The sequence below is a fragment of the Lucilia sericata genome, unplaced genomic scaffold (assembly GCF_015586225.1).
Source record: "Lucilia sericata isolate MDLA Ls3-8-SP2 unplaced genomic scaffold, ASM1558622v1 Contig000542F_arrow, whole genome shotgun sequence".
Taxonomy (NCBI): domain Eukaryota; kingdom Metazoa; phylum Arthropoda; class Insecta; order Diptera; family Calliphoridae; genus Lucilia; species Lucilia sericata.
In genome coordinates this window covers 75,530-219,708 of record NW_023994552.1, presented here as the reverse complement: position 1 = coordinate 219,708, position 144,179 = coordinate 75,530, and the positions used below count along the sequence as shown (strand labels likewise).

At 29.4% G+C, this 144,179-nt stretch overlaps 1 long non-coding RNA gene across 1 annotated transcript; it reads left to right on the top strand.

The window, feature by feature from the left end:
* Positions 1–42,624: 42,624 nt before the first annotated feature.
* Positions 42,625–122,665, top strand: LOC119605969. Its single transcript, XR_005231619.1, has 4 exons — positions 42,625–42,673; positions 85,915–85,982; positions 119,559–119,656; positions 122,447–122,665. It is a non-coding gene; the product is annotated as an uncharacterized LOC119605969 (long non-coding RNA).
* Positions 122,666–144,179: the final 21,514 nt, after the last annotated feature.

Genomic DNA, 144,179 nt, shown 5'->3' with positions numbered 1-144,179 from the left:
AGGGGAAATCCCGGCACCAAACAAACAACAATAATGAAACTTGTAGCAACACTTGCGTATAATGAAGTGTAAACTGCATGATGGTAAAAAAATTAAACATTAAGAAAATATGAAAGTGGATTCAATGGGGAGAAAATCAAATATAAACCTTGAAATGAAAAGCGTAGAGTACTGACTTGATTATTGTTTGAAATGCTAGGAAAGGGAAGGGCTGTTGGGGGCAGAAAAAGGATATAAAAATAGTTGTTCATTAATGTTTGATTCCTTTCTTTTTAATGACAATTTTGTCAAAAAGAGTATTAAATTTAAAACCTATTAATGGTTAACAAATTAATAGAAGGGGGAGTTATGGTATTAAAAGGTGGAAGATTTTGAATACTTTGCTGGAGTTATAAAGGGATGAAAACTAGAAGTTTCTCAAATAACAAATGAACTAGAAGCTCATGTTCTAAATAAATTTGATTGTTGTACAGAAATGTATCTCTTACTGTTATTTCGCACAAAAACTTATTTGAACTCAATTTTTCTTTTGATTTTTTTATTGAAAATACAAAAGTCTGTTTTGCTGGGAAACTAAAAGTTATATGTATATAATTAAATTTATTTTTCTAATAATTTTATTTTCGTCATTGCTCTGATGATCTCAATAATATTGACATAGAAACTTTAATTTAAATTTATGTTCATTTCATCAAGCGTATCTTTATTCAAAATAAGTAAAATATTTGTTATAAACATGACCTGAATATTTTCTTTATAATTTTTGTTTCTTATTGCTCTTGGTGGTTGTCAACAGAAAAAGTTTTATTTAAAACGAAAGTTTCAAATAAACATAGAAATATAAGAATTTATTATATGAAAGTTATTATGTATATTTTACAAATATTTCACATTCGCACATACATATGTATGTACAATTGTAAAATTCAATACTTATAAAAGTAAGCCACATCAATGGGGAGACCAAATCACATATTGTTAGGCAAAGAATTTATCAGTTAAATTAATATACTAAAAGAAATCTGGGCAGCTTTATGGAAAAAAACGTACATTTATTTCTTGTTTAAATTTATTACAACTAGCAAAGGAAAACTATGAATCTTATTATAATATTATTTTGTACAAATACTCCCACATACAATAATAGTATTAGTAACATTACACTATCAACAAACATTACAACAAACTGAAATTTACATACACAAAATGCAGACAACCAATCCAACCCTCTATGTACCGACCTATTATTGTTGACGTTGTCGTAAAACTAACAAAATGTTTATGATTAAATTTAGATACAACAACTATAATATAACGACATGAAACTTGTAATATTATTAACAATTTAACATTTATTAACCTGAATACAAGAAGCAAATTTTGTAAATTTGTTCTTGTTTGTTCGTGTTTGTGACGTAAAGATTTACAAATTTAGACATAATTCAAGATATGTCTTCATAACAAGTGAATATACATATAAATAAGTTAAATAGAAACATATGTCTTGGCCACACTTCAGTTTCAAAGGGAAAAAGGATGAAAATCTGTGATCACATTATTTTTGCACCAAAAATCATATAGAAGTCCGTTTTCTAGTTCAGTTCTAGTTCGGTTCTAGTTCAGTTCTAGTTCAGTTCTAGTTCAGTTCTAGTTCTAGTTCAGTTCTAGTTCAGTTCTAATTCAGTTCTAGTTCAGTTCTAGTTCAGTTCTAGTTCAGTTCAAGTTCAGTTTAGTTCAGTTCTAGTTCAGTTCTAGTTCAGTTCTAGTTCAGTTCTAGTTCAGTTCTAGTTCAGTTCAGTTCAGTTCTAGTTCAGTTCTAGTTCAGTTCTAGTTCAGTTCTAGTTCAGTTCTAGTCAGTTCTAGTTCAGTTCTAGTTCAGTTCTAGTTCAGTTCTAGTTCAGTTCTAGTTCAGTTCTAGTTCAGTGTCTAGTTCAGTTCTAGTTCAGTTCTAGTTCAGTTCTAGTTCAGTTCTAGTTCAGTTCTAGTTCAGTTCTAGTTCAGTTCTAGTTCAGTTCTAGTTCAGTTCTAGTTCAGTTCTAGTTCAGTTCTAGTTCAGTTCTAGTTCAGTTCTAGTTCAGTTCTAGTTCAGTTCTAGTTCAGTTCTAGTTCAGTTCTAGTTCAGTTCTAGTTCAGTTCTAGTTCAGTTCTAGTTCAGTTCTAGTTCAGTTCTAGTTCAGTTCTAGTTCAGTTCTAGTTCAGTTCTAGTTCAGTTCTAGTTCAGTCAGTTCAGTAGTTCAGTCTAGTTTTCAGTTCTAGTTCAGTCTAGTTCAGTTCTAGTTCAGTTTCTAGTTCAGTTTTCTAGTTCAGTACTCGTCAGTTCAGTCAGTCTAGTTCAGTTCTAGTTCAGTTTTCCTAGTTTCAGTTCTCTAGATTCAGTTTCTAGTTCAGTTCTAGTTCAGTTTCCTAGTCGTCTAGTTCTAGTTCAGTTCTAGTTTTCAGTTCTAGTTTCAGTGTCTAGTTTCAGTCTAGTTCAGTTCTCTTCAGTTCTAGTTTCATTCTAGTTCAGTTCTAGTTCAGTTCCTAGTTCAGTTCTAGTTCAGTTTCTAGTTCATTCTAGTTCAGTTCTAGTTCAGTGCTATTTCAGTTCTAGTTCAGTTCTAGGTCAGTTCTAGTTCAGTTTTCCGTAGTTCAGTTCTAGTTCAGTTATAGTCAGTTTCTAGTTTCAGTTCTAGTTCAGTTCCTAGTTCAGTTCTAGTTCAGTTCTTGTTCAGTTTCTAGTTCAGTTTCTAGTTTCAGTTCTAGTTCAGTTCTAGTCAGTTCTAGTTCAGTTCTAGTTCAGTTCTAGTTCAGTTCTAGTTCAGTTCTAGTTCAGTTCTAGTTCAGTTTCTAGTTCAGTTCAGTTCTAGTTCAGTTCTAGTTCAGTTCTAGTTCAGTTCTAGTTCAGTTCTAGTTCAGTTCTAGTTCAGTTCTAGTTCAGTTCTAGTTCAGTTCTAGTTCAGTTCTAGTTCAGTTCTAGTTCAGTTCTAGTTCAGTTCTAGTTCAGTTCTAGTTCAGTTCTAGTTCAGTTCTAGTTCAGTTCTAGTTCAGTTCTAGTTCAGTTCTAGTTCAGTTCTAGTTCAGTTCTAGTTCAGTTCTAGTTCAGTTCTAGTTCAGTTCAAGTTCAGTTCTAGTTCAGTTCTAGTTCAGTTCTAGTTCAGTTCTAGTTCAGTTCTAGTTCAGTTCTAGTTCAGTTCTAGTTCAGTTCTAGTTCAGTTCTAGTTCAGTTCTAGTTCAGTTCTAGTTCAGTTTCTAGTTCAGTTCTAGTTCAGTTCTAGTTCAGTTCTAGTTCAGTTCTAGTTCAGTTCTAGTTCAGTTCTAGTTCAGTTCTAGTTCAGTTCTAGTTCAGTTCCAGTTCAGTTCTAGTTCAGTTCTAGTTCAGTTCTAGTTCAGTTCTCAGTTCTAGTTCTAGTTCTAGTTCTAGTTCAGTTCTAGTTCAGTTCTAGTTCAGTTCTAGTTCAGTTCTAGTTCAGTTCTAGTTCAGTTCTAGTTCAGTTCTAGTTCAGTTCTAGTTCAGTTCTAGTTCAGTTCTAGTTCAGTTCTAGTTCAGTTCTAGTTCAGTTCTAGTTCAGTTCTAGTCCAGTTCTAGTTCAATTCTAGTTCAGTTCTAGTTCAGTTCCAGTTCAGTTCTAGTTCAGTTCTAGTTCAGTTCTAGTTCAGTTCTAGTTCAGTTCTAGTTCTAGTTCTAGTTCAGTTCTAGTTCAGTTCTAGTTCAGTTCTAGTTCAGTTCTAGTTCAGTTCTAGTTCAGTTCTAGTTCAGTTCTAGTTCAGTTCTAGTTCAGTTCTAGTTCAGTTCTAGTTCAGTTCTAGTCCAGTTCTAGTTCAATTCTAGTTCAGTTCTAGTTCAGTTCTATTATATTACTGTAGTTTCCCTTAAATTTATAAATTAAGTATTTGTATCACACTTCCTTAACTACCACATGGACAAGTTTACAAAAAGCTTCATTATAAAATTTTTAATACATATTTGCCACAAATTTTACAAAATGTTACAACATAAATACTTCCGCCAACAAGAGAAAAATATTATATAAAAATAAAATCTGATGTGCTCAATATAATTTGGTAAACTTAATGCAACATCATTCAAAATAATAAGAACGACATACTGCATATATAAGGGGACAGACAGACTGAAAAATATACAAAATTATGCAAGTTATAGTACATAAATATGTAATGTATAAATGCTTTAATATATCGATTATGAAATGTTTTTACGACATAACTTATATGTTTTTTGAACTTAAAATGAGGAGTCCACTAGTTAACTTTATGAGTTAAAAGATAATTTACAAACTTAATTCGATTTCGAGTAAACATGTTAGTTACAGGGTTTTAGACTTTCATTATCGCTGTATATACTACATATATTGAAGCTATAAAAGTATATTTTATAAATAAGCATGCCAACCATAAAATGTAACCATGGTAAAACATGAATTGTTGCATTAAAATGCAATTTTACTACACACATGTATTTGATTCCTACAAACAGCCAGCAATGACGTACATACATGCATACACACATGTATATATAAGGACGATTCATGCATGCATGAATAATATAAAATGAATTAACATTAAGTCGTAACAGACAAGCAAAGCAATTGTACATATGACTACAATAATAAACAATAAAAAAGGACATTGGGAATTTAAAATAAACTAACACAAACAGCAATATATATGTATACACAGATGTATATAATGTTCTCCACCCATAAATCCCCTTTAGATTTTCCAGGGTTTGGTTGTAGGTGCCTGAAATTGCTAAAGTGCATACAGAAATAATTTATAATGAAACACTTGAAGGATTTATAAGGCTATTTCGAACTTATACAGACTTTTGCTTTTAAAAAAATATACATTTAGTCCTTTCACAAGTATGTATGTTATGGAGACAGAATTGACTGAATGTTGGATATTGAAATCAATATTGGGAGACTTTGTTAAGGCAGACAATTGCTTATTTTCTGTTGTTTATAAACATAATTAATCTTAACCTTGCAGCTCGGAGTTATTTGTCTCGAAGTAGTGATTTAACTTCCCAATTAGTTTACAAAACGACAGTTAACTTTACTATAGGTTACTTAACTTTAAAATGCCTTCAGTGTTGATAACTTAGAGGCACTTAAGAGATGGATGGCTCGCTCCAAGATTACCTGTGGCATTTAAAGTAATCAATATAGCAACTCAGCATTTCCGAAACTAATTCAGCACTGTATACAGTTTTAAAGTGACTGCACTCTAGACTGCTTAGGCGTAGTAAAGTGACCTGGAGCATTTGAGAAGAAGAATTTAGACATTTGAGAAAACTTAAGGGGATTTTTTTAACACCTTTTAAACTACTGGGTTATTTGGGTAAAACTTGAGCAGACTTTGTTTTTCCTCTTTGTACAATTTATTTTTGTACTTAAAATCATATCAAATTGAGAAAATAATGACGATTGCAGGTATTTTAATTACATTGCTTTATTTTTTTAAAGACTTTTTTTCGAAAATATTAAAAGTCAAGTGCATTTGTTTCTAAAGTATGAACTTTATTTAAACCCATACTAAGAAAGGATTGGCCAGTTATAGTGTTATTCTGCCATATTAATCCTTCATTTCAAATTTGATTTATTTCTCAACAATTCGTCAAAAATGCAGAAATGTAAATATTGAGGATTTCTTCATAGCTGACCCAAAATTACTGATGTAACCTACCAGAAAGTCGGACACAATTAACAATAGTATTTTAATTCTACTATAAGTATGTTTTTGTATCTCTTGTAGATTATTGTGTAGTTTTTATTCATATTCTGGTCAATTAAACTTTAAGAGCTTAATTTTTATAAAATTTGCTATATTTAAACATAAGCATTAACAAATTTTAAATTGTCTAAACTTGTAAAAGCCTTAAATACTATGCCAAGTTTGTGGTTTTAAATACATATTTGTTACTAGAGATTTTCTCAACTTTGAGTTAAAAATCCCTTTTCTTTACTATACATAAGCTGCAGAGATTTTTTTAGACATTTTTTCAAAGGTCTTTGTGTATTAAATGAAGTGTAAAACTGTTTAGGACATGTCTAAAAAATTTATATAATATTAAGCTTATTTAAACATTTTTAAGATAAAGTATAAAAAATTTAAAATTTTCTCAATTGTTTGACATTATGTTTAATTTTTATAGTTTGTTGTAACTGGCAACATGTTTATAAAGAAAATCTTGCATCAACTTGTTGTAAAGTTTTTGCTGCAGATTAACATTAGTCTTTAGTTTATTATATAGTCTAGTCTATAGTCTAGTCTATAGTCTAGTCTATAGTCTAGTCTATAGTCTAGTCTATAGTCTAGTCTATAGTCTAGTCTAGTCTAGTCTAGTCTAGTCTATAGTCTAGTCTATAGTCTAGTCTATAGTCTAGTCTATAGTCTAGTCTATAGTCTAGTCTATAGTCTAGTCTATAGTCTAGTCTAAGTCTAGTCATAGTCTAGTCTATAGTCTAGTCTATAGTCTAGTCTATAGTCTAGTCTATAGTCTAGTCTATAGTCTAGTCTATAGTCTAGTCTATAGTCTAGTCTATAGTCTAGTCTATAGTCTAGTCTATAGTCTAGTCTATAGTCTAGTCTATAGTCTAGTCTATAGTCTAGTCTATAGTCTAGTCTATAGTCTAGTCTATAGTCTAGTCTATAGTCTAGTCTATAGTCTAGTCTATAGTCTAGTCTATAGTCTAGTCTATAGTCTAGTCTATAGTCTAGTCTATAGTCTAGTCTATAGTCTAGTCTATAGTCTAGTCTATAGTCTAGACTATAGACTATAGTCTAGTCTATAGTCTAGTCTATAGTCTAGTCTAGTCTAGTCTTAGTCGTCCTAGTCTATCATAGTCTAGTCTATAGTCTAGTCTATAGTCTAGTCTATAGTCTGTCTATAGTCTAGTCTATAGTCTAGTCTATAGTCTAGTCTATAGTCTAGTCTATAGTCTAGTCTATAGTCTAGTCTATAGTCTAGTCTATAGTCTAGTCTATAGTCTAGTCTATAGTCTAGTCTATAGTCTAGTCTATAGTCTAGTCTATAGTCTAGTCTATAGTCTAGTCTATAGTCTAGTCTATAGTCTAGTCTATAGCCTAGTCTATAGTCTAGTCTATAGTCTAGTCTATAGTCTAATCTATAGTCTAATCTATAGTCTAGTCTATAGTCTAGTCTATAGTCTAGTCTATAGTCTAGTCTATAGTCTAGTCTATAGTCTAGTCTATAGTCTAGTCTATAGTCTAGTCTATAGTCTAGTCTATAGTCTAGTCAATAGTCTAGTCTATAGTCTAGTCTATAGTCTAGTCTATAGTCTAGTCTATAGTCTAGTCTATAGTCTAATCTATTGTCTAGTCTATAGTCTAGTCTAAAGTCTAGTCTAAAGTCTAGTCTATAGTCTAGTTTATAGTCTAGTCTATAGTCTAGTCTATAGTCTAGTCTATAGTCTAGTCTATAGTCTAGTCTACAGTCTAGTCTATAGTGTAGTCTATAGTCTAGTCTATAGTCTAGTCTATAGTCTAGTCTATAGTCTAGTCTATAGTCTAGTCTATAGTCTAGTCTATAGTCTAGTCTATAGTCTAGTCTATAGTCTAGTCTACAGTCTAGTCTATAGTCTAGTCTATAGTCTAGTCTATAGTCTAGTCTATAGTCTAGTCAATAGTCTAGTCTATAGTCTAGTCAATAGTCTAGTCTATAGTCTAGTCTATAGTCTAGTCTTTAGTCTAGTCTATAGTCTAGTCTATAGTCTAGTCTATAGTCTAGTCTATAGTCTAGTCTATAGTCTAGTCTATAGTCTAGTCTATAGTCTAGTCTATAGTCTAGTCTATAGTCTAGTCTATAGTCTAGTCTATAGTCTAGTCTATAGTCTAGTCTATAGTCTAGTCTATAGTCTAGTCTATAGTCTAGTCTATAGTCTAGTCTATAGTCTAGTCTATAGTCTAGTCTATAGTCTAGTCTATAGTCTAGTCTATAGTCTAGTCTATAGTCTAGTCTATAGTCTAGTCTATAGTTTAGTCTATAGTTTAGTCTATAGTTTAGTCTATAGTCTAGTCTATAGTCTAGTCTATAGTCTAGTCTATAGTCTAGTCTATAGCCTAGTCTATAGCCTAGTCTATAGTCTAGTCTATAGTTTAGTCTGTAGTCTAGTCTACGGTCTAGAATGTCGCTTCAATATGTCTATAGCAACATTTCACAGCAACACAATCTTTATGTTTAGAAGTTTCCATCCTATGTATCATCAGATTCCTTTTTCATCCTTTTTTTCCCTTTCACTTTCTCTTTTAAACGTATTGCGTATGTTTTTCACTCCTTTTCTCTATCTCTTATATTTATGATTTAATGTATTTTTCATAAATCCAATTTATATTCATGAAATTTTAAATTGGCCTCATCATAAATGTTAGAGAAGAGGAAGAAAGAAACATCATTAACAAAATGAAAAATAAAACAGTAAAGAATAAAAAACTTTCTTTCTTGTTTATATTTTTGAGTCATTATAAATTCATTTCAAACTTACAACATCAGTTGCAGGGGTTATTAACTTTGGTAGTTGTTGGTTGAGCAGTATGTCTGCAATACAACACAACACCTTTACGACATGTGGGGCTAACTATCACCAATATTAACCGAAATTTTTTGGAGATTTTATGGAACAGCATTTTTTTGAAGAACCAGTTAACCCTACTTGGTTATTTGGATTACTTAGTATTACCAAAGTGGCATAGTATACACACTAGTTTACCTGGGACATTTAAAGTAACTTGTTTACTATATTCAGCATTACAAAAATGCTCTATAAAAGGACATACTTACAAGGACTACTTTGGAAATTGTTGGGAACCATTCTTCTCTTGTCTTTGCATAGGTATACGTTTGAAAGTGTTAGAGGAGAGTGAGCTTTTGAAAATTTAACAGTAACTCAGTTATGAGTTGGTTTAAAAAAATGCGTGTTATTTATTTGTTGGTGTTGAGTTGAAGGCAACATATTGGATTTAACATTGTAATAATTTTCTCCTGAATATGCCTAACAGAGCTAACAGTAAGTTGGGTTTGATTTATGTGCAAGATTAGAGAAATGAGAGGGAGAGTTATGTATATAGACAACATGCAAGACCATATTACACAGCTGTCAGTTTAAATTGTCATTTGATCTTTGTTAAGAATATTAAAAATGCGTAAATTTTCTAGTTAACAAACGCAGGAGTAGGTGAGAGTAATCGATTTAACAAAAGTGTCATGTTTGGAAATACAAAATTTTGTGTATGTTTGTTGTTGCAATAAAATTAAGTTTAAAATAGGTTTGAGCAGAAGCTATAAATAATATTCATATTGAAATATATATTGTGTGGGGATTTTAATTAAAAATGATCTGTTACTTTGAGGTCATAGGTCTCTAGAGAGGTTTTATTTTAGAAGGTAATTAATATTAATTTTAATGAAAATATATAGTGAGATGAAATAATTTATTTTCGGATATACGTTATTCTTAACACTACAATAGCAACACGTACTTTTTGGATTTGTTTTGTAAAAACGGTATAAAAAATTACGTCCCTCCATCCATAAACAATTACTTTGATTCGAAAAAGCGATTAAGACTATAGACTAGACTATAGACTAGACTATAGACGACTAGACTAGACTATAGACTAGACTATAGACTAGACTGTAGACTAGACTATAGACTAGACTATAGACTAGACTATAGACTAGACTATAGACTAGACTATAGACTAGACTATAGACTAGACTATAGACTAGACTATAGACTAGACTATAGACTAGACTATAGACTAGACTATAGACTAGACTATAGACGACTATAGACTAGACTATAGACTAGACTATAGACTAGACTATAGACTAGACTATAGACTAGACTATAGACTAGACTATAGACTAGACTATAGACTAGACTATAGACTAGACTATAGACTAGACTATAGACTAGACTATAGACTAGACTATAGACTAGACTATAGACTAGACTATAGACTAGACTATAGACTAGACTATAGACTAGACTATAGACTAGACTAGACTAGACTATAGACTAGACTATAGACTAGACTATAGACTAGACTATAGACTAGACTATAGACTAGACTATAGACTAGACTATAGACTAGACTATAGACTAGACTATAGACTAGACTATAGACTAGACTATAGACTAGACTATAGACTAGACTACAGACTAGACTACATACTGGACTATAGACTAGACTATAGACTAGACTATAGACTAGACTATAGACTAGACTATAGACTAGACTATAGACTAGACTATAGACTATAGACTATAGACTAGACTATAGACTAGACTATAGACTAGACTATAGACTAGACTATAGACTAGACTATAGACTAGACTATAGACTAGACTATAGACTAGACTATAGACTAGACTATAGACTAGACTATAGACTAGACTATAGACTAGACTATAGACTAGACTATAGACTAGACTATAGACTAGACTATAGACTAGACTATAGACTAGACTATAGACTAGACTATAGACTAGACTATAGACTAGACTATAGACTAGACTATAGACTAGACTATAGACTAGACTATAGACTAGACTATAGACTAGACTATAGACTAGACTATAGACTAGACTATAGACTAGACTATAGACTAGACTATAGACTAGACTATAGACTAGACTATAGACTAGACTATAGACTAGACTATAGACTAGACTATAGACTAGACTATAGACTAGACTATAGACTAGACTATAGACTAGACTATAGACTAGACTATAGACTAGACTATAGACTAGACTATAGACTAGACTATAGACTAGACTATAGACTAGACTATAGACTAGACTATAGACTAGACTATAGACTAGACTATAGACTAGACTATAGACTAGACTAAGACTAGACTATAGACTAGACTATAGACTAGACTATAGACTAGACTATAGACTAGACTATAGACTAGACTATAGACTAGACTATAGCTAGACTAGACTATAGACTAGACTATAGACTAGACTATAGACTAGACTATAGACTAGACTATAGACTAGACTATAGACTAGACTATAGACTAGACTATAGACTAGACTATAGACTAGACTATAGACTAGACTATAGACTAGACTATAGACTAGACTATAGACCTAGTTTATAGACTAGTCTATACAATAACTGCAATCAAACTTATGCTTTATACTGTATTGTCAAAATTACGTTGAAAAGCTTTTAATGTTTTCATCACTTTCGATTATTTGTCAGCAAAAAACAAAGTCAAAGCAAACAAAAATGTTAAAATAGTAATAAAATGTGTCTGTATATTTAGACACTCGACAAAACACATATGTACATACATACCTTTAGAGTGATTTACCCTAACACGTATCAACACATCCTGTCTGGATCAGATTATATGGAAAATGGTCAGAAAATTAAATATTTTTTGTTTTACAAAAATCAGTGTTTATTATTCTTCTAATCTAAAAAAATCTTTAATTTAGAAATTAAAAAAGCCCATAGAATATAAAGGATATATGTGTACATACATGTCCTTTTCATAAAATGTTGATTTCGTTAGACTGTACTTTTAAATAATTTTTTATCTGTTCCTTGTTACTTTTTGTGATTTTTTTTACATTAACATTTAAGTGAATTTAAAAAAAATAAATGCATACCAACTTTTTAAAGTTTTTTAGTGATTTTTTTATATGAATTATATATTGTGCTGTGATATCGGGTTGATGTTTTTGTTTTTATATTCTCTCAAGTAGGCCCCAATTTCCTTTTCCGCTTAATAGCAGTTTGTCGTCACGTGTATTGTATACGTGACCTGTCGTCTATCTCGTAATAGTTTATTTCAGAAAAAATAGTGGTTTGTTTGGCTGATATTCACTTTTTTGTATATAAAAAAGTAGTCATTTATGTATACATTTTTCTCAGTTTCAATACCAAAATTCTCGAAGATTTTTATCCGGTACTTTGATTTCTACCGTAATATGAACTTCCCAAAATCATATTGGCTGCTTGTAACGCAAAACCGTAGTATTTTGTTAAACCACATGCCCTTTCATATATAAAGGAAAAGGAAATTTTGTTTCTGCCCAAAATTAATCAGGTCTAGTTGTTATTTGATCAGTTATCACAGCTACCTTTAATTTATTCCACGAGCAACAAAATCATTTGACATAAATATATATTTATAATAATTTCTTAGAAAACGCTCCAATTCCCAAATAAACATTGTACGACCTTTTTATTTCCTTTGAAACTATTTCAGTTTTTTATCCCTAAGAAAATAATATTGTCACATGTGCAGACTGTGGCTTGTGTTGCTGATTATATTTCTACTTACAATTGCTACAGTTGTTGATTGTTGGGATATTAATAATAAAATAAACGTGATGTTGTGTAAATGTTGCAGATTCTTGTTAAACAAAATTTCTTACACGTGTACATTTTCAAAGATTAATATAAGAGTGTTGAAACACATTCTAAAAGAACATACTAAGTTGATTTCCAAACGTATGATTCTTCATGAATTTTGTGAGAATTTACAATAGAATGGATTATAGAATATATTATAAACGGTTCTATTTCCGAGACTAGATTATAGGATGGACTACAGACCAGACTATAGACTGGAATACATGCTAGACTATAGAATGGACTACAGGCTAGACTATAGACTAGATTATACCTTAGACTATAGACTAGACTATAGACTAGACTATAGACTAGACTATAGACTAGACTATAGACTAGATAGACTATGACTAGACTATAGACTAGACTATAGACTAGACTATAGACTAGACTATAGACTAGACTATAGACTAGACTATAGACTAGACTATAGACTAGACTATAGACTAGACTATAGACTAGACTATAGACTAGACTATAGACTAGACTATAGACTAGACTATAGACTAGACTATAGACTAGACTATAGACTAGACTATAGACTAGACTATAGACTAGACTATAGACTAGACTATAGACTAGACTATAGACTAGACTATAGACTAGACTATAGACTAGACTATAGACTAGACTATAGACTAGACTATAGACTAGACTATAGACTAGACTATATACTAGACTATAGACTAGACTATAGACTAGACTATAGACTAGACTATAGACTAGACTATAGACTAGACTATAGACTAGACTATAGACTAGCGATAGACTAGAGACTATAGGACTATACGATAGACTAGACTATAGACTACTAGACTAGACTATAGACTAGACTATAGACTAGACTATAGACTAGACTATAGACTAGACTATAGACTAGACTATAGACTAGACTATAGACTAGACTATAGACTAGACTATAGACTAGACTATAGACTAGACTATAGACTAGACTATAGACTTAGCTAGACTATAGGACTAGACTATAGACTAGACTATAGACTAGACTATAGACTAGACTATAGACTATAGACTAGACTATAGACTAGACTATACTAGACTATAGACTAGACTATAGACTAGACTATAGACTAGACTATAGACTAGACTATAGACTAGACTATAGACTAGACTATAGACTAGACTATAGACTAGACTATAGACTAGACTATAGACTAGACTATAGACTAGACTATAGACTAGACTATAGACTAGACTATAGACTAGACTATAGACTAGACTATAGACTAGACTATAGACTAGACTATAGACTAGACTATAGACTAGACTATAGACTAGACTATAGACTAGACTATAGACTAGACTATAGACTAGACTATAGACTAGACTATAGACTAGACTATAGACTAGACTATAGACTAGACTATAGACTAGACTATAGACTAGACTATAGACTAGACTATAGACTAGACTATAGACTAGACTATAGACTAGACTATAGACTAGACTATAGACTAGACTATAGACTAGACTATAGACTAGACTATAGACTAGACTATAGACTAGACTATAGAATAGACTACAGGCTGGACTATAGACTATACTAGACTAGACTATACACTAGACTATATAATAGACTATAGACTATTCTAATTCATTTCTTTATGAAAATATCGGTACTTTGCTCTTACTTAGTTCCAGTGGAAAACTTTCACATACAGCATAAATAATATTTTACATCCTGCTGTTCAATATTGCTGACTGCAGTTACTGTTTCTGATGCCTGTACGGCGCAGTAACTGTTTTAACTAATACTATATTACAACAATTATTCCTATTTAATAATAGTTTTATGCCTTAAACCATGCACGGTCTGGTAAGTTTTCGAAATAAGTTTACTTAAACAAATGTGGTGGTAAGCAGTAAATTGAATGTAAACTCAAAGCTTTCCGCATAATTGTAAAGATAATTTTAAGCGGTTGAGTAGATTTACAAAAGAAACTTACAACAATTGCTTGAACAAAAAAAGAATACAAATGAAACGCATTCAACTAAACAATAAAATCTTGCACATATTTTATATTCAGAGGATACTTTATTTTATGTAATGTTACATACACATTGTTTGAATATTCCCTAGCACATACTTCTCAATTTAACCCTTTAGGGAATGGGTATTAGAAATCTTAAGCAAAATAATAAAAAACCGACTAGTATTAGATCTTTTTAAATTTCTATATATTATTTGATATTAAAATAAATAATAGCATTTAATGGGTTAATTAAGAACCATAAAAAGAAGCGCCTTTTTTGCTAAAATTTTATACATTTAAAAATCAATTGCAGGTGAAGCTTATTACAAGAAATTAGCTTGATAGTATGTACTTTAGGTACCGTAGTAGTTTTAAAATTTTCATATAATTTTATACTTGACGTTCATGTTCTTCATGAAAGAAATTTTTGTCTTGAATTAAAACTGGTTTCATGTTGTTTAATAAGAGTTTTGTATACAATTTCTTATGAAATATTTAAACTTTTATTTTTTGAATATTTTTTGCTTTCTATTTAAGACCTCTTAAAGTTTCATTCACTTATGAAAAAGTTTTCATTTCAAAAAAGGGAAAAAATAGCTCAAAAGTGGCGGACAGAAAAAACTAAAATCCACTTAACTCTCAACAACGCCAAAAACAAACTCCACTTTCAAGTTTTTCAGCAGAATGATGTTGAATTTGTCTAGAGCAAAGAACTCAATAGAAACGAATATCAAATTTAGGGGTTATCCGAAACATAGTCATGTTGTAGACAGCAGATATAAAGCCTCAAGCAAATTAAGAATTAATTACAAATTGAAGAAAAGGAGAAAATCTAAAAAAGTAAATCTCAATAAGGAAATATCAAAATACACATCTGCACAACTTTTGACCTGAATTAAGCGGAAGCAAAAATATGCAGCTAAGTAGCTACCAATTGTATTGTTCTTGTGTACTATTTTTGTTCGTTTTCACCAGTAGCAGTTGTTAGTGATAATAGAAAGACAAATATTGTAACAACAAAATATAGACAAATTTAGAAACAGTCTCAGCATCAAAATAACAACATTTTTATTGTGTTGTTAAAAACATAATTTACTGTATCTTTATTTTGTTTTCTCTGTTTTAAGTAAAACTTTTCCTTTACAACTATAACATTATTTTTGTTATTTTCACAAAATGTATCTCACCTTTAATAGTATTAGTATTTACCAAAGTCTAGACACATTTACTACTTGCATCTTAAAAATAAAACTACAACGTTGTTTATTAACTGCAATATAAAGTGTGACAAACCCCAACTAATAATAAAGAAAATACAAGTCGAAGTTCAGCTGATAGCAGCTGAAATTGTAGACGCCCAACTTTAAATAGTGCAATGACGTCAACGTTTTTTTTACTATTGAAAGAGAAGGTGGTAAAATTAAAGAAATTGGAAGAGGAAAAGGAATTTTAAATTAAGATTTTTTCTTATAAATTTAAAATAACTTAGTACATTTTATGAAGAATAGGTTATACTAAAACAAAACTATAGAGAAGACCTCAGTCAAGATTGTGGACTACACTCTGAGATAGACTATAGGCAAGACTATGGACTAGACTATAAACTGTTAGTTGGTTAAGTAAGTAAGTTAGTTAGTTAGTAGTAGTTAGTTAGTTTAGTTAGTTAGTTAGTTAGTTAATTAGTTAGTTAGTTAGTAGTTAGTTAGTAGTTAGTTAGTTTTAGTTAGTTAGTAGTTAGTTAGTAGTTAGTTAGTTAGTTAGTTAGTTAGTTAGTAGTTAGTTGTTTTAGTAGTTAGTTAGTTAGTTAGTTAGTTGTTAGTTAGTTAGTAGTTAGTTAGTAGTAGTTAGTTAGTTAGTTAGTTAGTTAGTAGTTAGTTAGTTAGTTAGTTAGTAGTTATAGTTAGTTAGTAGTTAGTTAGTTAGTTAGTTGTTAGTTTAGTTAGTTAGTTAGTTAGTTAGTTAGTTAGTTAGTAGTTAGTTAGTTAGTTAGTTAGTTAGTTAGTTAGTTAGTTAGTTAGTTAGTTAGTTAGTTAGTTAGTTAGTAGTTAGTTAGTTAGTTAGTTAGTTAGTAGTTAGTTAGTTAGTTAGTTAGTTAGTAGTTAGTTAGTTAGTTAAGTTAGTTAGTTAGTTAGTTAGTTAGTTAGTTAGTTAGTTAGTTAGTTAGTTAGTAGAGTTAGTTAGTAGTTAGTTAGTTAGTTAGTTAGTTAGTAGTTAGTTAGTTAGTTAGTTAGTTAGTTAGTTAGTTTAGTTAGTTAGTTAGTTAGTTAGTTAGTTAGTTAGTTAGTTAGTTAGTTAGTTAGTTAGTTAGTTAGTGAGTTAGTTAGTTAGTTAGTTAGTTAGTTAGTTAGTTAGTTAGTTAGTTAGTTAGTTAGTTAGTTAGTTAGTTAGTTAGTTAGTTAGTAGTTAGTTAGTTAGTTAGTTAGTTAGTTAGTTAGTAGTTAGTTAGTTAGTTAGTTAGTAGTTAGTTAGTAAGTTAATTAGTTAGTTAGTAGTTAGTTAGTTAGTTAGTAGTTGGTGCGACTTAGTTAGTGCGACTTAGTTACAATTTTTTTTACTCTCGGTTTTATTGCAGTAAAATCTACATTTTCACTTTCATGTTTGAAAATATAAAAAAGTGACATTGCCAAGTAATTCAATTCTTTTTCAAAAATAAAAATATTGAAAAGTAATGTTTTCAATGTTGGTCATTAATTACTAAAGTAATTCGCTTCTTGATCTCTCTACTTATTTCCTTTCTCCTTCTACTCCTCCCGCTTAAATCATTTACAATCATCACGTTTTCCAAAATGTTAAGCACGTAAAACATTTACCCATTTTCAAATAAAGTATTTTTAACATTATTCCAAAATGACGACGAACAGGAAAAACAAATGAATGAACGCAACAAATATAATAAATAAACATTATTACGAAAATAAGAGAAACATCAGCAAAATAAATTGAATTAAAATTAGCAACAATTAAACTAGTGGCAAGAGAGAGGACCCAGAAAACATTCGAAATTCATCTCTTTGTTTTTGATAAAAATTTTGTATTTTTTTTCTACAAAAATATACATTTTAATGAATTTTAACTAGAGAATTTGGCATTTAAAAATTTTACAAAAAGATTTTTTACAAAAATTTTATTTTTCTCTAAAAAATAAAATTTTAACTAATACTCGAATTTTCACTAAAATTTTAATTTTTTTCCTAAATATTTCGGTTTATTTTGTTAAATATTGGATTTGCAATTTTAAGCAATGTTTGTTGGGTTATATCAATGTGGCATTATTTAGGCTTAAATAGGAATAGCTGAAACTTGCTGGGTGTGTGTTCCCGTGTATGTGTGATAGTATGTAAAACTTGTGTTTGTATTACAGAGCTTTATTTGTTGTTGTTTTTGTATTGTTTCAACCTTGGTTATTGTTACTGTCAACCAACCACATATATGCACATACTCTTAGTTGTCGTTATTGCTGTTGTTGTTTATTGTGATTGACGAATTTTATTCCCTTTTGTTGTCTCCACTTATGTGGATGATTTCGTTTTTCTTTAATTGTCAAAAAGGCGCCAGCCCGCATCGATAACATTAAAAATTTGTTGAAATTTATCATTGCATATTTGTCATTAAATTGTTTGTTTAATTCATTTACATTGGGGGAGGGCGGTAAAAACAAAAATTGTTTACCTTTTCAACTAAAAACACAAACAAAATAATATAATTTTGGATCCATTTACAAATTGCACACTAGACAACTTATGTAGAAATTGTATTTTCCTTGTTTTATTTACCCAAATTCAAAGAATTTTTTTATTGTTATAAACCAAAGTCTACCTGCATGTATAGAAAAACTAATATTTATTTAAACTAAAATTGATGCCGTCATTGCTGTTGATATTGTAGAAGTAAATTAATGTTTAATGGCTAAACTTTCATAACTCTTAATGAATTTACTTTTTCCATTTCCATATATTTTCTTATTATTTATTTACTTTTTTCTATTAATAAACATTTTAATTTGTTAGACAAACAAAATGTTCTATTTCTTTCCTTGTTCTGTTCCATTTAGTAAAACGTTTTCCTTTTTGTAAATGCCTTAACGTTAACTTAATTTGTATAAGGCTTTTAACCTTTCTCTGCTTCCGTTAAAATCATCGTCATCATATAAATTGCGTTGTAATGTTTTTGTCCCTTATAAAGTACTTTTACCTTTGGCCGGAGTAGCAGCGGCAGCTACTTAATGAAAATGTAAATATTTAATCAATATAATAACAAAAACGGATTATTATCCTTGTGAACCCTTGAACGTAGTTGCTTATGTGTTCTGTACAGCAAGCATTTGTCCTTTAGATTGTTTTTAGAGCAGGGAACGAACAATTTACGTTACTTCCTAATATAAGTACTGCTGGTGACAAAGATGTTTTACTAAAACTGTTGGACTTAAGGTAATACGAGTAGCCTGTTGATGATGACATTAATGATTATGACTTTAGTAGTTTCTATATCAATTTCATCAAGTACTTTTTAGTATTCTGTTTCTCTTGTGAAGCTCCACATTTAAAATTTTTTATTGGTTTGCTTTTTTATCATTCTGCTGACTGAATTTTATAATTAAAAACTAAATTTAAATATGTAGTTAAAATATTAATTTCGCAATTTTGAGAATTTTTTTTCATAATTTTATTAATGTGTTTAATCTTAACCGTATACGTAATATTTAATTTTAATTCGTATTAAATATCATTTATACGTCGTGTGTGTGTTCTCATGAAAGTGTGAATATTTTAAGCTATTTTTTTTTCTTTGCTTAGTTGTGCAAAACAAATATAAATATAATCAACAACAAAGAAAACATGCCAATCTACTTTCGGTTGTACTCTAGTAATGTAGTATAGTTTTAGGCTTACATTAATTTCAATTTATTTATATGCTAAAATTTGGTAAATGTTTTGTAAAATATGGCCAACATTTTAATACATAAAACATGTTTCCGTTAAAAGTACAAACAACAAAAAGCTTTTTCTGCTAATTTGTACTATTTTAACAAAATTCTAGCAAAATTTCTAGAATTTATTTAAAATTGCTGTTGATTATAATTGCTATCAAGCATACCATTAATGTTTAAATAAAAACCGAATTGGGAATTGAATGAAATCCTTTTAAAACTTTTTGAACTTCATTGAAAATTAAATACTCCCCGTCTGGACGAGAACAACTGAGGAAATCATTTTAGGCATTCACAGCAATTTGTCTAGACTTATGCAGCTTAAGTGTCAGTTTAATACAAAAGCAAATAGAGCATGAACATTTTAATGCACATACAGATTAACTAACTAACTAACTAACTAACTACTAACTAACTAACTAACTAACTAACGAACTAACTAACTACTAACTAACTAACTAACTACTACTAACTAACTAACTAACTAACTAACTAACTAACTACTAACTAACTAACTAACTAACTAACTAACTAACTAACTAACTAACTAACTAACTAACTAACTAACTAACTAACTAACTAACTACTAACTAACTAACTAACTAACTAACTAACTAACTACTAACTAACTAACTACTAACTAACTAACTAACTAACTAACTAACTAACTAACTAACTAACTAACTAACTACTAACTAACTAACTAACTAACTAACTAACTAACTAACTAACTACTACTAACTAACTAACTAACTAACTAACTAACTAACTAACTAACTACCTAACTAACTAACTAACTAACTAACTAACTACTAACTAACTACTAACTAACTAACTACTAACTACTAACTAACTAACTAACACTAACTAACTAACTAACTAACTAACTAACTACTAACTAACTAACTAAACTAACTACTAACTAACTAACTAACTAACTAACTAACTAACTAACTACTAACTAACTAACTAACTAACTAACTAACTAACTACTAACTAACTAACTAACTAACTAACTAACTAACTAACTAACTAACTACTAACTAACTAACTAACTAACTAACTAACTAACTACTAACTAACTAACTACTAACTAACTAACTAACTAACTAACTAACTAACTAACTAACTACTAACTAACTAACTAACTACTACTAACTAACTAACTAACTACTAACTAACTAACTACTAACTAACTACTAACTAACTAACTAACTAACTAACTAACTAAGTAACTAACTAACTAACTAACTAACTTAACCACAACAATTGTTACGAAATATTTACCCCTTACCTCTTGCCACTCACTTTTAGAAAAGAAAGCAGCTGAAAAAGCAATATAAACTACTATTAAAAATATTGTTATGTAAATTATTTTGTATAGGAAAATTCTATAGAAAGGTACTACACACGTACACACATCCATTGTATTGAAATATTTTCTTTAATGTTTTAATTTATTTTTTAAAATTTTTTTGCCCTATGATAGTTGTTTATTTTTAAGGATACATATAACATAATGTCCATTCCTACCTTGACAATGAAAAATACTGAGAAATTCTTAACCACATATTTTAAAGGAAAGTCTCTGGAGTGTTAGTTGTATGCAAGTAAATTATGTGTGTTTAGGAAAATTGAAAGTTAGAGTATGTATGTATTTCTTTGGTATTTAATTATAGTAAACATGACTTTTTAAATTTCTCAAAGGACATGTAAGAACAATAGACGTATGAGTAATATTTATTTAAGTTAGGTCGGAAATAAATATTACTCATGCGTTGTGTGGTATATTCTTATGGTAGAGGAAATGAAAAACATAAACTTTTACTAAAAACAGTATGAAGTTTACGTTTGTAGTTTTAGTTCGGGGGGTGCTTTAATTCTCTTCAAAGAAAACACATTTTTTTATCGTCGTGTTTTAGAAATTTTGCAAACATTTTTGGTACAAGATTAATAATAAATTAAGATTTGAACATAAAATACAAAACAAATTAACACTACTTCCTTAAGCAATAGGTTATTATATCTCCAAGGTTTAATAAATAGTTCCTCCAATTAAAAATGTAATGAAAACTATCAAAAGCGTTCACATGATTTATAATTAAAATTTGTTTCCTGCAACTAAAACGACTACAGCTCTTAAACTCTTTAAATATTCCCGTTAGTTTCCCTGATTTTTTTCCCATTGTTGTTCAAACAAAAGCAGCAATGTCATTCAACTCTCCTATGAATTCATGCCTGAAAATGAAACATGGCAAATAACAAGAACAACAAAAAGTAGCTGAAATAAAAGAGGAAGATTTCTTGTAAATACTTAATGTCGTCTACGCACATGTTGATGACAACAACAAGAACAACACTTTACATTCCTCTATAAAACAATGCAGCGCCTGCTGACACAACAATAGATACAATATAACCGGAAAGATGGAAAGAAAGAAATCTGCATGCCTAACAGCATGTGAGGCGAAGCTATTTTCTCTTTTATTGTTTGCAAATATTTCTATGCCCAAAAGGATAAAAAAAAATGAAAACAAAAAACTAGAAAAACTGTTAAAATGAAAGAAATTGTTGTTTAGAAACTACTCAGGAAATTGTTGTTAATCTTTGAGACAATAAACAAGACAAGAACAATAGAAAAGAGCATATGTAAATTGTTGTAAGGCTTATTGTTTTGAGAAAAAAAAAGAGAAAAAACTAAAATCAAAAAGGAATGGCGAAAAAACTAACTAGCTATAACTTAACTTTAATAAGAAGAAAAACATAACAAATGAAGATAAAAAACAATAATAGTTTTCACCCCGCTCTACAGCAATTCATCATGTTTTTAAATAAAATTCTAAGAAAATGTTTAAAACTTTATAAAGGCTTATTTAAAATTGAAATTTTTAATTGCCAACTAGGACATTAATTAATGTTATTTAATATTATAATTCTAAGTATTCCAAACAACACTGAGAAATCCTTCAACTTTTTTTTACAGCTAATAAAGAAAAAGCAACCATTAATAAATGAGCTTAATCTTAAGAGAAATAATAAGTAATAGAGAGAGGGAGTGGCAGAGAAGAAAAAACAAATTTTCTATTTTACACAAATGTTAAACTTTTCTTAGCCGCAAAACTTTATTATAAAAGTTTCGACAAGTATTAAAAACAAAAAATAGAAATTGTACATTTTTTCCTGGGCGCGATGATGTACCATTTCGTTTACATTTTCTCCTAAAGCCTTGTTATTTAATACCCTACAGTCTTAATGATAGAACTGAACTAGAATTGAACTAGAACTGAACTAGAACTGAACTAGAACTGAACTAGAACTGAACTAGAACTGAACTAGAACTGAACTAGAACTGAACTAGAACTGAACTAGAACTGAACTAGAACTGAACTAGAACTGAACTAGAACTGAACTAGAACTGAACTAGAACTGAACTAGAACTGAACTAGAACTGAACTAGAACTGAACTAGAACTGAACTAGAACTGAACTAGAACTGAACTAGAACTGAACTAGAACTGAACTAGAACTGAACTAGAACTGAACTAGAACTGAACTAGAACTGAACTAGAACTGAACTAGAACTGAACTAGAACTGAACTAGAACTGAACTAGAACTGAACTAGAACTGAACTAGAACTGAACTAGAACTGAACTAGAACTGAACTAGAACTGAACTAGAACTGAACTAGAACTAGAACTGAACAGTTCTACAATTTTTTACATGTTTTAACAAAAACACATGATTAATTACTAAAATTTTACAATTTAATTACGAAATAAAGTTTTGCTAAAAAAAAAAACGGTTTTAAAAAGTTAAAATATGTTCATTAGTTGTTTTTTACATTTAGATATAAAATGTGCCAAAATCCTTGACTTGAAAATCCAATTAATATTAATCGTATTACTATTTGATTTCTTTTTGCGTGCTTTTTAATAAACACAAAGTTTTTGGGTTATTTTTTTTTTGTATTGAGTTTTTGAGAAAAAAAAAAAAAAAAAAAAAAATAGATTGATGGTTGGTTAGCTGTTTGCGAAATACTCTTGTGCAAATTGATTTTTAACCCTACTCCCTGTTAGATGAAGGATTTTGGCTAAATTTCTGCTTGTTAAACTTTAGCAGCTATCGAATATTTTTTTTATTTATTTTGTTTTTTGGTATTTTGAGATCAAAAGTTCTTTACTTAACATCATTTATTTTATGTAAACTTTCACTTTGTGCCATTTGTGCTGCAGCCAACCAAAAACAAGGACGTTAAATTATCAAAAAAAAAAAAAAAAAAAAAAATTATATAGCATGAAGCAGCGTAGAAAAAAAAACTGGGGAAAGAAAATGTTAAAAAGTATGTATTTGTTTACTAAAGTAAAACACAGGGTTAAAACTGTAAAATTGTTCATTGATAGCTTTGGATTTGTTAAACTGATGCTGTGCTGTACTGTTTAAGTATGAAGAAGCAAAAAAGTTGAAAAATAAAACTGCAAAAAGCTTAAGTAGTTTGTTCGTTTTTTAAACAAAGTTTTTTTTATTTTTTTATTGAATTTCTAAAAAGGTTTTCTATGTTCAAATTGTGGCTTGTTTTTTTTTATTTTGTTGCTAAAGGTGGATATCAATTTCAAGAAATAATCAAAAAAATAAAATTTCTCCAAAAAAAAGTACGTGACACAGAAAAGTTTACTAGGGGTTTAATTTGTAATTTGAGCTGTTTTTTTTGGGGGGGAGGTGGTGTCTTTCTTAAAAAGGTTTGCTGTTAAGCTATCATTATTTAAGCATAATAAATAAAAATTGTTTCAAAGTATTTGTTTTGCCTGTAGTTAGCAAAATTTAGTAAATTGGAATGTTAATATTTTATAAACTTTTTTTTTTTTAAAGAAAACAAATTATTTGGTTACCTTTTTATTTAAAATGATTTTTTAGTTTGGGAAAGTAAATCTTTGGCATAAAATAATGATTAAATATCTTTGGGTTATATATTGAATAGCCCGACTTCAGTGTCAAAAACATCTAAGAAGTCATACAAGTTTGTTCATAACTCAGGCATTTGTGGAAAGATTGAGCTCTTCAGAAAAATTATTTTAAACAAGTTACGGACGGACAGACTTAAACTTTTTCTTGTCTTCAAAATGAAAAGAGAACTTGTGTATGCTTTGAGTTTTTTCTTATTTAAAACAGCATAAAATAAGAAAAATATGCTGTTTGCTTATTTAACAGAATAAGCAGTAAAAAACAGCCAATTTACCACCTGTTGCTAAGTTTTGTAAAGAAAAACTATTTCTTTTTTTTTTGGTAAATAAACACTGGTTACACAATCTTATGTTTTAATTTTCTTAAGCTGGAAGTTTTTGTTCATAGAACAAAACCCATAGCTATAGCTGCTTGTGTTTGCAAGTGTTTGTCTAAGGAAAAAAGAAGTTAAACAAAATATAATAATGTTAATTTTCTTTTAAACACTACCTTATTGTTCAATTTGTATATTTAAAAAAATCTATCATTTATATTTGATTGATTGGTACAAAATCTTGTTGCTGAAAAAATGTGCTTAAAAATATCAATTTAGAAGTGATGACAGTTAACAATTTTTCTTTAAATAACCAACATAAAAAACTTTTCGAAAAACTCTCATTCCCTTAATAAAAAGTAAATAAAATCAAACATGTTTGCTGTGTTAAGAAATTCTATACGACAATTTTGTTAAATCTCTTTTGTTTTAATTTAATTAGCATGCATGAGTGCCAAAGACAAATTACCCTTAAATCCATCTATTTTCTCAGTTGACATATTACCTTTCCTCTGCTCAACTGCTGCTTCGGCTTCTCTAGCTATTTGCCCGACTGATTTGACATATGGCTCTGCTATTTGTATAAAACTTAAAGGTATCTGCTGTATTGCAGGTTCTATGGTATTTTAACTTGAACAAAAAACCCCTTAAGGTTTATAATTTCACTCTTCTGTATTTTGTATTGCTCGAGTGTCTGTCTGTAAAACAATGCGTGTGTGTAAAGTTTTAGACAGCTTTTCTTGTAATATGATGTTAACTTGCTGTTGTTCTCAAATATTTTAAACAATGTCCTTTGATTTGATTATGTAGTGGCGGCAGCTACATCCGCCAATCACTATTTCGATATTATATATGGCAGTCATGTGCTGTTTGGTGGTTGGTTTTGCTATTTCCTATGACTTGGCTTCTTGTGAAAATTTGTGAAGTTTTATTTAAAACGGAAATTTGATATAAATCAGTTTATTTTTACTTTTTTGAAATGAATGGTAAATGAAGATTTTACATAGTCTGCACCTTAGCAGCGATTCTAGTTTATTACTAGTTCAGTTCGAGATCAGTTCTAGTTCAGTCCAAGTTCTAGTTCAGTTCAGTTCTAGTTCAGTTCTAGTTCAGTTCTAGTTTCAGTTCTAGTTCAGTTCTAATTCAGTTCTAGTTCAGTTCTAGTTCAGTTCTAGTTCAGTTCTAGTTCAGTTCTAGTTCAGTTCTAGTTCAGTTCTAGTTCAGTTCTAGTTCAGTTCTAGTTCAGTTCTAGTTCAGTTCTAGTTCAGTTCTAGTTCAGTTCTAGTTCAGTTCTAGTTCAGTTCTAGTTCAGTTCTAGTTCAGTTCTAGTTCAGTTCTAGTTCAGTTCTAGTTCAGTTCTAGTTCAGTTCTAGTTCAGTTCTAGTTCAGTTCTAGTTCAGTTCTAGTTCAGTTCTAGTTCAGTTCTAGTTCAGTTCTAGTTCAGTTCTAGTTCTTCTAGTTCAGTTCTAGTTCAGTTCTAGTTCAGTTCTAGTTCAGTTCTAGTTCAGTTCTAGTTCAGTTCTAGTTCAGTTCTAGTTCAGTTCTAGTTCAGTTCTAGTTCAGTTCTAGTTCAGTTCTAGTTCAGTTCTAGTTCAGTTCTAGTTCAGTTCTAGTTCAGTTCTAGTTCAGTTCTAGTTCAGTTCTAGTTCAGTTCTAGTTCAGTTCTAGTTCAGTTCTAGTTCAGTTCTAGTTCAGTTCTAGTTCAGTTCTAGTTCAGTTCTAGTTCAGTTCTAGTTCAGTTCTAGTTCAGTTCTAGTTCAGTTCTAGTTCAGTTCTAGTTCAGTTCTAGTTCAGTTCTAGTTCAGTTCTAGTTCAGTTCTAGTTCAGTTCTAGTTCAGTTCTAGTTCAGTTCTAGTTCAGTTCTAGTTCAGTTCTGGTTTGTACTTCCCTGTTAAAGTCTAGACTATGGTGCTATTTGTAATGTCATTTTTATTTATTGTGTTTTCTTAACTAATTTAAAATTTTTAAGTTATACAAATCAAATATTAAAACTTTATTTTGGCCAATTCTTTAAGAAAACAAAAAAAAAACACAGTTTTTTTTTAATTTGTTGCAGGCTATATAAAAAAAATCTTTCTAAAAAATAATTTCTTTCGTTACTTCAGTGTATATTTTTGTTTAAGAATGTACAAAATTCTATTGTATTTTTTTTTATAGCCCCAGAGACAGGGGAGATCTCAATTCATATTTCTTGTTTGTTTATTTATACATTTTTTTGCACTTTTTTCGACACTTTTTTTGTAGGTTTCAGCGCCTTTGTTTAGAAATATTAAATATTACCTTGTGCTAGAGTGAGTTTTTTTTGGTTCTTATAACGTCGTTAGTTTTTATTTGTTTTGTTATATTACAAAAGAAAATCTGCTATTGTTGTTATAGTGGGAAACATTGTACACGTTTTTAACACATTTTTATTTTATTATTATTTTTTGAATGTTTATATAGTCAGTGGTTCTACGTTTTCTTATGGCAGACATATTGGCGTTGGTGGATTCCTTTTTTAAATTTTTTTGCTTTTACTTGTTATAGGTATGTAACATGGTCTTTGTATATGTTGCTGTTTGAGCATTTTTTTTTTCATTTGGTGCTTTATTTCTTTTAACAATACTTCATAAAATATTCTGTTCTAAAATGTTTATTATAAACAGCATTACAATGCATTTTATATAATGCCACTTTTTTCTACGTTTTGCGTTTCGTGCCAACTTACAAGGAATCTGAGCTTTTCTTGGTGTCTGTCTTTTGCCATCTTTTATTTTGTTTACAGTTGTTATGTATTATAAACAAGTAGGGATGTTATATTCGACTATATACATTTCGTAATAGTGAGGTCTCTAAGATGTATAGGGTCTCTCAGAACTCCATGCTATCAAATACATGAAGAGTTGTCATTAATTGACTATGCTGTCTATCTGAAAAACATTCATATAATTTGACAATAAGAAATTCTTTTCCAAAATATGTAAAGTTTAGCCAAAGCAAAACCATAGGGTATTTTTAAATCGACCAGTATTCGTTTGATTTTTATCTAGTTATTTTATATGAGAAAATATATGAAAAAAAGAAGAACGTGTTGTAGCATAAATTTTTATTGCTTGTTATAGAATACATTTGTGAGAATAACGATAAAAAATGCCACTTTTATTTTATTTGAAATAAAAAAATATATGTAAACTTTCTAACACTGAAACTTTAAATTTAAACCCCTTGAAACCGCAATAGAAAGAAACTTTGTTCTTCTTGTATGAGAAATAATTAACATAATGGATATCATGTTTATTTCCGGAAGATTTACTGAACAAAATAAAACTATAAATGAGAGGCTCTTACCAAGTACATGAACAATTTAACGGAAAAGGAAACAAATCACTGCCTGGGGTAAAATTTGCATGTGTGTGTTTTTGTTTTTATTTGTTTCTATTACCACCATTTATTCTTCAGAGACTCACACTTCTTGCAAAACTATTAGTTTTTGCTTTAATTTCTTTTAGTTTTCTATGAAAAATGTTTTTCTTTTATCTTGTTGGTTTGTGTATGTATACTTCCTATACAATTTCTATAGAGGCCTATACAAATAATATGGTATCTTGCAGTCACTTAAGTTGTGGTTTGAAGAAAACCATACATTGTTTTATTTTAGTTATAGAAAGGTTAAAGTTTAAATGCGTGTTAGGGGTTCCCTAAGTAATTTTTGTTTGTACTCATACATGTTAGTATGAAGACATTTTACAAGGAATTTTCTACTCAAACAAATGATGTGAATTATATAAAATATAAGCAATTAAAATTCCTCCCGTTTCACAGATAAATTTCACATCCACTCCAATATTGAAAATCCTAAATTTAAAATGAGTTTGTACTGTACAGTGTAACTAACCCTTGTACTTTGTTCTAAAGTCCACATCTCTTATAAAATTATGCGTGTTTAGTTACGGCGGCAAGTTGTTTGATTGGTATCGTTCAATATTTCCCTTTTGTCCTGTTGTGTAACTAATTTGATGCCATCAATTAACTCATTCATTAAATATTCCAACGTGTGTGTTTGCATTTGTTAAGTATAACGTTTTTTTTCGGTTTGTTTAACTACAAATATTCATTTAGTATTATCGTTCGAAGCCGTTCGTTAATGTTTTCCAGGCATAAATCAATAATTAATTGACCGTCGCGACATATTGACATATCATTCTATTTGAAGGCATATAATGGTAGTAGGAGTTAAGTTCCGTTTTGCATTGTAGACGTCTGTAACAGCAATAATTTTAATAGATATTCAATTTTCCGGATTATTATTATTAGGAGGTATTTCATTATGAAGTAGTGAACTAGAACTGAACTAGAACTGAACTAGAAATGAACTAGAACTGAACTAGAACTGAACTAGAACTGAACTAGAACTGAACTAGAACTGAACTAGAACTGAACTAGAACTGAACTAGAACTGAACTAGAACTGAACTAGAACTGAACTAGAACTGAACTAGAACGGAACTAGAACGGAACTAGAACTGAACTAGAACTGAACTAGAACTGAACTAGAACTGAACTAGAACTGAACTAGAACTGAACTAGAACTGAACCAGAACTGAACTAGAACTGAACTAGAAGTGAACTAGAACTGAACTAGAACTGAACTAGAACTGAACTAGAACTGAACTAGAACTGAACTAGAACTGAACTAGAACTGAACTAGAACTGAACTAGAACTGAACTAGAACTGGACTAGAACTGAACTAGAACTGAACTAGAACTGAACTAGAACTGAACTAGAACTGAACTAGAACTGAACTAGAACTGAACTAGAACTGAACTAGAACTGAACTAAAATTGAACTGAAACTAAACATATGACTCAATATGAAACTCTCCATGTATATGCCTCTAAAGGACTCTCCCTTTATGTAATGAATAAAACGTAATAATAATGCATTTATATGAGTTTCTCAAACTCCACCTTTTTGGTCTATATTTATTAAAATCGTCGTCATCGCCATTGTCTATTAAAAAAGCAGAAAATGTATTTGTTTATACAGTGTTATATTTCAAATTGAATGGCCATTAGTATAATTAGACTGTCATTCAAATATATATTTTTTTTTTGTTCGCATGTACGTGAGAGCAGTCTGTCAGTCCAACGAGTATTGAAATTGAAACTTTAAAACAGGTGTGTTGTTATTGTTTATATAATTTTTTATATTTAAAATAAAAAAAATAATAACTAATGACAGCTATTCTTTCATATTCAGGTTGGTTTAAACGTTATACAAAAATTATGGTTTATTATTTAAAAAGTATTTGTTACAATTTTATTTTAAAATGTTTCCTTTAAGAGAGCTATTATGCATACACAATATAAATTATGGTTTTAATTGAAAGGAAATTAATATTATATGGTCAATTAAAAAAATATTATAATTTTTTTCATTTATATGTGTATAAGATTAATTGAAACTATTATAAAATTAACTGAAATGAAAAATATATAATACTTGATAATAAATAATAAATTGAAACTAATTAAGTGAGAGGGAAAGAAAATTGATTGTATGGGTATGAATAGTTGTATTTGAAAATAGTTTAAATCAATAAAATTTAACAAAAGAAGGAGCAAATTACAAAATTGAAGGATTTAAATGAACTTTTTTCTATAAAGTTTTTTTGTAATTTGTGTTTTTTTTTTAATTCCGTACAGTTAGACTTAATCTATTATGTGTCTAAGCATTTAATTTATTCCTTGGGGATGAGAAAATACTAATTAATTTCTCTCCACTAACTGCAATTACTGAAATTTGATTTTGCGGGGGTATGAGTAATGTAAATTTTATTATAATTAATAACACTCATACGTCAATATAATATTTTGGTGAAAACATAATAAACTAAACTCTGTAAATTTTCTTTTGATTATCCTTCTGGTATAACAAAAGAATTTAAAACTTTTTAGCTTTTTCTTCAAAATTTTATATTTTGCCAACATTCTGTCTATCAAGCGCACTTTCCCAATCATCATATTTCAAGGAGATTTCTATGGCATTCCAAAAACTATATCCATAGCATAGATCTTATGACAAAAGCAAAAAACTTGACCATAACATCCAATTTACATAAGTGTCATTATTCAAGAAAAACAAGAACAAAAAAGGTGAACAGAAATAAAATTGAGAAAGAAGAAATTTTTCATTATAAAATCTATTTTACAGTCATATGTCAAAATGTTAAAATCTTGAGAAAAAAAAACTCAGTAAAGAATGTGCATGAGAGTGTCCATAACGCAAATTCAGGTAAAATAATCATAAATTCTTGTGCAATGTACAATGATTGTGCTTTTTGGAATGGCAAACTCATAAGTAAAACAACAACAGTGGCACTTCGATAAAAGGATTCTAAGCAAATTTTGAAAAGCTACGTTTAATAATAGAAATTCTACTGTAATTACACACCATTCCTTACAGGAACATAAACTTCAATTTCTAAATGTTATAGACACATTTTGCATACAACAACAACAAAAAATGGGAAAAAACAAATAACTGAATAAAATGAAATATAGAGAGAAAAAACTCATATAAAGGGAGGGAGTACAAACAAAAACTTTTAACGTTAGTGGGAGCAAAATATGTAACAACACAAAAAAAGGACATACATACCTGCATGTTGTGTTAGTGTGTAAGTCAATAACAGGTATTTTTTTAAGGTGTGTGTGTTTTTCATCTATTAGGTTTTAAAATATGCAAGTATATTGATTGTATGTACATACATATGTATGTATGCAAATATGTATAAAACCCTACATGTTAGTTTTTATGTTTTTTGTATGATAAAGTGACATGTTTCATTTTTTGACATTTTGACATAAAAGGCATAAAATACAACAAAAACAGACAAACAGCAAAATGGTAGAGCTACCAACCTAGAATAAGAAATAGTAATATTTTTGATTTTTTTATCTTCGTTGTATATTCTGGTCAAATGTAAAGTGTGTAACAGTATTGTTTTTTTTTTTTTTGGTTTTTTATAAATTTTATTTTTAAATAAATTCACAATTCAAATAAGTTAAATGGTAAAAGATTTTTGTTCAAATGAAAAAAAAAAGTTAAAACAAAATCTAATTGTTATGCTTTATGAGTATGACTGGTATTTAAAGATATAAATGTTGAACAGGTTAAATTTTAAATGGTAGAATCGTAAAGTTATTAAATAAAATAAAAATACATTTAAAGAAAAGTTTAGAATGCAATGAGAAAATGCGTTGACAACTTTATGTTAAAAAGTAAATTTTGGAAAATTTGGCAATTGTGGGACAATCGTATGTTTAAATAGGCATAACATGTAAAAAAGCTTTTGGTAATTTTCGGTGAAAAAAGATTTCTATAAAATAGCTTTAAAGAGCTTGAACAAATCTTTTTATAAAAGGCAAAATCTTGATAAAAAGCTTTTTATAAAAAAAAGCTTGAATAAAGCTTTTTATAAAAAAGCTTGAATAAAGCTTTTTATAAAAAAGCTTGAATAAAGCTTTTTATAAAAAAGCTTGAATAAAGCTTTTTATAAAAAAGCTTGAATAAAGCTTTTTATAAAAAGCTTGAATAAAGCTTTTTATAAAAAAGCTTGAATAAAGCTTTTTATAAAAAAGCTTGAATAAAGCTTTTTATAAAAAAGCTTGAATAAAGCTTTTTATAAGAAAACGTAAATACAGCTTTTATAAAAAAGCTTGACTAAAGCTTTTATAAAAAAGCTTGACTAAAACTTTTTTAAAAAAATCTTGAAGAAAACTTTTTATAAAAAAGCTTGAATAAAGCTATTTATATAAAACTTGAATAAAGCTTTTATAAAAAGCGTTAATAAAGTTTTTTTAAAAAAGCTTATAAAGCTTTTATAAAAAGCTTTAATAAAGTTTTTATAAAAAAGCTTTTATAAAACGCTTTAATAAAGATTTTATAAAAAACCTTTATAAAGCTTTAAAAAAACCTTTATAAAGCTTAAAAAAAACCTTTAATAAAGCTTTTATAAAAAAGCTTTAATAAACCTTTTATAAAAAAGCTTTAATGAAACTTTTTATAAAAATAATTGGATAAAGCTTTTTATAAAAAAGCTTCTTATAAAAATGCTTCAATACAGACAGCATTTTATAAAAAAAGCTTAAATAAAGCTGTTTATACAAAAGTTGGAATAAGCCTTTTTATAAAAAGCTTCAATAAAGCGTTTTTATGGAAAAACTTTAATATTGCTTTTAATGGAAAGTCTTGATCAACAAATTTGAACAAAGCTTTAACAAAGGTTTTGAATTAATCAATTTATACAAAAGTTTTTGTTTTTGAGTTTTTTGAGTTTTTTTTTTTATAAAAAGCTTGAATAATGCTTTTTATGGAAAAACTTGAATATTGCTCTTTATGTAAAATCTAAAAAATATTTTACTATGAAAAAACAGTAACAAAGCTTTTCATGAAAACAATTTTTATAAATTGTTTGAATAGGCATAACGTTTTTCACCTTCAAAAAGCATTTATAAAACTTTTGATGAAAAAAAGCTTTAATAAAACTTTTTATGAAAAAAGATTCAATTAAGCTTTTTAGTAGAAGCTTCATCAATACAGCTTTTATAGATTTTCAAACTCAAAATCACCTTAAAAAATCTCATGAAAAGTAGCTTTGAGGAAAAAACTTCGAGAAAGCATATTTTTCAGAAGAAAGTTTTTCACAAAAAAATTTTTAAATTTTTCTTTTTTATCAGTAAAGTTTTTCGAATAAACTTATTACGAAAATGCTCAAAAATTGTTTAATATGTGAAAAGCTCTTATATGAAAAAAAAACTCTTTAAAAAAAGCTTTAAATAATTCAAACAAAAAAAAAAAAAATTGCTTTGTGTGTAAAATAAATAAATGAATTTTGCACCACTAGTCGTATAATTGTTGTGTATGTATTGCAGCAACACTCATACGTACCATTTCACTGAAATGTGCAGCAAAAGTTAAAGAGCTTTCTGTCCTTTTTTATTACTAAAATTTAATGATAGGCTGATGTTACTGCTATGTTGTTGTTGTCGTTACTTACCTTTGAATTTGTGATTTAGTTGGGTTTGTTTTAAAATAAGCTAATTAATGACATAAATTAATTTAATGTACTGTAATTTAAAACATATATATATCAAAAGCATTTGAGAAATGACCAACATGAAAATAGTTTGGGTTAAATACTATAAATAAATCATGCCTTTAGTTAGTGAAAATTTAAAGGTAAAGGGAAATACATATAAAGCTTACTAATGTCAACGTTTCCTACAAAAATCTTCAGCTGTACATGGATTTAATGTAATTGTATTTAAACATTATTTGGATTATATCATATTTGTATTTTAACAAATCATTTACTTTCCACACTTCAATATTCTTTATTTTTACAACTAAACGAATTGATATCTATAGTACAATTGCAAATAAAATTATCATGTCTTATTTAAATATCTCTCACACAACAATTATGTTAATCCAAGTGCTATCAATTTGATATGATTGATTTCTAACGAACGACAAAAGAAATCAAATCAAAAAAGAATAAATACGAAATATTACACAACTCTCTCTCTAACTACCAGCAGCCAACTAAAGACAATCTTACAATCAGTGCAAAACTAGTTGACAAGGAGTAGAATGGCATCGTCTATCCCTTGAATTTATACCGAGATTTGTTATAGAATTCCATGAAGAACACACTCTACTTAAATATCCCAAAGGTCGATTACAAAATACTCGTACAAATTGTATTAACATGCTTCAGTTGTTGGATAAATTGCAAATAACAAAGTTCTATGATTACATTAGATCTATACGTAGTAGAGGTATTCGATATCAAAGCAACAAACTACGGTTGGCTAAGAAATACAGGAGGAGAATGCGTAAGTTTTCAGGCTTACACACAACTACATAGATATTTGAACAAAATGAAGCGTTATGAAATAAATGTCAATTTATTATTATCATTGTCAAATAATATACCAATATAAATACATACATATCTACTATACATACATACATATAATTTCTAATACATAAAGAAAACATTTACAATTCTGATTGATGTTTTACTTCAACTGTCTCAGATGAAATTTGTGTGGCAAACCTAAAAGTTCTTTTAAAGTCTTATGATAACTGTTCCAAAGAAAATATTAATAGATTTTTTTAGAAAAGCTTTTCATAATTTGAGAAATGCTTTTGGTGAGAAAGCCTTACAATAGGTTTATGTAAAACAATTTTTAAAAATGATTTACAAAAGCTTTTGAAATGTTTTTTGTACAAAGCTTTAGAAAACTTTATATACAAAAGTTTCAAAAAATCTCCAAAATTTGTTTACACAAAAGCTTCAGAAAAGCTTTAAAAAAGCTTTTTATGCAAAAGTTTCTAAAAAGATTTTTACACAAAAGCTTTTTGTAAAAAATATTTACAAAAGCTTTTTTATGTTACAAAGTCAATTTCGGAAAATTTGGCAATTGTAGGATAACTGTAAGCTCAAATATACATCACGTGTAAAAAGCTTCTGGTAAATTTTTATGAAAAAAAGATCTCTATTGAAAAAGCTTTAAAAAACTTTTGAACAAAACTTTTTATAAAAAGCTTGAAAAAAACTGTTTATAAAAAGCTTGAATAAAGTTTTTTATAAAAAACTAAAATTTGGATAAAAAAGCTCTAATATAGATTAAACAAAGCTTTTAAATAAAACTGTTTAAGCTTTATTCATGCTTTTTTAATCTTTATAAAAGCTTTCTATAAAAATATTTACAAATTATAAAAGCTTTTTATCAAAATTTAAGCTTAAAGATGATGTATATAGGAAACCACTTACAAGCTTTTTCCTAAAATAGAACAACTTTTCAATATTTTTTAAACTATTTTTTCGCTGTAACCTCGTTTTATTAAAAAGAAATATTCTAAAATTACAGTTATAGAAATCAAATTACATTGTTATCATCGTCTTAACATCATTATCATTTTGACAGTGTTTTTTATATGCAGCATAAAGTCAACCAAATTTGAGACACACCCACTCACATACACCTTAATATAAGTGTGTTGCTTGTTTCCTGTCAAAATGTCCAAATATGTCCCTTTGATTTGTCACCTAAGAAATGTTCCAAAGTTACAATATGAACATGAAGTCAAGGTACTTGGCTATACGTCATCATCACCATTGAATTTAAACGGAGGAGGGGTGGCACAGGTTTAAACAACAACAATTCAATATTAATTTACACACACACTTTTTACAAATTTTAGTTTAATGTTGCTCTTTGTTAACGCACCAATACTATGGCAACTGTAGGTTATCCCTTGGTGAATAAAGTTAAGCTAGAATCCTGCTTAAGTATCCTCCAAATTTGTATACAAATATACTATTTACTCACAGTGTTTAGGGTAAGTACACATACACACACACTTGCAAACCCAAATAATAGCAAATGTTTGTGTGCGTGTGTATGCAGGCGCGTGCCTGTTTCGATAAACATGATTATATGGTAGATGGTCACCACCATGCCCATAGACAAATTATATGAAATTTTAGTTCAATGAGGTTTTGCACAAGATTTTGCTTACAGCATTTCTAACTATTTTGAAAGTGTTGATTCTGCATGGTTGTGGCATCATTATTGACATGGAATGTCACGGAAATTTTGTAGATTTCTAACGGACACACTGAACATTTACTGCATACAAAGAAAGAGTTTATTTAAGGTGAAGGACAGCATAAATTTTGTTCAGAAAACAATATAACCATGATTACTAATGAAGGTATTTAACAGGAAACATTTTGAACAAATGATGAAAATTAACCACAATTTGAAGACAGGAAAATATGTTGCAAAATGCTGAATTGAGTATCTTAAAGAAAATTTAAATTTTAATCTTCAGAACATACTTTGTATGAAATTCTCCTTGTTTCGTTTTCATTTTTCTGTCAAAATCTTTAAGCAGTAAATTAAAACTTTTGTAATATAATTACAAAATCACTCAAGTAGTATTTGATATTGTTCTTAATCCTTAATAATATCATAAACATAAACTGTCATAATTATCATACGAGTATAAAGAGAACAATTGTTACTTGAAGTTTTACTCTGGTATATGTATGTATGTATATAATAAACAGCCAACAACAATAACAAACAATGTTTCAAAAACTTTTATCATTATACTTAGAAAACAGCAACAACAACAATAATCAGAAAAGGGTTCAAAAAAATTTTGGAGAGAAAAAAGCGGCATTTCCGAACACTAAATAACCTTCATGTAATGGATCAGAATTTTCGGGAAAAATAGGATTTTTTGGTAAAAGCATTAAAATCCTTCCTACAAAATAGTCTAAAAAGCTTAAAAAAGTTTTTTTTTTACTAAAAAGCTTAGAAAAACTTTTTAGTGAAAAGCATAGAAAAACTTTTTTAATAAAAAGCTTGGAAAAGCTTTTTTACTAAAATGCTTAGAAAAGCTTTTTTTATAAAAAGCTTAAAAAAGTTTTTTAATAAAAAAGTTTCAAAGGGGTTTTTACTAAAAAGCTTAAAAAAGCTTTTTTTAACAATAATCAGAAAAGGGTTCAAAAAAATTTTGGAGAGAAAAAAGCGGCATTTCCGAACACTAAATAACCTTCATGTAATGGATCAGAATTTTCGGGAAAAATAGGATTTTTTGGTAAAAGCATTAAAATCCTTCCTACAAAATAGTCTAAAAAGCTTAAAGTTTTTTGTTACTAAAAAGCTTAGAAAAGCTTTTCTTAATAAAAAGCTTAGAAAAGCTTTTTTACTAAAATGCTTAGAAAAGCTTTTTTAATAAAAAGCTTAAAAAAGTTTTTGTAATAAAAGAGTTTCAAAGGGGTTTTTACTAGCTTTTTTTACTAAAGCTTTTTTTACTAAAAAGCTCAAAAAAGCTTTTTTACTAAAAAGCTCAAAAAAGCTTTTTTTTCTAAAAAGCTCAAAAAAACTTTTTTACTAAAAAGCTCAAAAAAGCTTTTTTTTACTAAAAAGCTCAATAAAGCTTTTTTTACTAAAAAGCTCAAAAAAGCTTTTTTAATAAAAAGCTTCGTAAAGCTTTTTTTCTAAAAGCTTAAAAAAGCTTTTTCTAAAAAGCTTAAAAAAGCTTTTTCTAAAAAGCTTAAAAAACCTTTTTTCTAAAAAGCTCGAAAATCTTTTTTTACTAAAAAGTTTCGAAAAGCTTTTTAACAAAAAAGTTTCGAAAAGCTTTTTTACTAAAAGGTTTAGAAAAGCTTTTTTACTAAAGCTTTTTTTTCTAAGAAAAAGTTGATTATTTGCAATATAAATCATTTTGTCACTAACGATTAAGAGAACATGGGATTGTGGATATGTATAGATTGAAACTTTCAATCCTCTTTTAACGTAGGGTGCAAAAATCATAGAAAAAATATATTTTTTTTTTAAATAAAGAAAAAAGAGCAAAGAAATTATCCCAAAGCTATGTAGAAATGTAAATGCAAAAGTTCTAATGTACAACATTATAAAGCAATTTAACTTTTTTTCTGCTACTACTGTTGCTTAAAAATATTTTCAACATACTCTTGTAATAAAGTTGTTGGAGGTGAGAATAATAAATACAGTAAGGTGATTTAGTAAAAATGAGTTAATATTTTTTTTAAACTAAAAGTGAAGTTTTCATTTTATGAAATATTCTAAAACAAAAACAATACAATACAAAATGTTTGATAATAATTTAAATAATTTTATTTTTAAACGTTACACTGTGCCATTTTGTTAAAGCTACCAGTTAGCGGTAGTAATAGCGAAGTAATACAACAAAAATATAGAACAAAATTGTTAGATAAAAATTGTAAATACCTTGAGAGCAATCCTTTTTTCTTTACATATTTTCATCAGCAACAATTTGCTTCTTTTTTTCAACCTGAAAAAAAGAGCATAAAACTTTTTGTCTTCTGAAACATTTTCAATCTCTGTGTGTGAGTAAGAACGCGTGTATGTAGAAAAGTTTTTAAATTACAATGTTGTAAATTTTATTTTAACAAAGTATATTTTCGAAACAAAAATATGCAAAATTTTATATTATAATATTTAACAAATTTCTTTTTTTTATTATTATTATTTTTTGTTGTTTTAATTTCATACTTTGATGTTTATTTTATTTTACCATAATGTGAAAAATTTGTGTTTTTATTGCTTCTACTTGGAAAATCTAATTTTTTTGTTTTAATATTATTTAATTTTTTTCTGTGGTTTAATAAGAAAAAAGGGTTTAACCCTGTTTTTGCGTTGCAAAGTTTTCCCCATGATAATTAACCCAAGATGAATCTTGAATTGATTAAAGAATTTTTGTTGTTTGGTATTTTTGTTATTTGCTGCTGTTCATTTCTCTCTCGTTATCTAGTAAAAGAATTTAAATGAAGAAATTTTTGTGGCGCTATAAAATTTCATTTCAGTTTTTTTCTCGTTGTGCAAATTTATTGAAGGATTTTAATTGTGTGGGACTTTTAGTGTGCGGAAGTAAAATCTTTGATTTGATTTTCTCTTTTTTCTTTTTTGCTTGTTACAGAGGACAGGCATAAAACTTTTCATTCGCTTTTAATTATTCATTAATGAGCATTGAATTTATACCATAATTGTTGGAAATTTTAGCAGAAATGAAGGGAAGGAAAAACTGGAAAAAATTAAACACAAAATTTGAAAGAAGATAAATTTATAGTTGAGAAAATTTTAAATTAAAAAGAAAAATTTCGTAGAAATTTAAAACTTCTATAAGAACACAATATAATTTTAAATGTTTAAAAAACCCTTGACCCTGAGCTTCACTTCCTTTTTATTAATTACTACCTTGTTAGTACATCCCTGTATGCTTGTCCTTAGCCGTTTCAGTTCCATGTTGCTGACAAATGTTTATGACAGTTTGGCCATACATTTTACTTTTTAAATATGTACGATTTGTTACAGTGTAGTAAAACTAAATGTTTGCCATTTTGATTTATGTTCACTGGGAGTGGAACTCAAATATTTTTCTTTATTTTGTCCACTGCTTGTTATATGACCATTGCCACTTTAATGTTTAGATCATGTACTTCAAATCAAATGTTTTTGATGTTTATTTTTTTTCTCTAACTATGATTTTTCCATTTGTTTAAAAGAAAATATGTTGAACTTCTTTTGTATGTCGCTTGATGGGCATTAACTTTGAGGAGGCTAAAGGACCAGAGATGTGACATCTATTGTTGATTGAAATGGTTGTTATAATATGGCCTATTTCAGTCTATAGTGTCGACTGTAGAACAGTCTATAGCCTTGACTATAGATCAGTATATAGTCTGGACTATAGATCAGTCTATAGTCTGGACTATAGATCAGTCTATAGTCTTGACTATACATTAGTATATAGTCGACTATAGATAAGTCTATAGTCTCCACTATAGATCCGTCTAAGGTCTTCACTATAGATCAGTCTATAGTCTTGACTATTGATCAGTATAGTCTTGACTATTGATCAGTATAGTATTGACTATAGATTAGTCTACAGTCTTCACTATATATCAGTCTATAGTCCTAACTATTGATCAGTATAGTTTTGACTATAGATCAGTATAGTCTGGATTATAGATCAGTCTATAGTCTTGACTATATATAGTCTTCGCTATAGATATTTTTAGTCTTGACTGTAGATCAGACTATTGTCTTGACTATAGATCAGTCTATAGTCTTGACTATAGATCAGTCTGTAGCCTCGAATATAGATCAGTCTATAGTCTTGACTATAGATCAGTCTATAGTATTGAATATAGATCAGTCTATAGTCTTGACTATAGATCAGTCTATAGTTTTGACTATAGATTAGTCTATAGTCTTGACAAGAGATCAGTCTATAGGCTTGACTATAGATCAGTCTATAATATTGACTATAGATCAGTCTATAGTATTGACAATATATCAGTCTATAGTCTTGACTATTGATCAGTCTTTAGTTTTCACTATAGATCAGTCTATAGTCTTCACTGTAGATTAGTCTATAGTCTTGACTATAGATCAGTCTATTGTCTTAACAATAGATCAGTCTATAGTCCCGATTAGTCTCGGTGATAAATCAATATTTAGTCTTATCTATAGATTAATCTATTGTATCGACTATATATACATAAGTCTTGCCTATATAGCCCCTCATATTTCCCTTAACTGCAGTCGCCTTTATGTCTTCCAATTGTCACAAACATTTGTACGATGCTGTCGTGACCATACAACTGTCATTTATTTGAATAACATTTATGAAAAGAAAAAACTGCCTTTTTCTACTACTAATACATATAAAAACAGGAAAAAGGCACAAAAACAAATTGAACAAAACAACTTCAAAAGAACAAACAAATAAAATTAAAAAAACAAAATGAAATATGACTTTGAACAAACAATATGACAAAAAGTTTTCATATGGCAACTGACAAGGAGTTGAAACATAGTAGTTTTGCCACAGAGTCTAATTTAAAATACAACCTTTAGAAGTTAGTTTTTCTATACATTTATTTTTATTTTTTGTTTGCAGATTTTTATGTTTTTAATTTCATAAAAGATAACTAACTAACTGAATATACAATAGTTTTGTAGTTTATATGAAAAATAAGGAAATAAATTCATATTTTGTGTGGCTAAGTGGTTAAAGTGAATAAGTGCCATTTTTCTATTTCCACAAAACTTATTTTCTTCAAATTTGTTATTTTTGTAAAATATTCCCCTTTCATCATATCGTTATTTCACAGTATTTCTTGTACGTGTTTTCAATTAACTTGTTTTCATATTTTATTCATATTTGAGGGAAATTTTTCTTAACTGCATTTATGCCCTTTAGCAATTCAGTCAACATCACAGCCACAACAAATGTATTTATGAACATTTGTGGCTTGCAGTCAGTAGTTTGTGTTTCCAACTCTATTATTTTGCGTTCAAAAGACTTCAGACAAAAAGAAGGGGTGAAAAAAATCCTTATCAATGTTTAACTTTAACAGTATAGAAAGCTTTTTATTTGTAACTTTTTTTAATTTTATTTAGTTTAATTTTGTTCTGAAATGAATATAAAAATTCATAACAAATGCATTTCTATGGCTGAGTTGAAATTGTAGAATAGTTTTTATTTAAAAATAAAATATATATTTCCCATTGAAATACATATAAGAGTATATTTTGTAGTGTTTCCATTTTCGTCATTCAGTTCTAGTTCAGTTCTAGTTCAGTTCTAGTTCAGTTCTAGTACAGTTCTAGTTCAGTTCTAGTTCAGTTCTAGTTCAGTTCTAGTTCAGTTCTAGTTCAGTTCTAGTTCTGTTCTAGTTCAGTTCTAGTTCAGTTCTAGTTCAGTTCTAGTTCAGTTCTAGTTCAGTTCTAGTTCAGTTCTAGTTCAGTTCTAGTTCAGTTCTAGTTCAGTTCTAGTTCAGTTCTAGTTCAGTTCTAGTTCAGTTCTAGTTCAGTCCTAGTTCAGTTCTAGTTCAGTTCTAGTTCAGTTCTAGTTCAGTTCTAGTTCAGTTCTAGTTCAGCTCTAGTTCAGCTCTAGTTCAGTTCTAGTTCAGTTCTAGTTCAGTTCTAGTTCAGTTCTAGTTCAGTTCTAGTTTAGTTCTAGTTCAGTTCTAGTTCAGTCTTATTTAGTTGTAATGCAGTACCTTGCCAGTTTTATTCCATTTCCTAGATCGAATTGTTTTTGCTGTTCCTGTTGTTTTTGTTGTTTTTAAAACGTTTCTGTTGTGTGGCTTAACTTTTTGACAAGTTTAATTAGTGGTTAAGTTTTGCATTTACTTTTATTGTGGTCATTTATAAATACACAAAATAAAACTGAAAATGCATAAAAAATATATTTGTTTATTTCAATGCATTTTTATTTTATTTTTTGGAAAATATGGAAAAAAGTTAAAAAGCTGATAACGATAAAGTTTTGTATTCCAATTTGTTGTTTCTGTTGCTTTTTGTTAATATTCAAACCACAACTTTTTTGTGTACTTACTCTTGCAGTTGAATGACATTTAAAATAAAATGTTATTTTTTAATAAAAACTTTATTTTTTTTTTTAATTTCAGGAATTGTTGCTGAACTTGTTGGGATTAAGACAAGGTTAATAATCAAGGTTAGTACAATACTATATTTGTTTTCTTTTTTTAACTTTTGTGCATAAAATTTTTTGAAATGTGTGATGTGTTTGTGGTTTACCACAAGCCCAAGATATGAATATGTATGTACAGCAATAATTTCTTTTAAACTGACAACAGTCTTTCTCTTGCTTTTTTCCTTCAATATTAAATTAAATTTGCATTTCTTAGAATTTATTTCTAACATGAAAAGGAAATTACTTTATTAAATTAAATAAAAAAATACCTATAATGACAAACTTATTGATGTGTAAATTGATTGAATTAGTAATCAAATATATATTTAATAAAGTATAAATAAATGTTCAAAAGAAAACATGTTACAAAAATACTGCCACTTTTCAGTTTCATATGTAGATTTTTATGAAATAAATTTTAGCAAACAAGGGAAGGCAATTTAGAAGTTTATTTCTTGCTACTTTCTGCCTAATTAAATTTATGTAAAAACTTACAAAACATGGGAATAAAAGAAAATTTCTTTTTAATGCTTCTTTCTGCCTACAAGTTTACACCAGGAATATGAATAAATTACTTACTCTATATTTTACGACTTTGCACACTGAAGTGTAAGTAAGCAAACGAGAAAGAAATAAAAAATAAACTAAGACTACATTAAAAATATATTTTTATAAATTCTTGTTAAAGTAAGAAGAAAAACATGAAATTGTTGTTGTGATTTTAAAAAATTCATGATTGCCACCATTAGCAGCTCGTTAAGCACAAATGTAGCTTACCGCACAAACACACACAGCTGGATATACATAACTGTTCAAATTTACTAATACTTAGACTAACAACATTTACAAATTACTTGTATTACATCCATACACACATACAAACATTATCTTTATTACACTTATGTGTAGTTTTATGTTGGTTTGTTGATTTGTGCAAAATTTCTTTTAGAGTAAACTGTCATGTTTGCCAAAGAAAAGTTACACATACATCGATAGACATTTTCTGTATATAAAACTTCAAATGTAATTTATCAAGCGGAAGTTAAGTAAATCAAAAACAATTTAAGTTATGCCAGCTGCTTTTTCTGCTATAGGGAACTGTTTGTTTGTTGGTGGGTTGTTGTATTTGCTGTATTTGTTAAACAAGTTTGGCGGCATGTGTTTTTGTAAAAAGGAATTCGCGATTGAGGCATAAGTTCACTGGAAGTGATTTATTTTTGTATTACAAAGAAATAATCGGCATGTGTGTGTGAAATGTGATGAAGATTTTTTTTCACACGTTTCATGTTTTTACTCTACAAAGTGTTACAATTTTGATGTTGGGTTATATATACTTCAATAACGTAAATTGAATTGTATTAAGAAGAGTTGACTACATATTTTGAATCGGTTGGAATTGGTTTTACACCAGTAGAGCCAGAGTAGATTGTAATAAAGTGTAGTCGACCAGTATTCGTCTAGATGTTATTCGAATATCTCTTATATTTTTTCGACTAGATCCGATTCGACTAGTTTTGTTTCGACTAGAGTTTATTCCACTGGAGTTGTTTCCACTAGAGTTGATTCGACAAGATTTTTTTAGACCAGAATTGATTCGACTAGACAGTATTAGACTAGAATTAATTAGACTATGTTACTTCGACTAGAATTGATTCGACTAGAGTTATCTCGACTGCAGTTAATTCAACTAGAGTTGATTCCACTGGAGTTGTTTCGACTAGAGTTGATTTGACTAGATTTTTCGACTAGAATTAATTCCACTAGAAGGACTAGAGTTGATTTGAGTAGAATAGATTCGACTAGAGTTGATTCGACTAGAGTGGATTCGACTAGAGTTTATTCAACTAGAGTTGATTAGACTAGGTTAATTCGACTAGAATTGATTTGACTAGTGTTGTTTCGACTATAGTTGATTGGACTAGGTTAATTCTACTAGAATTGATTCGACTAGAGTTGCTTCGACTAGAGAGGATTAGACTAGTGTTGCTTCGACAAGAGTTGATTCGACTAGAGTTAATTCGACTAGAGAGACTAGAGTTGATTTGAATTTAATAGATTCGACTAGAGTTAATTAGACTAGGTTAATTCGACTAGAATTGATTCGACTAGAGTTAAGTCGACTAGAGAGGATTAGACCAGTGTTGATTCGACTAGAGTTGTTTGGTCTAGAGTTAATTCGACTAGAGATGATTAGACCAGCGTTGATTCGACTAGTGTTGATTCGACTAGAGTTTAATCGACCAAAGTTTATTCTACTGAAATTAATTCGACTAGATTTGTTTCGACTAGAGATTATTAGACTGTACTTGTTTAAGTAACTTGACAATATCTCTAGAGTTGATTCCGTTAGAGTATCGATTACGGTTCCGTCAATTAGATTTGTGATTATTTAAGTAAAGCCGTCAAGAATTAACTTTTGCAGTAGTTACTGTGCAGTTTAAATTTATTTTCCTTAATAATTTTATAAAATTTTCTTGTTCAAAACTTTTCTAACCACACCCTTGAACTTTCTACGAAAGCATTGTAATTTAATTAAATATTTTTCTTGTGCGAAAGTTAAAGGTGATTAAACTAATTGAAAATAATCTTATTACAATATGTCCCCTTAAAAAAGAAACACAATTTTGCTGATCTCTAGCATTGTCAACATTTTCACTTAAATCTGAAATTTAATTTACCCATGTAGTTACTCTAGCCAAAGGTCTCAATGTCATTTTCTATTTGTTCTAAGCTCATGTTAAAAAAATAATCATCATTGCTAAATTGTGGTAACAGGAATCAATAATAGGAATGAAACTAAAATAACAAAACCACAACCTACAAAGAGTAAACGTAGTATTTGGTAAAAGATAGAACAAATGCAAACACATATTACCACATTTAATTTCCGTTTAAGGATGTTCTTTTTCTCAACAATTTTTCTAGTTCGATTTGTGGTTTTATTTGATATCTTGCTGTAGAAAACATTTGGGCAAAAGGGAAAGGATAGTTTTATAAATAAATAAAGAAAACGACGTTATGTTGTTTCGATAACGAACAACATTTAAATGATTTATTTTGCATACAAATGACAATTTATGTTTAGAAAAATTTTCTGTAACATTAAGACTCTTAAGGGAAATAACATTGGTCCAGCTTAAGCAAACATATTTATACTTTTACTAACCCTAAATAAGTCAACATACAAATAGACAAATGTTTCAATAAACTTGTCCTTGGCTTGAACCTAGACAATAAGCTATTTTTATTTAAATATTTTATTCTTTGTTTACTTTATAACAAAAAATAATGAGAAAGGAATCAAATATAAAAATTATAGAATAGAATGTAAAGAAATGGTATAAACGGAAACTGAAGAAACCCTTTTAAAAGGACATCATTGATGAAAAATGATAACATCAAATAGCAATCAAAACGATTAGAAATGAAAAATCAATTCGTTTTGGATGGCTTAAGATAGAAAAAAATCAAATTCTGGGAACATAAATGACTAAAACTTTCTAGAACAAAATCAACATTCGAAACTTTCAATAGATGTAAATTTGTTTTCATTTAGTTAAAATGACTTCAGTAGCAGAAGTAAATCGAATAGGGATATCAAATTTAATTGGGTACAATCACAACTATAAACATATAGAAAATTATGAGAAAAAAATTTAAATTGTTGATTACACCTAAATCGATAGCCCTGTTCTAATCCTAGTTCAATTATAGTTCTGTTCTAGTTCTGTTCTAGTTCTGTTCTAGTTCTGTTCTAGTTCTGTTCTAGTTCTGTCTAGTTCTGTTCTAGTTCTGTTCTAGTTCTGTTCTAGTTCTGTTCTAGTTGTTCTAGTTCTGTTCTAGTTCTGTTCTAGTTCTGTTCTAGTTCTGTTCTAGTTCTGTTCTAGTTCTGTTCTAGTTCTGTTCTAGTTCTGTTCTAGTTCTGTTCTAGTTCTGTTCTAGTTCTGTTCTAGTTCTGTTCTAGTTCTGTTCTAGTTCTGTTCTAGTTCTGTTCTAGTTCTGTTCTAGTTCTGTTCTAGTTCTGTTCTAGTTCTGTTCTAGTTCTGTTCTAGTTCTGTTCTAGTTCTGTTCTAGTTCTGTTCTAGTTCTGTTCTAGTTCTGTTCTAGTTCTGTTCTAGTTCTGTTCTAGTTCTGTTCTAGTTCTGTTCTAGTTCTGTTCTAGTTCTGTTCTAGTTCTGTTCTAGTTCTGTTCTAGTTCTGTTCTAGTTCTGTTCTAGTTCTGTTCTAGTTCTGTTCTAGTTCTGTTCTAGTTCTGTTCTAGTTCTGTTCTAGTTCTGTTCTAGTTCTGTTCTAGTTCTGTTCTAGTTCTGTTCTAGTTCTGTTCTAGTTCTGTTCTAGTTCTGTTCTAGTTCTGTTCTAGTTCTGTTCTAGTTCTGTTCTAGTTCTGTTCTAGTTCTGTTCTAGTTCTGTTCTAGTTCTGTTCTAGTTCTGTTCTAGTTCTGTTCTAGTTCTGTTCTAGTTCTGTTCTAGTTCTGTTCTAGTTCTGTTCTAGTTCTGTTCTAGTTCTGTTCTAGTTCTGTTCTAGTTCTGTTCTAGTTCTGTTCTAGTTCTGTTCTAGTTCTGTTCTAGTTCTGTTCTAGTTCTGTTCTAGTTCTGTTCTAGTTCTGTTCTAGTTCTGTTCTAGTTCTGTTCTGTTCTAGTTCTAGTTCTGTTCTAGTTCTGTTCTAGTTCTGTTCTAGTTCTGTTCTAGTTCTGTTCTAGTTCTGTTCTAGTTCTGTTCTAGTTCTGTTCTAGTTCTGTTCTAGTTCTGTTCTAGTTCTGTTCTAGTTCTGTTCTAGTTCTGTTCTAGTTCTGTTCTAGTTCTATTCTAGTTCTGTTCTAGTTCTGTTCTAGTTCTGTTCTAGTTCTGTTCTAGTTCTGTTCTAGTTCTGTTCTAGTTCTGTTCTAGTTCTGTTCTAGTTCTGTTCTAGTTCTGTTCTAGTTCTGTTCTAGTTCTGTTCTAGTTCTGTTCTAGTTCTGTTCTAGTTCTGTTCTAGTTCTGTTCTAGTTCTGCTCTAGTTCTGTTCTAGTTCTGTTCTAGTTCTGTTCTAGTTTCTTCTTTTCTAGTTCTGTTCTAGTTCCGTTCTAGTTTCTTCTAGTTCTGTTCAAGTCATAAAATCAACTCATCATGTCAATTTCTTTTAATATGACAAGCATTTCAAAATTCACATTCAAAAAATTTTCATAAATATTAACAACAATCAAATAAAATCTTGTTACTTTCATGTTTTATTTGAAAAAATCTTTAAAAGAAATCTCATTTATCTACGTTATTCTTACATAAATCAATGTGTCAATTTATTATTTTTATACGTTATGAAATATTGCATTTCGTTTGCAAATAAAACAAAAAAACTTAAAACCAAATTGTAACCTTTAACAACTATTCTCTTATTTTTTTTTGGTGATTTCTTATATGAAAAACACTTGTGAAAATGTGTTAACCACAAAAAAGTTTATTTTGTTGTTTTAACAAATAAAATGCCTGTCAAAATTTTTTTGAAATATTGTTCTCAATAATATGCAAGTACAAGGAAGGAGAACGTTGTTGGTTTCGATAAAAAGGGAAAAAATCAAACAAACAGAAAAAATCTGACAATATAAAAAAAAAAAAATCAAGTGAAAAGAAATAATCTGGAAATTTTTCGTTTTTGTAGAACTGTGTATGGAACATGGATTTGTTCATATGGCATAGAAAACATTTAAGATTGATTTTAAACTGCGAATGTTTAGGGAAATTTTTTTTAAAAAATTAAACGTTTGTTTTCAACTTATTCAGAGACTATTGTAAAATTTTGAGAATGATTTGAGAATTTCATAAATGTATATGTATTAATTTTTGGCCGTTCTTCAAGTTGTATAAATTATACAGTCGAGTCGTTCCAACGAGTTTGTGTTTGCTGGGTTATACTGGGTATGTGTTAGACAAATATGTGTGATTGCAAATGCTTTAGTGTTTGTTATTGTTTATATTTGTATGAGTATTGTGCAGTTTTTGTTTGTTTGTTATTTCTTTTTTAACTAGTTCAGTGTTCAATGCTTTTATTGATCGTTTTTATTATTAACTTTTTTTTCGACTACTTCGTAGTCGACTACTATTGTAATAGCAGTAGTAGAAAACTACAAGTTTTTATTTGATTTGTTTTATGCAGTTTTTATGCCACAGATTTAGTCATGAAGTTTTTGGTCGATATAGTAAGTTTTTACATCAGTTTGCCACAAATTTTTTAATGTTTAGAAAAAAAAGCAAATTTTTGACTTTAGAGAATATAGTTTTTATAAAAATTTTATAAAAACTCTATCTTTTTGGCAAATACGAATGTAGGGTTTATTTTAGTCGTTGTGTTTTTTCTATAAAACTGGACTTGAGAATTTCCATATCCAATTTTTTGTTATATTTTTTATTTATTTGTGTATTTTTTATTTCATTCAAGGATTAGCTTATGTTACAAATTGACATTTTTTCTATTATTATTCCGAGAAATGTGTGAATTGCAAAAAATACCAAAAATTTATATTGTATGCAAAAATCGTATGTATGTAGGAAAAAATAACAGTTTTGTTTATTGGTTTGGAATAGGTAAGTTAAGAGGTTTATATAAAATGTTATTTGTTGTTGTCGTTATTTTGTTATACATGGATTTAGAATATATTTTGTAAACTGGTTATAGGTGAGAAATGAAATTGCAAATAGGATTTTTATAGTTTTTAAATTTAATAAAAGGATTTTTAAAAATTTTGTACAAAAGACCTTTTCAATTGAAATAATTGAAAATATATTGTTACATTATTGGAAATTGGATTTTAAATAAAAAGTTGGATTTTTAGTAAAAATTTTGATTTTTAGAAAAATTTGGATTTTTAGTGAGAAATTTTTGTCTAGTGAAAAATTTAATTTTTAGTAAATTTTTTTTAGTAAAAAATTGTATTTGAAGTAAAGTAATTTGTCTTATTTTAGTAAAAATTTTAGAAAATTTTTAATCTTAAGTAAAAAATAAAATTTTCCTTGTAAAATGTTAGTGAAATATTAGATTTTTAGTGACATTTTTTAATTGTAGTGAAAGCTAAGATTTTAATAAAAATTAAGACGCAACATAACTAGAACTGAACTAGAACTGAACTAGAACTGACTAGAACTGAACTAAAACTGAACTAGAACTGAACTAGAACTGAACTAGAACTGAACTAGAACTGAACTAGAACTGAACTAGAACTGAACTAGAACTGAACTAGAACTGAACTAGAACTGAACTAGAACTGAACTAGAACTGAACTAGAACTGAACTAGAACTGAACTAGAACTGAACTAGAACTGAACTAGAACTGGAACTAGAACTGAACTAGAACTGAACTAGAACTGAACTAGAACTGAACTAGAACTGAACTAGAACTGAACTAGAACTGAACTAGAAACTGAACTAGAACTGAACTAGAACTGAACTAGAACTGAACTAGAACTGAACTAGAACTGAACTAGAACTGAACTAGAACTGAACTAGAACTGAACTAGACTGAACTAGAACGAACTAGAACTAACTAGAACTGAACTAAACTGAACTAGAACTGAACTAGAACTGAACTAGAACTGACTAGAACGAACTAGAACTGAACTAGAACGACTAGAACTGAACTAGAACTGAACTAGAACTGAACTAGAACTGAACTAGAACGGAACTAGAACTGAACTAGAACTGAACTAGAACTGAACTAGAACTGAACTAGAAACTGAACTAGAACTGAACTAGAACTGAACTAGAACTGAACTAAACTGAACTAGAACTGAACTAGAACTGAACTAGAACTGAACTAGAACTGAACTAGAACTGAACTAGAACTGAACTAGAACTGAACTAGAACTGAACTAGAACTGAACTAGAACTGAACTAGAACTGAACTAGAACTGAACTAGAACTGAACTAGAACTGAACTAGAAACTGAACTAGAACTGAACTAGAACTCTACTTTTATATAATCAATTTCTTATTATTTTTAATTATAAAATATCTCTAGTTTTATAAAATTTTTCTTAATTTCTTTTCTTCATATTAATTCTCTTTCCCTATTTGTGTTTGTAAAATCTCAAGAGATATTTCGTTTTTGGTACTTTGTTGTATAGTTTTACTTGTACCCGAGTTTTTTTAAAGTTTAGTTTATGTTAGTATGTTTTAATTAAAATACACTACACATACATACAAAAACAAGTTCCTGTTGATGCAACCACTCACACACATGCATACACCTTTACCAGGATAAACAAAAATGAAAACATTTTAAATATTGTACCTTAACAAAATAAAACAAAATGTACCAATGGTATCTGAGAGTATGTAAGAGTCATAAGGAGAGAGTTGAGGTAAAAATAATAAGTGATGTTGTTTTTGCTCCTGCTTCTGCTGTTGTTGTTATGTTTTTACTTTCGCCCCGGGACTTTATATTTGTGTTGTTCTCATGTTTTTGTATTTCCTGCTGCTGCTGTTGTTGTTGTTTCCTACTTGTTTTGGTAGTTGTTTAACAACTGAAATAACTACAAAAAAATACATATTTGAACTCACAAAATAATTTAAAATATTTACCTTGGTTATAGTTAAATTTTTCAAAGAACGAAAAAGCGTAGAAGTTTTAAATAAATATATGAAGAAGAATAGTTTAAAAATAAAATGCTTTTGAAAGTTTTAACCAAAGAGTTCTGTAAACACTCTTGTTGGGATAAAGGCTAGACTAATGAATCAACAAAAAGAGACCAAGTCTATATAGTTTGAGGCAGATTAATAAACATAATAATATTTATAGTTTTTATTGGAAAGGATTTAAAGCTTTTGTGTGTAAATTTAAAAAACATATTTTTGTAGATGTAAAACGTTTGATATAATTAAATTATGGTTGTGATAAGTTGTTGTCTGTTTATCTATCTTATGTTGTTTCCTGATAAATCTACTAAATTCCTGTTTATCTTTTAATGATTCCATTAAGTTTGCAGACAGATTTTAGTGCTTAGTAAAAATCTAAAAACATTAATATGAGACAAAAAAGAATGAAAGTATGGAAACTGTAAACACTATTACAAGTTCATCAATCATCAAAGGACTTTACATGATTTTCATTGACAACTTTGTCGGCAACAAAAAAATGAACATAATCTTTCATATATTAGCGGAACTATGTTAGCAATACCCTGCAGTCCTTGGAACCTATAATATACAATTAAAAAATTAGTATGTATTTCAAACTTTGAAATTGAAATTTTATACAAAATATTTTTCATTAGAAACCGTATTGGTTCTTGCAACAAAGGTTCAAGGAAAGTGCAACTTTTCACTCATTAAAACCATCGGGTATTCGAACTCACAACAAACACGCAGCATATAATAACCCATGATGTTTTGCTGTGATAACGGCAAAAACACAGCGGAGACAGTTAAATACGTTAAAATATTTACCCAACGTCATCGCACTAGACACCAGGACTTCACATAGCGAATACATTGCTCTACATGCCAACAAAAACTAACTGTATAATGCATCAAATATTACACAGATATGTGAAATGTTTCTTGTTCATTTGAAAAAATACTATACTTTTCATTCATCATTTATGTATGGTGGATGTCATAAAAAAATATTCAATATATGTTGAAGCTCTACATGTTTGAATGCAGGTAACAAACATTCTTTTATACATTCGGTTATTTGAAACATTTTATATTTATATTTAAGCTTGTGCTTAAAAGTAAAACATATTTTAAATATATCAACACTTTGCAATACAACAGACTAAGGAGACTGAACGAGTCTACAGGAATAAATATTTAAATGAAAAAGCGCGTTTGAAAGCATCAAGAGATGTAAACAAATAGGGTAAATCGAAAAGAACAAATGTAGTCTGAAAAGTTAAAGAAAAGTTTGGAAGGATTAAATACGAAATTGACTAGAATGCCTTGGTTTTACAAAAATGTTGGTTTGTTAAAACCAGACCCTTTATTTCCTATATCTTGCTAAAAGCGAGATCTAAATAAACCCTTTAATAAGGAAATCTTCTCTAAAAACTCTTTAGACTGATCTCCAAAACATGAATGTTTCATCAAATATCAACACGCATTCAAAAACTGACAAACACATACTTCGGTATTTAAAAATATACTCACATCCTTTTTTTATTCAGAAAAACACTCTTATGTATTGAATACAAATACACTTGCTTGGTTTATTGCATTTACAGTCGTTGTTGTTGCTGTTGTCATTGTTGCTGATGATGATGACGAACTGTCGCCATATTTTTACCCATACATATGTTTGCATTTGTTTGTGAGAACAAGTGTGTTTCAAGTTGTTTACTGCAAGAGTAGTAAACAGTTTCCGTTTTGTGTATGACTGTAAGAGTGTGTTAGTGTTAGTATATAAATTGCATATGTCTGCTATAAAATGATAACATTTTATTCATTTTTTTTTTGTTGCTGCATTCTGTAGATTCTGTTGTTGTTGTTTTCATCTTCTTGTTAATATAAGTTTGTTAGTTATATTTTTCCTTTTTATTTCCCAGCTTAAAGCAAAATTGTTTATAAAGTGTATAAAAATTTTTCTCAAGGAAAATAAGATTTATTGATGTTTATTTATATTTTATTTTTGCTTTTTTTCTTGAATTTGTTATAGAGAAAATTTTATTAGTTGCATTTTAAATAGCATGTTTGTATTTGTTTGATTTGAATTTTAATATTATACTTTGTGTTAGGAATTTTTACAGATGTAGAAAAAACTATAAGTAAATTCAGTAAATTTTGTGATTTTACACAATTTGTATTAAATTTTACATATTTAATGCAAATTTTTATGGATCCACAGTACTAGTTACAAATATATTAACTATTAAATGATTAAGATGATCTGCAATTTAAGACAAAAACAATAATTTCCAATGTTTATATCGTGATATCAGTTTGATTTTACTATACATAGTTAAAACTGAAAATAAAAATTTGAACAGCGTCTAAAAAGATTATAATATAGACAGCTGCTAAATGTTGTACTTAAAGAATGACTATTGATAACACTGCTACCACTGCAAGCAGACAAAACAACAGCTACTACTGACACAACGGTGACTATTCATTCAATAATTTAGCAACTTTATTAAAAAGCATCGATACTCATACAAAAAAGGACATAATATGAAAACCCTGCAGTTCTTGGGCTAGACTACAGACTAGACTATAGACTAGACTATAGACTAGACTATAGACTAGACTATAGACTAGACTATAGACTAGACTATAGACTAGACTATAGACTAGACTATAGACTAGACTATAGACTAGACTATAGACTAGACTATAGACTAGACTATAGACTAGACTATAGACTAGACTATAGACTAGACTATAGACTAGACTATAGACTAGACTATAGACTAGACTATAGACTAGACTATAGACTAGACTATAGACTAGACTATAGACTAGACTATAGACTAGACTATAGACTAGACTATAGACTAGACTATAGACTAGACTATAGACTAGACTATAGACTAGACTAGACTAGACTATAGACTAGACTATAGACTAGACTATAGACTAGACTGTAGACTAGACTAGACTATAGACTAGACTAGACTATAGACTAGACTAGACTATAGACTAGACTAGACTATAGACTAGACTATAGACTAGACTATAGACTAGACTATAGACTAGACTATAGACTAGACTATAGACTAGACTATAGACTAGACTATAGACTAGACTATAGACTAGACTATAGACTAGACTATAGACTAGACTATAGACTAGACTATAGACTAGACTATAGACTAGACTATAGACTAGACTATAGACTAGACTATAGACTAGACTATAGACTAGACTATAGACTAGACTATAGACTAGACTATAGACTAGACTATAGACTAGACTATAGACTAGACTATAGACTAGACTATAGACTAGACTATAGACTAGACTATAGACTAGACTATAGACTAGACTTTAGACTAGACTATAGACTAGACTATAGACTAGACTATAGACTAGACTATAGACTAGACTATAGACTAGACTATAGACTAGACTATAGAGTAGACTATAGACTATAGACTAGACTAGACTAGACTATAGACTAGACTATAGACTAGACTATAGACTAGACTATAGACTAGACTATAGACTAGACTATAGACTAGACTATAGACTAGACTATAGACTAGACTATAGACTAGACTATAGACTAGACTATAGACTAGACTATAGACTAGACTATAGACTAGACTATAGACTAGACTATAGACTAGACTTAGACTAGACTATAGACTAGACTATAGACTAGACTATAGACTAGACTATAGACTAGACTATAGACTAGACTATAGACTAGACTATAGACTAGACTATAGACTAGACTATAGACTAGACTATAGACTAGACTATAGACTAGACTATAGACTAGACTATAGACTAGACTATAGACTAGACTAGAGACTAGACTATAGACTAGACTATAGACTAGACTATAGACTAGACTATAGACTAGACTATAGACTAGACTATAGACTAGACTATAGACTAGACTATAGACCTAGACTATAGACTAGACTATAGACTAGACTTAGACTAGACTATAGACTATAGACTAGACTATAGACTAGACTATAGACTAGACTATAGACTAGACTATAGACTAGACTATAGACTAGACTATAGACTAGACTATAGACTAGACTATAGACTAGACTATAGACTAGACTATAGACTAGACTATAGACTAGACTATAGACTAGACTATAGACTAGACTATAGACTAGACTATAGACTAATAGACTAGACTAGACTATAGACTAGACTATAGACTAGACTATAGACTAGACTAGAGACTATAGTAGACTATAGACTAGACTATAGACTAGACTATAGACTAGACTATAGACTAGACTATAGACTAGACTATAGACTAGACTATAGACTAGACTATAGACTAGACTATAGACTAGACTATAGACTAGACTATAGACTAGACTATAGACTAGACTATAGACTAGACTATAGACTAGACTATAGACTAGACTATAGACTAGACTATAGACTAGACTATAGACTAGACTATAGACTAGACTATAGACTAGACTATAGACTAGACTATAGACTAGACTATAGACTAGACTATAGACTAGACTATAGACTAGACTATAGACTAGACTATAGACTAGACTATACTAGACTAGACTATAGACTATAGACTAGACTATAGACTAGACTATAGACTAGACTATAGACTAGACTATAGACTAGACTATAGACTAGACTATAGACTAGACTATAGACTAGACTATAGACTAGACTATAGACTAGACTATAGACTAGACTATAGACTAGACTATAGACTAGACTATAGACTAGACTATAGACTAGACTATAGACTAGACTATAGACCAGACTATAGACTAGACTATAGACTAGACTATAGACTAGACTATAGACTAGACTATAGACTATACTAAAAGGACTATCTATAGTTTAGACTTATTTGTAGTCTAGACTCTAATTTACCTTCTTTGTAATAGGCCACCTTAAAACTACCGGGAGATATTACAAATTTGTTTTCTTTTTGAAAGAGTATTTAACTTCAACCACTCTATTGTCACCATCATCAACAATTTTTTATCATTATTATCACAAGTTGTCTTTAATATTGTCATTCTTGTTGTTGTCATTGTTGTTAGTATTTGTCGATGGTTGTTTGTTTGTTGTAGCAGGGTCATTAAGTGGATTAAGTACACAACCATCAATAGCATATGTTGCCATTGTTTATACACTTTATATTGCTCTTTAACTTTTGTTTATGAGTATCTTCCATTTTTTGTTTGCCTTTTCCAGGAATTTTTTTTCTTCACAACAAACGCAGTTTGTCAGCTAAAAGACAAATATTGCAAGAGATTATTGAAAAGAAAAAATGAACAATTGGTTATAATTAAAGCGTTTCAGCGTTAGGGAATAATGTATTCTATTTAAATAGAATTTAAATTCTTTAAAGTAATCAAAAAGGGATACAAATCTTTATATTTAAACAATTTCGTTTGTTCTTGACTTTGTTTTAAAACATTTCATTTCCTGTTGTGTCATAATGATCTTTTTTTTAATTAATTCAAATTTTTAACTTACACTATTTATAAGGTTTAGATACTAATGAAGAAATACCAAGATTTTTTTTTTTTTTTTCATTTTTAAGCTTTAACTAATATTTGTTGAAAAGTTATTGTTACTTTTCTCAAACTTTTCACTCTTTATATTTAATAATGATGTCGTCTCCAAATAATTCTTAAATATGTGTGCTTGTAAGAGAGTAATAAGTATCATGGTATTTGTTAAACTTTACAATTTGTTGAGTTTTTTTTTTGTCTACTTTTGCTTTAGATATTAAACCAGTAAAATATAAGTATCTTCTCTATAAAAATATTGCTGGATATCGTGTTATTGACATCAACAAATGAGTTTAAATAAATAACTTGCAGCTCAATGAATTGAAAATGTATTTCTTTATTAAAAAACCAGTGAGAGAGTGGAAAGGGAAATTGAACCCTCTCAGTTTTTCTAATACTACAGAGTTATATAAATATTAAAAGTTTACTGTTTGAAATTTTTGCCACATTTAGTTTGTGTTTTTCATTATGTTGTTCATATTTATTTCCCCTCTGATTTCCGGAATTTATTTTAAAAATATATCATCTTCATTTTGTAAAGAGTTCAAATATCTGTTATTATTTTGTTAACTTATATACATATATTGGTATGAAAAGTTTCTAGTTTCCATTATATTTTATAAAATTTTACTTTATTTCTGCAGTGACTTCAGATCGTTCAACTTTACTTACTTAAAACAGATAAATAAAACACCAACTTATAGAATTAGGTTCTCCCAATATCAACTTATTTTTACTGTTGGTTTAACAAGGTTAAACATAAATTTAATTCACCCAACCATAATGAATTAAAAATTTTATTACCAGAAAATTTCACCTGTTTTTACATGTGTCTTTCTTTTTATAACTTTTTCAATTTATTAGGTTTCACTGGCCATCTGTTGCTGGAAACCACTCAAATGCCATTAGTTAATTTTAGCCATTCTTTTTATGGTTTTAATTAACTATCTTATTAAAATAATTATTTTTCCCTTAGTCCCCCTAGTGACTGTCTTTGACACCTGGTAAGCTTATTCAATTAAGCTTATTTCCTGACATTTGTAATTAAATATTATGATTGTCATCAGAATCATCATTAACCTCACCATCACATTGCCTCATGACATTGTCATTGTAGATTTGATCATTGTCGAAAATGAAATAAAAGTTTTCCTTTTGCTAAAATTATTTTATTTGTACCGGGCATTAATGTGCTGTACATGTTATAAATACTTAGTCATAAAAGAAATAAATGTAAAGTAATCCCAGGTATTACAACAAATTAATTTTAATTTATTTACGTATTTATTTTGTGTGCCAAAAGTTTTGTTAATAAAAAAACTTTTCATCATGATTTGACAATTTTATGCACATGTCTCTAAGTAAATTTGTATTAATATACATATAAGAAATCAATAGTCACATGTTAGCAACTCGCAACAAAACATTATTTTTCTTAAATATTTTTTCAATTACATAGTATGTATTGATCTAGAAAAGTTGTAAAACACGGAGAAATTCTTTTGCAAGACTTTTTTTAAATATTTGACACACGCAAAAGGAAACCCAATACTTAAGCTATCTAGATTACACAAAATACCCAGTTTGGGGAATAATATGCATAGTGTGCGAGTACACCCCCACACATTATAACACTTCATATATCACTGTAGGATATAAAAGTGAAAAAATGACATGTATAAAAGTAATTTGTAAAAACTGATGACATGTAGAATTTTCAGAAAAAGAAAAAAAAAAAACACTTGTATGTATCTGATTACATTAGGGTGGCTCTATAACACAACAAATAAAAAAAATCTTTAGCTCAATCTATAGTGTATAAACTAGTATATAGTCTAGCCCATAGTCCAGTCTATAGTCTAGTCTATAGTCTAGTCTATTGTCTAATCTATAGTCTAGTCTATAGTCTAGTCTATAGTCTAGTCTATAGTTTAGTCTATAGTCTAGTCTATAGTCTAGTCTATAGTCTAGTCTATAGTCTAGTCTATAGTCTAGTCTATAGTCTAGTCTATAGTCTAGTCTATAGTCTAGTCTATAGTCTAGTCTATAGTCTAGTCTAGTCTATAGTCTAGTCTATAGTCTAGTCTATAGTCTAGTCTATAGTCTAGTCTATAGTCTAGTCTATAGTCTAGTCTATAGTCTAGTCTATAGTCTAGTCTATAGTCTAGTCTATAGTCTAGTCTATAGTCTAGTCTATAGTCTAGTCTATAGTCTAGTCTATAGTCTATAGTCTAGTCTAGTCTATAGTCTAGTCTAGTCTATAGTCTAGTCTATAGTCTAGTCTATAGTCTAGTCTATAGTCTAGTCTATAGTCTAGTCTATAGTCTAGTCTATAGTCTAGTCTATAGTCTAGTCTATAGTCTAGTCTATAGTCTAGTCTATAGTCTAGTCTATAGTCTAGTCTATAGTCTAAGTCTATAGTCTAGTCTATAGTCTAGTCTATAGTCTAGTCTATAGTCTAGTCTATAGTCTAGTCTATAGTCTAGTCTATAGTCTAGTCTATAGTCTAGTCTATAGTCTAGTCTATAGTCTAGACTATAGTCTAGTCTATAGTCTAGTCTATAGTCTAGTCTATAGTCTAGTCTATAGTCTAGTCTATAGTCTAGTCTTAGTCTAGTCTATCTAGTCTATAGTCTAGTCTATAGTCTAGTCTATAGTCTAGTCTATAGTCTAGTCTATAGAGTCTATAGTCTAGTCTATAGTCTAGTCTATAGTCTAGTCTATAGTCTAGTCTATAGTCTAGTCTATAGTCTAGTCTATAGTCTAGTCTATAGTCTAGTCTATAGTCTAGTCTATAGTCTAGTCTATAGTCTAGTCTATAGTCTAGTCTATAGTCTAGTCTATAGTCTAGTCTATAGTCTAGTCTATAGTCTAGTCCAGCGGTTCCCACCGTTTTTTACTTCGCGGACCCCTTGAGGAATTTATTTAATTTCACGGACCCCCATACATATTTTGATATCTGATTGTTATAAATAATTGTTCATCCGAAAATTGTTTTAGTCCTGGTCCATAAACCCTATAAAATATTCCCGTTCATTGAGAATATTTAGTATTTCGGAAATGTTTTCAATTGCATGGTTTTAAATATAGAATGACTTCTAACACGATGTTTAATTTTATGATCGTGAGAGCTTTCATGTTCATTTCTCGTCAAGGTAGCGAAAAGGTTTCTTTATCAAGTATTGCCGACATGTGCTTAAAGAGTCATGTTTCCAAATTTTTTTGCGATTGCATAGGAGTGAGTTGAGTATGTAAGCTAAGTTTTCGGGAAAATATGTGAAAGTTAGACTTCTTCGATGTTGTTGCGAAATGCGTTACACACATAAAATATGACCTCAACTCTTTGCGAATGTACTGTGAATTTGGATCTTAAATTTGAATTTTAAAATACCTACGGATTATTTCACGGCGTGGTTTTGACTATTTACGCAAAACGCAATGAATTTTCTGATGTTAAAATTACTGAGAACTTTTTCAAATAAAAATCAATAATAAAAAAACACAAATAATTTTTAAACCATAAGACACAAATAAAAATCAGGCAATGATTTTTATTTTTTGAAATTAATTAAAACTCATTATGCGATATTTACCTTTAAAACACATTAAAAATGATCGGGTTTAAACAGAGATTAATAGAAAATTGGTAAAATTTCTTTACCACTGATATCATCAACCAAATTTGCAGAAATTAGATTCGAAAATTGGAAAATTAATATTTTTTAAGTGATTTTTATTCTTTGCTTTGAAAAATAAAAATCATTGATTGATTTCTATTTTTTGTTTGAATAAATAAAAATTACTGAATGAGTATTATTAAAAACAATATAAATATTTTTTTATTGAAACAAATAGAATAAAAATCAAAAATAATTTTTATTTTCAATTTTTATTATAAAAATCAAGAAAAAAAATTTATTGAAGAAATCGATTAAAAAAGGTCTGGGAAATATTTTGGTACATTCAAAACATTTCTAGGACGATTCTTCATACTGATTTTTTAAGCAAAAATTTCATAGATAATAATTATTTTCTGTCTCTGATAAAAACATTTATTTCGATACATATACATTTATAAAAATTACAAATCACGTACTACTTTACTTTATAAAAGTAAAGCAATGAATTTGTAGGGCCTAGCTTCATCCTGATAAACGACCGAAACAATAAAATTCAAAAAGTCACCAACAAATCTGGGATTATTGAATAAAAATTGTGTATTTTAGTATTTACAAAAAAATTGGAGATATTTTTAATATTTTCTAACATATAGAGAATATTTTTTATTCATGATTTTTTTCGTTCGTCTTCGCGGACCCCCTAGGATTTTGCTACGGACCACTAGGGGTCCGCGGACCCCCTTTTGGGAACCGTTGGTCAATAGTCTAGTCTATAGTCTAGTCTATAGTCTAGTCTATAGTCTAGTCTATAGTCTAGTCTATAGTCTAGTCTATAGTCTAGTCTATAGTCTAGTCTATAGTCTAGTCTATAGTCTAGTCTATAGTCTAGTCTATAGTCTAGTCTATAGTCTAGTCTATAGTCTAGTCTATAGTCTAGTCTATAGTCTAGTCTATAGTCTAGTCTATAGTCTAGTCTATAGTCTAGTCTATAGTCTAGTCTATAGTCTAGTCTATAGTCTAGTCTATAGTCTAGTCTATAGTCTAGTCTATAGTCTAGTCTATAGTCTAGTCTATAGTCTAGTCTATAGTCTAGTCTATAGTCTAGTCTATAGTCTAGTCTATAGTCTAGTCTATAGTCTAGTCTATAGTCTAGTCTATAGTCTAGTCTATAGTCTAGTCTATAGTCTAGTCTATAGTCTAGTCTATAGTCTAGTCTATAGTCTAGTCTATAGTCTAGTCTATAGTCTAGTCTAGTCTAGTCTATAGTCTAGTCTATAGTCTAGTCTATAGTCTAGTCTATAGTCTAGTCTATAGTCTAGTCTATAGTCTAGTCTATAGTCTAGTCTATAGTCTAGTCTATAGTCTAGTCTATAGTCTAGTCTATAGTCTAGTCTATAGTCTAGTCTATAGTCTAGTCTATAGTCTAGTCTCTAGTCTAGCCTATAGTCTAGCCTATAGTCTAGTCTATAGTCTAGTCTATAGTCTAGTCTATAGTCTAGTCTATAGTCTAGTCTATAGTCTAGTCTATAGTCTAGTCTATAGTCTAGTCTATAGTCTAGTCTATAGTCTAGTCTATAGTCTAGTCTATAGTCTAGTCTATAGTCTAGTCTATAGTCTAGTCTATAGTCTAGTCTATAGTCTAGTCTATAGTCTAGTCTATAGTCTAGTATATAGTCTATTCCAGAATGTAGTCTATAGGATAGTCTGTAGTATAGTCTGCAGTCTAGTTTATAGTGTAGTTGGTAGTCTATAGTAAGGATAAGAAAGGACATATCTATAGTTTTGAAATGTTATACTCACCCTAATACGTTATTGTACAAATTAATATCTCAAGAATAATAAAAAATGCAATACAAATATGACAAGCATACGTACAAGACATGGAAATATATGAATAAAAATAAACTCTTAAACCGAAAAGTGGAACAAAAAAAAAAAAAAAAACACGCACAACAAAAGAGTTGCGGGCAAAAAGTTTGACCTTAATTTTTCAAGTGTAATAAAAAATGATATTTATTCAAAAATTCCAACAACATCAACAAGAGGTTGTAAAAATTGTTTACGATTTTTTATAATTTTTTTTTTCAACAATATTTTTCAACCAGCATCAGCAAAAAAAAACCCTAGAACAAACAAAAAATTGTACTCATGTGTAAATTATGGAAAAAATTCAAATAGAAAATACTCAAAAGCAATAAATTTTCGAAAAAATTGGTTTGTAGCAAATAACACGACCACACGATGAAAAGATAAGTTAAAACTAGAGTAAGACAAAGAGAACGGAGAAAAAATACTGAAAAAATGATTGGTTTCTACAAAACTAAATGGTTTTGGTTAAACTACATGTTTTGCCGCACCGACTGCTGCTCTAGTGGCTGATGCCGGCCAGGGTCGTTAGTGGGAAAAAGTAAATACACTAGGAACACAACAAAAAAACAACAGAAATGTTGAAAATAATATTAAAAGTGAAAATATTATTCCTTGGGGTAATTTTAACAATACAAAACTTAAAAAAAAACAGCAACAACAACATGCAAATAACCAAACACACATACACACTTTTGTTTGTATGCTCACATGTATTTTACACATTTTACATAAACCATACCAACAAACAAATATAAATTTACACTTACAGTACATACACACATACACTCAGAGCCAAACCAAATAAATATGCTACAATATTTTAAAAGAAAAACAAATAAAACCCAGCAGTGAAAAACAGCCACAACAGAAGTAAAAGTTTTATGGCAAATTGTGAGAAAATATAAAAAAAATAGGAAAAGGTTTTATATACAACGAAAACCAAACCATTCAAAATTAATATGCCATGCATCACTTGATTTCATCCGTTGTAAATGAAACGTTAACGTATTTTTATATTTTTACTCAAATATAATAAAAAAGAAGAAAAAAACAAAAAATGTATACATTTTCATTTTAGGTTGGCCAAATGGGAGTTATAAAAATATTAACCACACAGTTTGTTCGGAAATAAATATACCTATATGTGAGTTTTTTATTTTCTTCAAAAAAACAAAAGCATCTTTTTCTGTTCGCTCTTCCCTGTAATAGGGTGTTTTTAAGCCTTTTGCTTCTTATAAGTTTGATTGGTTTCAGCTTGTTTTAAATTAGCATAATTTTGTTTAAAACACATTATTTTCACTAGTTTAAAAGTATTTTTAGAATTGTGGGTAAAACTATAGGGTTCATGGGAAGCATGATGGCAATTACTATTACGAGGTGCTGTGAATTAAGAAAAATGGTTGTCAATTACTTTAAAAGGGATTTGGGGATTGATATGTTACTGATTCTATGATGGAAAATCTTTATCAGGAGTTTATATTTACATTATATTTTACACTCTAGACCAGTCTTTAGGTTAGTTTATATTCTACTCTATAGACTAGTTTATAGTATAGTCTAGAGCATAGTTTAGTCTATAGTCTAGTCTATAGTCTTGTCTATAGTCTAGTCTATAGTCTAGTCTATAGTCTAGTCTATAGTCTAGTCTATAGTCTAGTCTATAGTCTAGTTTATAGTCTAGTCTATAGTCTAGTCTCTAGTCTAGTCTATAGTCTAGTATATAGTCTAGTCTATAGTCTAGTCTATAGTCTAGTCTATAGTCTAGTCTATAGTCTAGTCTATAGTCTGGTCTATAGTCTAGTCTATAGTCTAGTCTATAGTCTAGTCTATAGTCTAGTCTATAGTCTAGTCTATAGTCTAGTCTATAGTCTAGTCTATAGTCTAGTCTATAGTCTAGTCTATAGTCTAGTCTATAGTCTAGTCTATAGTCTAGTCTATAGTCTAGTCTATAGTCTAGTCTATAGTCTAGTCTATAGTCTAGTCTATAGTCTAGTCTATAGTCTAGTCTATAGTCTAGTCTATAGTCTAGTCTATAGTCTAGTCTATAGTCTAGTCTATAGTCTAGTCTATAGTCTAGTCTATAGTCTAGTCTATAGTCTAGTCTATAGTCTAGTCTTAGTCTAGTCTAGTCTATAGTCTAGTCTATAGTCTAGTCTATAGTCTAGTCTATAGTCTAGTCTATAGTCTAGTCTATAGTCTAGTCTATAGTCTAGTCTATAGTCTAGTCTATAGTCTAGTCTATAGTCTAGTCTATAGTCTAGTCTATAGTCTAGTCTATAGTCTAGTCTATATAGTCTAGTCTATAGTCTAGTCTATAGTCTAGTCTATAGTCTAGTCTATAGTCTAGTCTATAGTCTAGTCTATAGTCTAGTCTATAGTCTAGTCTATAGTCTAGTCTATAGTCTAGTCTATAGTCTAGTCTATAGTCTAGTCTATAGTCTAGTCTATAGTCTAGTCTATAGTCTAGTCTATAGTCTAGTCTATAGTCTAGTCTATAGTCTAGTCTATAGTCTAGTCTATAGTCTAGTCTATAGTCTAGTCTATAGTCTAGTCTATAGTCTAGTCTATAGTCTAGTCGACAATCTAGTCTATAGTCTAGTCTACAGTTTAGTCTATAGTGTGGTTTATATCTTTTAAGGATTTCAATCTACCAATGTATCCTTCATAGCAGGAAAATGTATGAACGATTGAAGAGTTTTCTCCTTCCTCGTTTAAATTCCATTACCTACCCCTTTTGTCATTCTTTCTTTTTTCCTACAAATTGTAAACGTTTTATTAAACCTTTCAATTTTTATACTTAAAGATTCTCTATGCAATTTACTTCCAACATATATGAACTTACACTCAAATAAATCAAAATAAACTCGACAGTGCCCTCATCTGAAAGGCATACTTTTTCAAGCGATATTATTTATAAAAAAATGCATTTTACATATGCACTTTATATCAAAACCGACTTAACCCAAGTGTTTGTAGTTTCTTTACTTAGTTCTTTTTTTAACATTATTTTTTTATTTTAACCAGTGGAAACATTCCCGGAAAATTGATTTTGTACATATTTTATATAAAAAAGGCAGAGAAAATGAACATAAACAACATAACAACTTGGTCAGTGGTTCGGTTTTATTTTTATTATTTTATATGTTTGTGTGTATTTGTTTTTAATATCCCCATGTTTACCATATCCTGTTGGCCTATGATATTACACACTCACTCACTCAACCACCATTTTTTATATTTTAACAATTTCTTGCACTTGAAGTATCAAGAATGTTGCAGTAACATGTTGTATGTAGTAGGATGCATTTTATTGTATAGTTTCTCCATTTTATTTTATCATTGTAAATAAATGTTGTTTTTCCTTTTTTATTGTAATGTTTGCATGAGGGTTTTGCGGTGGCCGTAAATAATTTAAATTTAATGTAAATTAAATTTACTTTTAACTAGTTTCTTGATTGTATCTTGGTCAATCAATCTTGGCAGAATTTATGGGTTTTTGTAAATAATTTATTATAAAATTATATTGCAAAATCTTACACATGCGTATATGGTTTTAGATGGTGGTTTTATGGTAAAATTTATAATTTATTTAAAATAATATTTTAAAAATATATTTTTTAAAAACTAGACTATAGACTAGACTATAGACTAGACTATAGACTATCTTATAAAATAGACTATGCTCTAGACTTTAGACTAGACTAAGCAAGGACAATTATGTTTATAATAATAATGTAAACAAAAGGTGTAAATAAAAAAATATATAAATTAATAGATTTATTTTTGGTGAATACTATTTGACCTTTGCCTGGTTATCTGTGCTTTTTAAAATAAAAATTTAAACTACCAAAACAAAATAATAATTATTATAATAACATTTTGGTTTTACTTTCGTTGGTTATAAAATTGACCATTAATTATACCCTCATTAATATGTAGGTCACTTCAAGTAATTAACAAAAAAAAAGTATTGCAATATAAATTAAAAAATACAAACAAACAACAAAAGTTAATAAATTAACAAGTTAAAGCAATGCACGAATAACTTTTCACACTTCATTTCAATAAAGGCCTGAAAGTGTGCTTTAACAATTTTACAAAGTTGTTGCGTATGCGAAACAAAAATTGCTGGCGGTAATAAAAATCAATCATACGTTGAGGTGGTAAGTTTAAAAGATAAAAGCGGAAATAGGAAATGAATATAAAACATGGAAATTTAACAGAAAACTAAAGTTGAATGGTTTCATAATTATTTATTGTGTGTAATTTAATGTTTGTGAAATAATTGAAAACTACTTAATATCATAATTAAAATTTTCTTTTAATTTAATAATATTTGTTGCAAATCCATTAAGTATTAATAACTTACTTCCTTAATTATAGCACCAACCAACTTTTGTTATGAGAAAATACAATTAAGTTTTAATTGCAAATATTTTTAATGTGAAATATGGTGTGTCTTCATATTTGATTGTTTATTTTTTATGAATATTTTTATTTCTCTCAACGAAGCATAAATTAATTGTTTAACAAATGAATGACTGAATAATACAGCAAAATGCAAGTATTTTGTATAATAAATGTTAATATTTAATTTTTATTGTTGCCTGTAGATTTATTAAAACACACAAATTGCAACAAGAGAAAACTAACCAACACAAATGTAATTTATGCAAAAATTTCATATACAAATGAATGTATGTATATGTTCTACATGTGGGCAATACATAGGTATGTCCATAACTTTTTGATTTAATTATTGATTAATTAATTATTTAATTTAAAAAAATATATTTAATAAATTTTGTGGATAATGAAGAAATAAAAAGTATTAGTGCTACCCACTAGCTATTCAGTAGTTTTATTATTAATAACTATAACCAATTTAAAATTTTATAATTTTAAATGAGGATCAAATGAAAAACTTTTTCTCATTTCTGTTAATATTAAATATTAAAATGAAATAATTATTTCTTATTTGAAAATTTATTCTACAAAAACTTTTTTTCAATTACTTTTCATATCCTTTTGGGGTCTCTGTGCTCACAAGCAAAAATATCTAAATAATTTTTAAGAATTGAACATTTTTCTTTATGTTTTCATACTATTATTATGATTTCTTTTCTATTGTATGAATTGTTAATTTCAGTTTTCTTTGTTGTTTATACAATAAATGTATTAAGGGGGTTCATATTTTAAAATTAAGTAAATTTTACCTATAAAACAACAAATACAGGTTTTTTATTATAGAAGTGGATTTGATTTTCCTTTAACTAATACCGCAACAAAATTTTTAGTTTATAAAAAGTCATCGCCCTAATAGATTATTATTTATACAATGCAATGAAGTTTTTTGTATATATATATGTAGGTATGCCTTGTATGTATATATTTTTATATCTATGTGAGTATTTATAGTTCTTTCATAGTGAAGTACAAAGTAAAAGAAAATTGCATTTCGTATGCTTTTGAAAAAAGGGAATATGTTTGTATTACCTTACACAATCGCACATACTACATACATGTATGCTTATTTATGAAACAAATATTTATGTTATAAACTCCCAACTATGCTCTGGCATGAAAGGGTTATTCTAAAATGTGCGAAAGATTTTAACAAATTAGAAAAACTTTTTGATGAAAAATGTATTTCTTGGGTGCTACGGTTCCCTTTAACAGAATTCTCCAGCCAGACCCATACATCGTTCCTAAGATTAACTTTTTTGATTGATATTAACGACTAATAAAGTAAAAAGTTTATTTCGAGCTCAGATTCCGTTACTACTTTGTAGCAATTCAAAAGTTTTCATACATTTTTCGAACACCCTTTAGTTATGCATGTGGTTAGCAATCAACATTTCTATGAAGAAAATTATAACAAAAACTTTATGTATTTTTTTGTATTGTTAAGCAGAAATAAAGCTCAAGACTGCTTGCAGCTAATGGCATGTTCATTAACTATTTATGCGTAGTTGGTTAAAGTACAATGTATGTATGTATGTTGTAATATACACATACATACATATGTACATATTTATATATGTATACACTTAAAATGCAACATAATAATATTTCCAAACAAAGTTGAGTATACTATTTACATAGTTCAGTTCTAGTTCAGTTCTAGTTCTAGTTCAGTTCTAGTTCAGTTCTAGTTCAGTTCTAGTTCAGTTCTAGTTCAGTTCTAGTTCAGTTCTAGTTCAGTTCTAGTTCAGTTCTAGTTCAGTTCTAGTTCAGTTCTAGTTCAGTTCTAGTTCAGTTCTAGTTCAGTTCTAGTTCAGTTCTAGTTCAGTTCTAGTTCAGTTCTAGTTCAGTTCTAGTTCAGTTCTAGTTCAGTTCTAGTTCAGTTCTAGTTCAGTTCTAGTTCAGTTCTAGTTCAGTTCTAGTTCAGTTCTAGTTCAGTTCTAGTTCAGTTCTAGTTCAGTTCTAGTTCAGTTCTAGTTCAGTTCTAGTTCAGTTCTAGTTCAGTTCTAGTTCAGTTCTAGTTCAGTTCTAGTTCAGTTCTAGTTCAGTTCTAGTTCAGTTCTAGTTCAGTTCTAGTTCAGTTCTAGTTCAGTTCTAGTTCAGTTCTAGTTCAGTTCTAGTTCAGTTCTAGTTCAGTTCTAGTTCAGTTCTAGTTCAGTTCTAGTTCAGTTCTAGTTCAGTTCTAGTTCAGTTCTAGTTCAGTTCTAGTTCAGTTCTAGTTCAGTTCTAGTTCAGTTCTAGTTCAGTTCTAGTTCAGTTCTAGTTCAGTTCTAGTTCAGTTCTAGTTCAGTTCTAGTTCAGTTCTAGTTCAGTTCTAGTTCAGTTCTAGTTCAGTTTAGTTCAGTTCTAGTTCAGTTCTAGTTCAGTTCTAGTTCAGTTCTAGTTCAGTTCTAGTTCAGTTCTAGTTCAGTTCTAGTTCAGTTCTAGTTCAGTTCTAGTTCAGTTCTAGTTCAGTTCTAGTTCAGTTTAGTTCAGTTCTAGTTCAGTTCTAGTTCAGTTCTAGTCAGTTCTAGTTCAGTTCTAGTTCAGTTCTAGTTCGTTAGTTCAGTTCTAGTTCAGTTCTAGTTCAGTTCTAGTTCAGTTTAGTCAGTTCTAGTTCAGTTCTAGTTCAGTTCTAGTTCAGTTCTAGTTCAGTTCTAGTTCAGTTCTAGTTCAGTTCTAGTTCAGTTCTAGTTCAGTTCTAGTTCAGTTCTAGTTCAGTCTAGTTCAGTTCTAGTTCAGTTCTAGTCAGTCTAGTTCAGTTCTAGTTCAGTTCTAGTTTCAGTTCTAGTTCAGTTCTAGTTCAGTTCTAGTTCAGTTCTAGTTCAGTTCTAGTTCAGTTCTAGTTCAGTTCTAGTTCAGTTCTAGTTCAGTTCTAGTTCGTTCTAGTTCAGTTCTAGTTCCGTTCTAGTTCAGTTCTAGTTCAGTTCTAGTTCAGTTCTAGTTCAGTTTCTAGTTCAGTTCTAGTTCAGTTCTAGTTCAGTTCTAGTTCAGTTCTAGTTCAGTTCTAGTTCAGTTCTAGTTCAGTTCTAGTTCAGTTCTAGTTCAGTTCTAGTTTCAGTTCTAGTTCAGTTCTAGTTCAGTTCTAGTTCAGTTCTAGTTCAGTTCTAGTTCAGTTCTAGTTCAGTTCAGTTCTAGTTCAGTTCTAGTTCAGTTCTAGTTCAGTTCTAGTTCAGTTCTAGTTCAGTTCTAGTTCAGTTCTAGTTCAGTTCTAGTTCAGTTCTAGTTCAGTTCTAGTTCAGTTCTAGTTCAGTTCTAGTTCAGTTCTAGTTCAGTTTCTAGTTCAGTTCTAGTTCAGTTCTAGTTTCAGTTCTAGTTCAGTTTCTAGTTCAGTTCTAGTTCAGTTCTAGTTCAGTTCTAGTTCAGTTCTAGTTCAGTTTCTAGTTCAGTTCTAGTTCAGTTCTAGTTCAGTTCTAGTCAGTTCTAGTTCAGTTCTAGTTCACTTCTAGTTCACTTCTAGTTCACTTCTAGTTTCACTTCTAGTTCACTTCTAGTTCACTTCTAGTTCACTTCTAGTTCACTTCTAGTTCACTTCTAGTTCACTTCTAGTTCACTTCTAGTTCACTTCTAGTTCACTTCTAGTTTCACTTCTAGTTCAGCTTCCTAGTTCAGTTCTCAGTTCAGTTCTAGTTCAGTTCTAGTTCAGTTCTAGTTCAGTTCCAGTTCAGTTCCAGTTCAGTTCCAGTTCAGTTCCAGTTCAGTTCCAGTTCAGTTCCAGTTCAGTTCCAGTTCAGTTCCAGTTCAGTTCCAGTTCAGTTCCAGTTCAGTTCCAGTTCAGTTCCAGTTCAGTTCCAGTTCAGTTCCAGTTCAGTTCCAGTTCAGTTCCAGTTCAGTTCCAGTTCAGTTCCAGTTCAGTTCCAGTTCAGTTCCAGTTCAGTTCCAGTTCAGTTCCAGTTCAGTTCCAGTTCAGTTCCAGTTCAGTTCCAGTTCAGTTCCAGTTCAGTTCCAGTGCAGTTCCAGTTCTAGTTCAGTTATGGTTATGAGTTCCAAATTTTTGTGAACTGCTCTTGCAATTCGACTATTAACTACATTTTATATTTTTCTTTCATTAGGACTTTTTGTAAATTAAAAAAATAAACTTGTTTAATAAGCACACAAACTATGATGCATAAAACATACATATTTACAAGTCTGCCTCGTTATTATTAATAAAGGATTTCTGGAGGAGATGTATGACAAAAAAATGTTAACATATTTTTTAATTGAATCTTTCAAATTCTAAAGACATTTTCTTATTAACATTTCTCATTAGTTAAATTGAAAGACTTTTTAAAGTGTTGCTAAATTAGAAAAAAATGATATAACCCACAAATTATAGATTTTATTCTTAATTTTTAAATTAATTCTTTCAATTCAATTTTCGAATCACCCTCGTAATAATAAATTATTCCATAATATATAACAATATTATGGCAAACTATTGCCACAATTATAAACACCTTCACACATGTATCCACAATTACTTAGACCTTTAGTTATTGATTATACATAAAAGAAATAAACAAAGCAAACTAAACAAAAACGAAAAATGAAATATAAATATAATGGTGTTGATTTTATAGGTTTTGTATTATTAATAATTGTTATAGGCATAATTTTTGAATAGTAATAAAGTAAATTACACACAACAGACATTTACTGAACAAATTGACCTCACCGCCCCTGGTAATAAAACTAAAAACACACCCCATTGTTGGATGGCGGGGAAAAAGGGAAGAAGTCATAAAATAAAATTACACAGATTTGCCATAAAATACAAACCGAAAAGAAAGAGAATTGCTGAACAAGAAGTTGTTTTTAAGCAGTTTTTGACTTCGGAAATTTTTTTATTGTGATTTCTTGATAGTGCCTGTGGTATGCAGTATATTTATGTAATACAAATACATACATATAATGGCGTGTTAAAACAAGATTAGGTTTGTTAGGAATTTTTTTTATTAGAGGGTGAACCAGATAAACGAAGTGTTAGTTTTAATGTTTTTCTATTGTTGTTGTTTGCTTTTGGTGTTTGAGATTTCTTTAGATTTATTTAGTGTTTTTGTTTTACTATTTTTAAGTAATTTTAATGCGATAAGCAAATAATTAAAGATTTTATGATTAAAACAAATGTTATTACTTTTTGTTATTATGCAAATTTAGCCTTTGTTATTACAGTTTTAATTAAAATTTGGAAACGGTTGTTTATTTGAAAATAAAATAGTGCAATAATTATAAAAACTAATTTATGCTTATTTTTATAAAGATATGAAACAGTTTTAATTATGACCTACACACCACACCCTTCACAATTTTTTAAGTTTTTTCCAAAACACCTCCCTTTTTGTATTGAAAATAATTCAAATAATTTTAATTAATTCTAATAATGATTGTAAATGATTTTCTTATTGTGTAATTACTTCATTATTATGCTGTATTATTAATTAAAAGGTAATTTAAATATATTTATTAAATAAAAAAACATTACATACATCGATAATTATTTAGCATTTTTCACAATTTCATTAAATTAATGTTATTAAATTCTCTGAACTAGAACAGAACTAGAACTGAACTAGAACTGAACTAGAACTGAATTAGAACTGAACTAGAACTGAACTAGAACTGAACTAGAACTGAACTAGAACTGAACTAGAGCTGAACTAGAGTACTGACTACTGAACTAGAACTGAACTAGAACTGAACTAGAACTGAACTAGAACTGAACTAGAACTGAACTAGAACTGAACTAGAACTGAACTAGAACTGAACTAGAACTGAACTAGAACTGAACTAGAACTGAACTAGAACTGAACTAGAACTGAACTAGAACTGAACTAGAACTGAACTAGAACTGAACTAGAACTGAACTAGAACTGAACTAGAACTGAACTAGAACTGAACTAGAACTGAACTAGAACTGAACTAGAACTGAACTAGAACTGAACTAGAACTGAACTAGAACTGAACTAGAACTGAACTAGAACTGAACTAGAACTGAACTAGAACTGAACTAGAACTGAACTAGAACTGAACTAGAACTGAACTAGAACTGAACTAGAACTGAACTAGAACTGAACTAGAACTGAACTAGAACTGAACTAGAACTGAACTAGAACTGAACTAGAACTGAACTAGAACTGAATTAGAACTGAACTAGAACTGAACTAGAACTGAACTAGAACTGAACTAGAACTGAACTAGAACTGAACTAGAACAGAACTGAACTGCAGCACTATATAGTTTTTGTCTTATTTGATTGTCTTATCATTGTATTACAGTAATTATTACCTTTATTATCATTATTTTGTGGTTTGTTATTGTAAAAATCTGTTATTTTTAATGATAATATTTTAATAATAGTCATTATTATTTAATTGTTTTTTTTTAGAATTTAATATTTAAATAAATCATTTACAATATGAAAATAACAAATTGAATATGAAAAACATTTATTTATTATGTTAATTTTTTTAATTTGTTATAATGAAATGAATTTAAATGAAAACATTACATAATATGATTAGAAATTCGTATTAGAACGAACACAACTACGTATGAGTAACATATATTATATATCCTGTCTATAATAATACTCATACGTACTTAAATGGTAGCAGTTTTTAATGCAATAATAGTTTAATAAAATTTCATAAGATTGTTAATAAATTTTCGAAAATATAAAACCAACAACTTCAAACAAATTAATATTGAATACATATGTATATATTTTTTTCTTCTGTGTAATTGAATAAATCTAAAAACAAAAATGTCATATATCCCAACAATTTGTGTGATTTTGTTGGGTTTGGTTTTATTTCATAAAAAAACGATAAAAATTAAATGCCTACAACTCGTTAATCTCAAAAGCATACAAAACCACAAACATTTAACAATTTCAAAAAGTTTAAACACACAAAGTTTATACACATACAATACAAATAGACAGTTTAAAATATACAAATATTTATAATTGAAAATATTTAAATATGTTTGGGTGGGTGTGGTAAAAGGGAATTTTTGTCCGGAGTTTGAGTTATCAAGATTTTGTTAATTAAAACACTCAATTACACTTGATGTGTAATTAGGTTTTTTTTTGCTTAAATTAAACATAAAAGGGTTTTATGAGATTTTACATATAAAGAAGAAGGTTATATAAAGGGAATAGTAAATATTTTAAGAATTTAATATATTTTATAAGAAACTTTTAATAGTAGTTAATTTAAATAATAAAATTCTTATTGGGTAATTGAATTTGTTTATTTGTAATTTTTGTTGTTTTTTTTTTTTTCAATAAAATTCTTTTAATTTTATTTTATAACAAAAATAGCCAAACCTTTTTTAGGTTTATAGCGACAATATCATTTTTATTTATCTATTTTATTATATTATTTTCGCTGTTTAGCTTGAAATTTTTTATTTCCGTTTACGGAAATTACAATACAGATTATCTTTTATATGTTTCTATTTTTTATTTTGCAGTATTTTTCTCCTTTTTTTCTGTGTAAAAAAATACATTTTTATTGTTTTTATTCATGAACAAATTTGTTAGAAAAATTTAGTTGTTTTAATATTATTATTGTTGTTGGTCAACAAATATAAATTTAGATTTAATAGCTAGAGATAAAAACAAATTTAAGTAATTGTTTGGATTAAACAAATTTGTATATTTATAGCAATTTATGTATGAAAAAAAGTTAATTGGACCAGTAGAATATTTAAATATAAATTTGTTAAATTCCAAAAAAAGTAAAATTTTGTTTAGAATATAATTTCTGGACTTAAGCTTTATGACAAATAAGCTGTTGCTTAAAAATAAGAAAAATTGCAATGCAGCTTAATATTGCAAGATAAAAAGGAAACGGAAATTACTGTCTTGCATTTGTTCTTTTGAACCACAAAATACAATAAACAACAAACCATTCAGTTGAAGACAACAAAACAATAGAAAAAAATAAGAAATCCAATAGAAAATACATTGACATTTTTTTAAAGAACATGTCCTTTAGTTTGAAAACTTAAAAATTAAATTATATATTTTTATGAAACTTACATTTTATACTCTTTAATACTTTGCAAAAAAAGGTAAACTTTAAATTAAAAATTATGCAAAATTTTACTTCACATTTTTTTTATAATAATTTTCCATGACTATGAATGAATACATATATCATCAATCATATTTTAACAACACCATGATGACAACGTTGATGACACTGATGTTTTGATGATGTTGGTGGTGGTGATGATGATGACGATGTTGGTGTTGGTTTTACACAACACATGTACAACGAATATGCTGAGGTTGCATTAAAATAAACTGCAGCAGTATTGTATATATTTTTAAAGTTTTTTGGCTTATTGCCTTTAAAATATGCAAAAATGCATATTTTTTTGTGTATATTTATTTATGAAACTAAACTAAAACTTTCAGCATAATGACTAAAAAGTAGATGCAAACTACTAACAGCTGATACTCTATACTTTGTTACTATACTGGTTAATAAATTGTTTGATATTTACAAGATTTCCTTTAGAGAAAAGTACATTATTAAAAAAACTGTAGAAGGTGTCATTATTTAGAGAAACCAATCTAATAAAATCCAAAAAGTTTTAAAATATTTCTCTAAAACAAGTTAAAAATAACGAGTTTGTTAGCTGAAGAATAGACTTTTCTATATAAAATTTTCTTTATAACCTTGGCATGTTACTTATCCATTGATATTTCTGTACTACCGATTTTAAATTAAATTTTTCCACAGTTTTTTGTCTATCAACTTTGGCATGTAGAATATATGATGAATTGCTTAATAAACAGAAATAATCAATACGAAAATGTCTGAACAAATATATATATATAAAATTTGCAGAAAATGTATTAAAATATTTGATTTAAAGTTTCCTGTAAAAAACAGAAGTGTTTTCACTAAAAATTTAGACTTTCAGGAAAAATCTCGATCAACAAGAACCAATTTTTTCATTAAAATGGAGTAAGAGAAAAGTTTGGAACATAGATCCATATAAATATATACCAGATAGTAGATAGTCCGAACTGTAGATCAGTCTATATTCTGGACTATAGATGAGTCTATAGTCTGGGCTATAGATGAGTCTATAGTCAGGACTATAGATTAGTCTATATCCTAGACTATAGATCAGTCTTTATCCTGGACTATAGATCAGTCTATAGTCTGGACTATAGAGCAGGCTATAGTCTGGACTATAGATCAGTCTTTAGCCTGGACTATAGATCAGTTTATAGTCTGGACTATAGAGCAGTCTATAGTCTGGACTATAGATTATTCTATAGTCTGAAATATAGATAAGTCTATATCCTAGACTATAGATCAGGCTTTAGTCTGGACTATAGAGAAGGCTATAGTCAGGACTGTAGATCAGTCTATAGTCTGGACTATAGATCAGTCTATACTTAGGACTATAGAGCAGTCTATAGATGGACTATAGAGCAGTATATAGTTTGGACTATATCCTGGACTATAGATTAGTCTATATCCTAGACTATATATCAGTCTTTAGCCTGGACTATAGATCAGTCTATAGTCTGGACTATAGAGCAGGCTATAGTCTGGACTGTAGATCATTCTATAGTCTGGACTATAGAGCAGTCTATAGTCTGGACTATAGATTAGTCTATAGTCTGGACTATAGAACAGTCTATAGTCTGGAATATAGAGTAGTCTATAGCCTGGACTATAGATCAGTATATAGTTTGGACTATAGAGCAGTCTATAGTTTGGACTATATGGCAGTCTATAGTTTGGACTATAGAGCAGTCTATAGTTTGGACTATAGAGCAGTCTATAGTCTGGATCAGTCTATAGTCTGGACTATAGATCAGTCTATAGTCTGGACTATAGATCAGTCTATAGTCTGGACTGTAGATCAGTCTATAGTTTGGACTATAGATCAGTCTATAGTCTAAAATATGGATTAGTCTACAGTCTGGCCTATAGTGTGGACTATAGATCAGTCTATAGTCTGAACTGTAGATCAGTCTACAGTCTGGACTACAGATCAGTATACAGTCTGGACTATAAATCATTCTATCGTCTGTATCAGTCTATAGTTTATAATATAGATCAGTCTATGGTCTGGACTATAGATCAGTCTATAGTCTGGACTTAAGATCAGTCTATAGTTAGGACTAAAGATCAGTCTGCACTGTAAATCCAATTATAGTACGGACTATAGTTTTAGAATAAAAAATTCACAATTAAAGGTTTTTCGCTGAAAATTGTTAAAAATTATTTACAAATTCACTATAAGATATATTTTTACAATAGAACTAAACTTTTAATATAAATATTTTGTTTTAATATTTATATGAAAATCTTTTGCAACTGACATATCATCAATTCACTTAATTACCATTTTCCACTTATTTATTCATATTTTCTTCAATTGTTTTCAATTTCATTAATTTCATAAAATGACAGCTACCGTGAATAATTTTCTTTAGAACAGTTCGCATAATTCTTTAGAGACCAACGAATTTCCTAAAGAAAATTTCCATTTAATTACATTTTAACAAGATTTAATCAAAAACCCAAAGGCCTCCTACTACCTTAGTTGACGCCATTATTTCTACTGTTTGCTATACTAGTCAAAAATATAAATAATGACGGACGGCGAGCGCGGCACGCGTTAAATAAAATTTGAAATTCAAATGTAGTTTTTGAAATACACAAAACAAGAAATAATCTTCAAATTGTAATAAATACAAACAAAAGGCCTGGAAAATAAAAATAAAATCAACAGCAGCCAAAGTTTTCATTTATTGAAGAATAAGATGGAAATTTCAATAGACCAACCATAAAGTAAATACCAACAGAGAATTAAATACAGAAATGAAAACTAAAAATAAATATTTTTCAAAGTATAAACACAAATATTGTGGTTTCTGCTAAAAGTCTATACAATTGTTACATTTTAAGTAAATAACAGAAGATGGGAGGTGATATAGTTAACGAATTTGGTGAATACTCTACACAATAAACCAATTTTTATTTGAAACTAAATAATTGTTTAAGATGATAAAACAAATCTGCCTACTGTAGCTGGCAATCAAAATCATCAAATAATTTTTTAACGAGTTAAGAATATTTTTGGTATTTTATTTACAACCACATTAAAAACAATACTCTCACAGACACACGCACAAGAAGTACTCACTTATACCCACAAAAAAGTTATTGGTTAGTAAACAGTTTTTATCTTTTTCGTTTCCTTTTCCTACTGCTCCCGCTTTTGCTGCCCAAACGATGTGTTGTTTGTGATGAGTCTGTCTGTGTTAAGAAAAACAAATTCAAATATAAATTAAATGCTCATTTGCGGGTAATAAATGAAAAAGATGGTGGCTTTTTATTAAATGTAATAAAATCTTTTGCATATTTCCTTCCTTTCTGCTTCTCACCACCACCTACTGGCTGCACGCTTAAGTGTCTTAGGGAAAATGTATCTTTTTTAACCAGAAGACAAATCAAAGTAACCATTTTATATTGAAATAAATTTTATTTTATTTCATTAGATTAGCTGTTAAGACGTCTTTGCTGTTAAAAGATACTGGCTGATGAAAAGGCAATAAATTTTAAATATAATTCAATGATTTTATAAATACAAACCAACAAACATATTTCTATAAGGTTAAAGGCCTCCGCAGACGTCAGTTGTTCAAAGCGAAATTTTGTTTTTCTCTTTTAATTAAATTACTTATGTTTGAAATTTTGAAATTAATTCAAGAATATGGAAATTTGGGTTTTATGTTTGCATAAATAAGTATATAAGAAAAATATTGGTTTTACTTTAAATAAAAGACAGATGAGTTTTTGATTTGAAATTATTAGTTTGGGTACTGTGTCCTTTTTTTTCTGCTAGAAAGGACAGATAAATTAAATTTATACTTTAAGAAACACATTGGTTTAAGAATCCTCTATTCAAGATTATTGAGAAATATATTTTACCACAAATGTGTGTAGAAAACTTATCTATAGAAAATTTTCATCGCAAACTTTTCTATAGAAAAACACTTTACGCAAACTTTTCTATAGAAAACATTTTACGCAAACTTTTGTATAGAAAACTTTTATCGCAAACGTTTCTATAGAAAACTTTTATCGCAAACATTTTTATAGAAAACTTTTATCGTAAACTTTTCTATATAGAAAACTTTTATCACAAACTTTTCTATATAGAAAACTTTCATCGCAAACTTTTCTATATAGAAAACTTTCATCGCAAACTTTTCTATATAGAAAACTTTCATCGTAAACTTTTCTATATAGAAAACTTTCATCGTAAACTTTTCTATATAGAAAACTTTCATCGCAAACTTTTCCATATAGAAAACTTACATCGCAAACTTTTCTATATAGAAAACTTACATCGCAAACTTTTCTATATAAAAAACTTACATCGCAAACTTTTCTTACATCGAAAATTTTTCTATATAGAAAACTTACATCGAAAATTTTTCTATATAGAAAACTTACATCGAAAATTTTTCTATATAGAAAACTTACATCGCAAATTTTTCTATATAGAAAACGTACATCGCAAACTTTTCTATATAGAAAACATACATCGCAAACTTTTCTATATAGAAAACTTACATCGCAAACTTTTCTATATAGAAAACTTACATCGCAAATTTTTCTATATAGAAAACTTACATCGCAAACTTTTCTATATAGAAAATTTTCATCGCAAACTTTTTTATATAGAAAACTTTTATCACAAACTTTTTTATATAGAAAACTTTCATCGCAAACTTTTCTATAGAAGGCTTTTATCGCAGACTTTCTTAAGAAAATTTCCATCGCAAACTTTTTTATAGAAAACTTTAATCACAAACTTTTCAAATAGAAAACTTTAATCATAGACAAGCTTTTCTATAGAAAGATTTAAATGTAAAGTTTTTTATAGAATGCTTTAGTTCCAAAGTTCGCACACTTTTCATTAGAAAGCTTTAATAATAAAGTTGTACATATAAAAATGTGCGATGGAACTTTGGTCGCAAAATTTTCTTGTTATATATTATACAAATTAAAGATGATCATTTAAGAAATTAACATGTTAAAACACATTTCGCCCTTGACCTTTTTCTTCGCATTTAATTTATTTAAACATACATTTATATACTTTTATTCTAAAAAAATCTAAAAACTTTCTCTTAGATTTTAATTTAAATTGTATGCATTTCTTCTTAACCTTCAACCTATTATCTTAGTTTTCTAACATTTCACAAGGAAACTGACTTTAAACATTTTTTTTATCAACATCTCACAAAGCAAAACTAATTTTATATTTTTTTTAACATTGAGTTTTCTTTACGTGGTTGCTGCCATACTATTTGTGGTATTTGCTTTACAATTTTTATCCATTTATTCAGATATGAAACAATTTTTTTTTGCATTTGTTATTGCTGTTGCAGTTAGATCTTTGTGTTGTTTGCAAACAAATTGCTCGGCTTCAGGTTTTTATTTTTTCCAGTAGCAATTTTTCTTTACATGTTTCCTTTTTTATGTGGTTCCGGTCTTGTTGAAAGAAGAACTGAAACTGTATTCTTTTTTCTATTTAGTTGTAGCAGCGGTGGCAACTTCCTTGCTACAACGCGAAGAAAACGGTAGATTTTTTCAAATGCCGCAGTAATTTTTTGTAGTTGGCGCTTGGCAAAAGAAAAAAAGAAAAAATCTTTCTGTAAAAACACAGAAAATCATTTTAGAAGGTGAAATTTTTTTAATAAATAAAAAATACATACGTGAGAGATGTGTTGGAATAAAATGTAGCAAAGATTGTGGTAGAAACAAGAGTAACATTTCCTTGACGATTGGAAAATTCTTTAAATATGTTGTCAAATATGTTAATAGAAAAACTTTATAAGTTTTATAGCAGTTATGTCCAAACTATAGATGAGTCTATAGTCTATAGTCCAGACTATAGATCAGTCTATAGTCTGGACTATAGATCAGTCTATAGTCTGGACTATAGATCAGTCTATAGTCTGGACTATAGATCAGTCTATAGTCTGGACCATAGATCAGTCTATAGTCTGGACTATAGATCAGTCTATAGTCTGGACTATAGATCAGTCTATAGTCTAGACTATAGATCAGTCTATAGTCTGGGCCACAGATCAGTCTATAGTCTGGACTAAAGATCAGTCTATAGTCTGGAATGTAGATCAGTCTATAGTCTGGACTATAAATCAGTCTACAATCTGGACTATAAATCAGTCTACAGTCTGGACTATAAATCTGTCTACAGTCTGGACTATAAATCAGTTTATAGTCTTAACTATAGATCAATCTATAGTCTGGACTATAGATCAATCTATAGTCTGGACTATAGATCTGTCTATAGTCCTGACTATAGATCTATCTATAGTCCAGACTATAGATCTGTCTATAGTCCAGACTATAGATCTGTCTATAGTCCAGACTATAGATCTGTCTATAGTCCAGACTATAGATCTGTCTATAGTCCAGACTATAGATCTGTCTATAGTCCAGACTATAGATTAGCCAATAGTGTAAAATATAATTTATTCTGTAGTCTGAATCTTTAGCCTCGAGTATAAAGTCATATCCATAGGCGATATAGTTTCTAAGTATTACAATTTAAAATTTATAATATTTTTATTCCTTGAAAAATATTTCTATTTCATTCGGCATAAATAGTGTAAATTTACAACTTAAAATACTGATGTAATCTTTGTCGAAGAAGAAATGTTGAAGCACCTTATAAATAACAACCGTCAGATGTCTTTTAGTTGAAAGTGTTGCAAAATATGATTTTATTTTCAATATATGTTTCTGTGAGTTAAAACATTTGTGTGTGAAATTCTCTCAAATATCCTTGAAGGAAACATGAAATTGTCATTTGCTACTTAAAAACATCCTGTCTTTTCTTCTACATACTTTTTGCGTTACTTCTCTTACATTTATTCATTCTAGTGCGTTTTGTTGACAACATTTTCTACGTAACATCATACATTTTTTATAAACTTATACTACATAATATTACTAAAAGTAAAGTAACTTAAGTAAAATGTAAAAGGATGCTTTAAATGTAAATGTTTTTTTATGTGTATGTGTGTGCAACTATTCAATACATTGTTACGTATACGTTTACACTAACAGATACATTTAACCTAAAAAACAAAGAAACTTAATAAAAATGTTTTTTTTTCAGTTTTTTTTGGTGAAATCATTTTAAATCGTAAAACAACATAAAACTTTTAGCATCAACTAAAGAATGCAATTTTTTTAAGGGGTTCATTTTAATTTTCTTAATGATTTTATTCTACTGCCGTTGTCAGTTTGTTGCATGCAACATCATGTTTCAAGTATTTTTACTTAATTTGATATTTAGAGGGAGGGAAGGATGCCTAAAAAGCCAGATTGCAGAAACATGAGGGTGGTTCTAAAACTATAGGGTAAAATAATACTGTTAGCAACTGAATTCTATAATTTGATTCTCCCTAAGTTATAATTATCTAGTATGACTCAATGACTAGCAGCTAGAAAAAGATTAAATTATTTTAAAGTTCCAGTTGCAGTAGAAGTTCAGTTGAAGGAGCAGTGCATTTCTTTTACTCCTGCTATTTTTACGTTGTATGTAGTAGGTGGCTGCAGTTTGTATGTCAATTGCATGGAGTAGTTTGCGTTTTACATCAAATAAATTGCTTGCAGTTTTATTGTCATTTGTCTTGTGTTTCTTTTTCACCGACATCTTATCTGTGGTGCTTTCTTTGCTTCATTTTATTCCTTTTAAATGTTTTATTTTGCCGCTTTTCTTTTATTCATTTTAATTTTACTATACATGTGAAGGAGGGAGGAGTGGGGGTTTCTTCACGAGTTTGTCGTACTTCAATTCTACAAATTTGTAACTTTTTTTACACGTTTGTTCTTTCGGTGAAATGAAAGAAAGCCAATGGTTTCCTTTTATACTTTTGCCAATGCTATAGGGAATTAGAGTTCTTACTGGTATATCCTTTTCTACTTATGTGTCAAATTTGGTTTTTACTACATAAAGTTTGAAACTTTCATTGATTCTTACATGTTTGAAACATTTTTGATATAAATTAGTAAGATTCTCCGAGATGATCACTATAAATTGCCATATCTTTGATATTGAAAATTATCATTTGTAACCTATGGAACCTATTGAGCGACTTTAAAGCTTCCATATTACCGTTTATAGCTTTTTATCAGTACCTCTTTGATCCTTTTTTTTTAACTTTTATTATACAGCAACTTGTGTAAAAATTTTATTTTTTTCTTATATACACGAAATGATAAATGAAACTTTAGTGGCTTTTGACCCAGTTAATAAATTTTCTTTGTTTAAGTTTATGGAATTAAAAAACAAACTACATTTCAACGACCATCAAGCAAAAGCTAAAGAAACTAAAGCGACAAGCAATTAAAGTTTTTGTTGTATTTTTAAATAAAATAAATTTAATTAATTAAAATCAAACCATCCAAAGAACATAGAATAAATGTTTATTTAATGGGGTTTATTTATTAAAATATGAAGTATAAACTTTTTCAAAACTGGGTCAATAATTCAATTTAAATCAAAATATTTATATTTTATAAAATATTTAATATAAACATAAGTACTTAAGCAAAAAAACTAAATTAATTTATTTATGCCAAATATTTCTACTAACATTTACCTGTCATAAGAGAAAATTTAATTTCTAAAAGTGTCATAATTTTAAGTCACGTAAAAGTTGTTGGTTTTTTTTTTTGCACATGAGTCTGGTTTTACTTTAAAATATCATTTGTGCTAAAATGGTTATAATAATGTTTATGAAAAATATATTATTTGTTCTAATAGAACAACATTTGTTTTGTATGTATAAGTGAAATTCTATTGTTATTTTTTCTATATGGTATATAGGTTCATTTGTCTGTGTTTGTGTTTCTAATTTATTTGCATAATTAGATTTTAAATCCATCTGACGCTGGGCACATATACATACATATGCATGTGTGTACGTGTTTTAAAATATTTTGAATTAATATTATCAAAAAATAAGGCAGACATGTTTATATGATGTAGATTGAATTATATATTAACGAATAACAAACTTTGACCCGACACACAAACATAATATACACACAAACCCTACACAAACTTTACAAAGAAAACAACAACATTTGCCAGCTCTCACTTTAAAGTGTTCTCTTTAAGAGCATAATTGTTTTAATTACATATTTTCAAATTTCTTCACAGTTTGCTTTAAAAGCTTAAAGGTTCAATATCTTAAAAGCTTAACAGAAACAGCATTATTCTAATCTATAGAAATAAATCACTTTCCTTGCCAAAACTCCAATTAATTACTCTTCTCATAGCACTTAACTTCATCTTCCTGTTTTTTTCCTTATTTAGCTATTTTCAAGATAAAAGCTAAAAATATAAAACTTCTTATTGTTTTATCATTATGTGCATATTTCCATAAATTAACTTTATCGAAAAGTTTTTAATAATTATGTCATAAACACATCATTTGTAGAACACATGTAAAAGGATAATTTTGTTACATTAAACAGAAAAAAAGTTTTATTTTTCACAACTCAACTCATCTAAAGGAAATAAAACCAAATGAACATATTATCATGCCGAGACAAGAAGAGAAAAAACAAGTTATTGTCTTTGTTTTTATATTTCTTAACTTGAGAAAAAAACATTAATTATTATGGGAATTTGAAGAAATGTTCATATAGGAAATATAAGGAAATTTTAAGAGATATACATATATATTAAAAAAAAAATATTTTTTAACTCAAGAATAAGATTTTTCAATATGTATTTGGTACTTCATTTTCCCCTACACAGAGGGAAAAACCGGCATAAAAGTACCGAAATTGATACAATCCGTTGTCAAAAGTGAGCTTACCACTTTTGTTAACATTTACACAACGGATGTGTATACAAATTTAAATAACACCCAGTTATCATTTTGACAACCACCGTTTTTATTTTGACAACGCATCGTTGTCATTGAAACAACGCATTGTTGTCATTTCGATTACGCTTTGTGTCCTTTCGGTAATGCATCACTGTGATTTTGACAACGAATCGTTGTCATTTCGACAACGCAACGTTTTGTTTGACAACATAACGCTGTCACTTTGGTAACACATTTTTTATTTTTTTGTTGATTTGTTAACGTAGTGTCTTTGTCTACTTTGACAACGGAAGTTATTAAAAAAATTATAAACACTTTGCTGTCAATTTGGTACCAGGCGTGTATAATTTTAAAACGTCTTTTTTCCCTCTGTGTATTTAAGGACGTTTTTGTTCAAAAGAAAGCTTAGATGAGTAAAAATTAGAAAAAAATTATGAAAAATCTGATTTAATATGGTTCTACATCAGATTTTAAAATTATAAGATTTTCTTTTTATACCCTACACCACTTTAGTGCGGAGGGTATATTGGGTTTGTGCTGATGTTTGATGTTTCGTCGTATACCCACCTTAAAATATACCAATCAGTTAAGAATCGTTTTCTGAGTCGATTAAGCTATGTCCGTCCGTCTGGCTGGCTGGCTGTCCATGTGTGCAAGGTACAGGTCCAAATTTTTTGGCTCATAAAGATCGGGCCTCATTTGACCCTAGCTCCCATACAAAGCCCCCTTCAGAAAATTACTTCAATGCCCAAAATTCACTTATAAACACAAATATCGCAATGAAATTCAGCACAAATAAATATTAAATAAATAGAATATAAATATAAATACATTCTCAAAACTTTATCGGGTTTGGTCCATATATGCCCCTAGCCCCCCATATAAAGCCTCTTTCAGAAAATTAGTTCTTCATCTATAAATTGCTCAAATGTATAGGAAAAAGGTAATATTGAATATAAATGCTTTATTATGAAAAATAAATCACATTTAATATTCATAACTGGTGTAGGGTATCATATGGTCGGTCACGCCCGACTATACTTTCTTACTTGTTTTCTTTTAATTTCAACTCACACACCCTGACTCTACCAATTACAATTACAAAACAATGACATCATACATAATGTATGTCATAAGTTATGTGTATTTTTAAATAATCGCATATTATTAAAAAATATTACTTTTAGGTAATATTTTAAAATTAATTTTTTTTATTTCTTTTACAAAATTTTTTTTTAATTTTTTAAATTTTCAGATTCTGGTGGAGATATAAATTACCATGCAGATTAAAGAAAAAATAACCTTTGTGCATGAACCAGAACTGTAAGTAAATTTTTATATTTTTTTACTAATATTACTGAAAATTCTTTTGTCTTTGAATTTCTTTAAAATCTTTAAAACCGTTGAAATAATATAATAGTCTTTGAAAAATCGTTCATTTAAAATTTATTACCATTTCCTGAAAATTTATAGCAAAATTTTTTCTTAAATAAATTTTAATAAATTCTTTTGTTATTTGTTTAGTTTTTCGTAAACTAAAACAAAAAAAAAACTTATGTAAATCGAATTTTAATGACTTAAATAACATTTATCATTGTCGAAATGTTAAAAAAGATAGGGAAAGGAAAAGGATTTTATTTTTAGTAATAACAAGACAGGATAACAAGGTTAAATTAAGTTTTAGGACATTTAGACATATGATATTTATTCATTAATTAATTAAGCAAGTTAAATATCTATATAATTTGTTAATAAGAAAATTCCTTGATTAATAAAGTCAGACAAATTTTATAAATCTTGAAAACTGTAAAAGGGATCTTAAAAAGTTTCCTAGATTTTTTTTAAATTATGAACTTTCATTTTCATTTATTGTCATAACGGTTTATAAAGAAATTTTAATTATAGAAGAGAATTCCATTATTTTGTCTGCTTTTAGTTTTTAACCTTCATCATAGTAATAATTTTGCTTATTATGCATGCGAAAGTATTCATAACTTCGCTTTCTGCTACCTGTATGTATGGGACCAAATAACTTTTTACAATGTTTTTTGTAACTTATTTTAAAAGGTACAGTTTTTAAATACATTTTTTACTTTTATAAAAGAAAAAGTGTCCTGCAAAATCAGCATAATTTTTTCCATCGTATGTTGTTTTTTATAACAATACATTTGTTATTATATTCCCATTCCTTTTTATATTCACTATATTTTGTTATATCTATACGTTTCTCTTTCTTAGTATTTGGTGCTGCTGAGCTCTATGCTATTTTAGCATAAGTCTTTTTGTATTTATAAGCTGACAGCTGCTGTTGTTGGCTGGCTGCAATAGCAAATACTGTGAAAAAAAATAAGAATGCTACATCCTGTTTCAACGAATTTTCAATACCCTAAACTTTAAACTATTTACATATATATTTGTTAGACACTAGATTGATACCACAGATGATATTTTTAATTAATAGATCCGAAATTATTTAACTTACGTTTTGTACTCTGAACGTAAGAATGCTTATAAAGACTGCAAAAACATCTGAAATCTCAGATTTTTCTCAACGTTATTTAAGGATTGAAAAATGCCTGCATAACTACAAGTCCCATACACACTGACGTTAGTCGTGGAGTTTAAAAATTATGATACTTGTTGGTGTAAAAAACATCAAAAAGCATCATGCTTATGAATTTATTTAAATGTTTTAAAAGTATTTGTGCGTTGTTTTTTTTTTTTTCTTCTGTAAATTGTGCATTATAGGAATGAAACAGCAGTGCAGAAAATTTGCACATTACACCGTTGACAACAGAACAAGAACTGAACAAGAACTGAACTAGATATGAACTAGATATGAACTAGATATGAACTAGATATGAACTAGAACTGAACTAGAACTGAACTAGAACTGAACTAGAACTGAACTAGAACTGAACTAGAACTGAACTAGAACTGAACTAGAACTGAACTAGAACTGAAATAGAACTGAAATAGAACTGAAATAGAGCTGAACTAGAACTGAACTAGAAACTGAACTAGAACTGAACTAGAACTGAACTAGAACTGAACTAGAACTGAACTAGAACTGAACTAGAACTGAACTAGAACTGAACTAGAACTGAACTAGAACTGAACTAGAACTGAACTAGAACTGAACTAGAACTGAACTAGAACTGAACTAGAACTGAACTAGAACTGAACTAGAACTGAACTAGAACTGAACTAGAACTGAACTAGAACTGAACTAGAACTGAACTAGAACTGAACTAGAACTGAACTAGAACTGAACTAGAACTGAACTAGAACTGAACTAGAACTGAACTAGAACTGAACTAGAACTGAACTAGAACTGAACTAGAACTGAACTAGAACTGAACTAGAACTGAACTAGAACTGAACTAGAACTGAACTAGAACTGAACTAGAACTGAACTAGAACTGAACTAGAACTGAACTAGAACTGAACTAGAACTGAACTAGAACTAACTGGAACTAGAACTGAACTAGAACTGAACTAGAACTGAACTAGAACTGAACTAGAACTGAACTAGAACTGAACTAGAACTGAACTAGAACTGAACTAGAACTGAACTAGAACTGAACTAGAACTGAACTAGAACTGAACTAGAACTGAACTAGAACTGAACTAGAACTGAACTAGAACTGAACTAGAACTGAACTAGAACTGAACTAGAAGTGAACTAGAACTGAACTAGAACTGAACTAGAACTGAACTAGAACTGATCTAGAACTGAACTACAACTGAATTAGAACTGAACTACTTTTCTGTTTTCTCTTTCCTTGTTGCAAATTACTTGTAAATGGTGTTGTAAATTACAATTTTACTTATTTCTTTTTCATTGTTTCTTCATTTTACATTTGCTGTCTTTACTAATACAGCCATTGGATTACTGACAAAAAGTATGTTAGTGTTAGTAAGTGGTACGATTATATATGAGTTTGTATTTGTGTCTATATAAAGAAGTTTATATTTGGTTTTAGATTTGCTAACGTTCATACATAAATACATACACATATATTTTCAGCAGATTTCGTGGTTTAACTTCTGACAACAACGTTAAGTGCTTGATTCCATATTTAAAGTTGTTTTCCTAGTGTATTTTTGTGCTGGTCTTTGTATCTGTTTGTGTATGATTATTTTTACTTGATTTTATTTATTTCAGTTTTTCTGTTTTACTTTTTTTACAAAATGATTCAATTTCTGCATTTGTATGCTTAAAAGTTTTGTTCACATCCTTTTTGGTTTTATTCCTGGTACATTTGGTTGAGGTTTGTGTGTGTGTGTGTTTTGTTCATTGAGATTGTTTTAGCTTTTGTCAAATGATAAATAAATTAATGTTGACATTTTTCATCCGTTGTAGTCGTCGTCGTTGTTGTTTAAACGAAATAGAGACGGATGTCGTCTGCAGTTTTTTCGTTTACTTCACTGTCTTTCTAAAACGTTTTTTATATTCATTGTTCATCGTTAGTGTTTTTATTTAATTATAATTGTTGATGATATTTCTTTTTTGTTTTGTTTTTGTTTTTTACGTTTTATAATCTGAAGGAAAAAAGTAGAATTTTTTATACTCTGCAATCCTTAACCTTTTTTTTTGCGGCAAACACAATCGTTAAAACCCCGATTTCTTCTTGAGCTAAAGTAAAGAAACGATTCAATTAAAGGTTCTAATGGATGTGCAAAATATAGAGATTTGCAATGTTGTGAAGTATATTTTTTAACTCTCTTTCCTTAAAGGGTTAATCGATTATTAAATGAAACCAAAAGTAATTTGCTAAACCAGCAAATCTACAATATGATTTACTCATAAACTGTATTATCATCATGTCTGTTTTCATTCATCTCTAAATTGCTGTAAATTTTTGAAGATTGTTTAACTTTAATACAAATTTTCTACTTAATTTTAGTTGACAAAAATTATTAGTTTTCATAAAAATTTTTAAAAAATCAAAAAATTTTACAGTTTGTGCAAAACTTTATCGCTTGTCATCGTATTATCAAACATGTCAGCAAGCTTTTTATTTTCCGTTTTATTTTCTTATGCTCCCAAAATCACCATGACCTCTTCAAAACTAAAGTAGTAAAATTTCTCTATTCAATAGTGCACAAAGAAAAAGTGCTCGCACTCATAATAATTTTTTTTTTTGCTCTTGAGCATGTTTAAGAACTTGTTAGTGGAGGAAGATTGTACCAACCACAAGTTATAATCAAAATAAAATAAGAAAATTGAATTGCAGTTTCTTTTGTTATGGGAAAAAATTAAAAAAAAGTAAGAACTGTATGCATACTATAAACCAAAAAAGATAAATTTGGCTGCCAGCCCAATTTAATAGTTTTTGAATATCATCTTGCAGTTTTTCTTCTTTTTCAGAGTAGTCAAGTTGAAGAAAAACTTGTTGTTGATAAATAATCGTTTGCAATAAGTCAAAAACTTAAAAGACATATAAATTTTTTAATATTTTTAAAATATCATGATATTGACAATAACACAGAAAAACTAAATGTGTATAAAGAGAAGGGACGAATTCTTGGCATGTGACTCTAAGTGAGGGTGAAGATATTTAGAAAATAAAACTATTTTAGAATAAGAAACTGGGAGGTTAAAGGTGAAGGAACTTGGATTTATCTTAATAACTGAGTATGAATTTATGTACATATGTACATATTATACGTTAATTGATTTATTAATAGACTAGACTATAGACTAGACTATAGACTAGACTATAGACTAGACTATAGACTAGACTATAGACTAGACTATAGACTAGACTATAGACTAGACTATAGACTAGACTATAGACTAGACCATAGACTAGACTATAGACTGGACTATATACTAGACTATAGACTAGACTATAGACTAGACTATAGACTAGACTATAGACTAGACTATAGACTAGACTATAGACTAGACTATAGACTAGATTATATACTAGACTATAGACTAGACTATAGACTAGACTATAGACTAGACTATAGACTAGACTATAGACTAGATTATAGACTAGACTATAGACTAGACTAGACTAGACTATAGACTAGACTATAGACTAGACTATAGACTAGACTATATACTAGACTATAGACTTGACTATAGACTAGACTATAGACTAGACTATTGGCTAGACTATAGACTAGACTATAGACTAGACTATAGACTAGACTATAGACTAGACTATAGGCTAGACTATAGACTAGACTATAGACTAGATTATAGACTAGACTATAGACTAGACTATAGACTAGACTATAGACTAGACTATAGACTAGACTATAGACTAGACTATAGACTAGACTATAGACTAGACTATAGACTAGACTATAGACTAGAATATATAGACTAGACTAGACTATAGACTAGACTATAGACTAGACTATAGACTAGACTATAGACTAGACTATAGACTAGACTATAGACTAGACTATAGACTAGACTATAGACTAGACTATAGACTAGACTATAGACTAGACTATAGACTAGACTATAGACTAGACTATAGACTAGACTATAGACTAGACTATAGACTAGACTATAGACTAGACTATAGACTAGACTATAGACTATACTATAGAGTAGACTATAGAGTAGACTATAGACTAGACTATAGACTAGACTATAGACTAGACTATAGACTAGACTATAGACTAGACTATAGACTAGACTATAGACTAAACTATAGACTAGACTATAGACTAGACTATAGACTAGACTATAGACTAGACTAGACTATAGACTAGACTAGTCTACAGTCTGGTCTATTATTAACTAATACATTTCCATTAGTTAATAAATCTAGCGACAATAATACTAAAATATTTTCGGTAAAAACTCATATCAGCAGTGGCCCCTTATAAATGTTTATGTATTGTTGTTGTTCTTTTCATTGTTATAAATGTTGTTGCAGATCTAAGAGTTAAAAATAATTTATATTCATTAAGTGTAAATTACCAAATTGTTACGCATGTGGTTGATTTTCTCCTTTAACTGGTTGACAGGAAAACAAAAGTTTTAAACCTACCGATTCAAAAATATTTTGTATGATGAAGCAGATACAACACGTCTAAGGGAAATGTTAAAGGCATACAAACCTTGTAATATTATAGCAAATTCCAATTTATATATATTTTTTTATGTGAAAATGTTAAAGTTTTAACCATAACAGATTATAGTCATTTTCTTTAATTTTCAATGTTTAAACTTGTGTGTTATTAAAACTATGCTATATCCTGCAGCTTATACACTCACACGTGTACAAATGTGGTTATATCCGTATCCCTTATTGTCATTATGTTTATTGTGACAATAAACATTTTACAATTTTCTGCCTTCTAAAGGTATAAACGAGTTTATTTATCAAAGTGTTAGTACTCATGTGTCTGTCTGTCTGTCTGTCTGTCTGTCTGTATGTATATGTATGAAGAGAGTCTGTCTCTTGGTTATAATGTTGCCAAAACATGCCACAAACAAGAACAACATGACTTTAAAAACCAAATGATATGAAATGAAATGTTGTTTGTATGAGTGCCAACATTTAAAATTTTTTTCTCTCTCTATTTTTTTGTTATGGTTGTCATTTTATTCCTACTCATGCCAAGGCAAAATATTTTTGCAAACGAGAGTAGTTGGGAAATTTAACAATGATCAGATGCATTGGGAAAAAATATAAATTTTTCTTAAAGGGATCATATGTAATTAAGGGCTAAAAGGTTTTACTTTTCAATATCGGTAAAAACATGTTAATTTTCTTTTACAACTAAAGAACTTTTAAGTTAGCCCTTTTAACTATATAAACGTATAATTATGAAAGTATTGCTGGTATGTTTGGTTGTTGACATTGCTGTTGTTGCTGCTGCTATTATTATTGTCATTCTTATTTGTTGAGCTGTGAATGTAGGTATGAAATTGTTCTATATGAATTTTACCTTGACAACACACACGTATACCGACAAAGAGATAAAACAAAAATATTAATATAAATAACAATGTAAATTGTACATGTAAATATGTATAAATAGATGTCAGGGAACACACACATATATACAAACTTTATCTTTACAATCATATTTTGCATTCTGCTAGAAATGTTTTATATACAGTGGCTGACAAAATGAAACACCGAAATTTTTCGCCTAAAGTATAGTGTGATCAGACTAAAGGGTGCAAAAAGTTTTGATCTATATGTTTAAAAATATTGTTTATATGTATTTCAATATTTGTCTCTGACAATGCACATCAAACATTCAACTCATAACAGATAATAATTTAAGGTCCAATAAAACAATATTTAATAACTAATATTGCAGATTTTAAATTGGCAAAATTGCCAACGAAAAAAGGAGGAAATGAATTTGAAAATGTTACAAGTATGCAAATTTTGTAAAGACAAAATCTAAATATTACGATAATAGGCAATAATAGTAAATGAGGGGTATTATTAAGCAATTTAAAGTAGCACATATGTAAGTATAAGTATTTTTTGTGGCCAAGGTCCTTTGTTAAGTTCAAAACTATAAATATAGATAAATTTTTTAATGCTTAACATTATGGAAACAAACCTTTCAATCACTATCGACTATAGTGTCAATATACAGAACAAAGAATATAACATATGTGTATATAACAAATATCCTAAATGTAGATAGTCCTGTATTTCTGATCACATCTCTGCCAATTACCAACCGATTTTGGTGACATCTATTTCGAACGTTAACTTTACTATTTGAACCTAGAGTATAGCAATATGTTTTCCTTTAGCATTTAGAATTATTTTCCTTTCATTTAGCTTAGGGCGGGGAGTACTTTTTTTAAAGAACACCATTAAAATTAACCCGAACTTCTTTAATAAATCATATAAGACATTAAGATTATTGTATATTTATTAAAATCTTTATAACTTTAATTACAAGTTTATGCTCCTTAAGGAAAAAAAATACACCAAAAACCTTTTTTTACCAACTCATTTCAAGGCTTTTCAAAATAACAGCTATTAAAGACATTTAATTTATATTTTCAGAACAATATGCTTTTAGTAATAGCAGTGGTCGGCACCCATAGACAACAGGTGCCAAAAGCATTTAGCTGTTTACCTAAACAAAGTAAATCATTAAAAAAAATACATTAAAAAGCTTTTTTAACTTTCTAGTATCTTGTTTTCTATAAGATTTCTTTAATCTCCTTATGCCATTCACTGCTTTTATTTATGCTTTTGTATTACGTTTTATAATTTATTTCCCCTTTTATGTATATTCATTTTCTTAGATTTTTGCTAAATTAGCTTTTATTGTTTCCAACTTAATGCTCTTTAATTACATTCAGTGATTAATTCTAGGTCATTAATAGGCCATTAACATAGAAATGAACAAAAAAATGGAAAATATATAGAAGATTTCTCCTATTTCTAGGAGTCGTTGTATATAAGATTTTGATTTGTAATTTATTTGCAATTTTTCTAAGATTTATTTTGCCAAAAAAAATGTAATTTACATTTGGCAATGAAGATTTAAATTGACATTTGACAAATGGAGTTTTTATTCTTATTTTTGGTATTTTTAAGGTTTACTGACATGAGAATTTGGTTTACACAAATGAATTGTCAGTAATTAGAGAAACTGACAGGAAATAGGAAATAAAAAGAGGTAGTAAAAAAGAAACCTAAAAATTCTACATTTTAGTCTGCAGTTTACCAGGATTTACAGTTTTGTTTCAAAATAGTAAAAACTAATCTTGGTATTGTTTTCTTTACAAATTTTTTTCCATATTAGACATCAAAATATGTTGCTAATCTTAATTTGTTTGTTCTATGTACAGGCTTTTTACCTTTTGATATTATCAGACGAAATTTGTATGTGTTTTACATGACAGAAATGAAAATTGTCTAGGACATATTTAACTCTGAATGATATTTAGTTAAATCTAAAACAGTTGACGGCATTTATAGCCAACAGGGAACGAAGTCTGTTTACGCATAAAACTATAAAAATAACTTGCAAAATTTAATATATTGGTGTACGTGGCAGACATAATCTTTTAATAGTTCTAAAATTTTAAATTTGCCTCAGTGATCGGCACATAGAGAACACATTTTAAACCTGTTCTCTTTGTATGCAAATGAATCTCTTTAAGATTAGTATCCCATATGTTCGAGAGGACAGTTACCAACTAGCTATTTAACCTACCACATAGGGTTATCCCTAGCCACCGACTATACAGTTGACTAGCTATTTTAACATGTGCTTGCCCTAGGAGGAAGTGAATCGTCATTCCATAGATTACAAAGAAACAGTTAGATAGCTAATTCTAAAGAGGCAATGTATGGCAATGAACTCTTTCGCTTCAGTTTGTTTTTAAGAGTATACTCTAGATTACTTGGGGACTGTATAGTGACGACTGGCTCAGCTCTCAATTACAAAAAAGACACTAAACTGAGTAGCTATTTTAACATGTGCTTGTCGTAGGAGGTGAATAGTTATTCCATAGATTACAATGAAACAGTCAGATAGGTAATTCTAAAGAGGCAATGTATGGCAATGAACCACTTCTCTTCAGTTTGTTTTTAAAAGCATACTCTCTAGATTACTTGGAGACTGTAAAAGAACTGTCTCAACTTTCAATTCGTTTACAAAGAGTTCATTCGTGACGTAAGGAAAATTAGAGCCATTCAGATATTTAGACGTTAGCTGAAATTACTGTAGTTTACGGATGCATTGACTCTTCGAACAGCTGGGATTGTTGTACTTCCTGCCGTTCCTTTTTGTTATGGATGCCAACCCCTGCTTTACATAAATACACTTGTCTTCTATTTACATCTACTTTATGTTTATTTACAAGCTGTTAATAGTATTTGTTGTATGTCTGCTCTTTGTTAAAACAACTACTGCAGGGCACTCAATGTTGCAGCTTTAGCTGATTCTAAGACTAAACAAGATTATAGTGCAGTAGTATAGACTGCACGTTTTCAATGGCTGGCGCAAAAGTTATTAACATAATCGTTTTAATTATTTTAAGATTTTTTTTTTTAAAGTTTTAAAAAACTGCTTTGGGGTTTAATTAAACAGGTTGTAAAATATATAGCACGTAATCCTTTTTTCATAATATTTTAAAATGTTTTCTTATAAAACATTGTGTAAGAATATTTTTTAAAGTTTTGCTTTTTATTAAATTTCTTAAAAACAGCAGAACTGCTTTTAAATTTTTCTGTATTGTTTAAATACTCTACAATTACTATATAAAAAAAGTGAATTATTTCCTTTCATTTTTTTTTTCAAACAACTTATCTTGTGATATATTATGCTCAGTAAAATAATTTTTATTTGTATGTGTTTTGCACTATAATTTAAAAGCCACATGTATTTAAAAACCACTTTTGTGCCACCATTACTCGGTTGTTTTTTTTTACTTTCTACACGTTTCTGCATATTCTTATGCAGACCACGCATTATTACCATAAATAAATCAGGAAATAATTAAAAGCAATCTTTTGCAAGCAAAAAAGTTACAGTTTTATGTTTTTGTTGAGCGCACAAAGTACGCACAACTTCCTTGTTTTTTGGAACGCATAAACACTCATACATACATATAAGAGATATGTATAAAGGTGGTTGCCGAAAAAGAATTCTGTTTAAAGTTTTCCATAAAGTAGCAAAAAGGAATTACAGATGTTGAAGCTATTTTTTAACGAACAAACGGATAGACGGACGTCGTTTAATCAAACCCGTTTATTTGTTAGGATTCAGAAATTAAAAATAGAATAAATAATCTGAATTCACAATTGTTTTGAGAAAGGTTAAAGCCATTACAAATATTCTGTGCAATAAATTATTATTTTTTTTTTATTTTTGACCACTTCCGTTTTAGTTTTGTGAAGCCTCCCTAATCTATAAAAATAACACAAGTATGTGTTAATAACTTTGATTTTTTCTCTTGATATTGTTCGAAAATACACACGTATTCTAAATGACCACAATATGGAGTACTACTGGCTGTTGTACGATAAAGGAAAAAAACTGGTCATTTCATTTATTGTTTTTCAAACAATTCCTTTTTATTTCCGTTTATATAAAAAAACTTAAATTTCCAACATTTACTTATAAGGTCATCAATGATCGTTACACGTACCACAAGAACAGTGCAGGACAAGTACAAGAGCTAAAAAAGTATACTAAACTTATCGTTTTAAATATAACATTTTAAAAAATTCCTCCGAGAGTCAATTAATGAATTGAATTCATATCCAATTCAAAGTCCTGGTCCTTCCTATGTTAGTTGTGAACAATTCAGTCCACAATAAGTAATGATCAATTAAGATCATTTAAAATTAAATTTTTGTAGTAGTACACTGAGAGATATTATGGTGTTATATATTACCTCATAAGTAGATAAGACAATGGGAAACAAGTGAAAGTGTTTATGTTATACCTGTTTGTCAGCGTTGAGGTTATAGAAGTTTGTGTAATTCCAGTTGTAGGGTATGTAGAGTTCGTCTTTGCTAATCGTTATATTATCTTTTTTTCCTGGTATTTTGTTTATATAAATAGTACGTGTTGTTTTATTATTAATTTGATTTTGTGGTTTTAGTTAAAGAAAACGTTTTTTTTAGTTAAAGAAAACGTTTTTCCCCTCATACTACTTATAATTATTCTAAAAAAATATTTGTTAATTATGATAATTACCGTTAACAAACAGTTAATGTAAAAAAGACGTTGCTTACTTATTAAGACAAACATAAGGGGCCCAGCAAACTCACACTCATATGAATGTGTATTGGTTGTGTCCTTAATTAAAACTACATTTTCGAAGGGGATGCCATAAAAACGTGCTGTTAATGATCTAAAAATATTTGAAATTGGGTCTAGTAGATGTTAAAGAGCAAAATCCTAATTTTATAAACTTTAATTTAATAAATTGCAATAATTTTAAATATTTTGTTAAACTTTAACAGCTGTTTACTATCAGATAGAGGATACCTTGGTCTGTGTTACAATCACACGTAACTAATTTGTTTTCTCCAACACAAGACAATAATGTCAATCATTCTAAGCATTAACCAAAAACGTTTTTTTTATTATAAACGCATATTTATTAATAAAATGTTCGTTACATAGTATAATTTTTTAACCATTGACATACATACATAGTGTTTTAAAAGTATGTTATTTTTTGTAACTTTAAAACTTTGCATACTTTGAAGGCATATTATTCATATTATTTTTTCTTTAAGCCACATTTTTTTTATTTACTTCTCTTACACACTTTATCCCTACAATAACAATAAAATCCCTATTTACAACATACAATTCTGTAAAGTGAAAAAAATATACATTGTAACTTTTATAACAATAATATTTTATAAAAGGATTCAATATTTCAATACATTTATTTTTTTTTTCTTTATTATTATAAAGTAATGGTTTGTGATTTTTTTCCTTTTTTGCTCTCTCTCTCTCCCTCTAACATGTTTTCACATAAAAGCAATTCACAATGGCATATGGTTTACATTTGAATACAATTGTGTACATATTTCCTTCTGAGAGGTTTGAGATTGAGAGTATTTGAAAAGGCTCACACACATGAGTATGTGCATGCATTTCCGTTAAAACCACATTAATCATGTGCTTGTGTGCAATATTGTGACTGTGCTGTTGCATTAAAAGCGCATCATTGCAGTTTGTAGAGAAGTCTTTGTGTGCTTTTAAATTGAAAACCATTTTTTTAAAACCTCAGGGAATAAAACACGAAATGAAAACAACAGCAGACAATAAAGTGGTGTATTTAAAATAATAGACATAAATGACATTGACAATGAGTTAAATGGAAACTAAAAAAGGAGTCTGCAAAATCGAACTATTATAGGTATTTTGTTGAAAAATCCTTATTAGAATCAAACACCAAAGAACTAGAACTGAACTAGAACTGAACTAGAACTGAACTAGAACTGAACTAGAACTGAACTAGAACTGAACTAGAACTGAACTAGAACTGAACTAGAACTGAACTAGAACTGAACTAGAACTGAACTAGAACTAAACTAGAATTTAACTAGAACTGAACTAGAACTGAACTAGAACTGAACTAGAACTGAACTAGAACTGAACTAGAACTGAACTAGAACTGAACTAGAACTGAACTAGAACTGAACTAGAACTGAACTAGAACTGAACTAGAACTGAACTAGAACTGAACTAGAACTGAACTAGAACTGAACTAGAACTGAACTAGAACTGAACTAGAACTGAACTAGAACTGAACTAGAACTGAACTAGAACTAGAACTGAACTAGAACTGAACTAAAACTGAAAGCCTAACGATTATTTAAAATGCAACACTATGTTGAATCAGACCAATATTTTAATCGAACTTACAACTATGTGTATGATCACAACATATTAATGACAATTGTGTGTGAAAAAGTGTATAAAAGCAGCGACATTGCTGTGTTAAAGTGGAGTACAATTGTGAAGCTCACACAGTGAAGTTCATAATCCAGACTTTTTAGTAGCGGACGTGCCTTCCTTTTAACGAGTTAAGTTTCTGATTGAACAAACCCTACAATCTTCGCAACACTTAAGATTGTGTTAATTTTCATTAAAATTTTTAATTTTGACTAAAAAAACACTCAATTACTGAAAATTAATTTTATTTAAAAAAATAGGTTTTGGATATAAATACATACATATGGACATATTCTAAAGGCACTGTGTATGTGAGATGTTTTGACATAGTTTTGTTCTTGGGTCTTTATATTAAATAATCAAATAAATGTCAATCAAACGATGAATAAAAAGAAATATCTAGTAGAGTCTGAGAATGTGTATGACAATTCAATATGTCAATTACAATTTGCAACTACAAATGAATATTAAGAGAACAACATAACAACAAATTTATATTGTTTTCAAAAAATAATAAATTGGTTTATTTAAAAAAAAAAAAACTTTCAAAATATTTCTTCAGATCTTAGATTTTATTTTATATTTTGATTATTTTCCTTAAAAAGTTTACATTTGTAAAAACAAATGTATGTTTCATATTATTCCCTCCATATTTTAAATATATTTTAGTTAAAGCCTTCATTAAATATCCTTGTGTTTCCCTAAAGATTTCATAAAAAGATTATATATTGCTTTTCTTGGAAATACTAATAACACATACTTTTCTCTTCTGTGGAAATTTTCATTAACATAATTTTAATTACAATTTAAGCTCACAATTATGATTTGAATCCTTGCAACTTAAAGCAGCCACCCTTGTTTGTTCTACAATTGCTTTGTTTATATAAATGACTGTGTGTATTTGTTTGTGTGCAGTGTGTGTGTGTCTTTGTTTGTTTTGTGGGGCGTAAAATTATTAACTTTTTAAAAGATGATTAATTACCAAGAATAATTTATGTTTAAATACCCTTATTTGTTTACCATTCAGAATATTATTTTATAATTTTAGTAAGAAGTAGGTATTATATGTTATCTATTGTTTTCATGCTGTATTTTTGTCGACTCTTCTCTGCATTTGGTTGGAAATGTTAAAGACTAATTGAGAATGAAAAATTAAATCAGGCGGTACTTAAAATGAATATTTTATTAAGGAGCAAATATGACTTTGCTTCTTTGGAAAAGTATTTAAACATTTTTTTAATTTTTTAATGATTTACTTTAATAGTGAGTGAGAGGTTAGCAATTAATGGCAAATTAGTAAAATTGTATACAAAAGGGGAAGTACAAAGTATAATAGGCTTACTAAAAGTCCATTGCAATACTTTTGTAATAATAAATTAAAAGAAATAGTTAATAATTAGCATATTTTACAAAAATTTAAAACCGGCACGTATACGCAATATGTAATATGAAAATAGTGCTCATACGCCATGTTTTATTCCATACAAAGAAAAGAGCAAATTTCAGTTTATGAAAATTTTTTCAATGAGTTTATAAAATCGTGTCGAATATAAAACAAAGCTCTGTGTTTAAAAATCTCTTCAAATATTACTCATACTACTTACTGGTAGATCAATTTCTTTAAATTTTAGAATTGTTCAAACAAAAGCTAAAAAATAATAAGCTTAAATAGAGAATATTAAACATAGCGACAATTACTTTTACCTATTTTAAAATTTATAAATCCTTTCAAATATCAAACCAATTTTATCATTATCTTAACAAGAAATTCTGAAACATAACCAGTTTTATTCTCTTTTGATATACAGACCTAACCATAGCTAATTAAATATACATACATATACATAATCTTATCTCTTTCAAGGCTGCTCTTCCAAACCATGGTGTCAAGTTTATTTTTTTTTTTTTTAATTAAATGAATTTTTAATAAATCATATTTTAATGACACTTCATTATTTCTGCCAAATTTGCTATAAATTAGAAAATGTTTATTAAGTTGAGGAAAGTAAACAAAACAGCAACAACAACAACAAATATCTTTAAATATGATGATATTTACTAACACTTCTAATAAATAAGAAACACACATACAAGTACTTTAAAAGAAATAACACTTAATATGAAAGACACTTTACCAGCTGTAGAGAATTATTTAGAAGCTGTTCACATTAGCTAATGAATTTAATTTATTTTATAAAAAGACTTCAGTTAAAAATTCGTTTAATAAAACGTTCACCAATCAAATGTGCTCTTTGCAGCTAACTCTCTACGATTCTCTGCATGATATTTAGCAAATTTTATTTGTTTTCTTTGTACAGTGTAAACCTTTCATATATATGTATACTTCCCTAGACATATATCTCTGGTTGTATCAGTGTTATGGTACATAGATATTCTTGTGTTTGTTTGTCTTCATGTTGTTGTTATAATTATGGTGACAATTTGATATAGAATGAATAGAGCAAAAAAAAGTACTTAAAATCATAGAAGCCACCAAAACAAATAATAACTACACAGAATATAAACAGCACGTGACTAGATAGACAAAATACAAACAAAAATATTAAATAAATATAAATAAGGACAATTTATAATTAGAGTAGATAAGAGTAACCCAATTAACCATAATGTCATTTCGAATATAAATGTAAATAAAGGTAATGTGTTAAAGCTTGTTTAAATTTATCACTGTCAAGCAGAAAATTCTTAAATATACACATGTTTTTTAGCTTTGGTTAACTGGGTTACTTTAATATTGCCGTTTTTGTTTACAATATTGGTATGTTCATGACTGGGTATGTTTTCTATGTAATAAGTAACAATATTAGCTTTGTGTTTATTCTCTTGTTTTCGTTTATTTCCTATTGTCAAATTTCTTGTTAAATTTCTTGCCTCATTTACCTTTTAATTGGTTTTTTGGTATTTAAATTACCAGAAATAATTGTAAGGCAATGCCAGCCATATAAGCGTTAAGAATAGTTATAGAGGGGAATGTCAAAATTATGCATAATATAATAAATGATCTTATTTGACATGGAATAGTAAACTATAAGGAGGGTAATTTTTAGTCTTTCTTTATTTAGTTTCCGAAAGACAATTTTCGAAAGTAATCCTGCAGTTTTCTTTTTTTTAAACTACTTTTTGAACAGCGGAAGGACGGATGTTTATTTAATGTTTTTTTAGCTGTCCAATCTGACCCATTTTGAACTCTAAACATAGTAACGCCGGTCCAAATAAGATGAATTTTCAACTATTTCTAATAAAAAACTTCGCTTTAAAAAATGTTATCCGAAATATTTCATTAAATGGTACTTCATGACAAATTCATCAAACTGTTGATGGATTTCATTGATGTTAAGTAAATTTTCCTAATTTTAGGTTGTTAACAACTAGTCTTACAACTTTGATCTCAAATATTTTATTATATATTTTTGAACAAAATTACTTTTTATAACATTCAACTTAATGAAAAGGTTTATATAAGTTTGTCATTCCATTTGTATATACTATATAATTTCCCAATTCTATAAACTATACATCTACTTATAGATAGTGGATTCCATTATGCTACGTCCGTCTATCTGTCAATTGTAGAAAACATCATTGCTGAGAGCTATTATTCAATAAAATGTTTTCAATATCTTAATCCCTGTTCCAGCGAATAAGCTTTTGAAAGAAAAGTACATTTTCCTTTCTGTGTGGTTAACAAGATCACTTACACATTTATAGTTTTTAATACAACATATTTTCTCCCTTACACTCCCGCTATCTTTGTAAACGGTACATAACTTGTAAAGACTTTTGACTTCATCCAGATTATGGTCTATTTATTATGCTTTCAGTTTTAATTAAAAGTATTAAAATATTTTCTATATAACAAAAAGAAAAAAAAAACAAAAAGAATTGAAATGAAAATGTGGGTTTTCATTTTAATGCAGGTTAGTTCAATTCATATGTACATACATATACATTTAATCTTTTAAATAACTCCTCTCTTTAAAGGAGAAAACAACACAAAGAAAAATGAAATCATATCATACAAGCACTAATTTTGTTTAAAAGTGTATTAACTCAAATTTCATGATTTTAGTTTTTACTAAGTACAAACTATAAAACTAGTTTAATCATTTTATAACAATGTGTTTTTTTCAATATTGTGTTTTTTAAGTTAGTACATTGTGATCTTAAATAAACGTTATGTACTTGAAATTGTAAAGAAAAAACTACAGTTAATGTTAATGCTGCTCGTACATACATAAATCACATGCTGTCTTAAGTGGCCTACGTTTGTGTCATTGCAACACTTTTAATCTCTTAAATTTAATCCTTGAAAGGTTTTCATTTCATATATGTTCGCTCGTTCGTTAACTGAGCTGGGCTGGCTGGACAAGTATGAGACTGGTTGAACTGTTTTTGTGTAATTTTCATTTTTGTTTGTAATGTAAATCGTAGACATGATTGTGTAAAAGAATCCTCATTTATAATTATGTATTTGTATGTGTTATCTTTTTTATAAAAATTAACTATGTTTAATGTGAAATGTGTAAAGAGTAGGGAGGTTCCAAAGTAAATAAATGATGTCATTTTAAAAAAAAAATATTTCTTTAATTAAAGAAGGTTAATCCTCTGCTTCAATAACTTAACTTAAAGCAGATAATGAACACATTTTTGTATATAAAATTTTGTCAAAATTTTCCACCCTAATGTACAGTGTTGTTCATTGGAAACCTGAACATCAAGAATTACAATAAAAGCTTACAATAAATAGTATGTAATAATAGTAGTCGTAAAAACAGAAAAAAATAGATTTTATGCATCCTGATCCTAAATTATAACCACTTATATAAAAGTTGGTAATTAGAAATCATAACAAGCGCATCGATATTGTTTAGAATACAACCAACAAATCAAACAAGTTGAAAATGTTTCCCACATTTGATCCCTACTGTTAAGCTCATTTATACCCCCTCTACGTAGATATCATAGCATGTTAGTTATTTTTAGCATAAAAGTATGTGGTAGTATATCTCTTTCAAAAGTCCAGACAAATTAATTTTCATTTAGTGAGCTTAATGTATGTTTTTATCAGTTATACTGCTTTTCTCCCTCTAGATTTTCTTCTCACAATTTTCATTCATTTGCACTTATTTTCAATTCTATTTTAGTCTTTTGTATCAAATACTATGAGGGTTAAATGTATCCTTTTCTTGCAATATACATATGTATAAGGACAGGCAAAAAGGATGCTTTAGTTTGGCGTATGTTTATTTGTAATAAATATTTTCACAAAAGGCACGTGTTGCTTGTTTATTTTAAAATTAAAAGCAGAAAAATATGTGAATAATAAACATCTTTACAATCTTTTTTAATATGTCTGCTAAACTAAAAAGAAATATTTAAAAGATTCATAAAACATTTTTTTCATTTTGTTTGTACTTATTATTTATATTATTAAAAAATAAGAAGAATCTAACTGAAAATATTTACTAGAGCTATTTTATCTAGAACTAAGGAAGGGAGCTTGATGCGTCCTGTTTCTTTAAAAATTGCTCCCATTACTCTCTAAATCATTTGGAAAATGAAAACTATAGACAAAGCTATAGACTATAGCCAATACTATAGGTTAGACTATAGGCAAGACTATAGGCTAGACTATAGATTAGACTATAGGCTAGACTATAGACTGTATTATAGACTAGACTTTATGCTACATTTTAGACTGTCGTATTTTATAAACTTTATACTAAAGACTAAACTATAAATTAGACCATAAACTAGACTATAGATTAGATTTAAGACTATATACTAAGCCATAGACTACATATACTATTTACTAGACTGGACTATCGATTAGACTTTTAGTAGATTTCAGACCAGAGAGCAAAATTTCGATCACTTTCGAATGCCAGAATTTGGCCCCATACCTTATACTAGACTTTAAATTAGATTTAATACCATACTTTATACTAGTCTTTAGTAGGGACCTTAGACTAGACTTTACTCTAAACTCTGTACTACACTATAGACTTCACTAAACCCTGTACTATGACTGTACTATAGACAAAACAATAAATAGGTTATAGCCTAGGGAGCGTATAAGTTATATTAATACTCAATAAAAACTTTACCACTTGCTTTATAAACTGTAAATATTTTTGCTTACTCCCATCATTTACATTCTCCCCACATTACTTAGAGTTTGGTGTCAAAGGTCATTGTTCTGTTTTATAAAATTCAATATTTGTTTCTTTTCTCTTACTTTCTATACACTTTCTATTCTGCTTAATTTTGTGTAACAAATTTCAAGACTTTATAAGTTTTTAATAAAAAAAAAATAACACAAAAAAATCGTTCAATATTAAAATCCTCCTCAAAAAAAAAAAAAAGAAAAAAACTTTTTCAACTTTTCAATAGCTTTATTTAAAAGTTTCTTATTTTTACAATTCTTTTCTAAAAACTTTTTTTGTCAAAAGCTATTTTAAACTAAAAAGAAATTTTTCAAAACAAAATTTGCATGATGTCTTTTTATAACTTTTTTTCTTATTTTTATTATATATTTCAAATAAATGGATTTATTTGGATAAAAAGTACCTACATGTAGAAGTACTCAAGTATATAGTATGTATGTATATGCAGGGTAAAGAAGTATTGATGGTAGCATGTGTTGTATTGTATTGATCAAGTTTTTTCCACTCCATTGAATTGTATTGAAATGTTGTTATAAAGAAATTTTTCTATACATAAAACTCCAAACACTCAGGCATACTTAGACATTATGTAAAAGGAGTTCAAAACATATTTTGAATATAAAAAAATTAAAAGTGTTTGTGTCAATTATTTTCACACCATTTAGAAGCTAAAGGAAAAAAGGGAGTTTTTGAAAAAATTGTACTAAAGTTTTAATAAACATAACAAAAGACTTTTCGAAAGAAAGGTCTTTAGGTTTTAGCTTAATTGTTAGGGGAAATAATTTCTTAAAATTTTGTGTTGATAATAATTTTTGCAGCAATATTTAATAATTTTATATAATTTGTGTTTATTCAAGTGTGTTATTTAAATTTTCGTTTTGTGAAAATCTGTTTTACGGTATTTTTAGTAGTAATCAAAATAGTCTATATGTGTGCCGCTGTAGAGTTGAGAAGTTGTACAAATTTGTATGTCTAAAAAGCTCAGCATGACAATTTTATATGACACTACAAAATCAAATACATACAGACAAACATACATAGTTTTACTAACATGATTCTGTCATAATATTTACATACATGTTACAAACATACTTTAGGGAAGCTCAAAATTGTTTTTGTTTATAAATTTTATTTAGGCCATACTATATGACTAGACTATAGACTAGACTATAGACTAGACTATAGACTAGACTAAAGACTAGACTATAGACTAGACTATAGACTAGACTATAGACTAGACTATAGACTAGACTAGACTATAGACTAGACTATAGACTAGACTATAGACTAGACTATTGACTAGACTATAGACTAGACTATAGACTAGACTATAGACTAGACTATAGACTAGACTATAGACTAGACTATAGACTAGACTATAGACTGGACTATAGACTAGACTATAGACTAGACTATAGACTAGACTATAGACTAGACTATAGACTAGACTATAGACTAGACTATAGACTAGACTATAGACTAGACTATAGACTAGACTATAGACTAGACTATAGACTAGACTATAGACTAGACTATAGACTAGACTATAGACTAGACTATAGACTAGACTATAGACTAGACTATAGACTAGACTATAGACTAGACTATAGACTAGACTATAGACTAGACTAGACTATAGACTAGACTATAGACTAGACTATAGACTAGACTATAGACTAGACTATAGACTAGACTATAGACTAGACTATAGACTAGACTATAGACTAGACTATAGACTAGACTATAGACTAGACTATAGACTAGACTATAGACTAGACTATAGACTAGACTATAGACTGGACTATAGACTACATTGTAGCCTAGACCATACTCAATACTACAAAGTTGACTATAGCTATGATTTTATATTGGGGTGTACTAAAGACTTCAAACTTGGCCGTAGTCAAGACTATATAACACATACACACTAACTGGAGCATTTATTGTTTGTGCTAAATTTAAATTTACACGAATCCATCCTAACTGACATATACCAACATTTGAACTTTTATTCACAAAATTCTATAAAATTTTTGACAATGAATGACATATGAAAATTTTATTACCAAAAAGCAAGAACTATACGAAAGTCTAGTGTACAAAGATACAAATGAAAATGTGTTCTTTTATCTAAAGTCAACTTATACAATGTACAATTTCATAAAACAACTAAGGGAATAAATGTATAAAATTAAATGTCAAAAAGAAACAAAAAAACATAAAGTAGGCAATTCATGTTTCGAAATGTTGTCATTGTGACAATTTCATAATAGATATAAATAATATTTTATGAAAAAATATCTTTCATATAAGAAACTTAACATATATAATTTGTTAGAGATTATTTATAGTAAATACATACTCATAGAATTAGTCAATAGTCTTAACTTTTTGTATGCAGAATTTTAACAATTTAGCTTATATATGTATTTGTTGTCTTTAAATAATGAATGAAGTATTTGTACGCTTTTCAGATATGCAGATTTAAGTTGTCATTGTTTGTTTTGCATCTTTGAATGACAATTCTAATTAAAATTTTGTAAAATGAGAATTTAGTTAATGGCTTTCTAATAATAAGTTAAATTTATGATATACATAAATAAAAGGAGAATGACTCAGAGTTTTAACTATACATTCACTGTAAAGCATATGGAGCGTATGATTAATAACACACCTATGCTGTGAATTAAATATTAAGTATACATTTAGGTGTTCTTTTAAAATTTTCTATGTTGAGTATTAAATTTTATGTAAACATCTTTTATTCAAAAATCCAAGTCTAAGAAATATTTTTGTTCATTGTTCATTCATTGTGTGTTTACCGTAAAGTTTTGAGCTTACTAAATCTTTTATATAAATAATTCAAATAATTCCTATGAAAATACCACAACATAAAACTTTGTCTAACTTCTACCCTCAATGTTTAAAGTTTTTCTTTCAATATAGCGTATTTTTAACAAATTTATTGCATTGTCCAAGGTTACAACTATATGCAATCAATTTACAATTTCATCTATCCTATGCTATCGAGATATAACACAAACTTGGCTTAGAAGAACAATTCAATTAAAAACTCATGTCGATTGTCAGTATCTAGAGTCATTGTAGAAAAATGTCAAGTTTTTCCAATTGTTGATGATTGTATTTAGTTGTATTGATACAGCTGAGTTGACACAGTGTCAATTTAATCGAAATAATTGAAAACTAGAAACTAGAGTAATTAAGACAAGTAAAATTGGACAAACAAGTTTATATATTTCTGTTTCAATTTTTTTTTTTTTTTGCTTAAATAATCTCCAACCAAACTAAAAGAAAAAGGAATTTATTTTATGTATATAACTTAATATTTATCAAAACTCTTTTCAAATTCTGTTGATGGCAAGAAAAGGAAATAATATTTTCTTATTTCCACAAAATGACATCATTAGTAAATGTTTGTTTAAATTATTTTTTTCTCTTTTTATGTTTATTTGTGTGTATTTGGTTAAGCAAACAATTTTGCCAAATAAAAATTTTACCCTTTTTTTTGCTAAAGGGTTTTCTTAAAAAAACTACCATAATAAAGCCCTAAAGTATGCTATAAAATATGTATTTTTATTATTATACTTACTCATACTCTTACGTACTAATAGTGAGTCTGTGTGTGTGTGTTAAAGTAAGCACTTATGTCAAATGACAACTTCATGTTTTAACAGAAAATTGAAGAAAAATCTTAAACTACTTGGGTGGCTGGGTGTCATTAGAGCCTCTTAAAAACTCGCCGAACTAGAAAACTCTTAGCACATATTTTCTCCTATTTCTTGGTTTCTTTTTTATATAATTTTTTTTCTGGTTGTTAGTCTACACTCTACACATCTACTTAGTGTCATCATTTACTCCTTCATGTTCATTTGAAGTATTTGAAGCAAATACACACATACACTTTCAAGTAGATGTGTTCTTTTAGTTTTTTTCTTTTATTATTTTCTGTAAAACCAACAACATGTAAAGTTTATTTGGAAAAATAAAAAGAAATTTCGATACGAGTGAAAGATATAGAGAAACTTAAATAATTTCATACTAAATCAATAAGAAATAAAGACATTTTTTAAACTTATCTCGAAATAAAAACTCCATGTTTAGACATACCATGTTGCAACATTTAGAAACATGTTGATAGACCTCTGGATAGACCTCTGGATACAGATTGTTACAGAAACATGTTTATATAAAACATCTCATACCAACATGTTTAATTAAAGAATGTTGCTGTGCAAAATAAAGCAAATAATTTTGAAACTATTTGTTGATATTAAAATGTTGTAAACAATAGATATTTGTATAAAATATGCAAGTTTTTTGTTTCCAGAAATAACTTTTTATTTCAAGTTTATGATGGTTATGTTGCAGCAACGTTTTTTTATTAAAAAGTGTAATGTTAAAGATTAAAATGTTGCATATATGTTTATATCAATATTGTTGCAGCAACATTTTTCTTAAGATATTTTAGAATACACAAACTCAGTTTAGTTTTAAATTTATTATTTCTGAAGAAAGCGGTTAAAATGTGGCTGAAACATGTATACGAAAGAACTGCTCAACATTCAGATATGTTTCTATTCAAAATATGAATGATGCAGATACATCTTCACATCATTTCTTATAGTATTTGTCAATATACAATTCGCCTCATTTTGTTTTCCAATAGTTGTTTTCAAACATTTTTCTTCCACTGTAATTGCTCATGAAAAACTACTGACATTTAGACGCTCGTGAATGTCTTTTATTATTACTTTTTTCCTTTTTTTCCAACTCATACTAAAAAACACTAAAAAAAAGGAACCCAAAAATGAAATTTTTTTACAATTTGTTTAAAATGATGAATCAAAAAAGAAGCATATACAAACATTTTTGTTCCTTTTCATCTCTAAAATGTGCCTCTCATACACATACATACTATACAAAAAAATATATTTTTATATTGTCATCTTTTCTGGGTAATGAACTGTTAAAACCAGGAGATGAAAAAAAAGAAACATATCATCACTAATATACAGCATAAGCAAAACCTATTTTTAGGCGTCATTGTGTTTTTTGTTCTTTGCATGTGCGTGTTTATATAATGAAAGTGTTGTAACAAATTAAACGTACCAGCAGAAAAATAGCTTAAGCGACTAGAGTAGGATTTCCTATGGAAGGCCTTTAAATAGTTGCTAACAGTAAGATAAGGCCTTTGCAAGACTTTTTTAGAGTAACCTTTTTCCTTTAGACTTAGGTATAGGTGCTATGGTGTCATAACATATACAAACTTATATATTTTATTATGTTGGCCACGTTGTTGTTTCACTTTAAACTATGATGACGAATTTTTAAGAGTAGTAGGCTCTTCTATTAAGGTTTTGCGTTAGGGATGCAATATGTATGAATATTGTAAAAATTGTTTGTCATGATGACTCACGTACTATATTGTATTTAAAGTTAGTCGAAAATTTTTTAAAATTATTGAAAAGTCCAACTACAAATAAACCGTATGGTATTTTTGTATTATGTAAAAGTCCTCTAAACGTTACATTATGTGTTTTGGACATGAGTGGGGTTTAAAACTATGTCATGACAAATGTAAATAACAAAACTAAAACTAATAGTAACAGCACTAGTAACAATAAATATGAGTACATTTCAACTCTTTATTTATATCTAAATGTTTTCATTTCGTCAGGGATAAAAGGGCCCTGAAAAAACATTCATAGAAAATAAACAAAAATAAGCAACCCACCAATCATTGTTAAAATAAATATTTCTAACAGCAATACAAATAGATCTTTTTTATTTACACAAAAACGCAAACATACACCATTTTCAGCTGTGATTTTTCCCAATATTGAAGAAGAATTGTAGAAAAAACACCAATACTTTATACATGATAATAACAAGTGCAAAAAACTCCTTATTAAAGCAAATAACTATTTTTAATGGAAAGACAATTTACGCAAAAGAAAAACTTCAATTTCAATTTATTTTACACTTATATTAACGAAAAAAAAATAACGTAATGTCGTGAGAAAAAATTAAATCCTTCATCATTGTCAACTGTGGATTGTTAAGCGGACAACAGAAGTAAAAATGCTGTAGAAACAAAAAACACAGCAAAAATTAATTAAAATGTCTTTTATTTTAAACCACAAATTTTTAATCAATAATAAAAAAAATCTTGAAATCCAAAAAGCGAAAAAAATAAAGATGATATTATTCTCTTAGAGTTTATCGAAAATAAATGGATGTAAATAACCCAGCAGAAAACTTTTATTAAAAAAAATGAGACAATTAATTGAAATCGGTTCTAGTTCAGTTCAGGTCTGTCCTAGTTCAGTTATGTTCCAGTTCTAGTTCAGTTCTAGTTCAGTTCTACGTCAGTCAGTTCTAGTTCAGTTCTAGTTCAGTTCTAGTTCAGTTCTAGTTCAGTTCTAGTTCAGTTCTAGGTTCAGTTCTAGTTCAGTTCTAGTTCAGTTCTAGTTCAGTTCTAGTTCAGTTCTAGTTCAGTTCTAGTTCAGTTCAGTTCAGTTCTAGTTCAGTTCATTTCTAGTTCAGTTCTAGTTCAGTTCTAGTTCAGTTCTAGTTCAGTTCTAGTGTCAAGTTCTAGTTCAGTTTCTAGTTTCAGTTCTAGTTCAGTGTCTAGTTCAGTTCTAGGTCAGTTCTAGTTCAGTTCTAGTTCAGTTCTAGTTCAGTTCTAGTTCCGTTCTAGTTCAGTTCTAGTTCAGTTCTAGTTCAGTTCTAGTTCAGTTCTAGTTCAGTTCTAGTTCAGTTTCTAGTTCAGTTCTAGTTCAGTTCTAGTTCAGTTCTAGTTCAGTTCTAGTTCAGTTCTTAGGTTCAGTTCTAGTTCAGTTCTAGTTCCGTTTCTAGTTCAGTTCTAGTTCAGTTCTAGTTCAGTTCTAGTTCAGTTCTAGTTCAGTTCTAGTTCAGTTCTAGTTCAGTTCTAGTTCAGTTCTAGTTCAGTTCTAGTTCAGTTCTAGTTCAGTTCTAGTTCAGTTCTAGTTCAGTTCTAGGTTCAGTTCTAGTTCAGTTCTAGTTCAGTTCTAGTTCAGTTCTAGTTCAGTTCTAGGTCTAGTTCAGTTCTAGTTCAGTTCTAGTTCAGTTCTAGTCAGTTCTAGTTCAGTTCTAGTCAGTTTCTAGTTCAGTTCTAGTTCAGTTCTAGTTCAGTTCTAGTTCAGTTCTAGTTCAGTTCTAGTTCAGTTCTAGTTCAGTTCTAGTTCAGTTCTAGTTCAGTTCTAGTTCAGTTCTAGTTCAGTCTAGTTCAGTTCTAGTTCAGTTCTAGTTCGTTCTAGTTCAGTTCTAGTTCAGTTCTAGTTCAGTTCTAGTTCAGTTCTAGTCAGTTCTAGTCAGTTTAGTTCAGTTCTAGTTCAGTTCTAGTTCAGTTCTAGTTTCAGTTCTAGTTCAGTTCTAGTTCAGTTCTAGTTCAGTAGTTCTAGTTCTAGTTCTAGTTCAGTTCTAGTTCAGTTCTAGTTCAGTTCTAGTTCAGTTCTAGTTCAGTTCTAGTTCAGTTAGTTCAGTTCTAGTTCAGTTCTAGTTCAGTTCTAGTTCAGTTCTAGTTCAGTTCTAGTTCAGTTCTAGTTCAGTTCTAGTTCAGTTCTAGTTCAGTTCTAGTTCAGTTCTAGTTCAGTTCTAGTTCAGTTCTAGTTCAGTTCTAGTTCAGTTCTAGTTCAGTTCTAGTTCAGTTCTAGTTCAGTTCTAGTTCAGTTCTAGTTCAGTTCTAGTTCAGTTCTAGTTCAGTTCTAGTTCAGTTCTAGTTCAGTTCTAGTTCAGTTCTAGTTCAGTTCTAGTTCAGTTCTAGTTCAGTTCTAGTTCAGTTCTAGTTCAGTTCTAGTTCAGTTCTAGTTCAGTTCTAGTTCAGTTCTAGTTCAGTTCTAGTTCAGTTCTAGTTCAGTTCTAGTTCAGTTCTAGTTCAGTTCTAGTTCAGTTCTAGTTCAGTTCTAGTTCAGTTCTAGTTCAGTTCTAGTTCAGTTCTAGTTAGTTTAGTTCAGTTCTAGTTCAGTTCTAGTTCTAGTTCAGTTCTAGTTCAGTTCTAGTTCAGTTCTAGTTCAGTTCTAGTTCAGTTCTAGTTCTAGTTCTGTTTTAGTAAAGAAGTAAAATGTTTGATGGGAAACTTACAGCAAACATATAAATGTGGATTTTAAAACAGAAACGCCTGAGTATTATACATATAAAGATAACTTACACTATTATGTTTATTTGTTGTCCTTGTGTCTGTAATGCAATTGTGACAGTATGTGAAATATTCGGGCATATATGTATGTACATGTAAGTATGTGTGTACATGTGCATATAAAATACATTAAAAATTAATGTAAACACTTTTACGACTCATTAAAATAAAACCTTTGACAATTCAGAAAACATACAAAAAACCAGAGATAAGTCGGTTGTTTTTTTTTTTTTCACAAATACCACAATATTGCAAATATTTCACTTGCTGTTGTTGCTGCTGCTGTTATTGCATGCATGCTGTTCCCAGCATTTTACTGTACATGATGGATGTGACATGTCAAGAAATTATTTTCAAGAAGTCAGACATTTTAACGAGTTCATGGCATTTAATTAATAAAAAGAATTATTAATAAAAAAATTCATACAAAAAACAACAACAACAAAAAGATAAAAGTCAAAAGTTGCAAAAAAAATGCATGTCATGGCTATACAAGTGAACAACATGCACTAAGGATTTATTAAAATTTAATGTAATGGTTTTACAGAAAAGAAAAAAATTAAATGTCATTGATAATAAATGTATTGGCAAAAAAAAGGATTAAAACTTTTTTTGTAAAAAGATAGGTTAATATAAATCTTAACTGAAGGGCTTTACAATAATTTTCTTTGAAATTTATACCTAAATGTCTTTTTTAATTCTTATTATTTTATGTTGTTTTTAATAAATTGAATTAAAATTAAAGTCTTCAATTAACGACCATTTTAATTACATACAGAATAAATATACAAAACAACAGGAAATAGGAAACAAAAAAATTACCCCAGAATAAAAAGAAGGAAATAATCAACACATTCCTTATTGGGTGTGTGCTTTTCTGGTATAATATAAACAAATTACAAAATCTTATCCTGATGAGGAATAAGTGGCAACAAAATAAATTCTAAAGCAACCAACTTATTCTCTTGCACTGGTATGCTTACACACAGATACAAATGAAATGAACAATATGTCCTCTCACGTATTTGACAAAGAAATTCAATTAGTAAGATCCAAAAAATTTTCTTTACTTTAAGCTACTGTTGGTTATTACTGTTGTTGTTGTTCGAAAGTATAACTAGATGAAAATTTGCGACTACAACTTTTACAAAGAAAAATAAACAAATAAGGGCATCTACATAGAAAAAAAGAAAAAGTACTAAAGATACCAAAACAACTGAATGATGGCTGTAGATTTTAGGGAAAAAAGCTCATATAAACCATTTTTAAAAATTTCCTAAAAATACATTGCTGTTTTACTTTAATATTTTCTCTTTTATTTTCCCAAAAATGTTTCCAAATTTCCTTTAGCTCGAGTTCATGTTTAGTTCTGTTTTTATTTCAAATTATTTTTATCTTTAATTTAGTACTTAGGCCCTTTTTACCGTTATCATGCGAAAAAAAAAACTACCCACCAATGAATGTATATTAAAGTTAACACAAAAAGACTCTAAACAAAAAATTAAATTAGTAACAGTCATGACTGGAAAAGAAGCATAACTCTGTGGCTACAAAGACAAGACCTTATTTTTTGGAAGCAGCCTTAACTTCACTTCTTCTTGATGATGTTCTTATATGTATAGTTCTAAAACTGGATTACTTTAGCCAAAAGATGTAGTGCTTTGGGCATGTACCAGCATGTCTGTGTTTCAAGTAAAAAAGTTAAGGTTATTTGAGGATTTGTGGCAAACAAAATACAGTGAAAAAGTAGCGCGTGACTAGAATAAATATTAACAAATATTTAAACAAATACATACCAAACAACAGGAAGTGGGGGGTGGACAAGAACAACAAAGTAAACTGGTAAAAAAAAATAAAAGTTTGCAAAACCTTAAGAACTTTTATAACATTTGCTTAGCTAGATTTAGTTTAAAAACTACTAAAATTCTTAATTTTTAGGAAAGAAATTAGGAAATGTATTGAAATATATAAAAAGGTGTTTAACAACTAAACTAAAAACTCTGAAAATAAATACAATTCAAACAAATTATTAACAAAATCTTTTAGTTAAATTTTCTTTTTTTCAGTTTTGCAAAACATTTCAAGTAATTATCATTATAAAAAAATATTTTTTGGTCTTTTTATCGGCAATTACTATATTTTAATAAAAATAGTAGTTGCAGTAGTTTTTCTCTTTTAAATGCCACCAAAATATAAACAAAACCAAGAAAATTGTCTAAACAAGTTCAATGTCGTTGTTGTGGCAAATTTTTTCTCAACATTAAGCTTTCTTTAACTCTATTAATGCCACATAATACCTACAGCGAGTTTGTTGTTTGTCCAACTTCTTGGATTTACTTTGTGTTGTCTATGAATCTTAAGAATTTTTTTCGGTAAATAAGAAAATAGTTTTGTTTTTTTTTTTTACATTTCAGTTTTGTCCAAAAATGCACTTAAGAACAGCAAGTTATAGCAATAACATAACAATTTACTCTTGCATGAGTGTAACTGCGTTAAGGTATTTTGGAATATGGTAGCGTATGAGTGATATTGAAATTGTACTTATATAAAACCTCATATGTGATATTAACTACGTAAGTAATAGAACACTGGAATGTTTTTAGCAACGGTTAACTTAAGAATTATTAAATTACTTAAAAATGTATACATACTTCAATAGTGACAAAAGATAATGCGTTGGCTTAAGAGCAAAAACTGGCAGACAAAAAGTCATGCAAACTGTTTTAAGCTAGTATATCATTTTTTTGTTTACTAAAAGCGAACGAAACAAGTTTGAAATTCTATAGCAGACCATAACGAATCTTAAATACCTTCTATTGTTAGTTCAAAATTAGGTAAAAGTAACTTCGATTTTAGTTCGAAGTTCGTTAGGGAAAGTTCAAAACTGCTTGTTAAAGTTATTTCGGAGGTAGTTAGGTTATTAGTAAGTGAGTTAGTTAGTTAATTAATTATTTAGATAGTAAGTTAGTTAGTTTGTTAGTTAGTTAGTTAGTTAGTTAGTTAGTTAGTTAGTTAGTAGTTAGTTAGTTAGTTAGTTAGTTAGTTAGTTAGGTTAGTTAGTTAGTTAGTTAGTTAGTTAGTTAGTTAGTTAGTTAGTTAGTTAGTTAGTTAGTTAGTTAGTTAGTTAGTAGTTAGTTGTTAGTTAGTTAGTTAGTTAGTTAGTTAGTTAGTTAGTTAGTTAGTTAGTTAGTTAGTTAGTTAGTTAGTTAGTTAGTTAGTTAGTTAGTTAGTTAGTTAGTTAGTTAGTTAGTTAGTTAGTTAGTAGTTAGTTAGTTAGTTAGTTAGTTAGTTCGTTAGTTGTAGTTAGTTCGTTAGTTAGGTTTTCGTTCGTTCGTTAGTTATTGTTCGTTGTTCGTTAGTTTCGTTCGTTGTTCGTTCGTTGTTAGTTCGTTGTTCAGTTCGTTCGTTATTCGCCTTTAGTTCGTTCGTTCGTTTTGTTCGTTCGTTGTTCTGCAGTTATGGTCGAGGTTCGTTCCAAAGTTATTTCGAATTTAGTTGTCCTTTGTCCTGATTGTTCGAATTATGATCTTCAAATTCTCTTGCAAAATTTTGAGAGTATTACTAATTGTTACAAATGGAGCCAATACCTTAAATCAACTTAAGTTACTGTAGAGGATGAAACGTTATAGCCATACAATGTTCTTAGTTAAACATTTTTTTCCCAACAACACCACCAAACAACATATGCTAAAATTTCCAAAACAAAAACGGAACAAATACAACAGAATTTAACAAAAGTCCAAAAAAGAAACAGGCCATGTTAAACAACAACCGGGACAAAAAAGGGGTTCGCAAAAAAACATGCAACAAACAACAGTGTGACATATGCAAGTAGAAATATATTTTTTTTTAAGGGTGTGTGTAAAGAATGTACATTAGGGTGGCACTATTTTATTACAGCTAAATTATGTTTATGATGACAACTAAGCAAAAGAAAAAGTTTAATAATATTTGTTTTTAAGCACCCTAATATTTATAAATTTTTTCGGAATGTTGACTTGCTATGAGAACAAAAACAGCTGTGTGTGGCTAAATCATGATGATGAAGATCAGCATCACGATTTAGCTTTAAACATAAGGCCAGTATATATAATGATGATGTTGCATTCACTGGCCATCAGCAGACCAACTGACTGCCTGCAAAAAAAAAACGGTCGCCGGAATTGAAAAATAACAACTCATAGCCACCAATAGAGTTTATGGTCGTATATGTATGTATATTTTTTCTGCAACCAGGTCGTAACATTGAGTATGTAAGAGTGTTGAGTGCTTTTTTGCATCCTGTTGTATTTTGCAATTTTGTTAAATTTTGTTTTTTGTTTGTTTGTATAATGTTTTCATTTTTTTGGGCAAGTTTTTAAACATAAAGAGAAACATATTGGACATGGTTTTTGTTTATATATGGTCTCTTAATATAATTTTTTTGGGGAACTTTTTTTTTGGTAAAAAAAAATTAGAAAAACTAAAAGGGAAGGTAGGCCAATACAAGTTAAACGAACTTAGAAATGTTTAATAAATTTAAAAAATTAGTTTCAAATTTATTGTTTTCTTTGTGTAGTTTTGCTTTTAAACAAATTAACTGGTATAAATAGATACTTCACTTAATATAAATGGAAGTCTAGAATGCTTGATTATTTCCCTTTAAAAGTTTTATTTTTAGATTTCTACTTTTTATTGCTTCAATGTTTTCCCCTCCCACAACTTTTATTCATTTTATAGAAAGTCAAGTTTAAAGGCTATTTGTTTTTGCTGTAACATCATTTAGTCATTTGTTCTAAACAATTCTGAAATTGTTTAAAAACAAACAAACAAGAGTTTAATAACAGAATTTGGGCATTGGCAATGGAAATTATTGCATTATTGAAAGCAGAGTATTTTATTAAGAGGAGATTAAAGATACAAATTACTGTATTGCTCAGATATCTGAACTTTAATACCTTTCAAGAATTTAGTTAAAAAATTGTTGTATTATTTTTCGAGATAAGATGCAAATCATTTTATAGAGTCAACTTCGTATAAAGATAGACTTATATAAACAAGTATAAAAATTTGTATTCTTTTTGTTTTTTCGACGAACAAATTAAGTTAAATTAGTATTCATCAATTACAATGTCCTACATACATGATTCATTTATACACTAAATAAACTTATAGAGAGAGAGGAAAAGAATTGAAACACAAATTGACAGTAAAGGTTGCGCAAAGACGGTTTACAGCAACATATGTAGCTTCCGATTGTGACAAAAGAGTAATAACTTTAAAAATGTAATTACTTTATGTAAATTTAGCATAAAAACTTCATTTCTTTTTTGTAAATAAATTGAATTATTTAAACGCCAATATTTAGAGAAATGTTTTGTATTACATAATTTAAAATTACATATAACATACTTAAGACATTCTTATTACAAATGAGCCAGATGTTTGTTTGTATGTATGTTAGTATATTTTAGTAGAAAAAAAAACAAGCGAGTTTTATTTAGTTTATTTTTGTCTGCTTATTGTCTGCTATTACTGGTTGTGGCAACAAACAAAACATTGAAGCCAACACACAGTATGAAAAGACACAACACATCACGTGTTGGTAGCAGCAACAATGACAACAACAAAAATCAACAATCAACAATATAAAGTTTGCAAGAATCGTTTTGTATTATTAAATTACTACCGAAAGTGACGAATAAATCAAATTAATTTCTCTAGGGAACGTAAACCAAGCAAACCATACCCCTCATCGCCGACAAAAAAAAAGAAACACAGAATTTCATTTATACAGACTGACATTAATTCATATCAAATTTACTAAAATATATAGAAATTTAAGTTTTACTAAGATAACTTTAATATGATATTTTTTTTTATTTGAGTGATATATTCTGGCAATATTTTTGTATGTATAAGATAAGTTATCTGATATAAAGGTCTTGTTTTCCGTTTACTTTTCTCCAAAGACATCATTAATTTCTGTTTTTGTTGGCTGTTTGTTATTCAATTTATAGTGTTTTGTTGTTTTGTTTTCCAACTATGTTTGTGTCCTTTTGTTACAAATTTTAGTAGTTTTCCTATTATAAATCACTTTATGTTATTTTTATCATTTATATTTTGTTTTTAACATGTTTGTATTTTTTTATCTTTTTTTAGAAACCAAAATCAGCCAACATTAATCTTTGGAATTTTATCAAACATTGTTCTTGAAAGCTAACAAAGGTCTAAAGAAAAGGAAAATGTTTCACAAAAAGGTAAGAATCAAATATTTTTCAACTATAAATCTTAAAAAAAAAATGTCAATGAAATAAAGAAAAAGAAAAAATAAACTTAAATCAATTAGACTGTGCTGCAGAGAAATTTATAATGGTTGACAAATCATCTGCTTACTTTGTTCCTGCATGTGTAATATCTAGAACTAACTTCGATCTGAATTCGAGGAAATACAGAAGTATTTTGAAACTACTTCGAACATAATTTAAACTTACTTAACTTACTTACTTCTAAATAACTTATAACTACTTTCAAACCATCTTTCTAACTTTGTATTGTTCAAACAATGTTTGAAATAACTTCAAAATAAGATTGAACTGATTTAGAACTAAAAATTCGAGGGCTGTCGGAAAATTGATTTTAAACATATCGTACATATCGTCTTCTCGATATGTACATATAGATGTGAAATTCCAAACAAGATCACAATATTAAATTTGTCCTTTTCATTGTGATGTTGCTGAATTAGACATAAAAGCAAGTACGAGCAGAAAAGTCCTTTTGAAAGTAATTTTTCATTGTTGCACTGTGTTAATTATCAGCTTATGTTACTTTTTTTATATAAGAAATCTCTTTAATGTTTGTATATTTTTATATTCAATTAAATCATTAATTTGTTTTAATTAAAAAACATGCTTACACATGTATTCAGTCATATATATAAAACAAATGTTACGTGTATAGCGTAAAAAGTGGAGTTTAAAATAATAGCAGAAAAAATAAATTAAAAAAGTGGTAAAACTGAAGCATGTCTAACCTTATGGGACTTATGATATCTACAACTCCCGGTTCTTAAAGCTAATTTTTTGTAACGTTTATTGTTCATTGAACAACTCAAAGGAATAACCAAAAACTTAAGTATTTTAAAGTTGTTTAGTTTTTGCCATTTTCTATAATTTCCCTTTCATCTGTTTGTAAATACAGTGTTGTCCCTGTAAATTCTGTTGTTTTTCCGCTCAATTTAATGAAATAATTTATTGTCTGTTCAGTCGTGTTTGCATAAACATACATACATACATATTTTTTTGTTGTTGTTAAATAACACCATTTGCCTTTTAAAATTCAGACAAAGCCATTATACAGATATGCTTTTGTTGTAAAGTTTTTTTCTCTCTATAATTAAAAATAACAATATTTCAGATTTTTTTGGACTATAAAGCTACATTTTCAACACCTAATAATGGAAAAATGTGTTAAAAGTATGTTTTTTATTTGAGGCAAACTGAAAATGTATGGTTTTAATGACAATGAAGGCGTATGAGTGATTTTTATTATTAAATATCCATCATATGCAAGGGCATCACTTTATGAAATATAATTCAAATAAATCAGACGTAAGGTGGTATTTTTATAGGATTGTTATAGAGTTTTTGCAACATTAAAAAGAACTTAAATTCTTGTAAAGATTTAAGTAGTACTCCTCATATGACTTTTAATATGTGCCAAGCATGCAACTCACTGCGTATGATTTATATTTTATACTTAAAAACACTCATACGATCTCATTATCATCACAATAAAATTTTTTCTTTTCATCAAAAATAATCGAAATATTTTAAATCTAAGATTTGCATTAATCTCTAAATTACTATCTTCTTTAATGCATAATGAATTTCCATAGTATTTGCAACCGCAAATTGTATTCTATACGCAGACATATAAAAATTTGTTTTTTTTCTAATTCCAAGAATGAATACTTTAAAATATTGAAGTAGTATTTAGGAATTCCTCTTTTGTTCATCGTTAGTCTACATTAAACCTCTTAGAAAATGAACCATGTCTGTCTGTGCATAAGCATTTAAATATCAATGTAATTTACCACGTCACGACACTTTCAATAAATGTTCTAACGAATATATTCAAACATTTAGCAAAGGCAGACAGTAGTAGCGAGTATGAGTAGCAACAACATCAACAGTATTTAAGTACACATTATCTGTGATTTTGTTTTGTTAAAACGTTTTGTTGAAAACGCACACCAAATTGTACTTATTTTTACATTTCAATTGCTGCAATTACCTCCATGGTTTTTCCCCTCTTACAATACAAAATAAACATTGTCTTGATCGATATTTTATTACAGCGGAGGCTTAAAATTCTGTATGTATTTGTTGTACTAAAGATGAATATAGTATTTGTCTTCACCCAAAACCCTTAATATTTTACTATGTAAATTAATCACATCAAAGGAAACAGTAAAAATAAAAAATTACAAAGTATTTAGTTCAATGTTTGCAATTTAAAATCGATATGTTTTTCTTCGATTTAAATTTAATAACACTTAAGATATAGCAAATACTTTTAGCAATATTTATTTCTTTTGTATTTTCAATTTAAAATTGTTAAAGAATCATTACCTTTTAAAGTATGTAAAGTATGTAAGTATTTAAATTCTCCCTTCCATTATTTTCTAATTAAATGTCACTCATACTCACAATTTAAATACCATTTTTTCAAACCAAAAATTCACATATTAAAAAGATATGTTTAATTTTGTTTATTTTAACTTTTACATAAAATTATATTAAATATCTAGAAAAACAATTTACATGCTTTTTCTACTTCTCTTTCGCACATAAACAAAAATGTAATTGATAAAACCACATATAGAACATTTACCCACATTTTAATGCAGATGTGTATCTAAATACAGCCTTCACAAAAAGTTTATGGTTAAACAAAAAATTTAGTTTTATGGTAGTTTAATTTTAATACTAATATGTAAGATACTCCCACTAAAATTTTCGTGTGATTTCTTTTCTTAATTTTAGGCAGTACAAAAAACTACTGGGATTGTACGAGACCAACAGCATTTTACATTAACTTATCTGATGACAATATCTTCACAAAGAGCTTAAATGCTATACAAACATATGTAATCACTGCTCATACAACCATTAACAAGTTTCTATTTTAATTGTTATAAGCCACAATATTTTTATACTAATTTCATTTAAAAACCAAATAATGTTTCTAATATAAATGTTATATCTAAATTAAAATTGTTTTATTGAATTTCCAGTCTACATATAGTCAAAGTAAGTAAAATTATTTTTAAAATATCTTAAAACATGATAGCTGAGATCCATACGCTTCCAATGAATACCATCATCATTGACATCCGTTGAGCCTGCTTAAAGTTATGATCGTTTAAAGCCAATAGTTTTCCTCCCAAAAAGCTGCAAATGTGGAGGAAGAGGGAAAAAACTTTTAAAGCAACACTTCTAGACGGCTTAAGCGATTTTAATGATTTTGGTGTCTATGGAAAGCTCTTGAATTATACTTTCTGCTAATGACAAAAGCGTTTTCAGAATAACGCTTAAAGTGATGTTTAAGCTTAAATTAGATAGATTTGCTAATAACTTAAAAACGTTATGATATTATGAAACGAAACTTAAACCATCAGATAGCTGAGATCCATGCGCTTTCAATGAATACCAACATCATTGACATCCGTTGAGTCTGCTAGGAGTTCTGATCGTTTAAAGTTAATTGTTTCCATTCCAATGTGTATAAAGTGAGTGCGAAAAAATGCTAAAGAAATTTTGTTGAAAAATTTTTTGGTATCAGGAGCACAAGATCAAGTAGAAGGTGGAAATCGCATAACAAAAATGTTTAGACGCTTATAGCTTTTAAATGGCTAAAACGATCTTAATGATATTGGTGTCTATGAAAAGCTCGTGAATTCTACTTTCTGCCCATGAAGAAATAGTTTTCAGAAAAACGCTTAAAGTGATGTTTAAGCGTAAAATTAGATGAATTAGCTTATAACTTCAAAGCTTTAAGATATTTTCAAACGGAGCTTAGATTATCAGATAGCTGGGATCCATACGCTTCCAATGAATACCATCATCATTGACATCCGTTGAGCCTGCTAAAAGTTATGATCGTTTAAAGCCAATAGCTTTCCTCCCAAAAAGCTGCAAATGTGGAGGAAGAGGGAAAAAACTTTTAAAGCAACACTTCTAGACGGCTTAAGCGATTTTAATGATTTTGGTGTCTATGGAAAGCTCTTGAATTCTACTTTCTGCTAATGACAAAAGCGTTTTCAGAATAACGCTTAAAGTGATGTTTAAGCGTAAAATTAGATGAATTAGCTTATAACTTCAAAGCTTTAAGATATTTTCAAACGGAGCTTAGATTATCAGATAGCTGGGATCCATACGCTTCCAATGAATACCATCATCATTGACATCCGTTGAGCCTGCTAAAAGTTATGATCGTTTAAAGCCAATAGTTTTCCTCCCAAAAAGCTGCAAATGTGGAGGAAGAGGGAAAAAACTTTTAAAGCAACACTTCTAGACGGCTTAAGCGATTTTAATGATTTTGGTGTCTATGGAAAGCTCTTGAATTATACTTTCTGCTAATGACAAAAGCGTTTTCAGAATAACGCTTAAAGTGATGTTTAAGCTTAAATTAGATAGATTTGCTAATAACTTAAAAACGTTATGATATTATGAAACGAAACTTAAACCATCAGATAGCTGAGATCCATGCGCTTTCAATGAATACCAACATCATTGACATCCGTTGAGTCTGCTAGGAGTTATGATCGTTTAAAGTTAATTGTTTCCATTCCAAGGTGTATAAAGTGAGTGCGAAAAAATGCTAAAGAAAGTTTGTTGAAAAATTTTTTGGTATCAGGAGCACAAGATCAAGTAGAAGGTGGAAATCGCATAACAAAAATGTTTAGACGCTTATAGCTTTTAACTGGCTAAAGCGATCTTAATGATATTGGTGTCTATGAAAAGCTCGTGAATTCTACTTTCTGCCCATGAAGAAATAGTTTTCAGAAAAACGCTTAAAGTGATGTTTAAGCGTAAAATTAGATGAATTAGCTTATAACTTCAAAGCTTTAAGATATTTTCAAACGGAGCTTAGATTATCAGATAGCTGAGATCCATACGCTTCCAATGAATACCATCATCATTGACATCCGTTGAGCCTGCTAAAAGTTATGATCGTTTAAAGCCAATAGTTTTCCTCCCAAAAAGCTGCAAATGTGGAGGAAGAGGGAAAAAACTTTTAAAGCAACACTTCTAGACGGCTTAAGCGATTTTAATGATTTTGGTGTCTATGGAAAGCTCTTGAATTCTACTTTCTGCTAATGACAAAAGCGTTTTCAGAATAACGCTTAAAGTGATGTTTAAGCGTAAAATTAGATGAATTAGCTTATAACTTCAAAGCTTTAAGATATTTTCAAACGGAGCTTAGATTATCAGATAGCTGGGATCCATACGCTTCCAATGAATACCATCATCATTGACATCCGTTGAGCCTGCTAAAAGTTATGATCGTTTAAAGCCAATAGTTTTCCTCCCAAAAAGCTACAAATGTGGAGGAAGAGGGAAAAAACTTTTAAAGCAACAATTCTAGACGGCTTAAGCGATTTTAATGATTTTGGTGTCTATGGAAAGCTCTTGAATTCTACTTTCTGCTAATGACAAAAGCGTTTTCAGAATAACGCTTAAAGTGATGTTTAAGCGTAAAATTAGATGAATTAGCTTATAACTTCAAAGCTTTAAGATATTTTCAAACGGAGCTTAGATTATCAGATAGCTGGGATCCATACGCTTCCAATGAATACCATCATCATTGACATCCGTTGAGCCTGCTAAAAGTTATGATCGTTTAAAGCCAATAGTTTTCCTCCCAAAAAGCTGCAAATGTGGAGGAAGAGAGAAAAAACTTTTAAAGCAACACTTCTAGACGGCTTAAGCGATTTTAATGATTTTGGTGTCTATGGAAAGCTCTTGAATTATACTTTCTGCTAATGACAAAAGCGTTTTCAGAATAACGCTTAAAGTGATGTTTAAGCTTAAATTAGATAGATTTGCTAATAACTTAAAATCGTTATGATATTATGAAACGAAACTTAAACCATCAGATAGCTGAGATCCATGCGCTTTCAATGAATACCAACATCATTGACATCCGTTGAGTCTGCTAGGAGTTATGATCGTTTAAAGTTAATTGTTTCCATTCCAAGGTGTATAAAGTGAGTGCGAAAAAATGCTAAAGAAATTTTGTTGAAAAATTTTTTGGTATCAGGAGCACAAGATCAAGTAGAAGGCGGAAATCGCATAACAAAAATGTTTAGACGCTTATAGCTTTTAACTGGCTAAAGCGATCTTAATGATATTGGTGTCTATGAAAAGCTCGTGAATTCTACTTTCTGCCCATGAAGAAATAGTTTTCAGAAAAACGCTTAAAGTGATGTTTAAGCGTAAAATTAGATGAATTAGCTTATAACTTCAAAGCTTTAAGATATTTTCAAACGGAGCTTAGATTATCAGATAGCTGAGATCCATACGCTTCCAATGAATACCATCATCATTGACATCCGTTGAGCCTGCTAAAAGTTATGATCGTTTAAAGCCAATAGTTTTCCTCCCAAAAAGCTGCAAATGTGGAGGAAGAGGGAAAAAACTTTTAAAGCAACACTTCTAGACGGCTTAAGCGATTTTAATGATTTTGGTGTCTATGGAAAGCTCTTGAATTCTACTTTCTGCTAATGACAAAAGCGTTTTCAGAATAACGCTTAAAGTGATGTTTAAGCGTAAAATTAGATGAATTAGCTTATAACTTCAAAGCTTTAAGATATTTTCAAACGGAGCTTAGATTATCAGATAGCTGAGATCCATACGCTTCCAATGAATACCATCATCATTGACATCCGTTGAGCCTGCTAAAAGTTATGATCGTTTAAAGCCAATAGTTTTCCTCCCAAAAAGCTGCAAATGTGGAGGAAGAGGGAAAAAACTTTTAAAGCAACAATTCTAGACGGCTTAAGCGATTTTAATGATTTTGGTGTCTATGGAAAGCTCTTGAATTCTACTTTCTGCTAATGACAAAAGCGTTTTCAGAATAACGCTTAAAGTGATGTTTAAGCGTAAAATTAGATGAATTAGCTTATAACTTCAAAGCTTTAAGATATTTTCAAACGGAGCTTAGATTATCAGATAGCTGAGATCCATGCGCTTTCAATGAATACCAACATCATTGACATCCGCTGAGTCTGCTAGGAGTTCTGATCGTTTAAAGTTAATTGTTTCCATTCCAATGTGTATAAAGTGAGTGCGAAAAAATGCTAAAGAAATTTTGTTGAAAAATTTTTTGGTATCAGGAGCACAAGATCAAGTAGAAGGTGGAAATCGCATAACAAAAATGTTTAGACGCTTATAGCTTTTAAATGGCTAAAACGATCTTAATGATATTGGTGTCTATGAAAAGCTCGTGAATTCTACTTTCTGCCCATGAAGAAATAGTTTTCAGAAAAACGCTTAAAGTGATGTTTAAGCGTAAAATTAGATGAATTAGCTTATAACTTCAAAGCTTTAAGATATTTTCAAACGGAGCTTAGATTATCAGATAGCTGGGATCCATACGCTTCCAATGAATACCATCATCATTGACATTCGTTGAGCCTGCTAAAAGTTATGATCGTTTAAAGCCAATAGTTTTCCTCCCAAAAAGCTGCAAATGTGGAGGAAGAGGGAAAAAACTTTTAAAGCAACACTTCTAGACGGCTTAAGCGATTTTAATGATTTTGGTGTCTATGGAAAGCTCTTGAATTATACTTTCTGCTAATGACAAAAGCGTTTTCAGAATAACGCTTAAAGTGATGTTTAAGCTTAAATTAGATAGATTTGCTAATAACTTAAAAACGTTATGATATTATGAAACGAAACTTAAACCATCAGATAGCTGAGATCCATGCGCTTTCAATGAATACCAACATCATTGACATCCGTTGAGTCTGCTAGGAGTTATGATCATTTAAAGTTAATTGTTTCCATTCCAAGGTGTATAAAGTGAGTGCGAAAAAATGCTAAAGAAAGTTTGTGAATTCTACTTTCTGCCCATGAAGAAATAGTTTTCAGAAAAACGCTTAAAGTGATGTTTAAGCGTAAAATTAGATGAATTAGCTTATAACTTCAAAGCTTTAAGATATTTTCAAACGGAGCTTAGATTATCAGATAGCTGAGATCCATACGCTTCCAATGAATACCATCATCATTGACATCCGTTGAGCCTGCTAAAAGTTATGATCGTTTAAAGCCAATAGTTTTCCTCCCAAAAAGCTGCAAATGTGGAGCAAGAGGGAAAAAACTTTTAAAGCAACACTTCTAGACGGCTTAAGCGATTTTAATGATTTTGGTGTCTATGGAAAGCTCTTGAATTATACTTTCTGCTAATGACAAAAGCGTTTTCAGAATAACGCTTAAAGTGATGTTTAAGCTTAAATTAGATAGATTTGCTAATAACTTAAAAACGTTATGATATTATGAAACGAAACTTAAACCATCAGATAGCTGAGATCCATGCGCTTTCAATGAATACCAACATCATTGACATCCGTTGAGTCTGCTAGGAGTTCTGATCGTTTAAAGTTAATTGTTTCCATTCCAATGTGTATAAAGTGAGTGCGAAAAAATGCTAAAGAAATTTTGTTGAAAAATTTTTTGGTATCAGGAGCACAAGATCAAGTAGAAGGTGGAAATCGCATAACAAAAATGTTTAGACGCTTATAGCTTTTAAATGGCTAAAACGATCTTAATGATATTGGTGTCTATGAAAAGCTCGTGAATTCTACTTTCTGCCCATGAAGAAATAGTTTTCAGAAAAACGCTTAAAGTGATGTTTAAGCGTAAAATTAGATGAATTAGCTTATAACTTCAAAGCTTTAAGATATTTTCAAACGGAGCTTAGATTATCAGATAGCTGAGATCCATACGCTTCCAATGAATACCATCATCATTGACATCCGTTGAGCCTGCTAAAAGTTATGATCGTTTAAAGCCAATAGTTTTCCTCCCAAAAAGCTGCAAATGTGGAGGAAGAGGGAAAAAACTTTTAAAGCAACACTTCTAGACGGCTTAAGCGATTTTAATGATTTTGGTGTCTATGGAAAGCTCTTGAATTCTACTTTCTGCTAATGACAAAAGCGTTTTCAGAATAACGCTTAAAGTGATGTTTAAGCGTAAAATTAGATGAATTAGCTTATAACTTCAAAGCTTTAAGATATTTTCAAACGGAGCTTAGATTATCAGATAGCTGGGATCCATACGCTTCCAATGAATACCATCATCATTGACATCCGTTGAGCCTGCTAAAAGTTATGATCGTTTAAAGCCAATAGTTTTCCTCCCAAAAAGCTGCAAATGTGGAGGAAGAGGGAAAAAACTTTTAAAGCAACACTTCTAGACGGCTTAAGCGATTTTAATGATTTTGGTGTCTATGGAAAGCTCTTGAATTATACTTTCTGCTAATGACAAAAGCGTTTTCAGAATAACGCTTAAAGTGATGTTTAAGCTTAAATTAGATAGATTTGCTAATAACTTAAAAACGTTATGATATTATGAAACGAAACTTAAACCATCAGATAGCTGAGATCCATGCGCTTTCAATGAATACCAACATCATTGACATCCGTTGAGTCTGCTAGGAGTTATGATCGTTTAAAGTTAATTGTTTCCATTCCAAGGTGTATAAAGTGAGTGCGAAAAAATGCTAAAGAAAGTTTGTTGAACAATTTTTTGGTATCAGGAGCACAAGATCAAGTAGAAGGTGGAAATCGCATAACAAAAATGTTTAGACGCTTATAGCTTTTAACTGGCTAAAGCGATCTTAATGATATTGGTGTCTATGAAAAGCTCGTGAATTCTACTTTCTGCCCATGAAGAAATAGTTTTCAGAAAAACGCTTAAAGTGATGTTTAAGCGTAAAATTAGATGAATTAGCTTATAACTTCAAAGCTTTAAGATATTTTCAAACGGAGCTTAGATTATCAGATAGCTGAGATCCATACGCTTCCAATGAATACCATCATCATTGACATCCGTTGAGCCTGCTAAAAGTTATGATCGTTTAAAGCCAATAGTTTTCCTCCCAAAAAGCTGCAAATGTGGAGGAAGAGGGAAAAAACTTTTATAGCAACACTTCTAGACGGCTTAAGCGATTTAAATGATTTTGGTGTCTATGGAAAGCTCTTGAATTCTACTTTCTGCTAATGACAAAAGCGTTTTCAGAATAACGCTTAAAGTGATGTTTAAGCGTAAAATTAGATGAATTAGCTTATAACTTCAAAGCTTTAAGATATTTTCAAACGGAGCTTAGATTATCAGATAGCTGAGATCCATACGCTTCCAATGAATACCATCATCATTGACATCCGTTGAGCCTGCTAAAAGTTATGATCGTTTAAAGCCAATAGTTTTCCTCCCAAAAAGCTGCAAATGTGGAGGAAGAGGGAAAAAACTTTTAAAGCAACAATTCTAGACGGCTTAAGCGATTTTAATGATTTTGGTGTCTATGGAAAGCTCTTGAATTCTACTTTCTGCTAATGACAAAAGCGTTTTCAGAATAACGCTTAAAGTGATGTTTAAGCGTAAAATTAGATGAATTAGCTTATAACTTCAAAGCTTTAAGATATTTTCAAACGGAGCTTAGATTATCAGATAGCTGAGATCCATGCGCTTTCAATGAATACCAACATCATTGACATCCGCTGAGTCTGCTAGGAGTTCTGATCGTTTAAAGTTAATTGTTTCCATTCCAATGTGTATAAAGTGAGTGCGAAAAAATGCTAAAGAAATTTTGTTGAAAAATTTTTTGGTATCAGGAGCACAAGATCAAGTAGAAGGTGGAAATCGCATAACAAAAATGTTTAGACGCTTATAGCTTTTAAATGGCTAAAACGATCTTAATGATATTGGTGTCTATGAAAAGCTCGTGAATTCTACTTTCTGCCCATGAAGAAATAGTTTTCAGAAAAACGCTTAAAGTGATGTTTAAGCGTAAAATTAGATGAATTAGCTTATAACTTCAAAGCTTTAAGATATTTTCAAACGGAGCTTAGATTATCAGATAGCTGGGATCCATACGCTTCCAATGAATACCATCATCATTGACATTCGTTGAGCCTGCTAAAAGTTATGATCGTTTAAAGCCAATAGTTTTCCTCCCAAAAAGCTGCAAATGTGGAGGAAGAGGGAAAAAACTTTTAAAGCAACACTTCTAGACGGCTTAAGCGATTTTAATGATTTTGGTGTCTATGGAAAGCTCTTGAATTATACTTTCTGCTAATGACAAAAGCGTTTTCAGAATAACGCTTAAAGTGATGTTTAAGCTTAAATTAGATAGATTTGCTAATAACTTAAAAACGTTATGATATTATGAAACGAAACTTAAACCATCAGATAGCTGAGATCCATGCGCTTTCAATGAATACCAACATCATTGACATCCGTTGAGTCTGCTAGGAGTTCTGATCGTTTAAAGTTAATTGTTTCCATTCCAATGTGTATAAAGTGAGTGCGAAAAAATGCTAAAGAAATTTTGTTGAAAAATTTTTTGGTATCAGGAGCACAAGATCAAGTAGAAGGTGGAAATCGCATAACAAAAATGTTTAGACGCTTATAGCTTTTAAATGGCTAAAACGATCTTAATGATATTGGTGTCTATGAAAAGCTCGTGAATTCTACTTTCTGCCCATGAAGAAATAGTTTTCAGAAAAACGCTTAAAGTGATGTTTAAGCGTAAAATTAGATGAATTAGCTTATAACTTCAAAGCTTTAAGATATTTTCAAACGGAGCTTAGATTATCAGATAGCTGGGATCCATACGCTTCCAATGAATACCATCATCATTGACATCCGTTGAGCCTGCTAAAAGTTATGATCGTTTAAAGCCAATAGCTTTCCTCCCAAAAAGCTGCAAATGTGGAGGAAGAGGGAAAAAACTTTTAAAGCAACACTTCTAGACGGCTTAAGCGATTTTAATGATTTTGGTGTCTATGGAAAGCTCTTGAATTCTACTTTCTGCTAATGACAAAAGCGTTTTCAGAATAACGCTTAAAGTGATGTTTAAGCGTAAAATTAGATGAATTAGCTTATAACTTCAAAGCTTTAAGATATTTTCAAACGGAGCTTAGATTATCAGATAGCTGGGATCCATACGCTTCCAATGAATACCATCATCATTGACATCCGTTGAGCCTGCTAAAAGTTATGATCGTTTAAAGCCAATAGTTTTCCTCCCAAAAAGCTGCAAATGTGGAGGAAGAGGGAAAAAACTTTTAAAGCAACACTTCTAGACGGCTTAAGCGATTTTAATGATTTTGGTGTCTATGGAAAGCTCTTGAATTATACTTTCTGCTAATGACAAAAGCGTTTTCAGAATAACGCTTAAAGTGATGTTTAAGCTTAAATTAGATAGATTTGCTAATAACTTAAAAACGTTATGATATTATGAAACGAAACTTAAACCATCAGATAGCTGAGATCCATGCGCTTTCAATGAATACCAACATCATTGACATCCGTTGAGTCTGCTAGGAGTTATGATCGTTTAAAGTTAATTGTTTCCATTCCAAGGTGTATAAAGTGAGTGCGAAAAAATGCTAAAGAAAGTTTGTTGAACAATTTTTTGGTATCAGGAGCACAAGATCAAGTAGAAGGTGGAAATCGCATAACAAAAATGTTTAGACGCTTATAGCTTTTAACTGGCTAAAGCGATCTTAATGATATTGGTGTCTATGAAAAGCTCGTGAATTCTACTTTCTGCCCATGAAGAAATAGTTTTCAGAAAAACGCTTAAAGTGATGTTTAAGCGTAAAATTAGATGAATTAGCTTATAACTTCAAAGCTTTAAGATATTTTCAAACGGAGCTTAGATTATCAGATAGCTGAGATCCATACGCTTCCAATGAATACCATCATCATTGACATCCGTTGAGCCTGCTAAAAGTTATGATCGTTTAAAGCCAATAGTTTTCCTCCCAAAAAGCTGCAAATGTGGAGCAAGAGGGAAAAACTTTTAAAGCAACACTTCTAGACGGCTTAAGCGATTTTAATGATTTTGGTGTCTATGGAAAGCTCTTGAATTATACTTTCTGCTAATGACAAAAGCGTTTTCAGAATAACGCTTAAAGTGATGTTTAAGCTTAAATTAGATAGATTTGCTAATAACTTAAAAACGTTATGATATTATGAAACGAAACTTAAACCATCAGATAGCTGAGATCCATGCGCTTTCAATGAATACCAACATCATTGACATCCGTTGAGTCTGCTAGGAGTTCTGATCGTTTAAAGTTAATTGTTTCCATTCCAATGTGTATAAAGTGAGTGCGAAAAAATGCTAAAGAAATTTTGTTGAAAAATTTTTTGGTATCAGGAGCACAAGATCAAGTAGAAGGTGGAAATCGCATAACAAAAATGTTTAGACGCTTATAGCTTTTAAATGGCTAAAACGATCTTAATGATATTGGTGTCTATGAAAAGCTCGTGAATTCTACTTTCTGCCCATGAAGAAATAGTTTTCAGAAAAACGCTTAAAGTGATGTTTAAGCATAAAATTAGATGAATTAGCTTATAACTTCAAAGCTTTAAGATATTTTCAAACGGAGCTTAGATTATCAGATAGCTGAGATCCATACGCTTCCAATGAATACCATCATCATTGACATCCGTTGAGCCTGCTAAAAGTTATGATCGTTTAAAGCCAATAGCTTTCCTCCCAAAAAGCTGCAAATGTGGAGGAAGAGGGAAAAAACTTTTAAAGCAACACTTCTAGACGGCTTAAGCGATTTTAATGATTTTGGTGTCTATGGAAAGCTCTTGTGGAGGAAGCTGCAAATGTGGAGGAAGAGGGAAAAAACTTTTAAAGCAACACTTCTAGACGGCTTAAGCGATTTTAATGATTTTGGTGTCTATGGAAAGCTCTTGAATTATACTTTCTGCTAATGACAAAAGCGTTTTCAGAATAACGCTTAAAGTGATGTTTAAGCTTAAATTAGATAGATTTGCTAATAACTTAAAAACGTTATGATATTATGAAACGAAACTTAAACCATCAGATAGCTGAGATCCATGCGCTTTCAATGAATACCAACATCATTGACATCCGTTGAGTCTGCTAGGAGTTATGATCGTTTAAAGTTAATTGTTTCCATTCCAAGGTGTATAAAGTGAGTGCGAAAAAATGCTAAAGAAAGTTTGTTGAAAAATTTTTTGGTATCAGGAGCACAAGATCAAGTAGAAGGTGGAAATCGCATAACAAAAATGTTTAGACGCTTATAGCTTTTAACTGGCTAAAGCGATCTTAATGATATTGGTGTCTATGAAAAGCTCGTGAATTCTACTTTCTGCCCATGAAGAAATAGTTTCAGAAAAACGCTTAAAGTGATGTTTAAGCGTAAATTAGATGAATTAGCTTATAACTTCAAAGCTTTAAGATATTTTCAAACGGAGCTTAGATTATCAGATAGCTGAGATCCATACGCTTCCAATGAATACCATCATCATGACATCCGTTGAGCCTGCTAAAAGTTATGATCGTTTTAAAGCCAATAGTTTTCCTCCCAAAAAGCTGCAAATGTGGAGGAAGAGGGAAAAAACTTTTAAAGCAACACTTCTAGACGGCTTAAGCGATTTTAATGATTTTGGTTGTCTATGGAAAGCTCTTGAATTCTACTTTCTGCTAATGACAAAAGCGTTTTCAGAATAACGCTTAAAGTGATGTTTAAGCGTAAAATTAGATGAATTAGCTTATAACTTCAAAGCTTTAAGATATTTTCAAACGGAGCTTAGATTATCAGATAGCTGGGATCCATACGCTTCCAATGAATACCATCATCATTGACATCCGTTGAGCCTGCTAAAAGTTATGATCGTTTAAAGCCAATAGTTTTCCTCCCAAAAAGCTGCAAATGTGGAGGAAGAGGGAAAAAACTTTTAAAGCAACACTTCTAGACGGCTTAAGCGATTTTAATGATTTTGGTGTCTATGGAAAGCTCTTGAATTATACTTTCTGCTAATGACAAAAGCGTTTTCAGAATAACGCTTAAAGTGATGTTTAAGCTTAAATTAGATAGATTTGCTAATAACTTAAAAACGTTATGATATTATGAAACGAAACTTAAACCATCAGATAGCTGAGATCCATGCGCTTTCAATGAATACCAACATCATTGACATCCGTTGAGTCTGCTAGGAGTTATGATCGTTTAAAGTTAATTGTTTTCCATTCCAAGGTGTATAAAGTGAGTGCGAAAAAATGCTAAAGAAATTTTGTTGAAAAATTTTTTGGTATCAGGAGCACAAGATCAAGTAGAAGGTGGAAATCGCATAACAAAAATGTTTAGACGCTTATAGCTTTTAACTGGCTAAAGCGATCTTAATGATATTGGTGTCTATGAAAAGCTCGTGAATTCTACTTTCTGCCCATGAAGAAATAGTTTTCAGAAAAACGCTTAAAGTGATGTTTAAGCGTAAAATTAGATGAATTAGCTTATAACTTCAAAGCTTTAAGATATTTTCAAACGGAGCTTAGATTATCAGATAGCTGAGATCCATACGCTTCCAATGAATACCATCATCATTGACATCCGTTGAGCCTGCTAAAGTTATGATCGTTTAAAGCCAATAGTTTTCCTCCCAAAAAGCTGCAAATGTGGAGGAAGAGGGAAAAACTTTTAAAGCAACAATTCTAGACGGCTTAAGCGATTTTAATGATTTTGGTGTCTATGGAAAGCTCTTGAATTCTACTTTCTGCTAATGACAAAAGCGTTTTCAGAATAACGCTTAAAGTGATGTTTAAGCGTAAAATTAGATGAATTAGCTTATAACTTCAAAGCTTTAAGATATTTTCAAACGGAGCTTAGATTATCAGATAGCTGGGATCCATACGCTTCCAACGAATACCATCATCATTGACATCCGTTGAGCCTGCTAAAAGTTATGATCGTTTAAAGCCAATAGTTTTCCTCCCAAAAAGCTGCAAATGTGGAGGAAGAGGGAAAAACTTTTAAAGCAACACTTCTAGACGGCTTAAGCGATTTTAATGATTTTGGTTGTCTATGGAAAGCTCTTGAATTCTACTTTCTGCTAATGACAAAAGCGTTTTCAGAATAACGCTAAAGTGATGTTTAAGCGTAAAATTAGATGAATTAGCTTATAACTTCAAAGCTTTAAGATATTTTCAAACGGAGCTTAGATTATCAGATAGCTGGGATCCATACGCTTCCAACGAATACCATCATCATTGACATCCGTTGAGCCTGCTAAAAGTTATGATCGTTTAAAGCCAATAGTTTTCCTCCCAAAAAGCTGCAAATGTGGAGGAAGAGGGAAAAAACTTTTAAAGCAACACTTCTAGACGGCTTAAGCGATTTTAATGATTTTGGTGTCTATGGAAAGCTCTTGAATTCTACTTTCTGCTAATGACAAAAGCGTTTTCAGAATAACGCTTAAAAAAGATGTTTAAGCGTAAAATTAGATGAATTAGCTTATAACTTCAAAGCTTTAAGATATTTTCAAACGGAGCTTAGATTATCAGATAGCTGGGATCCATACGCTTCCAATGAATACCATCATCATTGACATCCGTTGAGCCTGCTAAAAGTTATGATCGTTTAAAGCCAATAGTTTTCCTCCCAAAAAGCTGCAAATGTGGAGGAAGAGGGAAAAAAACTTTTAAAGCAACACTTCTAGACGGCTTAAGCGATTTTAATGATTTTGGTGTCTATGGAAAGCTCTTGAATTATACTTTCTGCTAATGACAAAAGCGTTTTCAGAATAACACTTAAAGAGATGTTTAAGCTTAAATTAGATAGATTTGCTAATACTTAAAAACGTTATGATATTATGAACGAAACTTAAACCATCAGATAGCTGAGATCCATGCGCTTTTCAATGAATACCAACATCATTGACATCCGTTGAGTCTGCTAGGAGTTTAGATCATTAAAGTTAATTGTTTCCATTCCAAGGTGTATAAAGTGAGTGCGAAAAAAATGCTAAAGAATTTTGTTGAACAATTTTTTGGTATCAGGAGCACAAGATCAAGTAGAAGGTGGAAATCGCATAACAAAAATGTTTAGACGCTTATAGCTTTTAAATGGCTAACACGATCTAATGATATTGGTGTCTATGAAAAGCTCGTGAATTCTACTTTCTGTCCATGAAGAAATAGTTTTCAGAAAAACGCTTAAAGTGATGTTTAAGCGTAAAATTAGATGAATTAGCTTATAACTTCAAAGCTTTAAGATATTTTCAAACGGAGCTTAGATTATCAGATAGCTGAGATCCATACGCTTCCAATGAATACCATCATCATTTACATTCGTTGAGCCTGCTAAAAGTTATGATCGTTTAAAGCCAATAGTTTTCCTCCCAAAAAGCTGCAAATGTGGAGGAAGATATTGATATTATGAAACGAAACTTAAACCATCAGATAGCTGAGATCCATGCGCTTTCATTGAATACCAACATTATTGACATCCGTTGAGTCTGCTAGGAGTTATGATCGTTTAAAGTTAATTGTTTCCATTCCAAGGTGTATAAAGTGAGTGCGAAAAAATGCTAAAGAAAGTTTTTTGAAAAATTTTTGGTATCAGGAGCACAAGATCAAGTAGAAGGTGGAAATCGCATAACAAAAATGTTTAGACGCTTATAGCTTTTAACTGGCTAAAGCGATCTTAATGATATTGGTGTCTATGAAAAGCTCGTGAATTCTACTTTCTGCCCATGAAGAAATAGTTTTCAGAAAAACGCTTAAAGTGATGTTTAAGCGTAAAATTAGATGAATTAGCTTATAACTTCAAAGCTTTAAGATATTTTCAAACGGAGCTTAGATTATCAGATAGCTGAGATCCATACGCTTCCAATGAATACCATCATCATTGACATCCGTTGAGCCTGCTAAAAGTTATGATCGTTTAAAGCCAATAGTTTTCCTCCCAAAAAGCTGCAAATGTGGAGGAAGAGGGAAAAAACTTTTAAAGCAACACTTCTAGACGGCTTAAGCGATTTTAATGATTTTGGTGTCTATGGAAAGCTCTTGAATTCTACTTTCTGCTAATGACAAAAGCGTTTTCAGAATAACGCTTAAAGTGATGTTTAAGCGTAAAATTAGATGAATTAGCTTATAACTTCAAAGCTTTAAGATATTTTCAAACGGAGCTTAGATTATCAGATAGCTGGGATCCATACGCTTCCAATGAATACCATCATCATTGACATCCGTTGAGCCTGCTAAAAGTTATGATCGTTTAAAGCCAATAGTTTTCCTCCCAAAAAGCAAATGTGGAGGAAGAGGGAAAAAACTTTTAAAGCAACAATTCTAGACGGCTTAAGCGATTTTAATGATTTTGGTGTCTATGGAAAGCTCTTGAATTCTACTTTCTGCTAATGACAAAAGCGTTTTCAGAATAACGCTTAAAGTGATGTTTAAGCGTAAAATTAGATGAATTAGCTTATAACTTCAAAGCTTTAAGATATTTTCAAACGGAGCTTAGATTATCAGATAGCTGGGATCCATACGCTTCCAATGAATACCATCATCATTGACATCCGTTGAGCCTGCTAAAAGTTATGATCGTTTAAAGCCAATAGTTTTCCTCCCAAAAAGCTGCAAATGTGGAGGAAGAGAGAAAAAACTTTTAAAGCAACACTTCTAGACGGCTTAAGCGATTTTAATGATTTTGGTGTCTATGGAAAGCTCTTGAATTATACTTTCTGCTAATGACAAAAGCGTTTTCAGAATAACGCTTAAAGTGATGTTTAAGCTTAAATTAGATAGATTTGCTAATAACTTAAAATCGTTATGATATTATGAAACGAAACTTAAACCATCAGATAGCTGAGATCCATGCGCTTTCAATGAATACCAACATCATTGACATCCGTTGAGTCTGCTAGGAGTTATGATCGTTTAAAGTTAATTGTTTCCATTCCAAGGTGTATAAAGTGAGTGCGAAAAAATGCTAAAGAAATTTTGTTGAAAAATTTTTTGGTATCAGGAGCACAAGATCAAGTAGAAGGCGGAAATCGCATAACAAAAATGTTTAGACGCTTATAGCTTTTAACTGGCTAAAGCGATCTTAATGATATTGGTGTCTATGAAAAGCTCGTGAATTCTACTTTCTGCCCATGAAGAAATAGTTTTCAGAAAAACGCTTAAAGTGATGTTTAAGCGTAAATTAGATGAATTAGCTTATACTTCAAAGCTTTAAGATATTTCAAACGGAGCTTAGATTATCAGATAGCTGAAGATCCATACGCTTCCAATGAATACCATCATCATTGACATCCGTTGAGGCTGCTAAAAAGTTATGATCGTTTTAAAGCCAATAGTTTTCCTCCCAAAAAGCTGCAAATGTGGAGGAAGAGGGAAAAAACTTTTAAAGGCAACACTTCTAGAACGCTTAGCGATTTTAATGATTTTGGTGTCTATGGAAAGCTCTTGAATTCTACTTTCTGCTAATGACAAAAGCGTTTCAGAATAAACGCTAAAGTGATGTTTAAGCGTAAAATTAGATGAATTAGCTTATAACTTCAAAGCTTTAAGATATTTTCAAACGGAGCTTAGATATCAGATAGCTGAGATCCATACGCTTCCAATGAATACCATCATCATTGACATCCGTTGAGCCTGCTAAAAGTTATGATCGTTTAAAAGCCAATAGTTTTCCTCCCAAAAAAGCTGCAAATGTGGAGGAAGAGGGAAAAAACTTTTTAAAGCAACAATTCTAGACGGCTAAGCGATTTTAATGATTTTGGTGTCTATGGAAAGCTCTTGAATTCTACTTTCTGCTAATGACAAAAGCGTTTTCAGAATAACGCTTAAAGTGATGTTTAAGCGTAAAATTAGATGAATTAGCTTATAACTTCAAAGCTTTAAGATATTTTCAAACGGAGCTTAGATTATCAGATAGCTGAGATCCATGCGCTTTCAATGAATACCAACATCATTGACATCCGCTGAGTCTGCTAGGAGTTCTGATCGTTTAAAGTTAATTGTTTCCATTCCAATGTGTATAAAGTGAGTGCGAAAAATGCTAAAGAAATTTGTTGAAAAATTTTTTGGTATCAGGAGCACAAGATCAAGTAGAGGTGGAAATCGCATAACAAAAATGTTAGACGCTTATAGCTTTTAAATGGCTAAAACGATCTTAATGATATTGGTGTCTATGAAAAGCTCGTGAATTCTACTTTCTGCCCATGAAGAAATAGTTTTCAGAAAAACGCTTAAAGTGATGTTAAGCGTAAAATTAGATGAATTAGCTTATAACTTCAAAGCTTTAAGATATTTTCAAACGGAGCTTAGATTATCAGATAGCTGGGATCCATACGCTTCCAATGAATACCATCATCATTGACATTCGTTGAGCCTGCTAAAAGTTATGATCGTTTTAAAGCCAATAGTTTTCCTCCCAAAAAAGCTGCAAATGTGGAGGAAGAGGGAAAAAACTTTTAAAGCAACACTTCTAGACGGCTTAAGCGATTTTAATGATTTGGTGTCTATGGAAAGCTCTTGAATTATACTTTCTGCTAATGACAAAAGCGTTTTCAGAATAACGCTTAAAGTGATGTTAAGCTTAATTAGATAGATTTGCTAATAACTTAAAAAACGTTATGATATTATGAAACGAAACTTAAACCATCAGATAGCTGAGATCCATGCGCTTTCAATGAATACCAACATCATTGACATCCGTTGAGTCTGCTAGGAGTTATGATCATTTAAAGTTAATTGTTTCCATTCCAAGGTGTATAAAGTGAGTGCGAAAAAATGCTAAAGAAAGTTTGTGAATTCTACTTTCTGCCCATGAAGAAATAGTTTTCAGAAAAACGCTTAAAGTGATGTTTAAGCGTAAAATTAGATGAATTAGCTTATAACTTCAAAGCTTTAAGATATTTTCAAACGGAGCTTAGATTATCAGATAGCTGAGATCCATACGCTTCCAATGAATACCATCATCATTGACATCCGTTGAGCCTGCTAAAAGTTATGATCGTTTAAAGCCAATAGTTTTCCTCCCAAAAAGCTGCAAATGTGGAGCAAGAGGGAAAAAACTTTTAAAGCAACACTTCTAGACGGCTTAAGCGATTTTAATGATTTTGGTGTCTATGGAAAGCTCTTGAATTATACTTTCTGCTAATGACAAAAGCGTTTTCAGAATAACGCTTAAAGTGATGTTTAAGCTTAAATTAGATAGATTTGCTAATAACTTAAAAACGTTATGATATTATGAAACGAAACTTAAACCATCAGATAGCTGAGATCCATGCGCTTTCAATGAATACCAACATCATTGACATCCGTTGAGTCTGCTAGGAGTTCTGATCGTTTAAAGTTAATTGTTTCCATTCCAATGTGTATAAAGTGAGTGCGAAAAAATGCTAAAGAAATTTTGTTTGAAAAATTTTTGGTATCAGGAGCACAAGATCAAGTAGAAGGTGGAAATCGCATAACAAAAATGTTTAGACGCTTATAGCTTTTAAATGGCTAAAACGATCTTAATGATATTGGTGTCTATGAAAAGCTCGTGAATTCTACTTTCTGCCCATGAAGAAATAGTTTTCAGAAAAACGCTTAAAGTGATGTTTAAGCGTAAAATTAGATGAATTAGCTTATAACTTCAAAGCTTTAAGATATTTTCAAACGGAGCTTAGATTATCAGATAGCTGAGATCCATACGCTTCCAATGAATACCATCATCATTGACATCCGTTGAGCCTGCTAAAGTTATGATCGTTTAAAGCCAATAGTTTTCCTCCCAAAAAGCTGCAAATGTGGAGGAAGAGGGAAAAAACTTTTAAAGCAACACTTCTAGACGGCTTAAGCGATTTTAATGATTTTGGTGTCTATGGAAAGCTCTTGAATTCTACTTTCTGCTAATGACAAAAGCGTTTTCAGAATAACGCTTAAAGTGATGTTTAAGCGTAAAATTAGATGAATTAGCTTATAACTTCAAAGCTTTAAGATATTTTCAAACGGAGCTTAGATTATCAGATAGCTGGGATCCATACGCTTCCAATGAATACCATCATCATTGACATCCGTTGAGCCTGCTAAAAGTTATGATCGTTTAAAGCCAATAGTTTTCCTCCCAAAAAGCTGCAAATGTGGAGGAAGAGGGAAAAAACTTTTAAAGCAACACTTCTAGACGGCTTAAGCGATTTTAATGATTTTGGTGTCTATGGAAAGCTCTTGAATTATACTTTCTGCTAATGACAAAAGCGTTTTCAGAATAACGCTTAAAGTGATGTTTAAGCTTAAATTAGATAGATTTGCTAATAACTTAAAAACGTTATGATATTATGAAACGAAACTTAAACCATCAGATAGCTGAGATCCATGCGCTTTCAATGAATACCAACATCATTGACATCCGTTGAGTCTGCTAGGAGTTATGATCGTTTAAAGTTAATTGTTTCCATTCCAAGGTGTATAAAGTGAGTGCGAAAAAATGCTAAAGAAAGTTTGTTGAACAATTTTTTGGTATCAGGAGCACAAGATCAAGTAGAAGGTGGAAATCGCATAACAAAAATGTTTAGACGCTTATAGCTTTTAACTGGCTAAAGCGATCTTAATGATATTGGTTGTCTATGAAAAGCTCGTGAATTCTACTTTCTGCCCATGAAGAAATAGTTTTCAGAAAAACGCTTAAAGTGATGTTTAAGCGTAAAATTAGATGAATTAGCTTATAACTTCAAAGCTTTAAGATATTTTCAAACGGAGCTTAGATTATCAGATAGCTGAGATCCATACGCTTCCAATGAATACCATCATCATTGACATCCGTTGAGCCTGCTAAAAGTTATGATCGTTTAAAGCCAATAGTTTTCCTCCCAAAAAGCTGCAAATGTGGAGGAAGAGGGAAAAAACTTTTATAGCAACACTTCTAGACGGCTTAAGCGATTTAAATGATTTTGGTGTCTATGGAAAGCTCTTGAATTCTACTTTCTGCTAATGACAAAAGCGTTTTCAGAATAACGCTTAAAGTGATGTTTAAGCGTAAAATTAGATGAATTAGCTTATAACTTCAAAGCTTTAAGATATTTTCAAACGGAGCTTAGATTATCAGATAGCTGAGATCCATACGCTTCCAATGAATACCATCATCATTGACATCCGTTGAGCCTGCTAAAAGTTATGATCGTTTAAAGCCAATAGTTTTCCTCCCAAAAGCTGCAAATGTGGAGGAAGAGGGAAAAAAACTTTTAAAGCAACAATTCTAGACGGCTTAAGCGATTTTAATGATTTTGGTGTCTATGGAAAGCTCTTGAATTCTACTTTCTGCTAATGACAAAAGCGTTTTCAGAATAACGCTTAAAGTGATGTTTAAGCGTAAAATTAGATGAATTAGCTTATAACTTCAAAGCTTTAAGATATTTTCAAACGGAGCTTAGATTATCAGATAGCTGAGATCCATGCGCTTTCAATGAATACCAACATCATTGACATCCGCTGAGTCTGCTAGGAGTTCTGATCGTTTAAAGTTAATTGTTTCCATTCCAATGTGTATAAAGTGAGTGCGAAAAAATGCTAAAGAAATTTTGTTGAAAAATTTTTTGGTATCAGGAGCACAAGATCAAGTAGAAGGTGGAAATCGCATAACAAAAATGTTTAGACGCTTATAGCTTTTAAATGGCTAAAACGATCTTAATGATATTGGTGTCTATGAAAAGCTCGTGAATTCTACTTTCTGCCCATGAAGAAATAGTTTTCAGAAAAACGCTTAAAGTGATGTTTAAGCGTAAAATTAGATGAATTAGCTTATAACTTCAAAGCTTTAAGATATTTTCAAACGGAGCTTAGATTATCAGATAGCTGGGATCCATACGCTTCCAATGAATACCATCATCATTGACATTCGTTGAGCCTGCTAAAAGTTATGATCGTTTAAAGCCAATAGTTTTCCTCCCAAAAAGCTGCAAATGTGGAGGAAGAGGGAAAAAACTTTTAAAGCAACACTTCTAGACGGCTTAAGCGATTTTAATGATTTTGGTGTCTATGGAAAGCTCTTGAATTATACTTTCTGCTAATGACAAAAGCGTTTTCAGAATAACGCTTAAAGTGATGTTTAAGCTTAAATTAGATAGATTTGCTAATAACTTAAAAACGTTATGATATTATGAAACGAAACTTAAACCATCAGATAGCTGAGATCCATGCGCTTTCAATGAATACCAACATCATTGACATCCGTTGAGTCTGCTAGGAGTTCTGATCGTTTAAAGTTAATTGTTTCCATTCCAATGTGTATAAAGTGAGTGCGAAAAAATGCTAAAGAAATTTTGTTGAAAAATTTTTTGGTATCAGGAGCACAAGATCAAGTAGAAGGTGGAAATCGCATAACAAAAATGTTTAGACGCTTATAGCTTTTAAATGGCTAAAACGATCTTAATGATATTGGTGTCTATGAAAAGCTCGTGAATTCTACTTTCTGCCCATGAAGAAATAGTTTTCAGAAAAACGCTTAAAGTGATGTTTAAGCGTAAAATTAGATGAATTAGCTTATAACTTCAAAGCTTTAAGATATTTTCAAACGGAGCTTAGATTATCAGATAGCTGGGATCCATACGCTTCCAATGAATACCATCATCATTGACATCCGTTGAGCCTGCTAAAAGTTATGATCGTTTAAAGCCAATAGCTTTCCTCCCAAAAAGCTGCAAATGTGGAGGAAGAGGGAAAAAACTTTTAAAGCAA